This window comes from Ipomoea nil, unplaced genomic scaffold, assembly GCF_001879475.1.
Source record: "Ipomoea nil cultivar Tokyo-kokei standard unplaced genomic scaffold, Asagao_1.1 scaffold1576, whole genome shotgun sequence".
In the NCBI taxonomy this organism is placed as follows: Eukaryota; Viridiplantae; Streptophyta; class Magnoliopsida; order Solanales; family Convolvulaceae; genus Ipomoea; species Ipomoea nil.
The window spans coordinates 1,892,387-2,036,565 of record NW_017618004.1 but is presented as its reverse complement, the minus strand read 5'-3'; the positions used below and the strand labels follow the sequence as shown (position 1 = coordinate 2,036,565).

Genomic DNA, 144,179 nt, shown 5'->3' with positions numbered 1-144,179 from the left:
ACATTGTTTGGTAGTGAGGAATATAATTATTGGAAATGAGAAGGAAAAAAAGGTGATATAAAGACAAAAATGTCATTGTATAATAATAATAACAATCACCAATGATACTTTTGTCATTTCTTCTATTTTTTCCTTTTCCCACAAGCATTGAATTGCAATCCGGTGGAATTGCAATTCCCTCCAACCAAACAATGTAATTGATGTCTTCATTGAATTGCAATTCAATTACATTCAATCAAACACCCAAAATGGTCTTAAAAAGTATACATATATTTCATAATAATAATAATTAAAATATTATTATTACTACCATTATAAAAAGATTAGTTTAAAAAAAAAAAAAAACAACGAATAAGGGGAGCCGCACGGCTCCCTTTATCTACCACTTCTCCTACATCGGTGGGAGAAGGGAGAATTGGAAGTTGGAGCCTTGAGGCTCCTATATAAAGGAGGTTCCTTACTCAAGGCTCCAATTAATTTTGATAATTTTTGCCCATCCCAAAATTGGATGCGGGAAGGCTTTCGTTTCCTCATTTATGGAAGTGAAAAAAATAAATAAATAAGGATGTTCTGGGAAAAGAAAATTCTTCCCTAAAACGTCAATTCAAACGCTGCTCTAAGCAGCATTTGGGATTCCTATGGTGGAGCAAATCGTTGGTTAACCAAACATGATCTTTTGCGTTTTGATCATGGGCAAAATATTGACAAATCCGCCCTGAGTTAATAATATATGAGGTCCTTCGAGTATAGTAGTTTTGTCACGTTTAGTCCTAAACTTTCAAATTGACCATTTATGGTCCTTCGACTTTCAAATTTAACCATTCGTGGTCCAAGTTAACCACCCATGGTCCTTCAAGTTTTGAAATTTAACCAGTCGTGGTCCTCTTAAAAGGACCATGATTGGTTAAAATTTAATAGTCGAAAAGGACCATGGGTGGTTAACTTGGACCATGGATGGTTAAATTTGAAAGTCGAAGGACCACAGATAATCAATTTAAAAGTTTAAGACTAAACGTGACAAAATCACTATACTCGGAGAATCTCGGATGATATTAACTCAATCCGCCATTATCCAAACATGGCCATTGTATGTAGCACATCTAGACACTGGGATCTCAGTCCATGATGCTGATTTGCTAGTTGGGAGTTTTTTTTTTTTTTTTTTGGTCATAAACCCATATTTTTCGATTTGAACCTTATGAACCTACTCTAAGCTCATGAAGAGATAAATCAACCCAATCTAGGTAGTTTTGAGACTCAGTAACAAATTGTACACTTCTAAGAAAGGGCCCAGATCTTTTGACATATAATCACATTTACAATTCGTTACTATTCACTCCATATCTATATATGCAATTTCAATTCACTTTTAAATTTCAAATAATAATAATAATAATAATAATAATAATAATAATAGACCAAAGTTAATGTTAAATTTTATATTGTATTTTTTAATACACTCTAACATATTAATAGTTATGTTTAACAATTATGTCAATTTTAATTGGATGTAGTTCGAACCTAAGACCTTTCTTATAAAAATCAATAAGTTAAGAATAATAAATAGTTAACGGAATATTCCGTTACTAAAGTTTAAATTGACGGAATGTATGGATATTTAAAAAAAAAAGTAAATGATATAATAGAATGTAAAGTAGGCAAAATAGAATAAAATAAAAATACTAAAAGAAAAATAACATAAAACATTCATTTCAACAAACAATTACACTAACTTTTTTTTAGTTCCCTTAGGGCTTAATTTTATTGGCTCTTATTAAGTTTGTAGATAAAACCTAAGAACTTGTTTAGCGCAAATTATGCCATGGAATCATGTTCACCGAGAATGTTGAACACAAGGCAAAACGACGTCGTTTTTAGGCCAAAAAAAAAAAAATTTCGCGGATGTGGAGTTAACGGCGCGCGTTTGATCAAATTATGAATTTTCTGTTATGAGATTATGAATTTTATGAAAATTCATAATCTCATAACAGAAAATTCATAATCGCATAGCAGAAAATTCATAATCTCACAACTGAAAATTCATAATCTCATAACAGAAAATTCATAATCTTATAACAGAAAATTCATAATCTCATGGTTCCAAAGTGAATGTGTAGGCATGGTTCCAAAGTGAATGTGCAGGCATGGATTCATAATTTATGAATGTCCGTGATTCGGACGGGAATATGTAGGCATGGTTCCAAAGTGAATGTGCAGGCATGAATTCATAATTTATGAATGTCCGAAATTATGAATGTAATGAAAATTCATAATCTCATAACAGAAAATTCATAATCGCATAACAGAAAATTCATAATCTCATAACTGAAAATTCATAATCTCATAACAGAAAATTCATAATCTTATAACAGAAAATTCATAATCTCATGGTTCCAAAGTGAATGTGTAGGCATGGTTCCAAAGTGGATGTGCAGCCATGGATTCATAATTTATGAATGTCCGTGATTTCGGACGGGAATGTGTAGGCATGGTTCCAAAGTGAATGTGCAGGCATGAATTCATAATTTATGAATGTCCGAAATCTTTGTTCACCTCAAATTAAAGTGAAACCGCAAAATGTGAAAATAAAGAAAAAAAGTCACGCAATTAATTAAAAAAAAAAAAAAAGAAAAAGAAGATAACGGTGTACTAACACCGTTAGAACCGTGTTCACCATGAATGGTGAACACGGTTCCATGGCATAACGTCTGCTTGTTTAGTAATCACACTAGCTACTCTCTACAACATTCGAGTATTGTATTTCAATGGAATAGTAGATCAATCAATACAAACGCTATCCATCATTATAAACCTAAGTCCTTGTTTTAGTAAGAAAATTGCAATCAATGAATTAATATTATAAATAATGTGCATGCTATATAAAACATATTTCAACAATAAATAAAATAAATGGTATTTCTAATTTAAACCAAATTTAGGAAATAGACAAGGAAAATATGAGAAGTGGTGCGGAGCTTTTGTGTAGAATTACTTTGGAGTTCTATTACAAGAATAATGTAATCTTGAGTACAATGAGCATGTATGTGGTTAATTAATAATAATCCCCACACTAGAAGAAGGTTTTGGGTTATATATAATGTAGTTCCAAAAGGCAAAAGAGGTGATGGCAGAGTAAATCATATGGGAACTACGACATTCTAATTAAGTAAGTGATTCAAATCTTTTAGATTTGACAATGGTCTACCATAGTTAGTCTTGATCTGGACCAACACGAGAGTTCTCGTGCTGATGGCCGAGCGAGCTGAAACAGTACGAGCCATTTGTTAGCTCGGTCTACCAGTATTATTCTGGATTGTTGTGAAATTAATTTCATTTTAATTTTTAAATTTTGAATTTAATCACAATAAATGGACTGTTGTTTCAGGTGTTACAAAAATTGGTTTTATATCAATTTTAAGCCATAATGAAACTATTCACTCCTTCAACCCTTATATAAACAGTGGTAGAGCAGACTTTTTAGAACAACTGAATACACACAAGAAAATTCTGGTTTTCCTCTCTCAAAATTTCTGCTTCTACTCCTTTCTTACTACTGTGTTCTAAGCTTTGCTCTAGTTCGCCAGGTTCATTGTTTGGGTGCTCAAACAATTGAATCGTAGTACGTTTTATCCTAAGAAACCTAAGCTACAACACTCATAGCACTTGTGGAAGGTAGCAAATAAAGTTTTAAAGAAATAGTTTTTTCGCTCGACTCGTACTAAACACCTTCTCTCGGTATCCTTTCGTGCTTGCCACTATATCCGATAATCCTTCTCAGTTTTTTTTTTTTCTATAAAATAAGATTATTATTGGGTTGTTTCACCAAATATCCAACGTCCAATCCGGCCTATCTTTGTCCTCGAATATTTTGTCTAATTAATAGACATGAGATTAAGCCAGTTAATAAAATAGTAAAATTGATCGAAGAATAAAGAAATCAATTATTGCTCCAAACACTTCAATCGCATTTATCCAAATTAAATAACCTTTCAAAAAACGTACAACTTGTTGGTTACACTATTATTTCAACTAAATCTAAAGCTCATCACCATGTCCACAACACCTTGTGGGTTACACTATATATTGCCAGCTGAATGCCAAAAGGGACAACTTATGACAGTGGTATATATTGTGCTAAATTAAACTTCAACCCGGCCGACAACATAACAACCTTAGCTTGCCCACAATGTCATTTGCACCAAATCACATTTAATCATTTCATTTAATAGCCATGATTAGGAGGAGCAATCATCAGATGGGAAATGCATTATGCACAATAATTGATACTGTAATCAATCAGTTCCCCAGTTTTAATTTGTAACATTCAAATTCTAGGTATAATAACAATACTATACAAGCAAACATACAAAAATGTTCCTAAGATAATGTTTTTGTTAGGACAAGCCAAATTTGTGTATAATTTCCCTTAGCTTTCTTCTTCCCCTACACAAAATCATTTAGATGAATGAACTTAATTGAGCTATAATTAATCATTCAGCTCCATCCCCCACCCACCTCCACCAAAAGATTAGATTAATTACACTTGCACGGTCTTAGTTCAATAGTTCAGTAGACAGTATTAAGAGAAGAAACCAAGATTAGTTCAAACCTCGACAGCCGCAATGTGGAGAACTGAGAATTATGATCAAAGTGGACAAAGCCCTTATACATACCAGCATTTAGTCATGTTGTCGAGTCATTGAGTTACCGTGATTTAATCTTCCTAAATACTTTGTCAGGCCGGAATATGGGTGGCCATTAGGTTGCGAATTTTGGGAGAAGATTAGATTAATTAAAGAAAAGTAGATTGGAAAGGCTGACAGAAGAAAAGAATCGTAACCGTCAACAAAAAACCCTGTAGAAGCCAACGTATGTAGCTTTCTGTCGGTGGATGCATCATGCATGCCGCTTCTACACCTTGCTATACGTACGCCTATATACCATTATATTACATGCTTCAATAATTAATTTTAAAATTTTACGTGGGCTCATGAAGTTTAAAATATAATGCGAACTGGAAAATATAATAAAAAAATAAGAGATAAGAGTTAAATAAGTCTTTCAAGTATATTCAAATGTGTAATTAAGTCCTTTAACTTCAAAAAATTTTAATTAAAATTTTAAATTTATAAAAAAGTACAATTATACTTTGTAGGTTACGGTTAGCGGGTTACCTTCACGTGGGGGGTAAATTATTTATTGATTAAAATTTTTAAGTTTATTTGGCGGGATGACGTGATATTCACATATTTTTAAAAATGATATATTATATTAAATTTTTGTTTTAATTATAACTAATTAATAAAAATAATACGGAGTAACAAATTTTAAAAATAATTTTTTTTAATATTTGTTTTTAGTTGTTCGCCGTCGACCACCACGGCTGAAAGTATTAAAATGAAAAATAAAATAAAATTTATTCATTGGTCAAACTAACTATTTCTTTTTTGGTTTTTTTTAGTATTTTTTATTTATTTTTTAATTTGATTTTTTTTGTGTGTTTAATAGTACTCTTAATATAGTTTTTAAATATATAATTTTTGTATACTAATACTAAACTTAATGTTATGAAAAATTGAATTAAAAATAAGTTCAGTCAAGTCTCATTAATCGAATCAGACACATAAAATGGGACGAAAGAAATAATATAGACTTCACTCTATGTGTCTATCAAGTGTGGTAGGATGAATCGAATTATTATTATTTTTAAATAAAATTGATCGTTATTACATTATGTGCTAGGAGTAAATTAAAATTGTAAAGATATAAAAATGTACTCCGTATAACTCATTTTACCGGTCATGTTTAATGTTCAGTAGTCAAATCAACTCTTCGTTCTTTTCTTTTCTTTTTTAGTATTTTTTAATTATTTTTAAATCTTTTTTAATGTTTAATAGTACGTTTGGTGTAAATTTTAAATATATATAAATATTATGTTTAATTCTAATTAATTAAATTAAATTATAAATAATTTTAATCATGACCCGTTAATCGAATGAAACACATAAAATGATAAAAAAAAAAAACAAGTAAATTGCAAATAATAATATGAAAATAAAATTTATTTTTTAAAATGAAAGAGTATTTGGAGATAAACAAAACCTAAATACGGAGTAATAATTTGAGCATATGGGTGACGTATATTTGTTCACAATCTTCCATACACGTGGCTCCAGCCACTGGCTTCTGCCAGCTGATATCACTTGTGCGCCACCCAAGCCTAGCCAGCAGCCACACTTTTCATCTCCATGTGCCTAATTCTATATTCAACAAATATTAATTTTGATCCCACGAGTATTAAGAAAATAATTATTTTAATACAGATATTTAATCATTATCATTTTTTTTTATTCATGATTATTATTTTCGTATTAAAATTGATCACAACGATCACCTCTCCAGCTAAATCAAGTCAATTTATAAGGATATTTTTGTTTATTCATATATAATATGCCGATTTCATTAATGTATGAACTCACATCCAAAATATGCTCTATTGTTGCAACAACTTCAATCTAGGAATAATATGATTAAATTAACAAAATATGCTAATCAAAATTTGTCTTTTTATTGTATTATTAAATTAATATTTTAAAAAAATGTCACTGGACAAAATTAATTGATTAACAATTCTTGATGATGACCACCGGAAATGAAACAATTTGATTACAGAATTTCACTATCGGAGTTTTCATGCGAGGCGGTGGCAGTAAGTCTAATTCAGATGAACAGACCCTCACCTGGATGTGGCGACGATAATGGAGTACAAAGGCCTGGGCATATTTTGAATGGGAATTCATACATTAATGGAATTGATATATATATTATACATGAATGGATGAAAGGTGCTCTTACAAATTACACAATCTGATATGTTTTAGCCGGAGAATTTTTCACCCATTGGTTTATGGATAATATTTTCCTGGAAAATTTCCTTAAATATGAGGAAAAAATCTCTTAACTCAACATTGGTTTAAAAAAAAAAAAAATCTATGGACATTGGAAATAATTTATCACTTGATAGGATAATTTTACCCCCACATAACTTTTTTAATTACCCTTAAACCAAATATGTATAATAATTTTTGGATAAATCGTCAAATAAACCATTGAACTATTAGTGTTTATACAATTGGGCTATCGAACAAAAAAAATGTGCAATCAAACCATTTGACTCTCCTTTCAAAAGAAAAAAAAAAATCATTTGACTGTATAATAAATTTGTGCATATAACATTTTTACTAATTTATTTTTTAGCATGTTACTTTAAGGTTAAGTAGGTAAGATGAATGACATGACATCTTATGTGATAATTTTTAATATTTAAATCAATTTACTATTACGTATGAGTTTAATATTCAACTCTATCCAAAGTACATGTCCAATCTTTTTCATCTCAACCTTTATATAGTACAGGCTCAAGTGCCAAATAGCACCATGAACCAATTGCGATATGTCATGCCGCACCCTGAACTTACATAAGTGATTATTCGATTCACAAACCAAAAAAAATTGTCCGCCTAGCCTTTTTTACAGGTTTCCCAGTTGCCTTGATGACATGGCACAGGTAATGTGTTGATGTGGAAATTTTTTTGTTTTAAGTCAGTCTTTGCTTGGTCAAATAAGCTTACTCAGATCATGAAGTTTAGTTTTTCAAGACTGTCGTCCAAGCTTTTATCTCCAAAACCACAGCAATTTTCCCCTTCTTCGTCAAAGCCTATCGTGGAATGGGTCGACTAACCTCTGCGATTGAAATCCCAGAAGAACGGCGCCGGAGCCACAGAGATAGCGGCCGCGACCGTGACCGTGGCCGTTACTCTCCGGAATCCGATTCTTATCGTCGTCGCAGCCGTAACCCTAGCCGAAGCCGGAGTCGCAGTCTCAGCGGCAGTAGGAGTCGTAGCCGTAGTCCAGACTACTCAAGGTATGAGCCTTCCTCTCATAGCCCACCTAGGGGTGAGAACGAGCCAGAGGACGTTGATCAAGACTTTATTGACTAAAGGCAGAACAACGATTTGAAGGAAAAAGAGAATGAGAAAAAGGAAAGCTCGAAGTTGGAGTCTAAGAGGTCGAGTGATGATTCATCGGAGAGTGAATCTGTTTCTGAATCTGAATCGGATGGTTCACGATACAGGAAGTCTAAGAAGAGCAGGAAATCTGGTTCTAGACGTAGAAGCAAGAGATCAAGATCAGTGTCTGAAAGTGAGAGTGAATCCGCTGATTCAAGTGATGATTCAGAAGCTGAAGCTAGGAGGAGGAGATTGAAGAGAAGGCGGCACCAAAGGAGTAGTCTGAAGAAGAAAAGTAGAAGTAGAATGATGAGTGATGAGAGTGAAACAGAGTCTTCTGAAGCCAGTGAATCATCAGAAGATCATGTCAAGTCAAAGAAGAGGAGGTCTTCTTCCTCAAGGTATAGGTGGAGCAACAAAAGGAGTGGGAGATTGCTCTGAAAAGTCGCGAAAGATCATTGCTGGCCTGGAGTCTCTTGATCGCCGATTTCGATAGATTATAGCCTTGTGACGAAGATCGGCCATGGAAGAGTATAACAGAGGTTACTTTATATTATTTAATATAAATGGTGAAAGGGCTGCCAACTAAATACCTCCACATCAGCAAGAAAGAAAAAAAGAAAATAAAAAACCTCCACATCATCAAGTTATAACTTGTTACTTGGAGGCAACCTGCTAAAAAAGCTAGGTGGACAAAATTTTTTAGTTTGTGAATCGAATAATCACTTATGTAAGTTCAGGGTGCGGCATGACATATCGCAATTGGTTCATGGTGCGATTTGACACTTGAGCCTATAGTACAACCGTAACAACTTGCAATCATATCGTGTATTGAGCATCGGTCGAGTTAGCCAAGTTCAGCCCTACATGGTGTCCCTGATTCGGACCATCAGACTGCCAAATTTCAGCTCAAAGCTTTCTGGCATTTTCATGGTGACTATCAGACTATCCGCGCATGCATGTTGTGTTAATTATCTTTATGGTAGAAGTAACGAAACAGTCGACAGGCATCAAGATGCTGTGTATAGCTTTTACCCTTTTGGGACAAAATTTTGCCTAATACAGTATTTAGGAAGTAGTATCCTTTTTGTCAAGTATTATACAGTAGGAAACAAATTATGGTATTGTTATTAATAAATGTCATTGGAGAAGTATTTTTTTTTTTTTTTAATAAAGGAGAAAAGAAACATATATGATCTTAATAGTAATTTCTCATCCATGGGATGATTCTGTTAGATAATAAATTGACTAACATAAACTGTAGTAATGAGGAACCTGTCTTCGTATAGCGGAAGCTTCAGGATCATCCGAATATCCCTTGCCATAGTTGTTGTTATTGTCGTGGGATGGTAAACCTGCAGATAAACATTAGTGTTTTGTCTACCACTTCTCTCCTGAATAACTGATGGTGTGTGTATTCTGAACACGGGAGCTGTGGGAGGACTGTTTTGCTTAGAAGCCTACATGCCATCAACGTAGACAAACATTCATCTAAGGCTTAACAAATTAAGTCACTAATTGACTCAATCTCCTAGTTGCACTACAGCCACCCAATAATACAATATATTATACGAGTAATATATTATATTTAGGGAAAATACTTACAGATTCATTCTTCTTTCTCTTATTAAGCTCCACGTAGAGAAAGGGAGATCTCCATCCCCAAATCAATTTTAATCCTAAATAAATAAATATTTGACTATAGTTTTTTTTTTTAAATAGCTTTTTTAGTTGGATTTTGGTGCATAGCCCTTAGAGAAGCAGTAGAGAAGTACCAGAGAAGCATCAGTAATGAGAAATTATCATTAGAATCCCATTTTTAATAGTCAACTAACATAATTTTTAACAAAGAACTAAATTGTGTAAAACCATCAAAGTCGATGACTAAATTGAGCATAAAAAGTCATTTATGACTAAATTAAGTAAAACCACTATAGTCGATGACTATATTGGTATTAACTCAAAAAAAATCACACTAGGGAAACAAGGGAGACACTCCTCGGAAATACCGGAAACAAGGGATAATTTGATATTCAGGTTCGTTTACTAACGAGAAATTGTTCTCTATTTTCTGTTTTTTAATTTTTTTAGTTTTCATTCTCTGCTTTTCATTCTCTATTTTCTGTTTAGAAAACTTGTTTACTAACACATATTTTATCATTTTTTTTAAAGATTAGTGTTATAAAATTAACACAAGTTTAATTTTGAGTTATTTCTAGATCTTATATTTAAAATATTTGTACATATGTTTGGTTTAAATGAAATATTTTTTTTTTTTTTTTTTTACTTTTAAGTCTAATATATGTAATATTTTTACATTTGATAACATAATAACTAAATATATATCCGAACCAATAACCTACTAAGTTCACCTAAAGTTTAGTTTAGATAATATTAATATTTTTGAGCTAATATTTAAAATATTTTAATATATTCATTTGAATGACATGTATATAAATATGTGAGATAACATAACTAAATATATCTGAACTAATATAATCCATCTATTGACAGGGCGTTTGGTTGGAGGGATTTTAAATTCCCTTCCCACTTAATTCCCACCTAATTCCAAAGGCCATTAAATTCCGTAGTTTGGTTGGAGGGAATTACAATTCCCCCTTTTTCATGGAATTAAAATCCCATGTCCCTCCCTGTTATTTTAATTCCTGGGAAAAAAAGATTGTGATGAGTCAAAATTATCCCTTCCTTTTTTAACCTAAAATTAATGTCTAACAACAATAATGGACATTTTTGACTTTATACTACTTATTCCCTTTCAATTCCCATGTATACCAAACATTGGAATTGAAATTCCCAGTAATTCTATTCCTGTTAACCAAACACTGAAATTTAAATTCACACTTTATTCCCAGTAATTCAACTCCCATGGAATTACAATTCCTTTCCCACATAATTCCCCCCTTCCAACCAAACGCCGTGTGAGTTGAATCAAAATCTAAAACATTGTATAGAGTTCAATTCTTAATTTTGATAATGTGAATAATATCTAACTTTAAAGTGTAAGCAAATAAGTTATGTTTAAATAAGTAAAGTAAGTAGAACAAATATAAGATGGTGATAAGTAAAAGAAGATGATAATGAATTTAATGATAATAATGTGGTTATAGTGGCATATAACCAAATAGATGATAGATGGTTTTATTTTTCATTTAGAAAACAATTTTTAAGAGCGTTTCAGTTTTCTAAAAAATTGGAAAATTATTATCAGTTTTCAAAAATGGAAATGGGCTAGTAAACATGTTTTCTGTTTTATGTTCTCCAATTATCTAGTTTTTCAAAAAATTGAAGAAAATTTCCATTTAGTAAACAAGCTCGGAAACGTTCTCAAAAATTCTATTTTTACTAGGAGTCATCAACTAACTTAGAATAGACAAACTAACTAGTCCGGACCACACCTGCTTAGCGAGGAGGATCTCATGAATATTCTTTTCACTTTGTAGGATGTTGAAATGCTAGGTGGTTGGCTAACGTGCTAGGTGGATGATAAAGTGCTTTATGGGTGACCCTTGGTCTTAGTGCTAAATATTGCGCTTATGGTTGTACTTTTTTTCCTTAGATAAGTTTCTTTTACTGTTTTTTTTCTTTATTTTAAGGTTTTTAACGAGAGCCCCTATACTCAGCTTTGACTTGTGGGTCGGTGGGGGGGGGGGGGGGGGTGAGGAGGGGCTCACCATGGGCTGCTCGGTTTAACAGATGCGTCCAAAAGGATCGCTAACCGAACGGTGATGCCCATCCAAAAGATGCCTTGACAATTAGTAACCGGTCGGAAGAAGACTTGATTTTTAGAAGGAGAGAAATGGTTAGAAAATATTTTTGATATTTTCCTAAGATATCGACTTTGCGAAATCTCAAGAAAGTGGGGGACTAGATGATGAATTGTATAACGGGCATGGGTCACATGGCCCTGCCCAATAAAGTAACTATATCAAGAAAATCCAAGAAGCAATAAGCAACTTGGGCATATTGATAGTATAATAAGGATTGTGCTTATTATTCATAATGTAATAAGGATTGTACTTAGTAATAAGGATTAGGACTTATTATTTCTAATGTAACAATGACTCTCAATATGAGACAATCTAGGATTCTTATTCCTAATAGAACTTTAGGCCCAAAATATGTGTAATAGACTCCATACATATGGAGAAAGAAAAGTAAAATTTTCATTATTTAAAAGCAATTCTCAATAATAGAAAATATTTATTCTCTCCAAATTCTCTATATTTTTTTTTCGTATAATCATTATTTTAACAGTGATGTTGGTTAGTCGTTGACTGCCCAGAAGTCATAAAACTAACAATTTGTATTCTTTTATATTATATTTCATACTTTTGAAAATTTTAGTTAAAAATGTGAAATTAGTATTAGCATTTTCATTTCTTTGGACAGGCGCAATAGCAATGTCCTCCCAACATAGATAACTCAATTAATTCATGAGTGATAAATTGTGGATAACGATATATGATGGAGTATGGGCAATCATGTAGTATGAGAGTTACATTTAATATAGTAGGCTCCTTGTAAACACCCTCCCACCCAATAAACTACTAACTAACCGTGGTTTATTCATTCACTGAGAGTTACATTTAATATAGTAGGCTCCTTGTAAACACCCTCCCACTCAATAAACTGCCAACTCACCGTGGTTTTTTCCTTCACTGTTTTGTTGAACTGGGGTGTGGGGTTAGAGAATTTTGCCATTTATAGGCTGTTTAGTTGGATATAGTTGTAATTCAATTACAACATAGAATTGTAGAATTTGAAATCTTGGACCATCATAGAATTGTAATTCGAAGTAGTGGGGAAAGGGAACAAAAACTACTAAAAATGACCCTTTTACCCTTGATAATGATTATTATTATTACACAAGCACATTTTAATTGTTATATTACTTTTTCAGTCTAATTCTCAATAATTCTATTCCTCATTACCAAATAATGTAATTTAAATTCTTACTTTATTTTCATATTATTATTTCACCACCAAATTACAATTCTAACCAAACACTTTGTTAATGGGCAGGTCCGGGACAGCAATGCGGCAAATCCGGCAATGCCTCACATAGTGTCATTTCCGTAATATATTCTATAATCGAGGCTAAATTTCAACGCGAACTCTACATCTACATCTACCTCTACATAGCCTTGCACCACTCTGCGAGTCGCAGTCTCAGCCCCTCCACCGGTATTGGAACCCCTGTCCCGTCTTCTTTCCACACCCACAGCTAAAATGCAGCTTTTCCCGCCGCCGGCAGCCGCGGCCGCGGTGTTCCTCTCTCTGGCGCTGTTGCTCCTGCCGTCGGCCACGGAGGCTTACAACATTACCGCCATTCTGGCCAAGTACAAGGAGTTCTCTACCTTCAACCACTACTTATCACTCACCCACCTCGCCGCCGACATCAACAGCCGCGACACAATCACTGTCTGCGCCGTCGATGACGCCGCCATGGCAGATCTGCTCGCCAAGCACCACTCAATCTACACCATTAAGAATGTCCTCTCCCTCCATGTGCTCCTGGACTACTACGGCGCGAAGAAGCTCCACCAGCTCACCAATGGCACTGCGCTCGCCGCCACTATGTTCCAAGCCACTGGCTCCGCTCCCGGCGCCGCCGGATTCGTCAATATCACAGATCTGAAAGGCGGAAAGGTCGGATTCGGCCCTCAGGGCGACGGAGGAGCACTCCCCGCAACTTTCGTCAAGGCCGTTGAGGAGATTCCTTACAACATTTCCATCATTCATATCAGTAGTGTGCTGCCGTCGGCGGCGGCTGAAGCGCCGGCTCCCGAGCCGAGCAAGGCGAACATCACTAAGCTAATGTCGGCTCACGGCTGCAAATTGTTCGCCGATACGCTCTTGGGCTCCCCTGCTGAGAAGACATTTGAGGACAACATTGACGGCGGATTAACGATCTTCTGCCCCGGTGACGGCGCAATGAAGAGTTTCATGCCTAAATTCAAAAATTTAACCAAGGACCAGAAGGAATCTCTGTTAGAGTATCACGGCGTCCCCGTGTACCAACCGCTCAACTCACTTAGGTCAAATAATGGCGATATGAACACCCTGGCCACCGACGGAGCCGACAATTTCCAGATCACGGTTCAAAACGACGGCCAGGATGTGACGCTGAAGACGAAGATCGACAAGGCGACGGTCACCGGCACCTTATCGGATCAGCAACCGCTCGTCATTTTAACGGTGGATAAGGTCTTAATGCCGAAGGAGCTCTTCAAGCCAGCCGCCGTCCCAACGCCTGCTCCGGCACCGGCGCCGGAAGCAGACGACGCAGATTCTCCCGAGCCTGCTGGTAAGAAGCACAAGTCACATAAATCCAAGGCGGCGGACTCTCCGGCCGATTCTCCGGACGGAGATGTCGCTGATCAGAAAGCGGATGATAACGGCGCAGTTGGTTTCACCGGTGGAAGATTTATTACCCTGGGGTTGAGTCTGTGGTTTGCATTTTTACTGCTGTAATTTTTTTTCTTTACTCTTTTTTTTTTTTTCTTTTTAATTACTGAGTATCTATTTAGAGAGTTCAAATATTCAAAAAATGCAAAATAAGTGTGGCCTATACGGCAAAATTGTAATCTTAGGATAGGTAGCTTGTCTTCATGCTTTTTGTGTGTTGCTTTTGCTTTTTTCTACTGTTTTTTTTTTCTTTCTTTTTTAAATTTTGTGTATTAAATATTTATTTGATTTGACTTTTGTAATTGTAAAAGGGGTTTGTTGGTTTGTGATTCACATGAAGCAGTTCATATGCATTGCTACTAGCCATTTCTATTGGTAAACAACTTACATTGAAGTTTCAAATTCAAAAAAATTTAAATTTTATAAGCATTTTCATGTAAAATAATAATCTATACTATATATAAAAAAAATTCTGAAATTTTAACTTCCCGCCTAATTCTTAAAAAATCTCTTTTCCTATAAAATATATTGATTTCTATTTTCCCATTCGTACAATAATTCTGCGTTAAAATTCTATTCTAATATTATAAAATTGTGTAATACAATCTATACTATCTATACTATATATAAAAACAAAATCCTGAAATTTTAACTTCCCGCCCAATTCCTAAAAAATCTCTCTTCCTATAAAATATATTGATTTCTACTTTCTCATTCGTACAATAATTCTGCGTTAAAATTTTATTCTAATATTATAAAATAGTGTAATACAATCTATCTATACTATATATAAAAACAAAATCCTGAAATTTTAACTTCCCGCCCAACTCCTAAAAAATCTCTCTTCCTATAAAATATATTGATTTCTACTTTCCCATTCGTACAATAATTCTGCGTTAAAATTCTATTCTTCCAAAGGCTGAACCCCAACCCTAAGGGCCCCCACACCCCGGTTAAAATTCTATTCTAATATTATAAAATAGTGTAATACAATCTATACTATACATAAAAATAAAATCCTGAAATTTTAACTTCCCGCCCAATTCCTAAAAAATCTCTCTTCTTATAAAATATATTGATTTCTACTTTCCCATTCGTACAAAAAAATTTTACGTTAAAATTCTATTCTAATATTATAAAATAGTGTAATACAATCTATACTATATATAAAAACAAAATCCTGAAATTTTAACTTTCCGCCCAATTCCTAAAAAATCTCTCTTCCTAATAAAATATATTGATTTCTACAATAATTCTGGGTTAAAATTTTATTGTAATATTATAAAATTGTGTAATACTATTCATATTCTAATCTATATCTATTTTATATATCAGTGTTGCAAAAATTGTGTAGCTGGCCGCGGCGAGGAAGGCCGGAATCGGCCTCCTCAGCGGCCGCCTCGCCGGCTGAACCGGCCTTTAATTTTTTTATTATTATTTTTAAGTTGTAAAGTGTCAAAAGTTCGGCACAGCATAACTTTTGACTCCGTTGTCCGTTTTGGACAAATATTTTTTTGAAATCACGTTTTTTTTTTTAGATCTATCCACCGCAAACTGCCGTAGGCGGTTTGGCCCACCAATTTCTAAAAAAAAAAAAAAAAAAACTTTATTAAAGAGTTTCTAAGAAAAAACTATGAGAACCTTATGTTTTATTAATGAATTTTTAAAATTTTTAATTAAACAATTGTCCCGTGCATTATTTAATAATCTTTCTTTATAATTGGTCAAATTATTTAATTATGGTAAATTTGGGAATAATTAATGATGGTAATAGAAATCTTAGAAGAATATAGAATTGAACAATATTTAATTATTGTTATATTATTATATTGACTCACGGAATACAAGAGTTAATGCCATTTTTGGTCCTAGACTTATTGGGGCATTGACACTTTTCATCCTCCATAATAAAAATTGCCACTTAGTAGCCACTGTTATTGATCGTTGGACAGTTTTGATCCTCTGTCAATGACGCCGTTTGTTCACCGTGAATTAGAAGGGTTTTTCTGTCTTTTTATGTTCTAATCCTTGTATTTCTCCATCCATTGGTCACTGCTACATCCATTTCTTCAAATTGAGGTTATCCGCTTCAGTCCTTTCTAACATTAAGAAACCATCTTCACCCAACTAACAATCACGAATTTTACATTTGACATCAATCTCAAGATGATGGAAACAAGTGCAGTTGGAATAGAAAGGGCGTTAGTCCATGCCTGTGGAAATTTTGTCGAGCATACAACATAACAAGCAAAGTCAGGAATATCACCCAACCCCTCCCTTAACCTTTCTGCATCAACTATAATAGGTATGCCCCTACTCTTTGCCTCCTGCACTACAATCAAAGCAGTCTCATGCAGCATTCCATCTAAGTAGACAATATTTACTCCAAGCGCTGAAGACAATTTTGATTTGGGTATGTAGACCCTCAGATATCATGGGTGGATATCCTGGAGTGAAAATGCACGTGCGAATTTTTTTTTTTTTTTTTTGGTTGTCAACAATGGCATATGTGAATGGTGAGTTTCCTCCTTTGGACACCACCATAAAAGATGTATCAACACCATCCCTTTCAAGCTCATCAAGTATTCTTTCGCCATGCGAGTCATCAGCAACCTTAGATATGATCTTTGGATTAAGACCAAGACGAATTTTATCATCCGGGTTTTATCAAAGCATTGCCAGTGTTACCACCTCCTTGAACCTCAAAGCTGGTGCTCCGAATTTTATCATCCGGGTTGGGGAATGAAGCTACAGCAGCCAGGAAGTCAACACCGGCCATTCCAACACCTCAGACAATGCGATTTTTGGGGAGCGGCGGATTCCACATTTTCAGCTTGAAACTTCAATGAATTTCAGGTATAATAACAGAGTTTTTTGAGGTTGTGCACCAAGTAGTTGTGGTAAGAGAGAGAGAGAGATGGGAAGGATATTTGTGGTCAATATGGAAGGGAGGACTTACAGGTGCAAATTCTACATCACGCCATCTACAACTACAACTGCTATTTACCATAGGAGGGTTCGCCGATCTGCTGCCCTCTTTGCTTCGCCGGAACCAAAAATCACCGGTGAAGGCCCCAACCTCGCCGGATCTGTTGCTGCACCGCCAGATCTGCCTTACTGGTCCGTCGCCGGAAGGAGTTACTGCCTCGTATACTCGCCGCCGTACCCACAACTCGCCGGAGAAGAACCTCGTTGCTACTCACTACCGACGGTTACTACTTAGCCGCCAAGTCTCGCCATCTCGCCTCACAGGAGTCACAGCAGCGCTGGTCTAAACAAGATTAGAAGAATAAGACATAAAAAGACAGAAAAGCCCTTCTAATTCACGGTCAACAAACGGCTTCATTGACGGAGGATCAAAACTGTCCAACGACCAATAACAGTGTCTACTAAGTGACAATTTTTATTATGGAGGATGAAAAGTGTCAATGCCTCAATAAGTCTAGGACCAAAAATGGCATTAACTCCGGAATACAATACAAGAATATTTAATTATGGTTATATTATTATTGTGCCTCACGACCATTATATACTAACAGTACTTGAAAAGAAACTAATAATAATAATAATATAATAATACTAATAATAATATAAGTGGTAATAATAATATCTAAAAGTAATTAAGTGTTAATAATAATAGTAAGAATATTAACGTAAGAGTTGTAACATAGAATAAATTGTAATAATTAATAACTATAGTCTAGGATTAAATTTGGAATTGTCAGGAAAGATAAACGACCTCTGGTGAAATTAACTCTTAAATAATTATATATCGATTTAAATATTCTTAATATATTACAACAATTCCATTCCGTGCATCGCACGGGTGAAAATACTAGTAAGAGAATAAAAGGAAAATAAACACACTTAAACATAACCAAATAATGTAATTAGCATTTTTAATCAGATGCCTTCAAGTTTTCGCTGATGTGATGATTTATATCAATGTCATGTGTGTAAAATTATTCTTCATCTCCATAAGTTTCTTTCCTTCCTCGAAGTTGTTGTCGATTCTTCTTCATTATTGGCAATTTGAAAAAAAAAATTAAAAAAAAAAAATAAAAGGGAGGATTCTTTGTTTATAATGTAGAGATGAAGAGTTCTTATGAAAAAAGAAAAAAAAAAAAAAAGGAAGATTATATCATATTTTTCTCTCATCATAAAATTGTTTTTTTTTGTTGCATTTTTTTTTAAAAAAAAATCATGGTAATGCCATGTAAGATGACAACTAATCAATTATCTATTTTATCTTGAAGATAATTGGCTAAAAATATTAATTGCATTTTGTCAAATTTAGGTGTGCTTATGGACATTTTTCAAGTTCAATGACTTAATTGCTATTTTATTAAAGTAGTATTTTTTTTTTTAAAGCAATTATATTCCTAATAAAATGTAGTGTCACTTTCTAGTTATAGTAATATTGATCTCACTATGATAAATTTTATGGGTTTTAAGTATTTCACACACTTATAAGTTAGGAAAAAGTGTCAAATAAACTATTGAATTTATTATTTTTGTGTAATTGTGTCATTGAACTTAAAACATGTGTAATTGAACCATCAAACAAGAAAAATATATGCAATTGAGATTTTTTTTCAATTTTCTCAAAAGAATATAATCACATTGCTTATATAGAATGCAACTAAGAATTGTCATTTCCTCTCCCATGCTAGTTTGGAGGAAAAAATTGAAATATTACTTGTTCCTATAAATTACCATTGTATGTTGTTAATATGATATTTTCCTTTAAGGACTAGGCATCATGAAGTTTGTCATATCAACATTTCAAGGTACAACTATTCTACTCTTCTTTACAATACGTTTTAAAATCATAATACTTTCAATAAGTCATAGCAAATAATACCACTAAACACAGTAGTTTGAACAATTAGTAAGTGAACTATTAATACAACTATAAGGTCAGATGTTTAGTTCTTATTAAACTTTGCACAAACATTTAAAATTTAATTGTTTTGATATAATTGACATTTAGTATTTTCCAATAAACCTATTAATATTAGCAACAAAAAAAAAAAGTGAATTTTTTAAAATGTCACATACGAAAAATAAATTAAAATAGCGTATTATTTTATAATTGAGAAAATTGTCAAATAGGCTACTAAACTTTATCCTAAAAGTCAATTCAGCCCCTAAACTTTAAAGAAGTGCAATTAGATCATCAAACATGTCAAATTGGGTCAATGAATCCCAAAAACCGATAAAATGACCTATTATTTCAAGTCATTTCAATTTCGGCGACCAGCGAAAAATTCCAGCGATCGGCGACGGCAAAAAATTAAAGTCGTCGCCGGTCATCACCTTCTATCGTAGAGTTGGTCGCCTTCACCAATAAAAGGTGACCGGAGACAGCTTTGTCGTCGCCGGAATTGAAATGTCCTGTAATAACAGGTCATTTACCGATTTTTGAGCTTCATTGACCCAATTTAACATGTTTGAGGGTTTAATTGCACTTGTTTAAAATTTAGGAGCCTAATTAAATTTTGAGGTAAAGTTTAAGGGTCTATTTGACTATTTTCTCTTTATAATTTGAATAGTTTGATTACGCATGTAACACTAGTGGCAATTTTTTAATAGAAAATATTTTTACTAGTGGTTAATAATTTTATTAATTGGGTTTATAGTGAATTTACCAATGGGTTGTGGTCAAAAAGTTATCTCATAGTTATAGGATGGTGAAATAAAGCTGTATTTTTCTGAAACTGGAAATGGGAAGTTTTGGCTTTATAGTTTTGACTTTGTGTCAGTAGATATTGAGCAGATGCCTAAACAGGAAAAATATGGGTGGAAAAGGCTGGAGCTTAGCATGTGACATTTTTTATTTTTCTACTTTGGAAATGCTTCCTTGATTTATTCCCACCTATTTATGCTTTACTTCACCTCCTCAATTTCCAATATTCCATATACACAATCATAATTTCTAGTGTATGTGAGTACACTCACATGTCAGTTGTCACAACATGTTTCCAGAAAAAATTAAGAATTAATCCCAACTATTTATAAAAAAAAAATAAAAAAAATAGACCTTTGAACTATTAATAAAAGTGTAATTAGCCCCTCAACTACAAAAAACTTCAACTAGGCACTTCAACTTGTTAAAAAATTGCAATTAGATCTTTTTATAGGTTACCATCAAGTAATATGTTAAAATTAGCTGACTTGGCATCCACATCCTAAATGCTAACATGTAATATATTTAAATAAGATCCTAACCTTTTAGTTGATTCACATTGTTAATTCAAAATTTTTCTAATGATGGATTGTCACTGACAAACCTCAATCATATCTAGTCAAATGACGATGAATATTGCCAGTGTCATTTTCATTTTTTTTTTCTTATGAGACTCATCGTTAGTATTTTCAAATTTTAAAATTAAATTTCTCAGCTCAAGATCAGACATTACTCTTTGACACACCACAATTAGTAATACATTTAAAATATGTAAGAAATTTTACATGAATATAATCATAGTATATATACAATCTATCATTCCTTAATGGTGTAAATAAATCATTATAATCTTTAACGTATCGGTCAAATTAAATCTTAATCATATAATAAACATAATTAAGGATGATTGAGTTGATGAGATTGAGGATAATTTGAGTAAGATTTCCCTCCCATTTGGTGTCGGTGTGTTTTTTTAGTTTATGGAGTTGCATGATGAGATGAAAAAAAAAAAAAAAAAAAAGTGTTAATAAAAGTTGGGTGGTTGTTCGACTTGTGGTGATGTTGCTTTCATATCCTTTACGCCATATAAGATCAGAATAATATCAGATTCTTTCTTGTAAGAAAGCAACCTGCAATTTGGACTCATTTCACTATCCCCAATATAATGAGATAACAAATCATTTTGATTAAATTAGCGTGACTAACCATGCATTCTGATCTCATCTCTTAAGATAGATTGGGAGATCAAATTCCTTTTCATAGAGAAAATCCAATCTGATCAGCACTTGTCTGTCTGAATAAGATACGAGCTTAAAGATATCTCATAAGCCTGCTTAGGATACTTCATGGCCTGATAATATATATATATATATATATATATATATATATATATATATATATAAGAGTAAATAACAGTTAAGGTCCCTCGAGTTTGTTGGTTTCACCACCTTTAGTCCCTAACTTTCGTAATTACCATCTGTGGTCCTCCGAGTTATGAAATGTGACCTGCTATCATCCTTCCGTCTCAGCCGTTAAAATCATGGGTAAATATGTCATTTGGCTTATAACAAAACAATATGACATTTAAAAACAAAGTTAATAGTTTATTATCCTCTGTCGACCCTTGCCATACCTCTCATCACCGAATTTCATGGCCGACAATTCTCCTCTGTCTCAACACCGACGACTAACCCCCTCTCTCCGACCTCTCCATCGTTGTTTCCCCGACTCCTGCTGACGATGATAACCACCGCTCTCAAACTTCTTCCCCCACCACCAGTGGTCAGCGGTGGCGACTTGCAATCAGGGGACGGAGAAGCAGAGCGACGAACCTGGCTGCTGGGGCGTGGTCTACTGATTTTGGAAGCAGTGATTACCCATTTAGAAACTGGATGCAAGAAATTAAATTAGAAAAATAAAAAAAGAAACAAAACAAAACAAAAACTTTGGCTAAAGTTAAATCAATGCCTACGAAAGCAGCATACATTTTTTGGGAAAAACATATTACCATTTTCTGCATAAGAGATTAGGAGATTAATCTGCCTAAGAATTTTTGAAACTTAGGCGAAGATTTACTTCGTCATGGAATATGTCTGGGGCAGGGTAGATTTTCAACAAGGTGGCTAAGGGGCAGTTGAAGGAGGTGATATGGAAATACTTTAAGCTTCGCAGCCGTCGTGGATTTCTGCCACAGCCGCGGCGTGTACCACTGCGATTTGAAGTCGGAAAATCTTCTGCTAAACGAGATGGGGAATCTTAAAGTGTCTGATTTTGGGTTGAGTGCGCTGGCGGAGTCCCGCCGGCAGGACGGGCTCCTCCACACCACGTGCGGCACGCCGGCGAACGCCGCATCACAAGAAAATTAGCAAATTCCTGGTTCCAAAAGGGTTTCACCTAAATCCAACCCCAACCCAAACCCATAATCTCCAATGCCGATACCTAGAACGAAGAATCTCCAAGTACCGTTTTTGACGATCACTCCACCTCGGATGTAGCGGGATCCTCGATGAAACCCACGTGCCTGAACGCATTCGACATCATTTCTCTCTCCCCAAGCTTCGACCTCTCTGGGTTCTTCGACGTGGACACGAACAAGAAACCAGAGTCCCGGTTCACGACCAAGCAGCCGGCTTCCACCATCATTTCCAAGTTTGAGGAAATTGCAATTTTGGAGCACTTTCTGGTGCAGAAGAAAGACGGGATGGGTTGGTGAGGTTTTCGGCAATGGGTTCATTGGAAGGACATGGAAAATTACATATTTACCCATGATTTTGACGGCTGAGACGGAGGGATGTAACGGAAGGATGGTAGCAGGTCACATTTCGTAATTCGGATGACCACGAATGGTAATTACGGAATTAGGAACTAAAGGTGGTGAATCCACCAAATTCGAAGGACCTTAACTGGTATTTACTCTATATATAATGAGATAACAAATTTCTTATTCTGGGATATATTTATATCCCGTTTAGGGCTTACGTTTTGTCGGTCGTCCAAACACCGGATCCCATATATGATTAATTGTCTTGTTTCGGTGGACATAAATTTAAAAGGAAAGAAATTGGCAAAAACATTACAAATGAAAAAAGAAAAAAAAAAAAAAAAAGAGATAAAGATGTTGATGAGAACGTTTTCATTTGAGATTTTTTTTTATACGGTTAAAATGTGATTAATTAATTATTTATTTAATTAAATCTTACTTGGGATTTACATTGGATTAAAATATACTTTAGGGTATAGTACTATATTATTGATTAAGTACACTTTTTTCACCTAGTATTATGCATAACTAGTAATATAACCATCGGAGTATGTATGAGATATATATGGGTGTCACGAGTTTGAGCCTTATAAATGTAACTATTTTAAAATTCGTGAAATAATATTTTACCACCCTTTGAGGTCCTACTTAGCTCAGCTAGGAGTGAGACATGTAGTTAGACACACACAAAAACATAGTAATACTATGTACAATTCCAATTAAGTATATATAGTTTGTAATTGAAATAGCATACAAACTTTGAATATCATTAGCAGTTATACCATGGACCCGGGTTCAAAATATACAATTTACATAATAATGAATGTTCACAATTTGAATTGTGAACATTTAATATGTAAATTGTAAACATTCATTATGTAAATTGTGTATTTTTGGACTCGGGTCCACAGAATAATTTGTCGAATATCATAGCATAACATACATTTTCTTTATTACTGATTTACGCAAATAATACAATATAATGTGTACAATCAATTAAAATAGTATGTAAATTTGATTAATTAAATTAACATAAGATGCAAAACTAGTTAACATATTTATATGTCCATAAGTCAAGTTGAAATACAAAGTTTACACAGTAATGGCCCGTTTGGTTCACGGAATAGGCCGGGAATGGCATAGCATTCCCAGTAATAGGCCTATTCCTTTGTTTAGTAACCATTTCTATTACCAGGAATAATATTCCTAGTAATAGCCTATTACCTCAAATAAGGTAATAGCTATTACTAGGGCCCCCCTGGTATTAGCCTATTACTAAACGCTCAGGAATAGATTTTAGAATCTATTTTTTTTACCCCTTTCTTTAACCTAATTTTTTATCTTATATATAAATTTATCATATTTCACCACCGTTGTCGCCACCACTACCATCACCGCCGCCGCCACCACCATCGCCGCCGCCGCCACCACTGCCACCGCCACCACCACCACTACCACCCCAGCACCACCACCGCCACCACCACCATCACTACCACCATCGCCGCCGCCGCCGCCGCCACCACCATCACCACCACCGCCACCACCACCACCACCATCGCCACCATCACATATTTTTATAAGGGTATTTATGTCTTTTAAAACATATTTCATTTCTATTCCTTAAATCAACAAAACACTGTAATATAATTCCTAAAGTATATTCCTTCCGCGAACCAAACAATATAATACAATTCCTATTCTATTCCTTGTCTATTCCATTCCTTATGGAATATCATTCCTATTACCTTAAAATTCATTCCGTGAACCAAACGTGCTGTAAGAGAAGAGTATAATGGTAGTATTATATATTATCTATCCTTGCATACATATATAAATTTTCCACTATTAAGCCAGGATGAGGCTGTTCACATGTGGGCTAAAATTGTGCCCAAACCTTTACCAAGAGAAGCTTGTTGGATTAAGAGAAAGCCCATTCATACGCACACCATGGTTACGTTGTCTTAATAAAAGATTTTTTTTTTTTTTTTTTTTTATTACTACGACTTTGTTACTATGCAGTATCTATTCATAATTACTTTCTCTTAAACCTCAGTATCTGTTCATAATTACTTTCTCTTAAACCCATAATTTCCCATATGAGGAGTAACTTGGTGCCAGTAGACCACAAGGTCCTTGACAGTAAAAGAAATTTTAGCAACATATTTTGTGATAGATGATTATAGAGATAATTTGGCACTCGAGTTAGACGGAAAATTCATAGTCCTCATAAAAGAGTGAGTTGCTTGATTAGCTAATCGTCTAACAAGAGCAATATTAGTATTAGCAAAATCATATATCATAAAAATACAATCCTTAATAATCAAGTTTGTATAAGAATAAGTCACTGAATAACGATTAATAGGTTGCTTCACTTCTAAGCAATCAGTCTCAACTACGACTCGAGTTAATCCTAATGTTTCAAAAGGGAAAATAAAAGAGCCACTCTTGTAAATTTTTTTAATGTGATGTACTATTAAACAATAAGTTGGAAGTCAATCACAAGATTCACAACACACCACATCAGACAAGATTTTTGTTGGGCGAAGTCTAATGAAAGGTCAAGTCCAACATTAGGTGGTTAGAAGGATTGTTAGAGCATCTTGTCTCTAAAAAATGATATCAGAGCCATGTCATAAGTTCAAGTATGTATAAAATTATATTTAAAAAATTTATATGCATCTAAAACGTTGTCTTCGAAAAAGGGTTAAATTCCGAACCCGACCAAAGGCAATTTGATTTTGTCCCCAATGAAGATTACAGAGGAAACCTAAGACTGAAATCTGGTGAGCAGAAAGATGGATTTGCTATGATCTATCCCTCACGCATATATATATATATATCTAGCAACGTTGTGTGGTTGATCTTCTTCATTGTGTCTCTCATTCGGAAACAAACAAATTCGTTTTGTGCTGTTGCGTCAAACTTACAATGATATAACAAAACATATATAATTTTCAAAAAAAAAAAACAAAACAAAAAAAAACAACATATATAGTCTACCTAAAACCACAAACCACTCGATTATTAATAATTATATTCTTAACAGTCGACCAAATAGTAACACACACTCATGTACGGATCTTAGCAAAAAATGGCGTAATATATATGCACCCACGTACCCTTTTTCTTTTTTAAAGTCTTTGGATTTTCGTCACTTATCTTGCATCCATCAACGCTGCTAAACGTTGAATTCTTTCAAAAGGTGATATCACCTATGGTTTACATATAAAATAATTTTATTTAGACACAAGTATCAAATAGGCCCATCTACTACTATCAAGTGTTCAATTTTCATCACGAACTAAATTAAGTGTCAAATAAGTCTATCTATCAGTTAAATTTGTTCAATTGATCTTTTTTACAAGTTACCAACATGTTGCCTATTTAATTATTAAAAAATAAATAAAATAAAATTAAATAAAATTTAAAAAAAAAAGAGAGAGAGAAAATCAGCCACCTACTGTCCTCGCCGGACAGTCGGTGGCTGCCCTTTCACAGACAGCGTGGCTGTCCGGCAAGGACAGGCAGACAGCCACGGCTGTCAAATATGAGGTCCAGCGTCGGACAGCCACGGCTGTCTGTGAAAGGGCAGCCACCAGCTGTCCGGCGAGGACAGCCGGTGGCTAATTTTCTCCTCTTCTTTTTTTTTTTTTTTTTTTTTTTAAATTTAAAATTATTTTATTTATTTTTTTAATAATTAAATAGGCAACCTGTTGGTAATCTGTAAAAAAATTCAATCGAACAAATTTAACTGGTAGATAGGCCTATTTGACACATAATTTAGTTCGTGGTGGAAATTGAACACTTGGCAGCAATAAATTGACCTATTTGACACTTATGCCTTTTATTTATTGGTTAAAGTTAGTAATCTATTACAAAACTTTAATGGTTGTATAAAGTTTTTCAATTGATCAAATTTATAGATCAAGTGATAAAGATAAATAACGCATGATGAAAGATTTGGGTTGACATTATATATTTACATACATCCACTTGGGGGTGAGCAAAACGATTGAAAATTTTGAATAATCTACCAAATATTAATACTTTCATAATTGATCGAAATTGACTAAAAAATCAAATATCGAATTTGGCCAGTTATGCCGGTTATTATAAATAAAATTAAAAAAAAAAACAAGAGCTCAACACACTATTTCAAAATTAATAGCTAAAATTTCAAACATGTAATATGTTCTGTACTACATACAAAATTCCAAATCTAAAACCAATACAGAATTACAATTCAAATAGTCTAAATATAAGAATCCACAAGGTCAAGATTGGGAGATATATATATATATATATATATATATATCAATCATTTAAATGTCGATTGAAACTAAGATAAATAACCATCTAATAATAAAAATATTGAATAATAAAAAAATATTTATATCAATAATTAAAATCAACCAAATTTTTCATTTTTATTTTTATTGATCCAGTTATCAATTCTTGAACTTTTTCAAAATTTATAAGTTAAAACTTTTTTTTTTTTCATTCCTATCTATATATATCATTTTTAATGTCGATAATGAGTCACTGACTGAAACTAAGGTAAATATGCATCCAATAATCAAAATACCGAATAAAAAAAATATTTATATCAATAATTAAAATCGACAAAAAATTAATACCCCGTGTTTTTTTTATTGATCCAGTTATCAATTCTTGAACCTTTTGGAAGTTTATAAGTTGAACTTTTTTTCATTCCTTTGGCTATATCACCTTAGTTTTCTAGTTTTCTCTTCTGACTTTCCCCCGCCCCGCCCCAACCCTTTTATAGTCTTTTAGTGAAACATATTAATCTCATTTGAAAACTCATCTTTTGAAATACCTTTTATAACCTTGAATGCCTTGTCACCTAAAAAAAGAACCACAAAGTTATGTAAGAATCACATTGATGACAAATCTCTTGCGCATCTCGTAATTTTATTTCCCACTTTCTCTATCAAAGAAATCTTTTAGCTCACCAGATCGGTAGATTGTATTGGGAGTTCAATCTCTTGTTTTAATGTGTGACATTGGTTGGTATCTTGGCTGTGTGCCTGTGTCACTTATGGAATTGGTACTTGGATTTATCAACACTAGGGCGTTTAACAGGAGATGGCAAGGTCAACCACACTATATTGCATTGTTTGGCATAAGCTTGTACCTTGTTTGGTCGCTCATCAACATAGTTAACATTAGTGTTGGAAACATTGGTGGGAGCAATCTTAGGGGTTCGGATGGGATCATCGACTTGCCCCTAGGCTATCCCATCCCGCTCTTAGGGCCTATTAGCCTATTTATCACCTTATTGTTTGCTTTGGTAAGTCTTTTCACTTGGGATCTTTTGGTCAACCCTTCTTCCTCCATTCTTTTGGCCCAGATTGCTTATTCCGCCTCAACATACCGGTAGGCTTTCACCATCATCGCTACGTAACTACCTGGGGTTTTCCTCTTGAGGCTTTTATACAAATGTTCGGCTCTTAGAGCCTCTATGAACATCGTGATAGTGTGCTTGTCGTCCATCCCTTCTACTTTTGTTACCTCCACTCGTCACTGGGTCAAGAACTTAATGAGAGATTCATCATGCTTTTGTCTAACCCTGGTTAGGTAAGAAAAGTACTTCCCGACCTTTCTTCCACTCATGAAGTGGGTCATGTATTTAACCAACATGTCGTATAAAGGAATCAATTGACCTCCTAGGTAATCCTGTGAATAAGTGTTGAGCCAATCCACTTAAGGTCAAGGAGAAAGCCCTGCACATCACTGTGTTCATGGCTCCATCAACATCATAGTGGCTTGATATGTCATGATGTGTTCCTGCAGATCTCTTGCCCCATCAAATCTTTTTACACTTTGGGTTTTAAAGTTAGTTGGAAGGGGTTCCTCCATGATTATCCTTGTGAAAGAAGGCGTGATTAGGATGGTACTTCACCCTTCTTTTTCCAGCGTACTAGTTCCTCTAGCCTTCTGTCTATTTTATTCGCCCACTCTTCTAGGAGAACGACATAGGGCTCCCTTCTTTGCTTACTGACTTGCCAACGTAACCATCGATAAAAAATGTTCAGTAAATGCTCTTGTCCATGACCTCTAGATCGAGCTTCAACTAACGATTCCTTTTATCTTACCTTATTTTCTCCCTAGAACCCTCTACTTTGTAGTCCAATCTCTTTTTTATCGCCCTAATATCAGGCTAGGGTGTACTCAACTTCATCGAAGGTGGGTCTACCTGAACGCTAGGGTCCACAACTATCTACTACGCATGGCCAGACAGTGTCCCCACAGTATTGTTGAGCTACCTAAGCATTTATCACGTTGACCAGTTCTTAAGTTAATAATGGTATGTTAGGTTTGGCCTCCTAGGGGTCCGAGTTAGCGTTCACTATTTGGACATCCCCGCCAATTGTGAAGGTGCTAGGTTAATTCTCTCTAATCCTCCTACTGAGATACTGGCCCCAGGAAGCGTGAAAACCCTCTTCCTTGCTGACTAAGTCGCTCCTAAAGGTCTTGAATAATTACTTTACCAAGCATTATTTGCATAGGATGGGGTGGGGGGACTCTACGAGAACGAAGGTGATGTCTAAAGAAGACCATGACCACCTATATATACTATTTATGAGCTGTCAAAGTGGAGAATAAGTGAACAGAGATGCCTAACAATTTCAAACCATCTGCGTGTCCCGCCAAGCTGCCAAAAACCTCCCAACCCTCCAACCGCCAAACCCGCCACCACCTCCCCTTCTTGCTGGTCGATAGACTGTGGCCCTTGTCCAAGCCAAGGTGACCCCCTCTCCCCCCGGGGCTAAAACACCCCCACTCCCCGGTTGTGCCTTTTCAAACCCATTTTTTGCCAAACGATTCTAAGCTTGTTTCCATAAAATCCACTAAAAATTCATGACTTGCTTAATTGGCCAACCCCTGATCTAACTTCCCATCCACCCCCAACCACCTTGGGCCTTGACTCAGGCCCCATCACGTATTTTGCCTATTTTTAAAATATGTTTTAAAAATTTTGATCCATGAAACGATCTCATATATGACTTACTTTTTAAATAATTATTATACATTTTATCTCTTTTTTGGATTCTTGAATTGAATATTTTTCTTTTTCCATTTAAGCACATGAAGACCTACTTTGGCTTTTGGGGTCTCCTTAAAACGCACACATAAAAAAGGAAAAAAAGGACCAAAAACTATTGCTGCTCTCCCTTTACTACACACTTAAAGGGCCCTCTGTTCTGGTCCTCTTCAATTTTCTTTCTTCTTTGATCAACTTTTTTCCAGGGAGAGACAGGGAAAAAGAAGAGAGCTTTGTTCTTGGACAAAACTCAGCAGCCATGTCTCTGGGCTATGCAGAGAAGCTTTCTTACATAGAAGATGTGGGCAGCGTTGGAATGACTGAGTTTTACGACCCAACCCATGTTCTGGAGGAGAAAGTGAGATTCACATTCTTTCTCTTTCTCCCTTCCGTTTTTTCTTGAATGCCCTTAATTGCTTTCCTCTCTTCTTTTCCTGCTCTGATGATTTTGAGTAACTGCAACTACTTAAGCGAATTAGTTAGGTTTATGTGATGAATCACTTGTGGAGTTGGGGTATTGTTTCTTGGGGAAGCCGGAGTGTGCTGGGTGCTCTGTGTTGTACGGTTTAGTTCTCTGATTAGATCTGCGATAGACGGTGGCATTATTGATCGCTGCAATGCTTGGGGGAATTCTAGTCATTTTGCTCCGTGTTTGATAGGGAATCATGAAAGGTATGTTGTTCTAGGAGGATTTTTGGAACTTCAGTTGGTTGAACAAGAACAGGCATTGAGGTTTCTTAGAAGTATTTATGCAACAGATAATTAGTTCCTTATGGGGAATTTGTCAAGAGCAGATAACCATCTGCTTTTTGTGCAGTTGAAGAGCTTGGTGGAGGAAGTTTGCCAAACCTTAAGAACTTTCACATTTTATGGTTTCCAAAGGAGAATGCATAGTTGGTTCTCCTCCTAAATCTTTGATCACTCAGATCGTCTTGTTTCAGTCAACCCTATTGCTTTTTCTAATGTACTTGAAGGATATCCTGCATTTGCGTTGTAACTTGGGCAAATGAAGACTACTGCAATTGTGGTGTAACTTGGTATACGATGTTCATTTGAACTCATTGCTCTTGCTAAAACAGTAGTTAACTCCTGTATCTTCCCTGAAATTTTGGTGAGGAATAAGTAAAATAACAGGAAAGATGGCTGCAATGTGTTGATCTTATTCTTCTTTTGAAGGAAAATAATATATTGAGATATAAATTATTGCATTCTCATCAATAGAAAAGTTGAAACTCCTTGTGAAATAGATAATCTGATTACTTATTAAAGAATAGGATGAGAGGAGTTGCTCAGCAGCTCTCTATTGCTGTTGCTGTAATTGGTCTTTTTTTTTTTTTTGAGATTGCAGGTTGAAAGACTTGCCTTGATGATTAAAAAGGTGACTTTCTTGCAATGATTTAGTGTTGTGTGTTTCCTTCATGTTCTGAACCCCTTCTATTAATTATCTTTCACTCAAAGTTTTTTTTTTTTTTTTTTTTTTTTTTTTTTGGTGCAGAGTAAGCATTTAGTGGTTTTCACTGGGGCAGGAATATCCACTTCGTGTGGTATACCTGACTTTCGTGGCCCCAAGGGTATCTGGACCCTTCAGGTAATTATGCATTTATGTTAACTGTTTCTAGGAGTTCGAGGCTCCCTGTTTTTACTAGAGCATTTCACTCTACATTACATAACTGCTTCTAGTCTATTTTAATCCTATCAAAAAGAAAAAAAAAAAAAAAAAACTAACAAAAATTGAAGAACTGCTTTCCATGGTCACTCTCCAATGTTTATAAATTATGCCTTGTGGTTGACGAGGGAAATATTGTCATTGGAATGAGCAAGATACGTGACAATTATGATGTTCCACTTGATTGGAATGGAATTTTTATCTTGAATAAGCTTTATTTTAAGAAATCGTAGTAGTCAACTGAGAGTGCATTGATTTATTGGAATTCCATTTGTATATTGTTTTCTCATCATTTTTTGGATGCATGTGACTTGTATGCCTATTAGACAAATTTGAGACAGTGCATTCCAGTGTTCCCAGTTAAGACACAAGTATTTCATATGTGTTGCTTGTTCCGAGTATAATGTCCATTTCATTTGACTTCTAGAAAGAAGGAAAAGCCTTGCCAGAGGCATCATTGCCTTTTCACCGTGCAATGCCAAGCTCGACACATATGGCCTTGGTTGAACTAGAGAAGGCTGGCATTCTAAAGTTTCTTATTAGCCAGGTGGGTTGGTGACTTGGTGTTCTTCTATAGGTCACATCTTTCTCCAGCCCTTATCATGATTAGATTCATCATTTTTTGTTAACTTGATATGTTGTTGCTTTGTACTTATTGAAATTTTAGAACATTGATGGCCTCCATCTCCGATCTGGTATTCCAAGGGAGAAACTTTCTGAGTTGCATGGAGATTCGTTCATGGAAATATGTCCTTCTTGTGGAGTTGAGTAAGGCTTAATATTTATTTGCAATTTCTGTCCTTATAATTAGCATGCTGTTCTAGGTTGCGTGACTCTTTAATTTTTAATGATCTTTTACTAATTTGGTTATGCATTTTTCATTGCTCTCGTGCTTGTCCTTTGATACCACATGCTCATCACTCCTCGGAATTTATTCAATGAATTTGACATCTAAAGGTATATGAGAGACTTTGAAGTAGAAACTATTGGACTGAAGGAGACAGCACGGAATTGTACAAACACAGACTGTGGTGCCAGGCTTAGAGACACTGTTCTTGATTGGGAGGTAATGACAATATATTTTTCAAGCTTAAACAACTCTGCAGAGAGTAAAAGCTTCCCTCAAACCTCCTACACTTTTGTTACTTTTGTAATAAATAGGAGTGTGTTTTATTGAATCTCCTATCAAAATTTGTGGTTTTGTATTGGAACTCTATTTCTTTTATGAACGGATTGCGTCTTGTACCCTTTAGTAACTCTGTTTTAGATGTTAGGTTCACTTAATAATTCATGTATATTTTGCATTCCATGGAAATCCTTACTTCCACCTCCAATAAGGAAAATCATGTGTTTATTTCCATAATGAAAAAAAAAAAGAAAAAAGAAAAAAAAAGAGAAATTGTTTTACGAACAGCTAATTAGGCTTCTCATTATACTAGATTGTCTTTTCAAATCTTAAGCATCTTGAGAAAGAAAATAATATAGAATATATTGTTTTCCACCTACCTCTCTCTTCCAGGATGCCTTGCCACCAAAGGAGATGAATCCAGCAGAGAGACATTGCAAAATGGCTGATGTAGTGTTATGTTTAGGTACAAGGTAATGCACAAGTATCTTTCATTTTCTTGATGCAGTTTCCCATGCTTTTATTTTCTCACGTCTACCCCAATGTCGAAATTCTGTTTTTGCTTCCTTATTTTATGATGTTCTTGCGGAAATGACAATTTGAGTTCCATTGCTATCTAATCAAGCTGACACAAGGCCAGTACTTTGTAACACTTGACTGGAACATAAACCACTTTCTTAGGATGCTCTGTCGAAAGATATCATAAATTGCAACATCTTGTGACTGTTTAGTTTTGTATTGCTGTAATCTTAAATACTCATGACTCTTGCTACCATTGCAGTTTGCAGATAACACCTGCATGTAATTTGCCTCTTAAATGTCTCCCGAATGGAGGGAAAATTGTAATAGTAAATCTTCAGGTACATCCATTATTGTTCCACTGCTACTTCCAGCTTCTCTTGACTATCTCTTCCTCTCTCTCTCTCTCTCTCTCTCTCTCTCTCTCTCTCTCTCTCTGATAATTTAGACATCTTTGCCATTCTGCCTAGCAACTAACACTGAAAAACCAGTTGCCTATCTATATGCCCTTTATGACTGAGAAAACGTTTTGGGGATTCCACTGTTTTATATGTGACACAAGGTATCAAATTTCAAGATGTGCAGACCATATACTGTTTACTTGACTATATGCTTTCACCTAAAATGCAGATTTAGTAAGCTGACAGGATCTAATCTGATCTTGGATACTCATAAGAAGCACTGGTTCATTATTCTTATTTCTTAAAATGAAATACAGAGCAGCTTTGCATAGAACTTTGCTCATGTTTGTAACCTAGAACTTTGCATATGGTGAAACACAAGAGTGCCAACAAGGCAACAAAGCAGCTTTTTGTTGAGTGAAATGCCCAGCAGTCACGTGAAGTTAACAAAATTCCATGTTCAACAATAACCAAAAGATATTAAAATTTTCTATTTTGTTTCAAGTTTTAAGCTATCTATCGAATATAAATGTTTTTATGCATTTATATAGGTTCTTATGACCACCCCTTTATTTTACAGAAAACCCCAAAGGACAAGAAAGCTAGTTTGGTAATTCATGGGTTTGTAGATAAGGTATCATATTTCTCATTATTCTGTTCGTTCTCTACAACTCTGATTCTGGGGTTTGCTATCAGAATATTCTTACATTAAAGAAAATTTTTCATTGTTGTATGGAAAACCTCACCCACCACCCCCCTTTCTCTTCTCTCTCTCTATTTCATGATGTGATTGTGGTTCCCACTTTATATTGAAATGCACGGATTTTCTTAAGAGCTGAAGCAGTATAGTATTTATTAAGCCTCAGGAGTTTCACAAGCATGATCATGAACAGGTAATTGCAGGGGTCATGGACTTTCTTAGTCTCCGAATCCCACCTTTTATTAGAATTGATCTTCTCCAGACTATTTTTACTCAGGCTCTAAGTATAGGTAAATGCTATATTCACTCAAGATGAAGGTTGTAAAAGTTCAATTCTTTCTCATCTGATTTCCATTTCCAGATATACTGTGATACACTGATTGCAGAACGTTTACTCATAGGTTAGGATTGATTTGCTTCTTTCTCATAGTAGGTTTTACTTGTTTATCTTGTAGATAAAAAATATGTTAACTGGACACTTAAGTTAGCAAGCATCCATGGAAAAAACGCCCCATTGCCTTTTATCAAATCTGTGGAGGTAAGTTTTTAACTGTATGTTTTACTTTCCCTGTGCTTCTTTATCTCATTTACTGGGAATTTCTTCTATCTCCACCCAATGAGCAACCTGACCGTTTCTATCAAGACTGTTTTCATTCATATAAGGCTAGCTAGTCAGTAAAGAGACTTTCATTTACGGTAACAGTCACGTGTTTGCTCATTGTCACACACGCCACATTGTCCATCTAGTTTTACTTGAGGCTAACATTTTTTGCTGCATTTGGAATGGTATTCTAGGTTTCCTTCTCTGAAAGTCAAAACATGAAAACGGCTATTCTACATAAGGAACCTCTTCATCTTAAAAGGTAGCTCGACTTCTTTTCTGGTGTAAAATAAAATCCTGAAAGATCTTTATAGAATTATGTCAGCAACCAAAATATAATCCCAGTTCTACAATTCTCATTTTTTTGGGTGACGAGAGAAACTCGCAACCACTACTCGAGGGTGTACACTGGGTAAACCCTGTGATCCTAGCCAGCAAAGGACCATAAGAAGGTAAACCAGCATAGGTTGCCGTAGCAGACCGGTTCAAACAAAGAAGGTCAATAGGCCACTCCCGTTGGGAGTCGAAATTGTAACCTTGTCGTTACCAAGTCAACAGCTTGACCAACTTGGTTGACCAATCAGTTGAGTTGCCCCATGCTACAACGTTATCTTGAAATGAAGAACAAAAGTTGGGAAATGTTAGATCTTGATGGCAATTTCATGGTTTGGGAATATGATATTTTGTATAATCCTCAGAAGGCACTCAGCTCGGGTCTCAAACTAATAAGTTAAGTTTAAAGGTTCATCGTCGTTGGAACTGACATGACCATATAGAACCTAATAACCTTGAGCAAACACAACGCGAACCTTGCTGTGCTTTTGAGTTTTTGTTCTTTTAAATTATGTTACCTTCATTGAAGTTATGTTTCTTGTCAGGAGGACGGTAAAGACAGCAAACCCTTTTCACATCATCATGAAACTGAACTTCAGCGAGGGTTGCAAATGCGTTTCTGCTGAAATCAAGATTCCAGTTGATTTTATGGTGGGCGGTTATAACTTAATGCTTGATGGTGCAGCATTTTTTATCAGTTGAGCTGATGGGGTCTGAATGACAGGTTTCTGTAAATAACATCAAGGAAGACAACAATGTGATCTTCGACAAACTAAGGGAAGAGGCTATCGCGGACCCAAGCTGTGGGCAGACGGCACTCATCGAGAGAGAGGCGATCATGGTCCCCAAAACCGAGGTGCTCGTCCATGCCATTGTAACCAACATAGTGAAATTTGAAACAACAGCTCAGGGTTCAAGTAATGGGTTGAAGAGGAAACATGGATGCAGCAGCATCAATGGCACCATCCCATCTCGGAAGCGATCAAACGGCCGGAAACCCAGAATAATGCTACTTACAAAATAGAAGGGCCATGGCAGTGTAATGTTGCAGTAGGGATATTGTAAATTTTTTTTTTTTTTTTTTAGACCATGAGGTGTCCTGAGCATATCCTAACTGTAGGAGACACCTTTAAGCCCGTACCATACGCAGACTAATCTCCCATTTGCACCGGGCCCGCCCAATTAAGAGGCAAAGTGCTAGCCAGATTGGTTTTTCCATACGAGAGGGGGTTTGAACTCCCAGCCTATTGTGCACAGCCACTCACGCCAACCAAGCTGGTTATAATGTAAATATTATTAGTGACAGTTGAAACTTCACTGGAAAAATGTATGTAGGGACTGAGTGAATTTTGATAGATCAGGCACACTCGGTCTGGCATATTAAAGGAAGTTGGAATTAGAAACACCATTATTGTATATTCTCTCTTCAATCATTCTTCTCTTCTAGTCTACTAGATTCAAAAGCTACTGAATTAGAGCAAGGTTTCTCAGTCAAAATTGATGCAAAATAGCATTAGAACAGAATTGATTTTTATTGATACAGAGTGGCTTTCTTCTCATTTGTTCGTGGACAGTATATATTACTTGAATTTATCATCATATATATAGCAAGGGGTGTGGCAACTTAATGAACAGAGGGGGAATCAACTCAATTTTGCACCTCCTGGTAGAGACTGTGCTGCTTTATATAATCAATCACCTCATCTGCAGTCAGATATTTGATTGACAACCCTTTCAATATGCAATCCCTGAAAATATAAAATAAAAAAAATAAAAAAATAAAAAAATAAAAAGAAATATGTGAGTTACTCTGCAACAAATCCAACAAGATTACTTTACTTCATGTCTTCAACCAGAATTCGATTAGTGACACCAAATAAGCTTACCTCAATCCCGTCGAACTGATCCCATTTGGCACTACCTCATCCACAACTTTGATGTTGGTCTGCCAAGTTGCATGTTACGATGTCAGTGATGCCTAACTAGCTTACTCATTTTTTGTGCTATTTTACCTCTTCTCTTTCTTTATCCCCTCTAGGGTGACAGAAACTGCCTTTAAATGCGAGTATTTAGCATCAAGGCTTCATTCAAGTTTTGTAAAAACTGGGAAAGAAAATTAGTTTAGGGCGTAAAGGTTTTCTACTCTAAAAGCTTTTCTTAGTGTTTTGTTTTGTTACTACTCAACACAAGTACTTAACATATAAGCTTTCTTACCTTATATGCATTTAAGGTGTCATCCTTAGCAATAATCTTCTCGACATCCTGACAATCTCTGCGAACACAGACCAAGCCAAAGTCCCTACAAATTGTCCTGACCTGGAAAGTGAATAGACAACATGTATTATGCTTTTGCCTTGTATTTCTTGAAAAATAGGATATGGGATTTGTATGATGATGTGTCAAGACAAACCCTGATAAATGAACTTACTTGCTCAGGAATCCAAACCCCTGGTGTGCTTAAAGATTCTAGCAAATCGGAACCACATAAGAGCATGACCTTGAGGGAATCTGCATATAACAATCAGGTAGAGATATAATAATAATCATAACAACAATAAATAATGATATCAGAAAATTTAAAGATATCAACAAACTAAATGTGAAAAGAGTAGCATGATTAGTATAAAGAAATCTAGACCAACAAAGAGGGTATAGAGGCCAAATTTGTCAGTCCAAAACACAAAACCCACCCAAGGTATGCAAAGTTGGGAGTGGGGAGGCCAATACTTATATGGAAAAATAAACTAAAAAGTGAAGAATTAGCATCACTTCAAATTTTTTTTTTCTGCTTTATTCTTTTTTTTTCCTGTAACTTAATACAGTCCAGAACCTACCACTTGATGCCAATCCACTGTCCAGTAAAGAGGTCTTGATTCTAGACAAAACTGCCAACGAGCGCTGATAGGTAATCTGACTTGCCTATAAGACCAATCATAAATTATTATAGCACCAGGTCTTAGCACAAAGTTATTAACATGATAAACAGCAGAAACATGATTAGCAGTATCCTACATAAAATGGAAGGCTTTAGGATAGAGACAGAAAGAAAGGTGTGCACACACCTCCCACGGATCAACCATCACAAAGTCTGAGCTCTTACAAGCCAGATGACACATTGCAATACGATGCTTGGCAGATATAAGACCCTATAAAAAAACAAAAGGAAAAGAACCTTGAGATATATTGCTTTATTTGATCATTTACAGCAGTCATCAGCCGAGGCATGTGTAATGAGAAAAATGTAGATCTCAACACATCTAACTAAAGGCAAGTAATGAAGTAATGAACAACAAAGAGGAACTATTGATTATTGAGAGTAAGCATATTGCATAGTTACCAAAAGAGTTCCAAGTACAGTAGTAATTAACATTTTTTTAATAACTATATTCAGATATATGTGTGTATCTATGTATGTACATGCGTGCTGAAATAATTATAAACACACTATCCTAACATGGATATATACACCAAGAAGGGAAAGGAAAAGGAGTTGGCATGCATTTCATTTTCCAAAAACCATGTTAGTTTGGCTATGAAAAATGGCTACTACAGTTTTTTCTAGTTGTAGCTTGTCATATGACCGGATGACAATGTTGCATATGAAAATTGTTTAGAAGAAAAAAAATTCCTAAACATGTTGAATACCTAGTTGTATGCTTATGTACCTTTTTCTTATATGCATCATTCACCGGTGACATGTAACCTCCAATTACACAAAATCCTTGTGAATTCAATGCATCTCTTGCCAGCTCTGGCCACAGAACAATTAAATTGGTATACATTTAGAGAGAATGATTGAAAATATAATCCCAGTGCAATTTTTTAGGTTGATAGCAGAGAATAATGATTCATGCATCATCTTCCTATAACATAGGACAAGACAAAGATGATTGTCCATCCCCAGAATATCCCCAAAAGATGTGCAATAAGTGAGATACATTAAGAAAGAAAAACGATTGTAGCTAATCTTAGTGCAATTTACAGGGTTGAGGGCAGAGAAAAATAAGTCAAGACAGCAAGTTCCCTTTAGATAGAGTACAAGTGTACAATAATGACTCTCCTCCATCATCTTCCCAGAAAAATTGCAATAGTGAAAAAATCAATTGAGATCAAGACATTATTTACCAAAACAACGCAAATGCATATAAGTAGGAGGGTTGAAACTTCCAGTTGACACAAGAACTACATATGTTATTTTCCTACGAGAGAAAAAGAGAGACGTTAGGATTAGGCAGAAGGTTAGTTATAAAAGGAACAAAAGGTAAAAGATAGCCTTCTTTAATAGACTTAATGACTTTTTCTCATAGTAGTCTCTCTTTCCATTTGGACACAAATTTTCTTATTCAGTTTCCTTTCCTTCACATTTTCTATCCCACTTTCTTTCTTCTCACCCTCAACCTATCCAAGCCACAACATCAAAGTTTTAAGAATGTAATCTTTCTATAATTAAACAAGCAAAACAAACATCTAGATCCCAAATGAGAGACTTCAATAGTTTCAAATATCAACAAATAAAGGAAAACTAAAAAACCTATGTAAAGAACAAATTATAACTTACTCTGTTTTGGGAATTGGAGGGTTATGTTGCTGGATTAATCCTAAAGATAGTTTCTCCAGTGGCAAATTGATATCTGTATTACCTACAAAGTTGAAAAGAATTATGAGCTTGTTAAACTTACTCAAGTTCAAGAATCACACAATGCAAGAAGCTGCAAAAGTTTTTAAATTGTGAAACGAAACATAGCTTATCAAAAGTGATCGGAAAGTAAAGAACATTTTTAAAAATCACAGAAATTCATGAAGGGGAGAGGAGAAGAGTGATTACTAGACATTGTTTCACGATGTACCCTCTCTGGATGTTTGAACTTTGACGAGTAGAGATTCATATATATCCAGCCAGCAAATTTAGAACAAGGAAGAAGTCAGTGCGGGAATATTCCATGTTTTTGAATAAGCTTTTAAGTATTATTTTTGGTTTTCTTTTTAGCAGTTATCGTGGGGTTCGGTTCCGAAAAAAGAAAATCGGGTTTGGAATCTTTTTTTTTTCTTTTTCGTTTTCGCAGCTTCAAAAAGATAGCAGATTTACAACATGTACCTGATGAAATCCGACCCCTTCTCTGGGCTAACTGCGAACAAGCTAATGGTGGATTCAACTGTGACCTGCTGGTATCAATGGTGGGTTTGGACTGATATTCCCGGTAAAAAAAAAATAACATAATTATAATTATTCAATTACAAATTGAAACTAATTTAATATTTTAAAAATATATAACACCAATATAATTTGATATTGTTCATCGATATCGTCATGTTTGATGTAGTGTTAGAAGCTAGGAGTTATCTCCCAAGTCCCACCGTCTAAGACACTGTCTTTTACCCATTTCACCTTAGCGTTTACGAGAGCTCGCTTCTGAAAGTGGTAGTGTAGTTTTCTCTTGGTATTGCTCTCTTCAGCATTTTATCGAGCAGGTCGTGCGCATGTGGTCAATTTGCTATGCATTGCACTGTGCGCGAGGGAGGAAACCAGAAACAAAGGTGAGTAGGGGCGAAGCTCAAGCAATTAAAAAAGAAGGCGCGACGACTGACGACTTATGAGTGGACGATGATCGACCAAAAGCTCGAGGCAGAGGCGCCGGCGCCGGTCCGGAGGAGAGTCTGGCTTGCTACAGTCTGCTTGAAAAAGATGATCCACGTAATCTGAGATTACGTAATTTGAATTTGATAATGTTTATATTACCTTTAATATGATTATCTTTAAAAGTTATGTGGCGGTAATGTTTAAAGTAATGTGATTATCTTTATTTTTTTTAAATAACTAGTAATTGTTTTACTATTATTAATTTAATAAATTTATCAATTAAATTTTTGATATTTTTTTGAATTAGCAAAGAAAATAATGGTTGTAAAAACAGAAAAATATACTTGAGTTCTTAAATTCAGAATTAGTTTGATTAAAAATGTAGATAAATATAACTATACAATGTAATATTTATTATTTTTAAAAGTTTAATTATGCTATTATTATGTTATTTTAAATTAAGTTTATTGTGTTATGAAACAAAAAGAAATGTGAATGTCCAAGTTGAGTTTTGAACCCTTGACCTTGTGTATAAAAGATGAAGTCTTCTCCACCCAGCTACTTTGACCATAAGTTATACCTGCTGCTAAGTCTTCTCTTTGTTAAAATATATGGCGGTTCACAATTCTCCAAAAAGCTGATTGCAAGTTCCGAGAAGCAACTGCAGGGAATGGAGCTCAGGACCTCAAGCATGACAGAGCAATGCTACCTCCTCAGCTACCAACTAGACTAGCTTTGCTACCTGTCCATCTTATGCAAATTTAATATTTATTATCTCCTAAATCTCAACACTATAAATACCCCTTTCCACTATGATCTTGTACATGTAGAATATATGAAAAGCTAATCATATTCTCTCAACTCTCTCATCCGTACTGATGTTCCCCTTCTACTTCATAATATTAGTGTTGTTATTGTTATTATTCACAACACATTATCAGCACGATAGTGCTCTTTTATAAATTGTCTTTCTCGGCCGGTAAAACTCTGTTTGTTTATTTATTTTTCATCCCAATATTTCACCATGAACGAGATGAAGGCCATGCAACCGGCAAAGCAAGGTGGCGATCGATTTTTTCAGCGACGCCGTTGATGGCGCTGGCTATAACGGAGGAAACCTCTGATTTCACTAATCCGGCTTGGCTCCTCGTTGGAAAAGGATGACGCCGGCGACGGACTGAAAGAGAAGGCAGAGAGATCCGGCAGATGATGGAGTTGGGTCTATACGGCAGTAGAGCTGGTTCCCAACGCCGACATTGCCGACTTCCCGTCTTCTTCATTTAAGGCGGAAGCTCTCTCCTTTTGGTTGCTGTTGTTCTTTTGTTCAAACAAAAACAAAATGAAAAGAAAGGATAGAAGAGAAAGAAAAAAAAAATGGCTGCCAGCATTACTGCTTAAGCCTAATTAAGCCACGTATATATACATATATATTTAATATATTTGCTTATTTGATGGCAGCAAGGAACCAATAAGGCATGGAAATACAACCGAATCAGTTTATTGAAATATTATGGAGTTTTTGTCCATACTTCGGTAACCTCTAAGCAAGGGAGCATAACGGAAAATGACTATTGAGTTCATATCAGAGTTTGATCGTATTCTGATGAGGTTTGTTCTTTTTAATATTTTAATATGACATGTACGTATTTATGTGATAATGATTACTATGTGCAAATAGTTATTTTGTGCATTAATTATATATTTAGACATTAATTATATTCTCTTAAAAATTATCATTATTAGATATTTGAGTTTAGATAAATTATGCCCTATGTCCTTGCATACTATTGTGCTTACATTTAGAGAGCATTAGAAATCTAAAATATTGTGACAAGCACTTTAGAAATCACCATCTTATAAGATAAGTGCTATGAACATTATATGACGATTATTTGTGTCACAAATTGCTCTCGTATGCAATATGATCATGTGAATCATCATAATAAATATTTGCTATAGGTCATAAATGTTGAATATATTCCATATATTATAAATGAAAGTTATTTTGATATGCTTATCAAAATCATGGGATAAATATGTGTAATTATGTTTATGTTGGTATATGCTATTTTCAAATGTCATATGGATTGGATGTAAGTCATGATCTTTCATGTGATGCCTAAAGACTATATGCTTGAAAGAAGCAAATGAATACATCATCACTCTTGATTGAATTCAAGAAAAATGAGAAACATGTATGTGTTGTGGATAATGTGACCACACATACAATCGATGTGTAAATGCACATTGAAAAGAATGAGGAAATTGTTACTACAAAGTTTGGTAGTACAAAAATAATTGAGCTCCGATAGAGCTAATATATTATTGCCTGGAGGAACAAAATTTAAAATGCATTGAAAATTGAAATGCATTGTTCTCTCCGAAGTCCCAAAGAAATTTGTATTCGTAGTGACGAATATCATGTTGAGACTATAAAAGGAAAGGAATCAAAAATTCCTTCAAAGGCAATATCAGGAAAGAAATGTGTAATGGAAAATTTCTTATTTTTCTCATGTTTATGTTGCACAAAAATAAGTGCAATTGAAGCCAATCTTATAATAAACTAAAAAAAAAATTTACTGAATTGAATAATTTTAAGATTTGGCACAATCGATTAGATCATCCTGGTTATATGATCATAATGATGATGATGATTTCTCACAAATTGAGAAAATGAATTTTAGAAATCATGAAAGATCTCACAATTCATAATTTATTTGGCGTTTAATGTCCATATGATTATTTGAATATCATTATAATGCATATCAGAATATATATATGCATTACCAACTAAATTGTTTGGCTATGGTAATATGACCGGCAAATTATTAATCTTTGATGACCATAGAGTCACCTTAATTGCTTTAGTTGTTATTAAAGCTATTTTGGCAATTTATGAGTCAATGTAGAATTGTATATGCCTGAATTTTAATTCCACTTTGGTTTGCCAAATTTGTGCTCTTAAATTATGTATATGCTTTGTTAATTTGATCATATACATTATATGATTGCATATACATTTGAGCACTTGATATGTGACGATTGGTTCATTTTGGACCAAATATTGATAAGTCAGATTTGAAATGCTATTATTGAACATAGTATATATATGTCAAACGGTAGTCTCCCTTATGAAGCATGTGTAAATGAAAATTTCGAAATTATATATTGGGAGATCTAATTTGATATACTACTATTTTTATCAAAATATGACATACTGCATATCTTGAATATGACCTCCTTACATCTAGTACGTGGTAAAATTGAACATTTCACAAAATCTGTGTTTTATTAATATGCAATCTATTTATTATCACATCATTATTGCGTATCTCTATGGGCTATCAAATAAAATTAGGTGTATATGTTGATTATAAATTCCCGTCTATTGTATAAATACCTAGAGCCCATGATATGAGGATCATTTGATACGCTGATTGCATAATTTATGAAGATCATTTCACGGAATTAGGGGGAGATTTAAGCCCAAATTATTTTGAAAATTTGAATGCCGTGAAATTTCATGATATGAAAAGATCTTCAAAATTCACATACTAGATTGACTGAACTGAAGGTTCAGTAGATTTTTAATATCAAGCAAAGGCAATGATTTTACTGTGAGCAAATATAATCCTGCTATGCTCAAAATTAGCTCTCAGTTGTTGTTATTACTTATTACTGATGAGGATATGCTTGAAAATTTTCATGCCTTCTAGTGGCTGAACAAAATAATGATCTACTGTCGAAAAATCATGAGGCACGCCCTACTGGTTCAATCTCATTCCCTAAAGTGAATGAGGTATCATATTATAATGAGAAAGGGTTGTAGTTGTGGTCACGGTCATAAAAGATACCGTGGTAAAAATTCTGGTCGTGGTCAAAATTGTTATGGTGGTTATAACTTCAAAAGTAAAAGTTACCATCGAAAATACTAGTACACGACGAGGAAAAGCGTGAAAATTATCCCAAAACGAAAGTATATATGGCAAAATTGGCCATTGGGAACACGCTATCTGCCAAATATATATCGATTGATATATATGTTGATTAATTATGTCTTGAAGAGACATTCGTCTAAAAAGACGAAATACAGTGGTGCACCAAAGAATTATAATACTGGGATGCGGAATGACCAGATCTGAATATTTATGGGAAATGATCATAATCTGGTTAAATTGAAATTGCCATGAATTATTATGGATATGGCCATATGGGAGAAAATTATGAAAATGTTGTCGACAACACAAGTTGCCTATATAATGATATTGCTCAATCTGGATCCAGAGCTTGGCACAACATGTGCCTTGAAAATCTGATATATAAAAGAGCAATTAAGGCATAGCTCAGCTCGCTATTCTCTAAATTATGTGTACACACCATTGAATAGGTGTTAGTACGAAAGAGAATAATGATATGATGTGATAAAAGCGAGGCTTGGAGCTCATGGGTTTACACAGATACCCATAATTGACATGATGGATGGCAATAAATTCCGCTGATTATTATCATTAGCAATGAATAATATGCAGTGAAGAAAAATCATGACCAAATGGATCATTGGACAATATATTTGAAAAATGCAGTATGAATTTGAAAATTCTCAAAATGAGAAAATGCGAGAATCGCAATATGAAAAGTATTATGGTCTTTATATGACCTGAAATATTTGAAGATTGACTGAGTATGTTTTCCTCTTGAATAAGGAATATGCATATAGTAAGTGTAATCTTTAAAGAGTTATGAATGGAGTTATTATCCTCATGAAGAAGGAATAATATGTACCATTATGTGCTCAATAAAGGATTACTGATGAACTTATTGATTATCTCAGTCAATATTGATGGTATAAACATCAAATGAAATACATAAAGAGCTTAATGATGTTAGCTTATGTCTAAGGACGGGGTTATTGAAATGAAAAGCTTAGAAAAGCTAAGTGTTATCTCGACTTAAATGATCGAGTATTTCTTTAATGGAATTATTGTATACACCAGTTAGCCAATATATGATTTTGATTGGCTATTTAGACAAGTCAATATATAATGGGCTACTTGGGTATTGGTTAATATTATCCCAATGAATGCCAAAGTACCAAAACTGGGTGTATTATATCTTTCCCCCATTATTCTATAAGGGGACAATAAAGATTGTGTTGCACCAATGAGAAATGGGTATTTATGAGAAATTTTGACTAGACATAAAGATGTCAATATTATACCCACGTGAGCTCTAAAAGAGTCACGGGATCATTATAAAATATATTCACCCCATTGATAGTTGAACATGTTTGTTCACAAAATCCCTCTTTATATTTTGGAAGTTTATAAGGGATTTGAAGAATGCTATCTTCAGGGGGAGTATAATGATCATGAATATTATGCCCTGAAGTTTATGTTGGGATTATGGTTGTACTCTTTTTCCCTTAGCTAAGTTTTTTCCCACTGGGTTTTCTTAGCCTAAGGTTTTTAATGAGGCAACCGGTGCAATACATAATTGAACATACATCATGTACTCTTTTTCCCTCGACTAGGTTTTTCCCACAGGGTTTTTCTAGCGAGGTTTTTAACGAGGCATGAGTATGAAGACAATACGATATGTATTGTCCAATTGGAGAAATGATACGTTATGAGAGATGGAATAGAAGTAAAGAAGATGGAACATAACACACTTCTTCAGTGTTATCATTATCAGGGGGAGTAGATTATTGTACTCTTTTCCTTTAACCAAAAGTTTTTTACCAAAAGTTTTTTCCCATTGGGTTTTTCTTTGTTAAAGGTTTTTAATGAGGCAATAAAATATTCATCCTTTGGACATCCAAGGGGGAGTGTTATGAAACAAAAAGAAATGTGAATGTCCAAGTTGAGTTTTGAACCCTTGACCTTGTGTATAAAAGATGAAGTCTTCTCCACCCAGCTACTTTGACCATAAGTTATACCCGCTGCTAAGTCTTCTCTTTGTTACACTATATGGCGGTTCACAATTCTCCAAAAAGTTGATTGCAAGTTCCGAGAAGCAACTGCAGGGAATGGAGCTCAGGACCTCAAGCATGACAGAGCAATGCTACCTCCTCAGCTACCAACTAGACTAGCTTTGCTACCTGTCCATCTTATGCAAATTTAATATTTATTATCTCCTAAATCTCAACACTATAAATACCCCTTTCCACTATGATCTTGTACATGTAGAATATATGAAAAGCTAATCATATTCTCTCAACTCTCTCATCCGTACTGATGTTCCCCTTCTACTTCATAATATTAGTGTTGTTATTGTTATTATTCACAACATATTGTTATTTGTATTATTATTTGAATTTGAACTTTTTTAAAAGAATTTGAATTTAAAATAACTACTTTAATTATATAACTAATGTATTTAAATAAAACTTGTAAATAAAATAACAGATGATATTTGTCGAAAATCTCTACCATGATTACTTAGAAAAATGCAGAAGAAAGGTCCAAGTTCACATATCTTCCAACCTAAATGGGAGCATGTCTTACAGCATTACTTACCATACACTGAGAGTTAATTTTACGAAAGATTTTTTTTTTTTCTCTTTAATGGTAATTTTAAATTTAGTGCAAACTATAATTTTTGTCATTTAACATTCCAGACTATTATGTTTTGGACACTTAGTCTTTTTCTCACGACTTTTCATATTTTTAATAATGTCATTTTTGTCTCTTCAAATTTTTCTTTTGTTATTGTCCGGTTTCAACAGGTTTAATTAGTTTATCACTTTACTAAAAATCGGTTGAAAAATATAGTTACTACAAATCAGATGTTACCTAAAGTTTTAAATCATTTAAACCGGTTGAAACCAAAAAAAAATAACAAAAGACAAATATGAAAAGTCATGAGAAGGACGAAAAGTGTTTAAAAAAAATAATAGTCTAGGATTAAATGACGAAAACGATAGTCTATACTAAATTTAAAATTGTCATCAAACACCATAAACCTCTAGTGAAAGTAACTTTCATATAATCACAATTTTAGCCTTTGAGTTTGAACAGCTTGGTACAATTAGGCCTTACTGCAGTATCTCTTTTTTCAATCAACAGCATCAGTATCTCTTTTTCCAATCAACAGCATCTTGAACGAAAGCTGAGAGCATATCATATCAGGAGAATTGTAGTGCGATCCCACCAACATTCGTTAGCTCTCTCTCTTTCTTTCTCTCTCTATAAATCTTCAGAAAGCCGCAATAAGGCGTAGTACAATCTTCATCTCCTTTTGCGATGGGTACATTTTTGTTACTTTTACACTTGCTGGTGTTTAGCATATTATTACTATTTGCTATTAAAGTTTAGACCTAAGGTAGTGTAATATTCCGTATGGAATAGTTAGCATATAGAACTATACACGCATTTGTCTTTATTTGCTGATGTGTAGATATCATGCATGTCACTTATGGCATGTTTGGTTCATGGAATAGGTCAGGAATGGAATAACATTCCTTGGAATAGACCTATTCCATCGTTTGGTTGGATCATTTTGTCATGGGAATAACATGCCTAGGAATGAGCTATTACCTTCGCAAGGGTAATAGCCATTCCTAGGGGGGGCCTTGGTATTAGCTATTCCATGCCCTTGGGAATAGCTTTTATATCACAAATACCAAAAATACCCTTTGCACATTATATAATATTTATATTTATTTAATAAATATAATGTATTATATAAATGTATATATTTAATTAATTATAATTTTTATCCATCAATCAATCTATATATATATATATATATATATATATATATATATATATATATATATATATATATATATATATATATATAAAATTATAATTGTATAAGACTCCTTAATTATGAAGTCTTGGCTCCTAAATTAAGTAGTCTGCCTATCTGCATGCCTAGCGGATGGGCATTGCAAGCTTGCCTAGCGGATGAGCATTGCAATTGAAATTATGGAGCCTTGAGGCTCCTTTTATAAGAGCCTCAAGGCTCCATTCTTTACTTCTCCAACCGATGTGGGATAAGTGAGAAAATAAATATAAATATAAATATGTATTTGTATAATAATAATAATAATAATAATAATAATAATAATAATAATAATTATTATTATTATTATTATTATTATTATTATTATTATTATTATTATTATTATTCTCTCTCACACACACATGCATATACATGTATATAAATATAAATAAATAAATAAATAAATAAATATAATATATATATATATATATATATATATATATATATATATATACATATAACATTCAGTATATCATATTTATTATTATTATTATTATTATTATTATTATTATTATTATTATTATTTTGTATAAGGGTATTTATGTCTTTAAAACTTATTCCATTTCTATTCCTTTAACCAACCAAACACTGGAATACAATTACTAAAGTCTATTCCTTCCGCCAACCAAACAACAGAATACAATTCCTATTCTATTCCTTACCTATTCCATTCCTTGTGGAATAGCATTCCTATTCCCTCCAAATTCATTCCGTGAACCAAACGTGCTGTTAAAGTTTATGCAAAACATAATTTTTTGGAATAAGGTTCAAATTGGCCACTGAACGTAACCTGAAAATGCAATTAGGCCACTGAACACTCCAAAAACGTGCAATTAGGCCACTGAACTCTCCAAACGTATGCAATTTCACCGGATAGCAGGTTACCATCAATTTTAGCAGGTTACCTGCTTACGTGGCAGCTGAGTTGGCATTTTTAATAATTTTTAAATAATTTTTAATAATTAATTTTAATAATAAATTTTATAAAAAATTGAAAAAAAAATTAAATAAAAAATAAAATAAAGTCGTTTTTATTTTTTAAATAAAAATTTATTATTAAAATTTATTAAAAATGATTTAAAATTTATTAAAAATGCCAACTCAGCTGTCACGTAAGCAGATAACCTGCTAAAATTGAGGGTAACCTGCTATCAAGTGAAATTGCACATTTTTGGAGTGTTCAGTGGCTTAATTGCATTTTTTTTTCGTTCAGTAGCCTAATTGCATTTTCAGGTTACGTTCAGTGGCCAATTTGAACCTTATTCCTAATTTTTTAGGGAATTAGTAGTCACTTTAAATGGGAAGTAAATTGTTACAGGGCGTTTGGTTGGAGAGGGGGAATTATGTGGGAAAGGAATTGTAATTTCATGGGAGTTGAATTACTAGGAATAAAGTGGGAATTTAAATTCCAGTGTTTGGTTGACAGGAATAGAACTACTGGGAATTTCAATTTCAATGTTTGGTATACATGGGAATTGAAAGGGAATAAGTAGTATAAAGTCAAAAATGTCCATTATTGTTGTTAGACATTAATTTTAGGTTAAAAAATGAATGGGTAATTTTGACTCATCACTATCTTTTTTTCCCAGGAATTAAAATACCAGGGGGGACAAGGGATTTTAATTCCATGAAAATGGGGGAATTGCAATTCCATGAAATTGTAATTCCCTCCAACCAAACTACGGAATTTAATGGCCTTCGGAATTAGGTGGGAATTAAGTGGGAAGGGAATTTAAAATCCCTCCAACCAAACGCCCTGTTAAGGGTTAATTATGGTGTATTGATATTAACCCCAGGAAAAGGCCCCCCAAATCAAGGCAAAAATATAACTGGCAATGTGATTAAAGGGGATGGTTTGCAGAAGCCATGTTCTGGTCTGGAGGAGGCAGAAAAGGCTTGTCCCATTCTGAGGCCAGAGTTTGCTGATCTGAGACAAAATTTGGATATGTGCTCCATCTCAACTAAAAGCTCGCTTACGAGTGGCGTTGATCTGAGACAAAATTTGGGTTCCATTGGTGATGATCTGAGCCAAGGAGAATTGAAGTAAAGTATGTGCTGCATCTCAACTAAAAGCTCGTTTACGAGTGGCGCTGAGATTCGAACCCATGACCTTTGATCTGGCTTTGATACCATCTCAACTAAAAGCCTAAGCTGATAGTTGGATTGCACATTAATGACTATATGCTGGGAGTCTTGCAAAGTCAAGATGTTAAAGTGGGTAAAGTGAACCAATTGAAGAGGATAGCTGAAGCTGATCAAAATAAATCTGGATCCAATGCCAAGGCAGTCTTGAATGGGATAGGTGACACAATTAGCACTGGTTTGAGCATGAAGTCCAATGAAAAGAATAAGGGGAAAGTGGATAGAGTAGACATTAATGACTGGTGCAAGGATGTCAAAAATAGGAGGGATAATATATGATGAGGATTTTGGTATTGTCATGTATGATACTATGACAAGGTTGCAGGCCTATTTGGAGGGGAAACATGGACAGAACACAGGGATGTTTGATGCTAAGGATGAAATAGAGGCAATGAATATTATGGTGGAGGCCATTAATGAAAGCTCAAATAGGGAAAGATATGGATCAACTTCCTTAGTTGGAAAAGGCTTAAGATCCAACACTACCACTGGATTCCTGCTATGCAAATGGGCATCTCAATACTTTGAAAATGAGATATAAGGTGGAGGGATTGGTTGCCATAGGGCTGATCTCACTATGGGAAATGATGCTTTATGTCTTGATTGGAATGTGGGTTGAAGGCATAAGGAGGTCCAGCTGTTGGTGGACTCATGGAATCCTGCATTTATAGGTTCAGGAAGTGTAAGTTGTGCAGATAGTTGAGTCAAAGTTTGTGGGTTCAGCAGCAGACCAGGGTCTTCTTGAAGCTTTCAAAGTGAAGGGAGAGTTGTTATTGCCTTGAGGTTGACTCTGCAATGGAAGATGAAATCTCAAGTCTTTGAGCCTAATAGACAGCAAACCAGAGAAGAAGGTGCTTGATGAATTTAAACCTTTGGTTCTTGATGTTTTAGACCATTTTGGTCCTTGTGCGTTTTAGACCATTTTGGTCCTTGTGTATAGAAGGCATTATGCCTCTTTGAGCCATAGGTCATTTTTGGGCCTATGGCGTATCTTGTAAGGCCTTGGTCTCTTTTGGTGGTGAAATAAAGTTCAAAGTTAAAAAGATATTACACAATCTTTTTCCTTTTAATTTTTAAATTTTGGAGTGTTTGGGTGAATAATCATCTTGATTAATAACAATGTCTGCACTCTAAATTTTTATTATCCACATATTCTTTTCTCAGTACAACAATATAACTCTAGCTTGTGTGTAAAATATCGAGTGTATTTCCAAATTTATTTTGATGAGCCAAAAATGTATTTCTAGTTTGAAAAATTGATCCCAAATTTATATTGTAAATTGTGTACTCAAAATAATCTAAGTGTCAAGAAGATCACATGAGCAGTAAAGATTTTCTAAGAAACATCATAATTTTAGAAGAATTGGAAGCAGCAAAGTTCCTAAAAGATTTATGAAGTAGCAGAGTTTTTAAGAGAAGAATTTTCAAAAATAAATAAGAAGATATTTGAATTATCCATATGCAGCAAAGATTTCAAGGAGAAGAGTCTCCAAAGATTTAATAAGCAACAAGAATTTTGAGAAGTCAAAATGAAAGACGAGATGAGTTTTCGAAAGTTAATTAAATAAGGAAAAATGTTTTTGATGTTGTAATTATATATTAATGGTGGCCATTATTTTGTAACGTTTGTAACAGACAGATTAATGTCCCATTATGTATGCCATTATTACTCTATATTATATATGTGTGTAATCCTTTTGTAAGATGAAAACCATGGAAATGAAATGATATCACTCACTTCTCTCCTTCTCTATTGCTTTTCTTTCTACTACCTTTGATCAATGAGTTATTCTTTAAGCAATGAGCTAATGGGTTACAACACGTTATCAGTCGCTCAATCCCATTAACACAAACCCTAAGCCCACGCACGCCAACCGCAAGTGCTCCGGCGATTTGCGAGAAAAAGACGACAAAACCTTCGCAAACTTCTCAGGCCATCTTTTCTGGTGTCGGCGGCAGGTGTTTGGCCGAACTGAAGCGGGAGCTTCGTCCACGGCAGGTTTTGACGATGAACCAGACGTCCGATGAAGGGGGTATGGCGTCGCCTCTTCGTTGCGACTGCAGGACGGCGCCGACGGATAATCACGGAGAAGATGCGCAGCCTCCAATTTCTCTGTGTGTTAGAAGCGGCGGACGAAGATGCACATTCATGGAGCCGCCTCTACCATCACGTCCACCGTTTCTTCCTCTCCATTGATGTCAATTGCTAGATGATGGAAGATTGGAGAATATAAAGGCTAGATAATCAAATCTAAAAGCTAAGTGTTCTGATCTCCTTCAATTCCTATAAAAATATACATATGTGTGTGTATATTTATACCATTGACTATCTAGTGTGGCAATGATTTTTTTCAGTACATGGAACTTTTAAGATTTTTAATCGTTTAAAGCTGTTCTTGCATAATGATGTGGATGGGTTTTGTCTTACATCTAATAATTAATATCATCTATGACTTAGAAATCATTTTGAATTGAGATGACAATTCTAAATCCAATTGAATTTTCTCTTGCCTGACACAAGACAGATCCCAAGCATAATTATGTTTTGCATCGGATCCGCATGAATCCGCGAAAGAAAGTGTTCGCCGCTCCCTCCCTTTTGATTCTTTAAACGCCGCCTGGAATGGCCAAGCAGACTGCTGACGACGCGTGGGATCGGATCCAACTTCCAAGCAAACCAAACAACAACTCCGGCCATCTTTTTGGTGAAAATTGGTGAAACCACTCCCTCAACAGCTAAGTATTCTTATGTGCCTTAACTTTCTTAATAACTATTTGGGTTGAATCTCCATTATACTCTTTGACCGGAAAGTTAAAGCTATCATATATACATATATGCTCTCTTAGGTTGTGGTTTTATGTTTAATGCGTTGTCTGTCATTATAAATCATAATCCATGCAAAATGAAAAGTTATCATATATACATGCAAGTCTAAAGGCATGAAAGGAAGATACGATTATTTCAATTGAAATTGCTGAAATTGCATATTTATCCCACTGATTATATCATTCTGCCAATTAATTTCTAGGTCAACATTATGATAGACGATGAATAAATGTTAGTATTAAAAAAGAATTGCAAAGCACATTTGTCAAATTAATATAATCTTTGTTTTTCAAATTATGGTTACTAAACTCTAATCTGGTTTGAGACGTCCTTTGATAATGGTGTCCTGAAGGAACAATGGATGTCCTATTTGAGTTTGACATACTTGGTGCTAGAGTCCAGTTGTTTATTTCTATTCATGCTATTGAGAAATTATTTTCTTAGATTATAAATCCGGGATGTGTTTTTTTTTTCTCCCTTTTTCTTCTCTCAATACTTTGGGTGACTATACTGGAGTTAGCAAGGATATGCTCCTTTTGGCATATGAATTCTCTGTTTTTCAGTTACAATTTGGGATGAATATGGAGATGCGTCTTTATTTTTAGACTAGAATCTAAACAAGGCTTCAATTTGCATCATCACATCATATTCGCTACCACAATTTGAACAATGAACAATGATTTTGGGCGAATCTTTAGAAATTTGGATGGTGCAGTAAACTTTTATACCAAAGGATTATTGTCGGTGGACGGTATTTTTGTAAATACCTAATATTTGTATATATTAGACGTGTGTGTTTTTCCTTAAAATAATGGACTTATGGTGATTTTATTGCGACTGCATGTCTGAAATTCTAACCGGCGCAGTTTGAATATTAAATTCGTGAAAAGTACTCCTTGGACTCCTTTTGGCATGAATTTTTTTCTAGAGAACCTAGACTTGTGGAATTTGATGTCTGTAAAAAGATTTTGTTAAAAATATGCTTTGGTTATTCCAAAAAGAAAAAATTGTAAAGTTTTGACAATGTGCTGCCAATTATTTTTCTGCCTGGAGCAATATTTAAAAAAAAATATGGAAAAATACTTCCACGCCTTGGATTGACATGGAATTTTTTTTAGTACTTTCAAGACTTGCTGAATTTCATATTTGCAAAATTTGGTGTAAAAATGTGTTAAGGCTTTTTCTAAAAAAAAAATAATAATAAAAATAAAAATTTTTATTAGGGTATAGAAGGCATTATGCCTCTTTGGGCCTATGGCGTATCTTGTAAGGCCTTGGGCCTCTTTTGGTGGTGAAATAAAGTTCATAGTTCTAAAAAAAAAAGATATTACACAACCTTTTTCCTTTTAATTTTTAAATTCTGGAGTGTTTGGGTGAATAATCATCCTAATTAATAACAATGTGCACTCTAAATTTTTATTATCCACATATTCTTTTCTCAGTACAACAATATAACTCTAGCTTGTGTGTAAAATATCGAGTGTATTTCCAAATTTATTTTGATGAGCCAAAAATGTATTTCTAGTTTGAAAAATTGATCCCAAATTTATATTGTAAATTGTGTACTCAAAATAATCTAAGTGTCAAGAAGATCACATGAGCAGTAAAGATTTTCTAAGAAACATCATAATTTTAGAAGAATTGGAAGCAGCAAAGTTCCTAAAAGATTTATGAAGTAGCAGAGTTTTTAAGAGAAGAATTTTCAAAAATAAATAAGAAGATATTTGAATTATCCATATGCAGCAAAGATTTCAAGGAGAAGAGTTTCCAAAGATTTAATAAGCAACAAGAATTTTGAGAAGTCAAAATGAAAGACGAGATGAGTTTTCGAAAGTTAATTAAATAAGGAAAAATGTTTTTGAAAGTTTATTAAATAAGAAAAAGAGTTTTCGAAAGTTAATAAGAAGAAGAGATTTCAAAAACCACAAGCAAAAGAGTTCTTCGAATTTATTCACAAGCAAAAGAGTTTACAAATTTACTCACAAAAAGAAGAATTTTCGAAATTAACTCATGAACATCAAAGTTATTGGAAATTAGCCCATGAGCAGCAAAGTTTATGAGCAAGGTTTTTCAAAAAGCAAAGCTATTGAGTAGAGTTTATAAGGAACAAAGTTTTAAGCAACAAAACTGAACACTACTGGAAATTATGGAATTTCCGACTACCTGAAAGTGATCTTAAATCAAGTTGATACCAAAAAGTGGTCGGAAATAGCAACAAAGGTTTTTCCGAATACCAAAAGTGGTCGGAACAAGACTTTCGACTTGATTTAAGATCACTTTCAGGTGGTCGGAAATTCCATAATTTCCAGTAGTGGAAGCAGAAGACATCTTACGGTCAAAACTCTATTGTATTCAAATTATATACAAGTTTCATGAATAATACAAGCCAAGGTTTTTACACTATCTTTTGAGAATGATGCGTAAACTTGTTTAATTGAAGTCTGTGGAATGTCAACATTGTCAATTCTTTGAAAAATGGTATTACCGTTTTAGAGTCCACATGTAATTATATTTCTGATCAACAACTTTGTAGTTAGGTCGCGCAGGCCCGACAATGATGTAAAAACAATTTTGTCCGATAAAAAAATAATATTATAATATTTGTAAAGTAATGTACAACTGTACCATTATAGAAATACATACAAAAAATATTAATACCATAATAACCTAAATATTCCAATAATGCAAAAACATAATTGAAATATTGAGTCTTGTTCTAAATAATCAAAAGAATATTAACTAAATGAATAAAAAAATCTTAACCTAAATTTGTTTTTTTTTTTTTTAATGCAGGAAAATGATTTTCAAGGTTCTTAATTTATAATCTTTGATACTCAACTTTGAATGCGATGTATTTAGTCGGACTAATTATTTGACCAAAGTTTATGCTAAATTTTATATTATGTCTACATCTACAAATCTAATAAGAGCCAATAATGTTAGGCTCTTAAATTTTAAATTTTAATATATTTATAATTTATTTAATTTATATTTAACACTAATATATATAATTTATATGTTATATTTTTATTTTATAATTATAATATTTTTAAGTTATAAAATTTTTATAACTTCATATTTTTTTTGTGAGTACTAATCTGTTACTTTTATAACAGAGTCATACATGTTCCTCCCGTTCTTCTAAATAGGCCACTTTCTTTTCAATTGGAAAAGATATGTGAGGTATCACTAGTGTATATATAACTCTACTTTTTGAATAGTTTGAATTATATGACGTAGATGCTCTTTGACACGCATAGGTTGCAAATCTTGCACCCACGATCTAGCAGTTGTATCTCCAATGTACTGGAATGTGATTAATACTAATGAATTTCACTTCTCCTACAAATACCGTTTTATATGATTTTTTTAGTACTTCAAAAATTTTGATTTTCCCTCTCCCATGAAAACTCTCTTGTTCTTCCTCGAAAATTCTACAAACACTTTACGATTAAATAAAAGTGTTCACCTTGTTCATGTTAGCTGAAAGCACTATATTTGAGTACTCAATTATAATGTTCTAGTCCATTTTATCATGAGATTGATGCTACAACGTTTCTAACACCCTCAAAAGGTAGCAAATCAATTGTAAAAAAAGTGTGTGTTACAGACAACTTAAATTTTTCCTTCTTTTTAACGCAACAAACTTATTTCATTTTATGGGAATTTTAGTTTTTTCAAATAATTTGAGAAAGGTTCCCAACTGTTTGAGTGACAGAGATTTCCCCATCCGCTTATAATTTATGTCAAAAGAAAAAGTTGATTAGAAAGTTTAATTTGAAAAGTTTAATTATGAAGAAAATGTACAAGTTTAAGCAAAGAAAAAGGCAATAAAAGTATGCAGGCATGTAGGTAGGAAGGAAATGCAAAAGTTTAATACAGAGAAAAAGTTTGTAAACGAAGGTAGAGGGGCGAAAAAAGAAAAAAGCTTTTAGAGTGAGGAGATGAAATCTAATGTTTGAGAGATGGGGTTCAACTGTTTATACATAGAGAAAAGTCAATAAAAGTCCAAATCTATGGCTTGTTAAATAATAATGAACTTTTAAAAACTCTTTAAAAATATAAATTTAATACCATATATAACTTTTAAAGATTTTTAAAAAGAAAAATACTACCTAATTTTTAAAATCTGTAAAATATGAATTAGATACAACCAATCTTTTAATAACTATCTAAAATTGTATTAAGTATTTTCAAACTTTTAAAATTTATAAATGTTTTTAAAAGTCCTAACCTAATACATCCCTTAGTTATAATAACCATAAATACATCTCAACCCAAATAAACTATTTTTTTTTGTACGTAGGAGGGACAGGAAGATCCCAGTAAATTCTTCTAATAGCCACGCTTCTAGTGTCTTTTTTAAGAGGTTGTTCAAGCTATCCGGGGGTGGCTCATAATCGTTGTGCCCCATTGGCTGCTTTGACCCAAGTTGCTTGGCGAGGAAATTTGTACATTGGTTGCCTTCCCGAAGGACGTGGGTGATAGCACAATCACGAAACCACTTCATGATGGTTTTGCAATCATTGATCAGGGTATCCGCTTTCGGGCGAGTCTCAATATCTCCCCTAAAAACAGTAACCACGGCTTCAGAGTCGGTATCCACAACAACTCTCTCCAAACCTTTATCTTTGGCGATAACGAGCCCCTCACGAAGATCCTAGAGTTCAACAATGAAGTTGCTAGTTGCGCCAAGCTCCAATATGATTGTGAAGCGCTGCTAAACCCGAGGCCTTCTTTCTAGCTCCATCCGTGTTAATCTTGATCACTCAGCTCCCTGCTCCGATGGCGACCAAGCCACCCAAATCTATCTCCCATGCATAGGCCAGTGACGTTTGACGACCAAATCTCATCACGGCCAATCTTGGACGTGAAACCCACAATCCAATACTCATATTATGGACATGAGTTTACTTTACATGGTGGATTCTAATATAAAAAATTATGTGTCTGAATTTAACATATTAATAAATTATGTATGTATTTGTAAATAATTAAATTGAAGTACTAAAAAAAATTAATAAACATAATATGTTAAACTCCACAATGTAATATGTATCTCTGATCCATGGTATAATTAATTTGTCCCCTTAAATTAGCTTCCCTATTAGGACTCGATCTAGAGTCCTAATTGTGTTATATCTCGAACTATTCCTTGTTATCTTCTGTATATTAAATTCTTGATACATTTATTCTTCCAACTTTTCATTTTTATGACCAGTTGATCAGGTTGAACCGGTGTTTTTGGCTTGAATTAGCTGTTACTGGGGCTAAGGCTGTTGAAACCAAGTCAGTAAAGATAGATTAACGAGTTGAGGATGGCCACAGAAAGCTTGAAGTTTTCTTTAAATGAATTAGTAGTGACTTTAAATGTGAAGTAAATTAAATTGTTAATGGTTAGTTATGGTGTATTATTGATATTACACAACCTTTTTTTTTTAATTTTTAATTTTCAAGTGTTTTGGCTAAATAATCATCTGATTAATAACAATGTCTGGACTCTAAATTTTTATTATCCACATACTTTTCAGTACAACAATATAATTCTATCTTGTGTGTAAAATATTGAGTGTATCTACAAATTTATTTTGATGAGACAAAAATGTATTCTTAGTTTGAAAAATTGATCCCAAATTTATATTGTAAATTGTGTACTTAAAATAATCTAAGTGTCAAGAAAATCACATGAGCAGTAAAGATTTTCTAAGAAACATCAAAGTTTTGGAAGAATTGGAAGCAGCAAAGTTCCTAAAAGATTTCGGAAGTAGTAGAGTTTTTAAGAGAAGAATTTTCAAAAATAAATAAGAAGATTATTTGAATTATCCATATGCAGCAAAGATTTCAAGGAGAAGAGTTTCTAAAGATTTAATAAGCAACAAGGATTTTGAGAAGTCAAAATGAAGGATGAGATGAATTTTCGAAAGTTAATTAAATAAGGGAAAGAGTTTTCCAAAGTTAATAAGAAGAAGAGATTTTGAAAATCACAAGCAAAAGAGTTTACAAATTTACTCACAAGAAGAAGAATTTTCGAAATAATTAACTCATGAACATCAAAGTTTTTGGAAATTAGCCCATGAACAGCAAAGTTTATGAGGAAGGTTTTTCAAAGAGCAAAGTTATTGATTAGAGTTTCTAAGGAGCAAAGTTTTCAAGCAACAAAATTGAAGTAGAACACATCTCACGGTCAAAACTCTATTGTATTCAAATTATATACAAGTTTAATTTCATGAATGATACATGCCAAGGTTTTTACACTATCTTTTGAGAATGATGCGTAAATTTGTTCAATTGGAGTCGGGTGAGATGTCACATTGTCAATTCTTTGAAAAATGGTATACCGTTTTAGAGTCCACACATAGTTGTATTTCTGATCAACAACTTTATAATTAGGTCGCGCAGGTCTGACAATATAATGATGTAAAAATAATTTTGTCGATAAAAAAATAATATTATAATATTTGTAAAGTAATATATAATTGTACCATTATAGAAATACATACAAAAAATATTAATACCATTATCGAATACGGAGTATTTTTTTTTTCTAACGGATAAAAAATAATCCAGAATATGTACCAGCAAGCATCTTCCAAAGAATAATGCCTAGTATAGTATACAAGAGCTTATGAAGTACGTACTGTACCTTATACTATGTGTGATTGTTTGAATTGGAAAAAAAAAAAAAAAAAAAAAAAGAGTGGAACGTGTTTTTTTTTTTTAATTGAATGATAAACTAATAGCTAATAAGCTAACTAATTGAAATTAAATTGTTTGGTAAAATTAATTATTCAACTAGCTTGACAAGAGTAAAAAGGCATAAAAAGATAAACTAATTAAAATATTAATATTTTGATTAATGAAGAGTAGATGATGTCATTTTTGTCGGTTAATTGATGGTTAACCAATTAATCAAAAAAATTTAGCTGAACTTTTTAATGCTTAAAATTATAAATACAACTAACATTACTAATTACATCAATACCTATAATAATAAATCTATAAGAAAATATACAAAAACAATGCAATAACAACATTGCAAATATAAAGCAAAAATTTATATAATAGTTAACCAAATTATATATATATATATATATATATATATATATATATATATATATATATATATATATATATATGTTGCAAATTGCAATTGTCCACAGACCTAACCTAACACAATAGACTCACTTGAACCTCACCCTATATATATATATATATATATATATATATAATTTCAGTTAACCGATCGATTAATTTAGTTATCTAATATTTTTGAATTGAATTAACCATTAATTGAAATTCTATAAAATTAAACCTTTATCTATTAACCAAATCAAAGTATTTTAGTTAAAAAAAAAAAAACGGTTAACATAAATTTTTTGATTCGGTGGATTATCTCAACTTTTACCAAGAGTTTGCACACCCCTAGTTGTTCCATTCACTTCCCTCAATTAATTAGTCAATGTATATGGTAGACTATAGTCAAAAAAAAATTATGTGTCTACATTTAACATATTAATAAATTATGGCCTTGTTTGGTAAAATAGCTATTAGTTGATAGTTGTTAGTTGTTAGCTGATTGTGTTAATTAGAGGATATAAATAGTTGATAACATTAGCTGATTATAGAAAAGTGTTTAGTAAATTAGTTGTTAGTTGATAGCGATTTGGTATAATTTATTTTCTCAAAAAGCTAATTGAAAAAGTTGTTTGAAGTAACTTTTTGAATTTGCAAAAAGCTAATTAACCAAAATTTATATTGATATTTTAACTAAATCAAACAATTAATATTGGTCAAATAAGTCAAAATTAACTTATAGACCAATTTTTTTATCAAATAGAGCCTATATATTTTAAAATAATTAAATTGAATGTGCATAATATGTGAAGCTCCCACAATGTAATATGTACTCTGATCTATAGTATAATTAATTTGCCTTAAATTAGCTTCCCTATTGGGACTCAATTTATAGTCCTAATCCTAATTGTGTTGTGTTATATCTGGAACTATTCCTTGTTATCTTCTGTATATATAATATATAATAGATAATAGATTCTATTATATATGTTTCAATTGTTTAATATACAGAAAATACCGTACCGTTCCCATCTGGTATTTGCAGCTAGGGTTTCTCTCTCTCTCATCTCTCATCTGGTATTTGCAGTTAGGGTTTCTCTCTCTCTCATCTCTCAATGGCGCAAGACAATTCTGAGACAATTCTGCCGGTTCTGAGCCGACTTTCTCTGGGGAAAGAAGAACGGCCTTTGACAAATATTTTGACTGCCATTGCAAAGGAAGGCGGAGAACATATGTTAAGGAAGTATGCAGAATACATTCCACTCTTCTTCGAAGCTTGCAAGGATCGTTCAAATCCACACATTCAACAGGTAGGTTACGTTTTGATCTGTTTACTCGCTTCTAATAATACTTGACGTTTAATTTCTTCATCAATTCCATGCATATATCTATCTGATCTGCAGATGGCTGCCTGTGCAATCGGTAAATATGTTGAGTTTGATAGAGAAACATTTAAGCATCATCTTCGAGGTAGGTAGTGTGTATGTCTTTGTTTGTTTGTTTGTTTTTACTGTGAATTGAATAAGTGACTGTCTAGTCTGTTGAGCCATTAATGTGCAATCCAACTATCAGTTTAGGCTTTTAGTTGAGATGAAACACATGCTTCAACAAATTAAACTACTACTTGTATAATTTACGCTTTTAGTTGAGATGGAACACATACTTCAACAAATTAAACTACTACCTGTATAATTTGCAGATGGACTGTCAAGCTTAGAAGCAATAATGGTATCTGGTGCCCCATTTGATGATCTAGAACACTGGATAGGCAGAGATGCGATTGTTTCTGCTTATGGGAAACTATGTTTCTTTCTTTCTGAAGAGATTAACTCTTTCCCCAACATCAACCTGGGCGAGGTATGCATGCATGCGCTAGCTTGGATTGTATGGAAATTGTATTTTACAAATTTTATTTTAATAATTGAGGGAAAATTGGACGGCATGACTTGATACAAATTATCATGCACCTAATTAAAAAAAATTTATTTTAGATATTTTATTTTAATAATAGTTAGGCGACCAAGAAGTGAAATTATTTTCTTTGTATATTATTGTGATTATTGACATATGTATATATAAAATTAATGTTGAATGCATATATGCATGCAGTGTATGCAACTTTGGCTCTCCCATTTGCCAATAAAATGTAATTTTGATGAAGCCAAAGCTGCCCACAAACTGCTTTGTTCCATGATTGACAAGTGAGTATATATGTACTTACATAGAACAATTATTATTATTATTATTATTATTATTATTTTATATTTTATATCCGGCCACTTCACTCCGTTTTATACTCATATATGTTACAGGCCCGAGACAAAGGTTACTGGTCCAGGAGATAGTTACATTGGCATAATAGTTGCAATCATGGCAGAGGTCAAAATCTCAGCCTATGCTAGCATTACGCTTATCACCATTCTTTTTTCTTTCTTAGCTTGTGGCAATAAATAAATATATATATATATATATATATATATATATATATATGGATTGATGTTTGTTCTGCTTTAATTTGCTTATACATACATACTTGTGGCAATATATATACAGGTTTTGTGGGGTGTAAAACATATAGCAACACAAGAAATTGAGAGCAAGATGATTCAACAGTTGAAGATGTTTAAGCAGAAAGTAGGAGAATACATGTTTGAATCCATATGTGAATCATTGCCCCCACATTTGCACAACATGTTGAACCGCTACTTGTCATCATCATCTTATGCCAATTCACATTCTACACACTCAATAAAAGAATATGATGGCATTTGGTATTCTTGGCGGTTTGGAAATCGAATGATGAAGGGAGAAATGGAAACTAAATACTCTTTAAAAATAAAGAAATATGAACAAGACATTTATCGTTCTCGGTTTAGAGGTCGATCGAGTGAAGACTAAAAGGGGAACGGGTTTTTATATTTAGAGCAACCTCATTGTTATGTCTTATATTTATAGTAAAAGAATGTTTTTTTTTTATGTCTTATATTTATAGTAAAATAATATTATTTTTTTGAAAGTTACTGTCTCTTCTCTATTACATTGTAGTATCTATTCATCTCCTGTTGAAGTACAAATAGTCAACACCGCCAACACTTTTTTATATTAAAAGGATGTTTTAAAACCCTTGTGATGGGTTGATAATAATAATGATTAGGCATCACTATTTTTTTTTTTTTTATTGAATAGAGTTTATAAGACTTATTTTTAATTTTGTGCTTGATAATAAATCTCATGCATCAATTTTTTTATTCGATAATAATAAATATTAATATTAATTCAAAATTTCAAAAGTAGTTAAGAATCATTTTATTAATTAATAATAAAAATAATATTTTGTCATTTCTATTGATTTTATTAGACCATACACGTCATGTACTGAGTAATTAGGGATTGATCGAAATTGGTAATGCATAACAATATATAATTAGGGGTGAAATTGTGTTTAGTATCTATTGTATTAATATTTCATTGTAAAACATATGAAATTTTCTGCAATTTCATGTAATTAAGTCATGGTAGATCGCAGTTCTCTTGATGGATTCTATATTTACAATTCGTGTATACGGGTCGACATAATAACGACACAATAAAACTAAACACAAATATGACACGTTGAGGTTAGCGGGTTGAAATTTTTAACACGAATATTTGTAAACGGATTGACACAATAGACATGTTTTGTTAACATGGTTCAAATTCACACGATAGACATTTTTGTTAACGGAGTTCAGTGTCGCCACGATATGACACAAAATTTGTTTAAACTTGCTAAACCTATTAATATTGACATTATGTTAAACGCCATGACTTGGATTGATATATTATAAATCAATTTAAGCTTTAAGCATCTTAAAGCTTAAGGAGGGATAATACTTGTTCTTATAGATGTATTTTGTATATTATCATCTCGTTATTACTTTCTCGCTTTGTCATAGTGACTGCTAAGTTATGAGATGAGCTAAGGAATAACAAATCAAGGTACAAATATTCATATTGATGCTTTTTTTGACATGAAGTCATCATACTTGGGACAAATAAAAACTTATATAGTTTTTCATGATATAAAATACCTTGATCCACATGAACTCTAGAAGAGTGATAAAATATTTGTCCAGAAGATTTGTTCCAGTGACAAGTTAGCAAATGTATACCTACAAAATATCTATGAAATTGATATGCGTGGGTAAAGAAAATTATTTAGGGGGAGCGACAAAATATAAATAATTTTATTTGGTCCAGATGATCATGATGAGAAAATATGATAAATTCTAATGACAATCCTGAAGATTGTACCATATCTCTTCTCTACATCCTTTTGAAAGAATGATTTTACTTTAAGCAATGTAGAATTTGAAGATTGTTATCTTCAGGGGGAGACGGGAAGTACATTCACTCGAGTCAATCTTGTAGATTGGTTAATCCTGTAGATTGGGTCTTAAAAAGACTAATAGTTGCACTTTTGCAACGTATATATTCACTCGAGTCAATCCTGTAGATTGGGTCTTAAAAAGACTAATAGTTGCACTTTTGCAGCGTATATATTCACTCGAATCAATCCTGTAGATTGCGTCTTAAAAGGACTAATAATTATACTTTTTGCAGCATATACATACCATGTACTCTTTTCCTCACTAGATTTTTCCCAATGGCTTTTCTAGTGTGGTTTTTAACGAGGTATGAGTATGATATATTAATGGGGGGAGTTGTATATAAATGCTTAAATAGGCAAACTCCAAAATCCTGAAGATTATGCCTCGAAGGCTTATGATTGTATTCTTTTTCCCTTAACTATGTTTTTCCCACGAGGTTTAATTTTATTTAAGTTAAGATTTTTAACGAGGCAATAAATACAATATATGAGTTTACAAATATCATTTACTATTTTCTTCAACTAGGTTTTTCCCACGTGGTTTTCCTAGTGAAGTTTTTAACGAGGCATGAATGTATTTAAATATACTATCGGTATACCTTGTACTCTTTTCTTGTTTAGGTTTTTCCCACAAGGTTTTCCTAGCAAGTTTTTGACAAAGCAAGATTCTGGCTAAATAATGTCCAAGGGAGAGTGATTATAAATATATATACTTAGTGGACATTATTATGTAACAGACATATTTATGTCCCCATTATGCTTTCCATTATAGTTTTTTTTTTTTTTTTGAAAATGTTTTCCGTTATAGTTGATTATTATATATATGTTGTAGCTCCTTTGTAAAAGAGCCTAGTGAAATGGAATGAAGAACTCTCCCTTCTCCCCTATCTCTTTGTTCTAAGATTATTTACTTTTATCATTATATTATTTTGCAACTCTCACCGATTAGGAGCTAATGAGCCAACGAGTTAATCAATCACAACACTAACAACTCCAACCCATTTTTAAAATTCAATCCCAATTTTATATCACATTAAAAAATTACTCCGTATTTATTTATAACTATTTTTTTTAATATACTGAAATACAAAGAGTCAATATCAACATTATCTTCGTATGGGGCTGTCCTTCTCATGCCGTTTGGAGAGTTCGTCTCTGCTACAAATATGAGTGCAGAGGAGGAGCATTGATTTACCTCGGTTGAGGCACACCGCACAAGGGTTATCTCTATCAATTCTTGCAACTTTATTGGTTAGGCCCTCCCAATTCCCAGCACTCCTCCCACTTGTGTTTAAACTTTTTCCAATTGAGAACAAGAATTCCCCAGTGTGGAATCCCATGGAATCTTCCAGTATCGAAAGCCCGATATTCACGGAGACCGATCTGGGCACCCGCCTTGCAGTGCCAATCTCTCCAGACGCTACGGCAAGGGAATTCAAGAGTGAGTACTACTCCACATTCTTCTCTCTCATCTGTTTTTACTCTTCCTTTATTCGCATCTATGTTTTTATGCTGTTTAGTCCCAATAGTTTAAAAAATGTGCGATAAAGATCACACCTTTATTAATTTTTGGGATTTTCTGAGTTTTCCTAATATATATATTGTTAATATATCTGGAGGTTTCTTTCATTTCTATGCCACATTTAAGTCTAGTCCCAGAAAGTGCCATAGTGGGAGTAGTGTTCAACTATCAAGAGTTAATCTCTTTAATTTTTTGTTTTTGTTTTTTTCTATAATTTTAGTTTATGTAGTTCTTGGCTTCAATGTGCACAATTACCAGAGAAATTGAGAGAATGCTTTGCTCTTTGCTTGAAGCAAATTGTAGGGTTTCTAGACTTGTGATGCTTCAAAGAGAGATTAACTGATTAATAGATACATTGTTGCTCGAAATATGTTGTGAAATGTGGTTTCTGCTTTTGGAGGTTTAATAAGTATGTTCTGTTGTTTCCTAGGAGTATTTGAGAGGGCGCACTTGAATTGTTTCCCAAAACTTGGGGATATCAAGGTGAATGGTTTGATGGTACGTTTTGAAGTTCTGGACCGTTTCCTTTGTTGTTTTTACCCGATTATTTATAATTTACTAGTATACCAAGGTGTGTAACTTCATTGTCTCAAATCCGATGCTTATTTATGTTGAATGCTTATGCCTATATAACATGTGTTTGTGACAGGTTCAGAGGAAATCGTTCTTTTACCACTTATCTGATACATTACCTTTAAGGTATGCTTTTCAGTACTTGAAAGGAAATTGGTTTCTTCGAGTTAAAGTATGCCATTCTAGCGTTCCTGACAAGTTAGGGGCACCGGTACGTGAAAAGATTAAGGATTGTTCAACTGACGTTAATGGTGGTGCTGGTTCAAAAGAACCCAAGAATTTTCTTTCGAGCACAATTAAGATTAAGTCAAAATGCAGGAGGAGGAAGATCAAAAGGTTTGCCGGATTTGGAATTTCACTCTTAGGTATTCGACGAAGGCTCTACTTTTCGGAGAGGCAAAAGATTAAAAAGAAAAGAGTTCGGAAAAAGTATGATATTGCTATATCGGGTGCTAAGGACAAGTCAAGTAAAGAGGGAAATTATAGCCGAGCAGTGGAGAGTCATCATGAGACATTATCGGAATCCATGTCAGTCTCGGGCATTATCCGGAAGTATTTCTCATGTTATGATGATTTCTGTGGTTACGATGAGGTGAACTCGGGTTCGGGGTTTTCTTATTCGACAGTTAGGGGTGAACAAAAGGAAAAACGGATTGTTAGAACAGATGACTGCCGTATGAACTTTGGTGTTTGTACGCCTCCTCCATTTAGAGCCAAAACACCGTCGAAAATGCTGAATGTTCTTCTGACTAACGAATCTGTTTCTGTACCCTCGAGAAAGGTTAAGAAAGCCGAAGTTGGGAAGCGCCTTCTAACTGCTGCAAATAATCTCGGGCTTAATTCAAGTAACAGAAGTCCTGGAGTTTCTCTTACGAGAAGTTTGGCGTTTGAGATCACGGATGAGGACGACTGAAGATTGCAATGCATTCTACCTTACTGTATATATATATCCTCTTTCAAAAAAAGGAACTACTAGTCGATTTTTTCCCCGTGACAGGTATTGCTATATTAGGTCATCGTCCTTTAAGGTATGGACTGATTTAGTTCATGGTTCCAATCGCCTGCTGGAGGGGAGAACTGCAACGGGGCCGGCCCTTTGGTTGTACAATTAGTTGAAAGTTTTGTAAAATTTACCGAAAGGTATTGGCTTAAGTGGAAGGGGTTTGAGCTGCTTAAACATATAGTCGAGGATTCGGAGCCATGCATTATGCATATGTAGCAACACTTTTGGGAGAGCCGCCTCGAATCGGGCCCAACTGAGGCTATGTTTTGTACAATTAGCTGAAAGTTTTGTAAAATTTGATGCTTTGTACAATTAGTTCAAAGTTAAGTCATTCTTGTGGAAATTTAGGCATATGACCAAGTCATTTCTCTCATCTTTTGCTGCACCAAAAGCTCTGTTTTTTGGCTCTATATTGTTCATAAACTTTTTGTGCTGTGAAGTTAAGTGAGTTTTTCATACTTTTGGTCTACGAGTATTGTGTCATTAACATTGTTGATCCCCTCTTTTCAAAACTTATAATTGGTCGGCTCATGACTATTTTTTTTTTTTTTTTTTTATAGCTTAAATGGTCCTTTCAGTTGAAAATGAACGGCGGACAGTCAACCTTTGCTATAAAGGGATAAATTTTTATTCCAGTTGAAAAAGAGTCAACCTATAAGGACCATTTATGCAGAAAGTAGTGAATTAATATTGTTAGTGACACAATACTCTGGAGAATTGTGAATAGCTTATTGGAATTTTCTTTTTAAAAAAAAAAAAAACTTTTATTGGAATTTAAATTGTTGATACTTTTTGAGATCATCTATCACCTGCACCCATGTGTTATGTGTAGGCTGATTCTTGGAATTTCCATTGTGGAAAGCTTTTTGGTTGTGTGCATATATTACTTTCCCATATTTCTTTGTTGTGAAGCCACTTACTGGGGAAGCTTGGGACCCACCCGCAGACTTGGATTAAGTCAAGATGCATGTCCGACTCTAGTATACTAAGTTCCATGCATATTGCCCTCCAAGGAAGGAATAATATGTTTTCTTTCTTATTTACTTTTAATCCCACTTTTTAAACGCAACAAAACCAAAACAATAATTTCAAAAGTAAGTTATTCTTTGTAATTGTTTTTATAAAAGTATTAAACCAATCACATCAATCAAACGTTTTTGTTAAATAAGAGAGAGATGAGAGATAGGAAAAAAAAAGTAGAATTTTATTGTATGTATTCTCAAATCTTACTCCTTCAAAATTACCCCTTGATATGATAGACTCTGATAGGTTATTTTTTGATCCTAGTGTAAAGGGGAAGTAGACGTAGTATTTTCCTTAAAAAGTATGTGCATCGCTTTTCTTTCTTTACTACTCGTTTTTCCTCCCAATGTTTATTTTACAAAGTGACAATAAAGTAGAGTTGGCAGGGCAGCCTTTAGAAAACTTCATTATTTTATTGAAAAGCTAATGGTAATTGCTAAACAGGCAAACAGAGCTTAACTAGGAAGTCAGCTAACTTGAGACGATGGCGGCAAAACAGTGCTCCAATAATGGAGAGGAACATTGATATTGATAGAGAAAATACAGAAAATCCCATTAAAGGAAACGTACGATCACTTCTTGAACAACATTATTACTGTTTTTTAATATAGTAATCAATAATCAATAAATAGTCTCTAATTATCACTAATTCACTATCAGGATTTAACTCAATGAATTACATTCTTTCAAAAGGCTGAACCCCAACCCTAAGTTTCATAAATATAGTATTAGTTGAATTAAAATTATTTAAGAGAATATTTTTCTTAAAATTATTTGATGGCTCTAAAGTACGGCCCAAAGAGTAATTAAAGTGAGAGTGAGTTTGACCAAGGGAAATCCAATTAAGAAAGTATATGTAGGTTTTTTTTTGGTTTGAAAGAGGACTAAGGGCGCGTTTGACAGTGTGGTATGAAACTTATTCCTGGAGAACGAACGACAGGGAAGAGCGATCGGCCAAGGTCAGCAACCTCGACAATAGATTTTGGTTTGATCTACCGGTGAGTGACATACCCCATGGGAACCTAGCAGACTAGAGCGAACCACTCTCGAGTCCGTGGTCATGGTGCCTTTTCGCCTCTCATTGGCTCGCCTTGGTCATCTGTCAGCGATCGAAGGGTCAGTCTTAGTTCGACCAACTATGACGGATCACCTGGGTGAGTGGAAGGCTATTCATTGTAGGGGATGGGTTGCTCAGACGAGCCCTGCGGTTGGGTAGCAGGGTGGGGTTATGTGCTTAATCTTTGGGCTGTTGACAATGACCCGAACATGCTCTGTGACATGGCGCACAATAAAATGTTTGGCGGGAGAACTTAACACCTGGGGCAACATGTGTATGGCAGAGGAAGACGGAGCATTGTGATCCGTGCACATGTCCACCACATACGACCCTGGAGTAGTATAAAAGGCGGGGGTGTCTCGTTCAGACCATCATTATCGTTCACATCTCAGGAAAGTAAGACATAACAATATAGGGTAAAGTAAAGACAGAGACAATAAATACAAAGGAGGATCATCATAAGCTCTTCTTCTCTCTTGACTTATCCCTCATTCAACGACGCAATATATAAGTTGTCTTTGTAGTATGCTAATTAGCAGTAGTAGTCTACTCCTTGTGGTTGGGCCCTTTGGGCCAAATTTATCTATTTTATTTATTTAGTACACTTGTAGCCCATTTGTATTATTTTAAGGGTATTGGGTTCTATCAATCCAATATACTTTTTGCACTCATTATTCGATATCAATTCGATATATATATATATATATATATATATATATATATATATATATATATATATATGTTTTTCTCCACTCGTCCTAGGAAATTAAAAGACTTATGTTTTGAAATTAAAAATTACTATCTTCTAGGAGTGATTAAATAATAATATATGCAAGAAAAGACGCCCAGGTGACATGGGGCATGTCACCGGCCTCCGTGTCGCCTAGCACATCAGATTTCATGCTAGATTTTGAATGTGTTTCACTTTGAATTTGAAAAAATTGAACATGAAAGTTGTAAGACACTCTCTTAAATTTCCATAGTCACTTGAATCACTTCAATTGGACATTGTATATGATAGATATATATGATCAAAACACTATCAGCATGTTGCATGACAGATTCTTCATGATGCATCCAAGTGTCCTGATTTTTTGGTATCAATGCATCCAGAATCTCCCAAAGTGTTCAACATGAAAGTTGTAGAGAACTTCCTTAGCTTTCTAATGACACTTGAATAATCCCATTTAGACATTGTATGAATAATTTATGGCCAAAAAAATTGTATTTTCTTTTCAATATTTAGCTTATTTTTAAAAAACATGAATATAAATCTATTACAAAGGTATTTTTTATAAAATATTTTATATTAATTATTTTAATGATAATAATGATTTATATTAAAAATAAATTATAACCTAAATTTTATAATAATAGTTATAAAGACTAATTATTATTATAATAAAAAATGTAAATAAATAATTTTTAACTTGTAACTTGTAACTTATTCTAATAACAATAAATATATAAATTGATAAATATAATAATTATGAATTAAAAAATTGAAAAGAATTACTATTTTCTGAGATGCGGGTTTGGACGAGGCAAGATTTTTATTGTTTTGTTTTTCGTAGCTTTATTCATATTTAATCACAAATGTAATAACTATAAATTAAAGAAATTATTATTATTTTATTTTTTTGGGTTGTGATTAGACCAAGATTTTTATTGTTTTGTATACTACAATTTAATTTATATTTTATTTGACAATTGATAAATGTATTAAGTTTAAACTAAAAAAATAAAGATTTTTTTTTTTAAATTTTTAGACCTTGAAAAAAAGTTCTAAGCCTTTCGCTCTTCCCTTCCCGTCAGTCGGATCCCAGGCTTCAGGTACATTTTCATTCTCTACGGGTCAGGCCTAATCAAAATTTTTATTTAGTAGTCAATTTCGATCATGCTCATATTTTAATAAGATAAGACTAATCTAATTCAGTTCAAATAATAACAATCAAATGACGGGTTAGTCCTCCCGTTTGATACCACTCAAAGGGGGAGAAAGAAAGATAGAATGAAGAATGAGATAATAATTTAGAAAATATATTCTGAGTAATTTTCTTTGAAGATATTTTATGTTAAAATGAGTATTTTTTCTTTAATTGTAATGAGTAGTTTTCATTGTTTTAATTTCCATCATTGATATATAAACACTGAAAACACAGAAGAAGGTCGGTAGTATAGGAATAGTTAAATTTATACCCTGATATTTATTAAATTTATTAATTATTTTCTATTTTGTAACTTTTTTTTTTTTTTTTCTCTACAAATATATCATACACTTCCCAGCTATGCGAAGGATTTCATTCCTTCTTTCTCACTCTCTCTATCTCTCTCTCTCTAATTCTATCTCTGCGTGATCGCCATTTGCCAATCCTTAGCAAAAACCTCTGCCGAAAACCCTAGAAGGCCACGATCTTTACAAAACCTCCTTCTCTCATTCAAATTCCATCTCTTCTCAATCACAGCTCACCACCGCCCGGTCGGCAACCCGCTCCGATCGTTCGAGCCCGCGCCCCTTTACTTGACGCCCAATCATCGATCGGTTCGGGCCGTAGAATCGGTCGATTCTCCGCTTGTTTCTTCTGAATTGGCAATGGTGTGAATTGGCTGATTCCAATATGAAGTTGAGGCGAAGGAAGTCAATTGAAGTGGTCAGTCTCTCACACACATATTGGATTTTGTTATGTGCGTCTGTGTGTTTTTAGAGTATTCTTATCACGTGGGCTGACAGTTGTGATTGAATTGTTTTCCAGGTGTCAGAATTCTGGGTTATTTATTTTTCTTTCTTTCTTATGTTTATTCATAGAATCTAACTGTTTATTATGATAATTAGTAATCGAAATTGTATGAAGTTGATACCTTTTACCCATTTATACTTTTCATAAGTCAAGATTCAATAAAAAATGTGTTATTTTATTTTTACCTGATAATAGCTCATCTTTGAAATTGGTTATACGATTTTTACCTGATTATAGCTCATCTTTGAAATTGATTATATGATAATTGGAAATTGGTTTATTAGGCACCGGCTCATAAAAGATACAACTTTCCAGATGATTTCATATTTCCCTCAAAGACAAGCTTGCGTTTTGAAGTCATGTTTTCTCAAACAGGGCTTTTAGTCCTGATTTTCCATTTGACTGCACCTGGGTTGTATTAGCATCAGCTCAATATTGAATGGACATGCTTTTTCTTTATAGCATGTCTTGTGAACATTTCAATGTTCCATAGTGAGGCTTGAACACCTGTGCAAAAAATAGTTTTCCTTAAAATGGATGTTCAATGTAGTTAGTTTAATTCAATAAATAATACTCCATAGGATTTATTAAGTTTCAACTTTCATTATGGACACATGAGTTTCAACTCTCAGTATGGACACATGAACGGATGAACCATAAATAGTTTTTAAATGGATTTTATGTAGAAAATGACGGAAAGACTATATGTTAGTCAGGGGATCTGATTGTGCTAAAGTGTATCTGTCAATACATTAACCTTGTTTCTCCCTTTAGATAAGTTATTCCTCTTGTTTCATTTCCTTTCAGTTTTCATGATTTTCTACTCATTGAATTTCATATACACCTGTAATCAGAAAATGTCCACCAGCTTAGTCTTTTTCTAATTATTGGCTGGGCAGGCTAAGCTTGTGGTAAATTACCCAGGAGAACAAGGACTATTTTATTAGATATACATATGACGTACAGAGATTTGCGATAATTCAGAGATGTGCTGATCATGTTTTCTGCTATCTTGTTACAGCCTCCAAAGATTAGATCTTTCATCAGTACTGTTACTGGTACTCCGCTAGAGAATATAGAAGAACCTTTAAAAGGTTTTACTTGGGAGTTTGACAAGGTGCGTATACAACATCCCTGATTTATTCCTTGTTCTCCACTTGCCTGCTTCTTACAACATTTTCTAAACACAGGGTGATTTTCATCACTGGGTTGATCTCTTCAATCACTTTGATTCTTTTTTTGAGAAACATATCAAACCTAGGAAGGATTTGCAACTTGAAGACAGTTTTTTGGAACCTGATTCTCCATTTCCAAGGGAGGCTGTTCTCCAGGTCCTCCGCGTCATAAGGATAATACTTGAAAACTGCACCAACAAGCACTTCTATAGCTCTTATGAGGTATGTGACCTTCCTTGAAGCTTGCCATTGGGGTGGGATTCATATCTTGTCATGTATAATTGTATATTATTTTCTGTTTTTGGGATACAGATCTCTTAATTGCGATATGGTAGTACTTTCAAGTATGTAATGTGGCCGTAGTCAATTAGACAATTAGTAGTTACTTTTATACATGCTTGTATTCATTTGTAAGCATGAAAAACCTAGAGATTTTTGCATTTCTCCTTTTCGGAAGTCTTCAGACAATTACTGTCCAGATCTTTCTCTTAAAACCTACTGTCTCACACCTAAGATTATAATTTTACATGCGTACCGTTTATCCTTTTGTCTGGTTGTTCTGGTGGGTGATGCCTTGCTGAGTTGCTACTGAGAAATCATCTGAATTTAAAACTATTGCATATATTGTTTGGTAATTTAAAAATTTCCTCACCTTGCACTGAAATTATAGAAATTTTACTTGATTTAAAAGATGGGTTGTAATAATTAATGAATTAATTATTTCTGTTAAGCTGGTCAACTGGGTAAGGTGAAAAATTCTTTACCAATTTGAAGTTCTAAAATAAAATGCCACTAGGTAATTTAGGGATTTCCTGAGGAATAGTTTGATTTGCTTCCCAAACTTCAAAGGAGGAAAATTTAAGACCTTTTCTCTTTGGGTCCTTGGGCTATACAATTTTACACTTGAAGATTTAAAAAAACAGTTCAACCCTGGAATTTGGTTTAATTACTTTCAAGTCAATTTGAAGAAATTTTTGTCTTTTAATTCATAATTGATGATCACAACTCATACAATGCAGTGTACATGGTTACACTAACATAATACAAGTTTACATTTTGATAATGCAGCATCATTTGTCAGCGTTGCTTGCCTCCACCGATGCAGATGTTGTTGAGGCATGCTTGCAAACTCTGGCTGCTTTTCTGAAGAAAACGATTGGGAAATACATCTTAAGAGATGCTCTTCTCAAGTCCAAGTTATTTGCTCTTGCACAAGGTTGGGGTGGTAAAGAAGATGGCCTTGGATTAGTTACATGTGCTCTACAGAGTTGCTCTGATGCGATTGCCAGTGAATTAGCTTGCACCCTGCATTTTGAGTTTTATGCAACAGATGAATCTCCCAATGAACTGACTTCTGCAAAATTGCCAGCTCAAGGTTTACAAATCATTCATTTGCCAGACATTAACACCAGACAGGAATCGGATCTTGAGCTTTTGAATGCTCTAATTGTGGAGTACAGAGTTCCTCCCAGTTTGAGATTTTCTCTTTTGACAAGATTGCGGTATGCAAGAGCTTTCTGTTCCCCTGCTGCACGAGAACAGTATACATGCATACGCCTATATGCCATTATAGTTCTTGTTCAAGCATGTAGTGATATAGATGATTTGAATTCATTCTTTAACTCTGAGCCAGAGTTTATTAATGAATTGGTTACACTGTTGAGCTATGAAGATACAGTTACTGAAAAAATTCGAATTCTGAGTCTTCTTTCCTTAGTTGCTCTCTGTCAAGATCGATCTCGCCAGCCATCTGTGTTGACAGCAGTAACATCAAGTGGGCATAGAGGTATTCTTTCCAGCCTCATGCAAAAAGCTGTAGATTCTGTTGTTAGTCATTCCTCAAAATGGTCTGTTGTTTTTGCGGAGACGTTATTGTCACTTGTTTCTGTTTTAACTTCAACTTCATCTGGTTGCTCTGCGATGAGAGAAGCAGGGTTTATACCAACTCTTTTACCTCTACTCAAAGACACTGATCCCCATCATTTGCATTTGGTTAGCATGGCTGTTAATGTTCTAGAAGCCTTTATGGACTTCAGCAATCCAGCCGCTGTACTTTTCAGAGACTTGGGAGGTCTAGATGATACCATATCACGTCTTAAATTTGAAGTCTCCCAAGTTGAAGATGGTTCAAAGCTACAAAGTGCTAATAGTGACCTTGAGAATTCTGAACCAAGTGGTTCTCAAGTTGTTACAGGGACTTCTTCTGAGTCAGACAACTCACATGCCCTTTATTCTGATGTGTTGATTGCTTATCACCGGCGACTTCTGATGAAAGCTTTATTGCGTGCAATATCCTTGGGAACTTATGCTCCTCGAACAACTGCTTGTATATATGGTTCAGAAGAGAGCCTGTTGCCACATTGCTTGTGCATAATATTTAAAAGAGCTAAGGATTTTGGAGGGGGTGTGTTTTCACTTGCCGCAACTGTCATGAGTGATCTTATTCACAAAGACCCAACTTGCTTTCCTGTCTTAGAGGCAGCTGGTCTTCCAACTGCCTTCATTGATGCTATTATGGATGGTGTCATTTGCTCTGGAGAAGCTATAACTTGCATACCCCAGTGTTTGGATGCCTTGTGTTTGAACAACAATGGTCTTCAAGCTGTTAAAGATCGCAATGCTTTGAAGTGTTTTGTGAAAATATTTACTTCCAAAGCATATCTGCGGGCCCTTACTGGTGATATTCCAAGTTCTCTATCAAGTGGGTTAGATGAATTGATGCGCCACACATCGTCTCTTCGTGGCCCGGGCGTAGAGATGGTGATTGAGATCTTGACAAACATTACCAACATTGGGTTGAAGCCTGAATCTGTCACCTCTCCTACTGATGCTCCAAGCTGCTCAATCCCTGTTCCTATGGAAACTGATACTGAGGATAAGAGTGCAGCTATGCTGGATGATAAAGATACACACAAGGATGGAAGTGCAGATGTACCTCAACTGTGTAGTAATTCCTTGTCACTGGAAACAGAGTCTTTCCTTCCTGAATGTGTAAGCAATGTAGCCCGTCTCCTTGAGACAATTCTTCAGAATTCAGATACATGCCGTATTTTTGTTGAGAGGAAAGGGATTGAAGCTGTTCTACAGTTATTTACTTTGCCTTGTGTGCCACTTCCAAATTCAGTTGGTCAAACAGTGTCAGTTGCTTTTAAGAACTTCTCTCCCCAGCATTCTGCTTCACTAGCTCGAGCAGTGTGTTCATTTTTGAGAGGGCACCTGACATTGACAAATGACCTTTTACTTTCCGTTGGAGGGACACAGCTAGCACAGGTTGAGGTTGCAACAAGGACAAAAGTTCTGAGGAGCCTTTCTAGCCTAGAAGGTCTCCTATCCCTCTCTAGTTTCTTGTTGAAGGGGTCTACTTCAGTTGTATCTGAATTGGGTACTGCAGATGCAGACATATTAAAGGATCTTGGTAAAGCTTACAGGGAAGTGCAGTGGCAAATTTCTCTCTGTTGTGATTCTAGGATGGATGAGAAGAAGAATGTGGAAGTAGATCCTCACAGTGCAGATGCATCTCTGTCCAATGCCATTGGGAGAGAGAGTGACGATGATACCAATGCTGGCTCTATAAGGTACATGAATCATGTTTCTATTAGGAATAATTCTCGCTCTCAGTGGGGTGCAGATCATGATTTTCTTCCAGTGGTTCGTTCCAGTGAATTCTTTAATCGTCGTAGTCGCCATGGCTTAGCATGTATTCGCGGCAGGGCTAGCCGGCATTTGGAATGTTTACAAGCTGATTCTGAAGTTGCAGCGCGTGTTTCAGAGACTTCAACACAGGAGGTGAAAAAAAAGACTCCTGATGTTCTTGTTTTGGAGATTATTAAGAAGCTTGTTTGCAGCTTGAGATCTTTTTTCACTGCTCTTGTCAAAGGATTTACATCACCGAGCCGTCGGAGAACTGAGCATGGATCATTACATTCTGCTTCTAAGAGCATTGGAACTGCCTTGGCAAAACTTTTTCTTGAGGCACTTGGTTTCTCTGGATATCCCAACTCTGCTGGGCCTGATTTATATCTATCAGTCAAATGTCGATATCTTGGGAAGGTTGTGGATGACATGGTGTCTCTTACTTTTGATGCCAGAAGACGTACTTGTTATGCCACTCTGGTTAACAACTTCTATGTACATGGAACCTTTAAGGAGCTCTTAACTACATTTGAAGCTACAAGTCAGTTGTTGTGGACACTTCCCTGCTCTGTACCAACATCTAGTGCTGCTGCTGAAAAGGGAGATGAGGAGAGTAAGTTGTCTCATGGTTCCTGGCTGCTGGATACCCTCCAGAGTTATTGCCGTATGCTTGAGTATTTTGTCAATTCTTCCATGCTTTTATCTTCATCCTCAACATCCCAGGCCCAGCTGCTTGTTCAGCCAATTGCAGTTGGTCTCTCGATTGGATTATTTCCTGTTCCAAGAGACCCGGAAGTGTTTGTTCGTATGCTGCAGTCTCAGGTTCTTAATGTCATACTTCCCATCTGGAACCACCCCATGTTTCCCACTTGTGGTCCAGGCTTTGTTACTTCGACTATCATGCTAATGACACACATATGCTGTGGTGTTGGTGATGTGAAACGAAAATATGATGGGTCATCTGGAACTGCAAACCAACGTTCCACGGTTCCTCCACCTGATGAAGCTACTATAGCTACCATAGTTGAGATGGGTTTTCCAAGAGCAAGAGCTGAGGAGGCATTAAGACGAGTGGAAACAAACAGTGTGGAGATGGCTATGGAGTGGCTATTTAGTCGAGGTGAAGATCCTGTTCAAGAAGATGATGAGCTGGCTCGTGCTCTTGCTTTGTCCCTGGGAGGTTCATCAGAAACATCTAAAACTGAAAGCACTGAGAAATCAATGGACTTTTTAACAGAGGAGGGTGAGACAAAGCCACCTCCTGTTAATGATGTCCTTGCTGCAACAATGAAGCTGTTTCAGAGTTGCAATACATTGGTTTTCCCATTGATGGATTTGCTTGCAACTCTTTGCAATCGAAATAAAGGAGAAGATCGTGCCAAAGTGATACCATATCTGATTCAGCAGCTAAAACTTTGTCCATTTGAATTTTCTAAGGATACCAGTGCATTATGCATGATATCACACACCATAGCATTGATTCTTTCTGAAGATGTAAATGCACGGGAAATTGCTGCACAGAATGGTGTCGTATCTGTAGTACTTGATGTCTTGATGAATTTCAAGGCTAAAGTTGAATTTGGAAATGAACTGTTAATTCCTAAATGCTTAAGTGCTATGTTGCTTATCTTATTTAATTTGTCACAAACTAGGCCTAAATTCTCTGGTGATGGCACAGAAAAAACTCAGGGCGAATCTCTACCGGGTTCATCTGAAGGGCACACTTCATCACTTGTTTTGGAAGCACTTATGGAAAAGAAATCAGCTGCAGCATCCCAGGCAAATGAAACTGGTGCTGGTCTTGAGAGAATATTTGGAAAACCTACAGGATATTTGGAAATTGAAGACAGTTGTCAGGTGCTCAGTCTTGCATGTGACTTGATAAAAAAGCATGCACCACCAATGGTTATGCAGGCTGCTTTACAGCTATGTGCTCGTTTGACAAAAGTCCATGCTCTTGCTATGCAATTCCTTGAAGATGGAGGGATTGCTGCGATTTTTGGTCTTCCAAGAAGGTGCTTCTTCCCTGGGTATGACACCTTGGTATCTGCTATCATTCGTCATCTTCTTGAAGATCCTCAAACTTTACAAATGGCCATGGAAATGGAGATACGACAAACACTCAATGGAAATCGTAATGCTGGTCGAGTCTCAGTGAGAACATTCTTGACTTCAATGGCACCTGTAATATGTAGAGATCCTGATGTATTTCTGAAAGCAGCACACACTGTTTGTCAGTTGGAATCATCAGGAGGGAGGTCTTTTGTTGTCTTATCTAAAGATAAAGATAAGGACAAGGAGAAAGAAAAGGAAAAAGGAAGAGTATCTGGTGCAGAGTTTGGAGGTTCTTCTAATGAGTGTCCTCGTATTTCTGAAAACAAGGCCCTTGATGGATCAGGGAAGTGTTTTAAAGGCCACAAGAAAGTTCCTGTGAACTTTAGTCAGGTTATTGATCATCTTCTTGAAATTGTTTCTACATTTCCTGCAGACAAAGGGGAGGATTGCTTGGGCATCAATACTATGGAGGTAGATGAACCTACTATCAAGGTGAAGGGTAAATTGAAGGTTGATGAGACACAGAAGGTTGAGTTGGATAGTGTATCGGAGAAATCAGCTAGGCTGGCTAAGGTGACTTTCGTTCTCAAGTTATTGAGTGATATCCTTCTGATGTATGCGCATGCTGTTGGAGTTATCCTGCGGCGGGATATAGAGATGTGCCAACATCGAGAATCTAACTCGTTAGAAAATCCTCCACATGGTATCATTCACCATATTGTACATCAGCTTCTTCCCCTCTCAGTTGATAAATCTGCTGGTCCTGATGAGTGGAGGGATAAGCTGTCTGAAAAAGCCTCGTGGTTCCTGGTAGTTCTGTCTGGGCGCTCTAATGAAGGTCGTAGACGTGTTATTAATGAGCTAGTAAAATCATTATCTTCTTTCTTAAACTGGGGGAACAATTCTTCAAGTAACACTCTATTACCTGATAAAAAGGTCCTTGCTTTGGTTGATCTGGCATATTCCATTTTATCCAAAAATTCTTCTTCTAGCAGCTTACCTAGCTCTGGCTGTTCTCCTGATATTGCCAAAAGCATGATAGATGGAGGAGTTGTGCAATGTTTGTCTGGCATTCTTCAAGCAATTGATTTGGACCATCCTGATGCTCCCAAAGTAGTGAATCTGATACTCAAGGCTTTGGAAAGTCTAACGAGGGCTGCTTATGCTAGTGAACAACTTTTTAGATCTGATGTTCTGCACAAGAAGAAGTCAAGTGGTATGAGTGATAGGTCTATTGATCACATGAATACGACTTCAGCTTCTCAATCAGCAGATGATGCCGGAAATAGTAGACAGGATGGAGTTCCTGATACAGGCTCAGGACAGCAGCAACCAGAGACTCAGAATAACAGTGATAGCAATCCAAACCAGTCAATGGAACGAGAGATGAGAACTGAGGAGGAAGAGACTTCTACTGCCAATCCACCATTGGACCTTGGGATGGGTTATATGCGCGACGAGATGGAAGATGGTGGTGTTTTGAGTAACACACAACAGATAGGAATGCCTTTTCATGATGAGAACAGGGTCCATGATGACATGGGTGAAGAAGATGAAGAAATGGGAGATGATGGGGAGGAGGAAGATGATGATGATGGGGATGAGGAGGATGAAGATATTGCTGAAGATGGCACTGGTTTGATGTCCCTGGCTGATACTGATGTGGAAGATCATGATGATACTGGTTTTGGAGATGAATATAATGATGTGGTTGATGAAGAAGAGGATGAATTCCATGAAAATCGAGTGATTGAGATCAGGTGGAGGGAAGCCTTAGATGGGCTAGATCACTTACAGGTTCTTGGGCAACCGGGAACTGGAGGTGGACTTATTGATGTTGCAAATGAGCCATTTGAGGGGGTAAATGTTGATGATCTATTTGGCCTCCGTAGACCTTTTGGCATTGAGCGGCGTCGACAGGCAACTAGGAATTCCTTTGATCAATCCGCCATAGAAGGAGCTGGCCTTCAACATCCACTCCTCTCAAGGCCATCACATTCTAGCGAATCTATTCCTCTGTGGTCTTCAGTTGGCAATTCATCACATAATTTAGAAGCCCTATCTGGAGGGACCTTCGATGTATCTCGCTTCTACACATTTGATTCTCCTGTTCATTCCTATGATAATGCTCCATCTAGTGTATTTGGTGATAGACTGAGTGTTGGTGATAGACTGAGTGGCACAGTCCCTCCTTTTACCGACTTTTCTGTTGGAATGGAGTCCCTACTACTTTCAGGTAGGAGAGGCCCAGGTGATGGCAGGTGGAGTGATGATGGTCAACCCCAGGCAGGTGGTCAAGCTTCTACTGTTGCAGAGATTGTTGAAGAGCATTTCATATCCCAGCTAAACAGGACTGTCTTGACAAATAGTCCTGCTGAAATGGTGACACGGAATACTGGATTATCTGAGAGTCAACAGGCAGACGTTCTTGTAGTTGGTCATAGTCAACCTGTTTTAGAGGGTCCTAACAATGATGTTTCATGCGGAAATGATCAACACCGTGAGAATGGTGATGAAATCAGTCAGCCAGGAGAAGTTCAGTCATGTGGTGGAGTCAACCTTGAGGTTATTGCTGCACAGGAGGGTGAATGCCCAGAAGCACATGATTCTGCAATGAATAACATGGAGGTCACTGAAGCAAATGGGTCCGGAACTGAACTGTTTGAGATTACACCAGATTTACCTTCACAGTCTGTGTCTTGCCAAGGTGATTTGAGTGCTCCAAATATGCCCCCAATAGATGGAGGCCATGAAATGCCCATAGCACCAGATAGCCAGCCCAATGATCATGGGCTGCTAATCTCTGGGGAAGCAGTATATGATTCGATTATGAATCCTACATCCTTAGTTCAAGAAAGTTCTGATATTGACATGACTGGTGCTGACACAGATGGCACTTTCCACCCCATATCTTCATCTGAGAACCAAGAAGACCCTTCGTCTAGGCAGAATGTTGATGAGGTCCAAGATGCACATCAAACTAATGAGACTAATTTGCACAATGGAGATCCCAGTGCAAATGGTATAGACCCAACCTTCTTGGAGGCACTTCCTGAAGATCTCCGAGCAGAAGTCCTTGCATCACAACTTGCCCAACCTGCTCAGCCTCCATCGCATGCACCACCTACTGCTGAAGATATTGATCCAGAGTTCTTAGCAGCCTTACCTCCAGATATTCAAGCAGAAGTTCTGGCCCAACAACGAGCCCAAAGGATTGCACAGCAGGCTGAAGGTCAGCCTGTGGATATGGACAATGCTTCAATCATAGCCACATTTCCTGCTGACTTGCGTGAAGAGGTTTGCATCTAGAACCTTGTCTTTGTGGCCTTGCTTAATCATATTAACCTCTGTATTTTTTTATTTTCTTTCGGTACTCAGGTGCTTTTGACTTCCTCAGAAGCAGTTTTGAATGCATTGCCATCACCTTTACTTGCTGAAGCCCAAATGCTACGAGACAGGGCAATGAGTCATTATCAGGCACGCAGCTTGTTTGGAGGCAACCACAGGCTTAATGGTCGAAGAAATGGTCTAGGATTTGCTAGGCAAACAGTAATGGACAGAGGGGTGGGTGTTTCAATTGGCCGGAGGGCATCTACATCTCTCTCACAGAGCTTGAAGTTGAAGGAACTTGAAGGAGAGTCACTTCTTGATGCTAATGCTTTGAAGGCACTAATTCGGCTTTTACGACTGGCACAGGTAATGTTGAGGATCAAATTCTTTATTGTCTGATTCGTAATGGCATGTATTCTTTAAGAGAACCTAAAGATCAGGGTAATATGCATGTCATGTGAGCTGTAAGTATCTTTATCTTGTATTTGACCTTAATCTGTAGTATCACAAATTTATGGCCATCATACTGCTATGAAGTAATAATGATGCTTTTTCTCTTGCCATTTCTATTGGTTGAAGAAGAATCTAGAAATTGATGCCATATTTTTTACATATTATTTTGATTGCTGGAGTATAACGGCAAAGGAATTGTTGTTAGCAGCTAGAAAAATTCTTAAATAGGCGGATACTAAACATTTGAGTAGGTTTTGAGTTCACGGTTACGTTGTATAAACTTAATTCACTTTTACCTTGATGGTTTATTTAAAACTGCTGTTTCTTAAGCTTAATTCACTTTTACCTTGATGGTTTGTTTTGGTTTGCAATGTTTATGCTGGCATGTAGATTGAGACATTTCTTTCTTTTCCTTTGTTTTTAGCCTCTTGGAAAAGGTCTCTTGCAGAGACTATTGTTGAACTTATGTGCACATGGTAGGACAAGAGGAATTTTAGTTCGCCTTCTGCTTGAAGCTATCATGCCTGAAACAGGAAGCTCAACAACTAATTCACAGAGACTTTATGGGTATCATTCCAATGTTATTTGTTGCCGGTCTCAGTTTACTGGTACTCCCCATCTGAAATGACATTGAATGTTTACCTTTGCATTTAGCTCTTCTATGAGTTAATGGTTTATGTTCTTTTACAGGCCTTCCTCCACTGGTATTGCGTAGGATTTTAGAGATTTTTACTTATCTCGCCACCAATCACACTGCTGTTGCAGATCTTCTTTTCTACTTTGACCCCTTGCTTGCTCCGGAATGTTCAGATTTAAAACGTTCTAATAACAAGAAAGGGAAGGAGAAAATGGTTATTGGGGGGGATTCATCTTCATTGAATTCTTTTATAAGCTCTAACGTGGATGTTCCTTTGGTAACGTTTCTTAAGCTGTTAAGTCAACCCGTTTTCACACGAAGCATTGCACATCTTGAACAGGTATGCTTTGCCCAAATGGTTACTTTCTTAGCTTGCCTTTGTGTAACTTTTCATATGATTGTTGATATATATATATTTATGACACAGGTGATGGGGCTGCTAAGAGTGATTGTCTATACAGCAGCATCCAAGTTAGATAGTCATTCTCATTCTCAAATTGTTAGGCCTCCTGCTGAAAGTTCCACCGGCAATGAAATGGAGAGTGATAATCAGAAAACTCCATTGGATGCAAAGTCCCTTCAAGATGATCATAGTGCCTGTCCTGAGAGACAGGTATCAGATGGTCATAAAAGCCTGAATTATCACGATATCTTCATGCGGCTTCCACATTCTGATTTGCATAACCTTTGCACTCTTCTTGGTGATGAGGGGTACTCTTCCTAACCTTCTTACTGTAATTGTCTGCAATATAATTCTCCCTTAATAGAGAACCTGTTATCTAGTTGTTCTTAGCTCATACTGATATTCTATTTATATATGATTTCCACATCCCTCTATTTTTTTCACTGTTTTACACAACTTTTGAAATTGAAGTGTCAGATTATCTGTGCTGACTTCTTATGGTTCTCTGTCAGGCTCTCTGACAAAGTTTACATGCTTGCTGGTGAGGTTCTTAAGAAATTGGCTTCAGTTGCTGCACCACATCGCAAGTATTTTATTTTAGAGCTTTCAGAGTTGGCTCAAAAATTGAGTACCTCTGCTGTATCTGAGCTCATCACACTTAGGAATACTCATATGCTGGGCTTGAGCACTGGATTAGTGGCTGGGGCTGCTATTCTTCGTGTACTGCAGACACTTTGTTCTCTCAGTTCAACTAGCTCCCGTGACAATGGTGATACCACAAAGGATGAGGAGTGGGATGAGCACGCAACTATGTGGAAGTTAAATGTTGCACTGGAACCATTGTGGGAAGAATTGAGTGAATGCATTGGCACTATGGAGGCAGACCTGGCACAAAGCAACTTCTCATCAGTCATGTCAAATATTAACGTTGGGGAGCATATTAATGGTCCTGCATCTGTTTCTCGTCCTCTTCCTCCTGGGACTCAGAGATTATTACCTTTCATCGAAGCTTTCTTTGTTTTATGTGAGAAACTGCAGGCAAAAAATTCTATCATGCAACAAGATCATGTACATGCAACTGCAAGAGAGGTGAAAGAATCTGCAGGGACGTCATTTCCATTGCCTATGAAATCAAGCATGGATTCACTGAAAAGAGTTGATGGGGCTACCACATTTGTACGATTTGCTGAAAGGCACCGACGGCTTCTGAATGCTTTTGTACGTCAGAACCCTGGGTTGTTGGAAAAATCACTTTCCATGATGCTAAGAGCTCCACGGTTGATTGATTTTGACAATAAAAGAGCTTATTTCCGCTCCAGAATTAGGCAACAACATGAGCAACACCTTTCAGGTCCTTTGCGTATTAGTGTTAGGCGAGCATATATCTTGGAGGATTCTTATAACCAATTGCGAATGCGACCCACACAAGACCTGAAGGGGCGATTGAATGTGCATTTTCAAGGTGAAGAGGGTATTGATGCTGGTGGTTTGACAAGAGAATGGTACCAGTTGCTCTCTAGGGTCATTTTTGACAAAGGAGCTTTGCTCTTTACTACTGTTGGAAATAATGCTACCTTCCAACCGAACCCAAATTCTGTCTACCAGACTGAACATCTCTCATATTTCAGATTTGTAGGCAGAGTGGTATGTCCCCAAGGAGTCACTAATTCTTCTCTGCTTTCTGTTCGGAGCTAGCTATTCATTTCTTGTCTACATTCCATAATGTAATTTCTATTTTGTGTAACCATTTTAATAGGTTGCCAAAGCACTGTTTGATGGGCAGCTGATGGATGTTTACTTTACCCGTTCATTCTACAAACACATCCTTGGTGTGAAGGTGACTTACCATGATATAGAGGCGGTTGATCCTGATTACTATAAGAACTTGAAATGGATGCTGGAGGTCAGCTCTGATTTCTGCATGTAGTGGTTCATATTAACTTAGAGTTGGTTCTCTTAATTCTTAATATTGCTTTTCTCTGATGCCAGAATGATGTGAGTGACATACCCGATTTGACATTCAGCATGGATGCAGATGAAGAAAAACATATTCTTTATGAGAAAACCGAGGTACAAATGCAGAACCACTTGTATTGTTTTTCCTTCCTCTTTTTAAGCTGAGTCTTTTGGTTCTAAACTTGTGTTCACTTTTCCTTGACAAAAGGTTACCGATTTTGAGCTTAAACCTGGAGGGAGAAATATAAGGGTTACAGAGGAAACAAAGCATGAGTATGTTGATCTTGTGGCTGATCATATCCTGACAAATGCTATTCGGCCTCAAATAACTTCTTTTCTGGAAGGATTCAATGAATTAATACCAAGGGAACTTATCTCCCTCTTTAATGATAAAGAGTTGGAGCTACTAATTAGTGGCCTTCCAGAAATCGACTGTAAGTTGGCATGTTGACTCTAATATTGGCAATAATAATAATTGTTATGTGCTATTCATAATTAATATTTTTGTGTTATTCATACCATAATTATTGTCCCTGTAGTGGAAGATCTGAAGTGCAATACCGAGTACTCTGGTTATACAGTTGCATCTAATGCAGTCCAGTGGTTTTGGGAGGTTGTGAAAAACTTTAACAAGGAGGATATGGCAAGATTGCTTCAATTTGTGACTGGTACATCAAAGGTCTGTGTATATAAAATATTCGGATATATATATTATTTATGGATTTTTTTCTCAATTTTCTCTTTCTCAAGGCCGCCTTCCGTCTTCACTTCAATTGCTACGCTTAGACCACTGCTTAAGCTTATGATGGTTGTACTTTTTAGGTTCCTTTGGAGGGTTTCAAGGCACTGCAAGGTATTTCTGGTCCTCAGCGGTTTCAGATTCACAAGGCATATGGAGCTCCAGAGCGACTGCCATCTGCTCATACATGGTCAGTATTTAAATCTGACATCCTTACTCGAGTAATTGCGACTAGATAGCAATATAGCATCTTACAACATGATTATTATTTTGATGTCTCTCTCCAGCTTCAACCAATTGGACCTTCCCGAGTATGCATCTAAGGAACAGCTTCGAGAACGATTGCTCCTAGCAATTCACGAGGCCAGTGAAGGATTTGGGTTTGGCTAAAAGAAGACTCCCAGCATTTTTGCCTAACATTGCCTGGTAATACATATTCTACACACAAACCAAACTAAACCAAACCACATTTGTTGTTGTTCATTGATCCGATTTTGGTTTCTAGTTTATAAATTGTAGCTATGTTTATTTGTGCTCGCCTCGCAGATTGACAATTGAGATTGGAACATGGCATAGCTGCTGCTGCTACTGCATCACAGAAATGGTATATTCTGATAGTGTTATTAGAACCCCAAGTAGATGATGGATGGCATTTGACTGACAGAAGAGGTGCAAGCATTTTGGACAGAATTCAAAAAAAATTGAGATTCAATGTACATGGCCAATTTTGATGCCTTGTTTTGCTGTGCTTGGATTATTATTATTATTATATATTATTATATGTTTTTGACTTTATGCCCAATTGGGCTTCTGATCTTCCTATCATAATCATACTGTATTTATTATATATCAGCCTCAGTTCATTTTGCTCCTTCCCTGTCTCTGCATTATTTGAGTATTACGGAGTATCATTTATCATTTTGCTACTCTTGGAGAATTCACTTTATAAAGAGAATCAAAATAACCTAAATTCACACATAATATTTTTAAATAATGAATTTATATCAGTATAATGAATGTCTGATTAAAATTTGAAATTTTAACAGAATTGTTGAAAGAGATAAAAACACATCACCAAGTCACCAACTAAAAATGGTAACATATGTCGGTCAGGAAGGGATGATTGATTAAGTAGAATATAATTCTTGTAATATAGAGATTAAAATATTATTGTGTAATGATAATAATTAAGGATAAAAGAGTCATTTTTCTTATCTTTTTTCTTTCCATGCTATGCTGAATTGTAAGTCATTGGGTGGAGTCGGAAATTACAATTTCTTCCTACCGACAACGTAGTTTTCTTGCGTGTTGAATAAAATTAGAAAAGAATTTTAATTACAATTAAACAAACATTCTCATTAAATATTATAAGTTTGATTCTTGTCAACACTTTCTCAGTATATATTAAACATACACTCTCATTAAATATTATAAATTTGATTCTTATCATTCTCTCCGTATATATTAAACAAAATCTTTCTAATATGGTTTATCTCGATTTGTCTCTTTTGTATAGTTTGAATTTCATAAAATAATGGCGGTCATAAAAAATAATAATATATATAATACATGAACTAAATCTAGAGGTGGTTGCGATTCAATTGCGGCACCTAAAATCCATCTTATAACCTTGTAAATGACAATAAGAATGTAAATCAAGTTTTATGTTTTATTATTTAATTAAATTGTTTTTGAAAATGATGTTTCAACTACTTTATCTTAAAGTCTTGTTTCAACTGTAGTGTGAGCTTTGAATCTCACTGAAAATCTGAAAGATCATTAAAAAATCTTAATTGATTAGAGGTGATGAAGACCCCCGTATTCAGAGAGTATATAGGTACAGGGTGAGAGCTTAGGACCGAGTGGGGGCGATTCACTAGGTTTTGAGAAACTTATGTATAAAGAGAGAGAGAGAGAGTTTGAAGTATGATATAACAAAAAATAAAAAGAAAAGGTGGGAATTTTTATTTGAAATAATTGGACCTCTTACTTTATTTCTCTCATTATGTCCAAATAAAATTGTTTTCTTATGGCATCAGAGAACCATCTGCTCTCCTTGCAAAGTTTATATAGGACTAATATACTGTATACAAACTAAGATCACCATCAATATCATTTTGTTTCAAGGTGGCAAATCAAACATACAATTCTGCTTCTTCCTCAACTCTGTATCCACCCGTTACCACTGCTCATTCTTTCAACCTTCAATCGCCATTGATCTTAATTTCAAGGAACACATTACAAGTTTCATTCCCATGCAGTTTCTGAAACTCTGACTCTATAGTTTCAGTGATCTTGATATCGTCGGGATCTGGCTCGGGGAAGGCAACACGGACTGACCTCTCTTTCATTGGTGTCACCTCTGCTTGCTGCTTAATGTAGTTGTAAAGCTGCTGATGGAATGCATGGTCCAAGGAGAAACAATTGTTGTCAATTTTGCCATTTCTGGTATGTCGAGAAGAGCCCGAGCCCGAGCCCGAGCCCTCTCTGTTGCAGAAATGTGGCAGGGATGCATAATCCATTATCTGCATTTCAGTTACAAGCTAGTACTGAACATATAATATATAAAATATAAATATGTAGTTGAAACGTAACGAACACATATCAGAGCCATGTCAAGGGTATTAGATTCGAATATAAAGACAATAAGTCTTGTTGGGTGGAGATCTGAAAGGCCAAGTCCAGCACCAGGTAACTAGGGAATTGTTGGGCGGAGGCCTGAAAGGCCAAGGTCAGCACCAGGTGGCTAGGAAATTGTTGGGCAGAGCGGAGGCCTGAAAGGCCAAGGTCAGCACCAGGTGGCTAGGGAATTGTTGAGCGAAGGCCTGATAGGCCAGTCAGGTGGCTAGGGGTTGTTGGACGGGGCCCGGGGAGATCGGGGGGCCCCTATAGAACAACTTCTCTCAGATGGAGACGATTCTGGCAAGTCCAACACCTTGCCTTTCAAAAATGTAACTTTTGTTGCTAAGTAAGTGTAAGGAAATAAAGTTGCGCATTTGCTACTACTGGCTATAGTTTTTGGCGTAATAGTAAGCATTTGATCCTAACATGTCCTTTTATCTTACCTTCAATAGCTCATTCTTCCCGGAACCTGGCAAAACTTGAACTTTCAACTTTGTTCTCTCTTGTAATAGGGGTCGCACTGCCTGAGAGCAGGCAACAGATGTTAAATGCAGGTGGAATAATGCTCTTATTAATGGATCCATATGGAGGAGACAAACCTTCCAGCATGTTGAAAACACGTATGGGGCATTAACGATGTAATAGGCGTCTGTCTTCTCGGGATAATTCAGCTCATCTATGGTTGATATAGCAGTCAACATCTGAAAAACGAAGATCGAGTGTATAAATGAAATGGTCTTTTAAGGATGTTAATATATGAAATGAAAAAAGTTAGGTTAAACAACAGGATAGATACCTTAATATGATTTAGAGAAGAAAGCCTAAGACCAGTCATGTCCAAAACCTTTATACATGTACCAATATGCCGCCCAAATTTTTTGGTTGCAGAAGGCTATAAAAACAGATCAGTCAGTGTGGTACTTGTAATCTGGATACATCAATAGACTTCAACACCTACCAGTATGACTCGATCCCGGTATTCATTCATTTGGATGTGTGATTGAACATAATAGTTAACCTAATGAAGAATCAAAAAGCAAATGTGAAATGACTTTGATTCAAGAAAACGATAAGTGGAAGAAGAAATGGATTTTATCAGTTTTTTCTATCCTTACAGATGCTTTGTCAAAAGAGCTGAGCCCTGCACCAATGGCAATGATGGGAACACCCTGTGGTTACATGGAACAAAAAACGAAAATGAAAAACCGAGTGGAACTTAAGGGAACTACGCCTCATGCACTGATAATGTTTGGTCAAACGCTTAACAAGTGGTATCAGAGCCCAAGTCACGGCTTATAGTGTGCAGTTAAGGTTGGCAAGTGCCGAAGGGAATTGTAGTTGCGCCTTTCGCTACTAGTTATAGCTTTTGGCGTAGTGGTAAGCGTTTGATCCTAATAGATAATGACAGTTTAGATATATCAGAAAACATTGCACCTCTTTCGAGTATCCAGACATTCCTACAAGATGGGAGTCCCTTATTGCTCTATACAAATTAGAAGGAAGAATTGGCTTCTGCGGAAAACAATTAGGAAGATGAGAAACATACCCAATTAAGTAACGAATCAGAGTTGAATCAGAAAGGCGAGGTTATTTGCAGGAGAATAGAAGATAATAAGTATGATTGCTAGAGCTTACAGATAATATATTATCAATGTCATTTTGAACCCTCCAGTTCAAACTGTCAAGAAGCTGCACAGTCCCGAGAAAATTAGAAATGATAATGGAGAGGTGTAGAGTAAAGAAAACTTTAGCATGAAGTTTAAACTAATGTTATATGCATCTAACCATTTTATGGGTTTTAGAGACATTCCCATCTCTGGCTTTGAGAAACCTCACCAGAGTCTCGGTTGGATACCCTTGATGTACATTCTGCAAACCCAGAACTCATAAACAAATATACATAATTTCCAAAAAAAAAAAAAAAAAAAAAACAAACAAAGTATCTATCCATCTTGTGCTCACAAAGCATCACAAACAAGAATTTTCATCTAAATTCATCAAATCATAGAGATATGTCGATAAAAAAATAAAATAAAAAAAGTAATTCATGACTTGTGATCCTAGCTGGCAAAGGATCAAAAGGAGCTGACCGGCTCAAACTAAGAAGGTCAATAGTCTACTCCTGCTGGGAGTCAAACTTGTAAACTTGTGATTACCAAACCAACAGCCTGACCAATTTGGTTAGGGTTGTCCCTTCTCTTCAAGCCCTTATTACTTAGTTGGGAGTTGAATTTGTAATCTTGTGGCTACTAAGCTAACAGCCTAACCAACTTGGCTGGGATCGCACCTCTCTTCAAGCCCTTATTGCTTAGTTGAGAGTTAGCATCCCTAACTTGAACAAATTTGGCTCAAAACCGAAGAATCCTGCTTCCTACCTACTGAAGATTTCAGGCAGACAATTATACAAACAAGATGTAAGCCTCTATAGTCATCCACAAGTGAGATTTTCAAGTATATATATTAAAACTAATCTACCTTATTTCAAATTCAGGAAATCACACAAGAATTTGAATCATCTATAGCCAGATCAATTGCAGATTCTGAAGCTATTTCAACAAACTATGCAGAAACTCTTTTCCAAATCAAATACTTTATGATCACATCATGTTTAGCTATAATACAAAATACAGTGAGTAAATGATTACTGAACTTGATCAATACTAAGAATTCAAACAATCTTGTCTTCTTATTGACTATTTAGAAGTCACGAACCAGAATCTACTAATAAATTGTAAATAAAATAAAATTAAAAAAAAATTGCAAAAAGGAAGAGCAATTGAATGAAGGGAAAACCTGGAAAGTCCTCTTGAGTGGTTCATCAACTGCAATAAAAGCAAAATGTTAAGGCCTCACAGATCCCCAAAATAATAAAAACCAAAAATTTGAAGATAGAAACGCGCGTAAGAAGAGAATCTGAGACTGAACTATCATCCATCAACTTCTGCAATTGTCTGATAATCTCTTCTGTGATGAACACCATATTATATTATATTCTCGATCTCTCCCGCCCCAACAATCTTCTTTTAATTTGCTTCTGTGACAAAGCTAGGGATATATGCAAGGTCTCTATCTAGTTCTTATAAACACATGAGCTTCAATTCTCCAAATGAAGCTCTTTCCTTTCACCTTTTCTCTCTTCCCAGAAGTGAGAATCTTTAATAAAGCAAAAACACTACTAGCTTAGCTATATGATAATAGAATGTATAGAGCTACTGTAGAGTGTTAGTCCCTTGATTTGCATGATGATTGCTGATTTATAGTGATCATCACCATTAACTCTAATTGTACTTAGCCAATATAGGTAAATGGTTAATATAGTTTTAGGAGTTCTTGTCAGGTCATTATATTGCTTGTAAGCATCTCATTTTTTAGGTATTATCCTCGGAATAATTACAATATAGGTATTTATAAAAGGAAAAAGAGCATGCATGGTATGTCATTGTAAAATGTCCAATGAATAAAAAGTAATCAAATTATATGATTGAAATAAAATAAATAACATAAATAAATCTTATTATAACGTAAAAATCTTTTTAAAAGATAAATTGAATTTAATTATTATATATTGTAACTTGTAAGTGTTCTAAAATGATTACATTTTTAGCAAATGTAAATGCTTTTTTTTTCGATAATTTTTCTGCTCTAAATAGAATTTTAACTTTAATACTATAATAAATGAAATGGAAATATTTTGTTTATATATATAGAGTTAGGGGTGGACACTTCGGTTTGGTTTATTCGAACCGAACCGAACTAGTAATAGAAAATCGAATGGTTCGGAATTTTGTAACCCGAATGGTTTAGTACCGAATCGAACAGAAACCGAACGGTTTGACAAAAACCGAACCGAACCGAACCGAACGCTATATAATTTTTTAATAAATAATAATAATAATAATAATAATAATAATAATAATAATAATAATAATAATAATAACAATAATAATAATAAAAAAAGAAGTAAATCCAAGTTCCTTATGCTTGCTCCGTCTCATTCTTATTGGTATCAAACCTTAAATTTTTTATTTGATTTTTTTAAAGCTTGTTTTCTACATTGCACTTTTGTTGTTTGTCGCAGTTGTTATTTACCTCATAATTATATCTAACTTGAGTTATATTTACAATATTCAGTATTTTCCTTAGTTTCATGTTTTTCTATAAATTTAATGTGCTTAACCGCCATTCTAATTTTGATTTCCAGTGCATTATAATTATTTTCTAGTATTGGAATATATTTCGAGTGCACTAGCAATGAAAGATTGTGTCTAAAAATTAACTATATAGTAATTGATACTTGTTCTTTTAATATCAACTATACAGATAGATGATTATTCATCTTATCAATAAAAATATTCCAACTGAATATTTTTATTTGATGTTTCATGTTTGTACTCTTTAAACATTGGATTTGAAGTTTGAACTACGTGATTCATGTTTGTAATGTTTGAACTTTGAACTTTGGATTCTAATTTCTAAGTATGTGATGTTTTGGTAATTAGATTGCTATTAGTATGTAATGCTAGTATTTACTATTTAGTAGTATGTTTAAACTTTGAATTATTATTTTGTTATATAACGTTTATATTTTAGATGTGGATTATGTGAATAGGTATTGTTTGGTAGTATGTTTGGAAAATTATGAAATGTTGAAATTTGATGACCGTAATTCTTGTAAAGTCTTAAACCGAAAACCCAAACCGAATTAAATTCGAACCGAAACCAAACCGATTGAAACCGAACCGAACTATAATGTTAAACCGAATGGTTCAACTTTTTTAAAACCGAAAAAAATCGAACCGAAAACCGAAGTGCCCAGCCCTATATAGAGTAGGGTTCTAATGAGAACACTTGTTTAGGTGAGAAAGAATAAATAGTGTGCATCCATCTAATATTTGTAATGGTCTAGATTAGATTAAGTGTCTGCAAACGCAAATTAAATGTGTGCAAACATATTTAATCGTGTTTGCACACATTTAATTTGCGTTCGCATACACTTAATCCAATCTAGACCATTAAAAAATATTAGATGGATGCACACGATTTATTCTCACGTTTTCACCTAAGCAAGTGTTCTCATATGATTATATATATATATATATATATATATATATATATATATATATATATATATATATATATATATATATATATATTATTTCCTAGGCTAAAATTTAGGCACAATATTAACTCTTCCACTAATTAAGTTGTACCATCCTAATTTTCCTACTAAGTACTAATTATATGAACACAATTAATTCTCCCTAATTAAGCTAATCTATTCTTATTATTCTTGTACAATTAGGGGCGTATCAATTTGTCTACATATGTACATTGCCAATTAAGCATCAAGCTAAGTGAAAGCTTAAAAAAAGGTAGTATTATATGCTAATGAAATGAATAATTAAAGTTGGAAATTAAAGGCATGAAATGACATTGACATGCCAAATGCTAGACTGTCAAATGGGGGATTTTTGCAGGATTTGATTATGACTATCTCCAACTGGCACCATACATGAAAAAGATCAGAGAGAAAAAACATAAATGAATATGTTTGATCCCAACGTACGTAAGATATTACGTACCAGAATGAGCTTATGAAGATAGTAAAAACAACAATAATAATGGTACGTGCTAAAAGCAGCCACTGTTCATGAGTTCAGAATGAATGCATGCACATATAGAACAGCACAAATTCCTCCCTCAATACAACATCCTATCTAGGATAGAATATAATATTGGAATCTTTTTTCTTCACTCTTCTTTTCAAAGAAAACCCAACTTTTTTCTCTCTTTACTTATTCATTTTGTCTTGAATTTTGAGAGGACGGACAGAAATTGCAAAGTACAGTATACCTGTACGTATGGCTTGTACGTTATTAGAATCATACATGATATTTTTAGTTGAGTTTGTTTTTCAAAATATATAGAATACTTGTAAACTTTTGTTTTAAATATCTTGTGATTGATTCATACAATTTGTTGGAAAAATTAGTTAAAATTGGTATTTAAATGCGTCATTTTGAGATATAATTTTGAGTAGGTTTTACTTTTAATTTAGGGCGGGTCAATAGGTAGCTAACATTAATGATTAAATGAGAACACCCCCATGAATCAACATGAATGCATACAATCATCTATATATTTACTCCCTCTGTCCCATTTTATGTGTCTTACTTTCCTTTTTAGTCTGTCCCAAAATGTTGTCCACTTTCCAAAATTGAACATCACCATCATTCTACTTTTTTCAAATTACCCTTCTAGCTTTTGCTTTCTTTATTGTTTTTATTTCCAAAAGTGAAAAAGTGAGGGGCATAATTGGAAAGTGTATAACATTTACTTTAATTCATTAAAAAACGTGCAAAAAGTAAATGAGACATCCAATTCGGGACGGAGGGAGTATATAGAATAATCGTATGCGAACTAGCCTTAAGCTGCAAACTACTGAAGGATTGCATCGCAATGGCTCCCAGACATGCTTGGAGGACCTTTGCGGTGACTAGGTCTGTGCACGGTTCGGGTTCGGACGGTTCGGTTTCCGGATTAGTCCACCCGATCGGATTTCGATTTTCAAAATCTAAGTCCTATCCCACTATTTTTGGATCTACTCCTTTCGAGTTTTTGTGATTCGGATATCGGACGGTTCAGATATCGGTTTGGGTAAATTCGAATTTAATATTCAACAAACTTAAGTAAAAAACTAGCTAAAATGCCATATCAAATCATCAAATGAATATCCCCAATAAGTCAATAACTAATGCCTGGGCAGCCTGGCAAAATGTCAAGACTTCAATATCTTGTAAAAGCCCTTTGTTGCATACAAGATAGTGAAGTCTGACTCTAAAGATAGAACTATTCAACTATACAAAGTTACTTAGTTACAAGTTACAAATGACAAAAATGCAAAATGATTTATACAATCATTGAATCATACATTATGACATTCATACTCATACATGATAAACTGATAATGACAAAAAATCCAAAGATCAGCATTCATCAATCATCATCTTCCTGTGAACAAAAATTCCATAATCCCTATATAAGGCATTCAGGGCCTCAGGCTATCAGCTATTCAGCTTTCATGATCTTCCTGTGTAAGTGTGTAAAGACAATACACAAGTTAAATATGACCAATTAAATAGTTTGGGGATTGGGGCTGTTGGGCAGAAAAATGGAACTATGGAAGGCTCAGATTTCTATGTTTTCATGTCAAAGTAAGATTGGGGGCAAATTGCTACTTTTAGTATTGGAATGCAATTATGCAAACCAAAACTAATGTGCAACATACCAACCCAAAACCATTTCAGACAATGGTGGAAGCATCATCATAGCCAAATCAGTAAAGATAAATAACATACTGAGAACTTGAAAATAAGGGACTAAGGTAGAGTGACTGTTATTACCAGATGAGATGACATTCATATAGGCAGTAGGCTGATACAGTTATATTTACTTATACCTGATGGTATCATACTTATCATAGGCAGTAACAAATCCAACAATTGAATTGTTAGTTAGTTACCAAGCCATTAATCCATAACTTTGCTCCTTAATCCACTTTTCCTCATTGAAAATAAAATCAGAATTTAGTGAATAAAGTGTAAATAAAACATTACAGGAATGGTAGGAAGGGGAAAACCAACAGCCCCAGATCCTGTGGTTCCAATTCGACTTACTCTAGAATCCAAGTCTGCAAAGTGCAAATAAAAACAAATAAATTAGAATTTGAATGCAAATTTAAAAAGGTAAAACAGAATGAAAAATTTAAATAAATTACCTTGTTCAAGCTTTTCAACATCATCAATATTTTCCTCAACCTTAACTGGTTGATTTGGTAACCTCATCCAGTCTTGTGCACATACTAGGGCCTCCACAATTTTAGGAGTTAAATAACTCCTAAATGCATCTAATACCCTCCCACTAGTACTAAATGTACTTTCTGAGGCAACAGTGAAAATAGGAACTACTAGGATATCCCTTGCCATTTTGGAGAGAGTAGGAAACCTCTCACTATTTAGCTTCCACCACCTAAGGATATCAAAGTCAGGAGTGTCCTCCATAATTTTTTCACTTAAATAGACTTGAAGCTCTGTTTCTTTATAGCTTCCACTAGCTTCCATTTTTTGCCTTTTTAGTTTGTTCTTTAACATATTTTGAGGTCTACCAATTGTGGTATGAGACTGGACAGGAGGCACATCTGGTTGGCTACCAGAAGATGAATCAGAAGATGATTGTTACACATTGACAGAGTAGGTTGCTGCATAGTCACCAAACAATTCTACCATGGCAGCTTGGACATTCTCTAAACACTTCTTCCCATTATCTTTACTATACAGTTCCTCAAACTGGTATGACATATATTCCAACTTATCTCTTGGGTCCAAGATATTGGCAAAGAAGATCAAGGAATTCATTTTTTCAGGATCTCCCCAATACTTTTCAAATTTAGTTTTCATTTGGGATCCCATAACCTAAGAAAACAATGAATTAAATACAAATAGCCAAACACAAATTCATAAATAATCAGATTAACCACTGAAAATGATAAAATCAAAAATAAGATTTTTCATTACCTCTATAGAACTACCAACAACAATCATGCTACTCAACATGCAACTCAAATCAGATATCTCACTGAAGAAACTGTTAGAGGTGACATATAGAGAACCAGAGATTCTAACTGTCATCTCATAAAACCCTTTCAACAGAACTACCAAGCATTTAACAGATGTCCAGTCAATAAAAGAAGGGACAGAATCACCCAGATCAGCAGCAAATGAGGGCTCATTCAATGAATATGCATCAAACACAGCCTTGTATTGTATGGCAGTGCTAAGCATCATGTAGGTGTTGTTCCATCTTGTTGGAACATCTAGTTGTAAAGAAATTTTTGCTTCCACCCCAAGCAGTTCTGCAAGATCTCTAAATTTTTTGAGTCTTGCAGGTGAGTTCCTCATCCATCTAACAGAATCCCTCACCTTCTTAACAGAACTATCTGCAAATTTTAACCCATCCTGGACCACCAAATTTAAAATGTGGGCTATGCACCTCATGTGAATGTACTTACTCCTAACAGTGGTTGCACCCCAAGACAACAATTTGGACTTTAAAAAATCCATAGCAGTATCATTGGAAGAAGCATTATCTACAGTGACAGAAAAAGCATCCCTAATCCCCCAGTCAATCAAACAACTCTCTAATGCCTTAGCTATATTCTCACCCTTGTGAGAAGAAATAGGGACAAAGGATATGATTTTCTTATTCAGCTTCCACTGATCATCTATGAAATGGGTTGTAATGCACATATAATTGATCCTCTGCACAGAGGTCCAGGTATCAGTAGTCAAACTAACCCTTTGAGTGTTAAGTCTAAATAGCTTCTTAAGGTTTAATCTTTCATCAAGGTAAATTTGGTAAATGTCCATTGAAATTGTCCACCTAAAAGGTATACAAAATCTAGGGCAAGCAACCAAAATAAACCTTTTAAACCCTTGCCCCTCAACAAACCTAAATGGAAGCTCATCAATAATTATCATCTCACATAATGCCCTCCTAATGGCTTTCTGATTGAAAACCAAGTCCCTAACTCCCCAACAACCCCTTTAAAACCCCCCTGAGTATCAAATGTTGTCACAACAGTGAAAGTAAGTAGTGACTGCCTAGTCTCCTTAGAATGTGGATTTTTTAGACAGGCAACCATATGATTTCTTAAAGAGGTAGTGCCATGCTTTTTACTCTCACATTGATAGATTTTAGCACAGTATAGACATTTCCCCTTTATTACTTTGTTTTCAGAATCAAAGATCTTTTCAAAATGTTCCCAAACCTTAGATCTAGACTCAACATTCTTCCTCTTCTTTGCAGGAACAACAGGATTAACCTCAAGGTGCTGAGGAGCATTTGTCTCAGTGCCTTGGGTTACTCCTCCATGCCCCTCCTCAGTTGAGGGTGGAAGTCCAGATTGAGTCATTTGAGTGGCACTATCCATCTACAAAGATGGGCACCAGTTTTCACTTTTCAGTTTGTGTGAGTGTGACAGAACACTAGAACAACCACATAATAAACAATTAAACATACAAAGAAATCCAGAATCAGACACAGTAGTTTGTGTAATCATTTTTCCAGATTTAACAATTAGCAATTAAGGTTCATACATCCATAAACTGATAAACATAATAACATATACAATTATACAAACAAATCCAGATTCAGGAACTCACTCCAGTTCATCATTATCTGGATTTGAGTTAATTGTTAAGGGCTTCCACCAATAAATGGAAATTTCAACACTGGAGATTTCACATTTAAGCCTTTAACTCGGATTGGGAGATTACAAATTTACAAGGCAGAAAATCCAGAATTCACAAAATCGACACTCAGAAATCAGTTTCTAAAAGGCTTCCACCAATAAATGAAATAATGGCATAATATATGAATATATCACCAAATATTCATCACACTCTCACAGAGTTACAGAATACTAGAAGAGACAGAATAGTGGAACACAATACATCTCAGTATCTCACATAAATCAAGATATATAAAACTAGGGTTTTCGATTTCACAATGCTTTCTAAAAATATTCACCACAGATCATCATAATAATATAATATAACACAAAGTCACAAACATTTCTTAATATAAACTAGGGTTTACGAATTACTTGATTTCTCCCAAATAATCCTCGGAGAACAAGGGCTTCTAATCACCAGTTCACCACGGCTTCCACCACTCAGACTCTCAAAGACAGAGAGTAAGAGATTAGAGATTAGAGATTAGAGATTACAGATTAGAGAGTAAGAGATTAGAGATTAGAGAGTAAGATATTAGAGCTTACAGATTTACAGAATCGGAGAAGGGGTAGAAGTGTAGAACAAGAGACTGAGAGAACTGAGACTCTGAGAGAGTGAGAGATGAGATCTCAAACCCTAGGTCAGCTGCGCAGATGGGAGAATGAAGACCAAGTCTACATCCGCATGCATATATACCTTGATGGAACGACGCCGTTTAGTACATAGCTTTGTGAACCCTAGGATAGTTCGGATATTCGGATGGGTCGGTTGTCAAATTAGCATACCCCACCCGAACCCTCTTAACCGACGATGTTTTGAAACCCGGATCGGGTATAGAAAGTCGGGTTCAGGTATTACCGGGTTGGTCTCTCTCGGTCGTCGGGTCGGGCGATTTTGCCGGGTGGGTCGGGTTGTGCACAGGCCTAGCGGTGACATCGCATCCAGTACAGTACAACCATATAGTAAGTGCGGTGCATTCATTCAGTAGTTCACATGTTTACACATTAAGGTCAGTTCGTACCTAATTATATAATATACAGTAATAAAATAATGTAGGGGCTAAATTTGTATATTTGCCATACATAAATATTTATAATTGTAAAAATATCATATGTATTTTACTAAAACTGTTAAAAGTTGACCTCATTAGCTTAATTCTCAAGTGTATAGTAACTATTGTGTGAGTATACGCTCAAAACAGTACAATCTAGAGAAGAAGAGAGATAAATTAGAACAAGTTGAACCCATAGAACAGAAGAACATGGGAAAAAACTGTATACACTAAGAGATCACACACACACACACAAATAATAATAAAAATAATGGTTATAAAAAGATATATTTACAACATAAACAACTTTTTTTTGTCAACTACTCCCTCCGTCTCATTTTATGTGTAATAAGTGTTCAGTGGCCTAATTGCACGTTTTTGAAATGTTCAGTGGTCTAATTGCATTTTCAAGTTACGTTTTGAATATTATTCCTAATAATAATAATGGTTATAAAAAGATATATTTACAACAGAAACAACTTTTTTTTTTGTCAACTATTTGTTAGGATCAAAATATTTTCGCTTTTCTATTATTTTTTTTCCAAAAAAGAAACATTAAAGTAGGAGGCATTAATTTTTTTTTTCATAAATTAATTATGAGTTTGTATATAAAAGCAATTCCTTTTTAATCTTTGTTTAAAGAAGTGGGTGGCTATCTAGCTAGATGGAGTCTCTCTATTATGTATGTGTTTATAACTTTATATAGTACGGTGCATTTATTTTTCTTATAAGGAGAGAAACTCGCAATTACTATTTAGAGTGTATAATAAATAAATTCTATTTTTATATAATAATTTACAAACTACAGAGAAGAGATAAATTATAAATCATATTAAAAAAGTTTTATACAAATGATGAAAAAAATATTAATAATAATCAGATATGTGATCTTTTAATATGACAATTATGCTTTACTTATCTCACTATTTTTTGACATATTGGGCGGTGCATTTGAATTCACAAATGGTGGCATCACGTTTAATTTTCTCAGCCAGTACCACTTACGAGCATCACTCCACTATCTATGACTTTTCCCCAAATTCTTGTGAGCTTTTGATCGCTATCGAATCCAAGGTAGAAAAACACAAAGATAAAGATTGCGCCTAAAAGATTTCATCTATTATTATAGCTTTGAAATCTTTAAAAAAAAAAAAAAAAAAATTGATTCAAAATTATATATGTATATTATGAATACAATTTTTGTGAGATGGTCTTATATGAGACGCATAATACGTTAATTGTAATATAATTTTTTTTTTTAAAGATCAAGCTAAGGAGGGGAGCCCCGGAAGAGCAGTTGTAATATAATATTTTTTGTATGAATACATAGAAATATATTATACTAGTACAGAAACAGTCATACGCGTCTAAACAAGTATACAATACACGTCCAAAGTTGCTTGGATGCGTATGTATGAGACGTATATTGTATGTACAATCTGCGTCCAAGGTTCTCGTGCGGACAATGCTTTCCATGCAGTCACATGACACACCATTAGGTACATATAAATGCACCACAAAGTGTTAATAAATTCATCATTAGGTGTGGTGCGAAGTGGTACATTTTTTTAGTATGTGGTGCATTTTGTGGTATATTTTCGAACACTGTGTAGTGCATTTATACATACCTAATGGTGAATTCACACTCTCCGCACGAGAAGCACTGTCCGCATTTTAGCTGATATATAGTTTATTAGTTTCATATTCCTATATTATTGTTTACTTTTTTAGGGTGAACTTTCCTCCCTCCGCACTTGCATACAGCATCTTCAGTTTACAGAATGAATTTAGAGAATAGGAATCACATTCCATAAGAAATCAAATAGATAAAGAATAAAATAATAATTTTATTTAATTGTTTGGCTCAAAGGTATATAATAGACTTTAAAAATTGTATTTCACTATTCTGTTAGTTCTTAAAAAATATGAATAAACATTTGAGACATAAACACTTTGCATAATGAGTGTTATATAATAATAATAATAATAATAATAATAATAATAATAATAATAATAATAATAATAATAATAATAATATTATTATTATTATTATTATTATTATTATTATTATTATTATTATTATTATTATATTGTTTTAAAAATTAATTTTATTTTTAGTCCATACAAAATATGATCAATTTTAATTTGTCCAGCTAAGGAATAATGCCTTTATCCGTATTTGAATATATAGGAACCGTTGAACACAACTTTTTAGTATGGTAATTGTCTTCAAGAAAAGTAGACAAAAATGATCTTTTAAGGTTTTAATTTCTAACAAATGGCTGTTTAGGAAATATAATTCAGAGGAGAAAGCTGTAAAATATGCATGATTTCTAAATGAAATTGAATATTTCCACTACAATGTAAATCAGGTGATTTTAAAATTTCAATTCTCAATTTCATTCAATTAAATTACAATTTTGACACTCATAGAGGTGAACTCACTTTTTGATCTCCTACTTGACACGAATAAAATTAATTCCAGTGTGTAATTGGTAGTCAATTTGTTGAAGAAACATGTGGTTAGACCAAAAAAAAAAAAAACAAAAAATAAAAACAAAAACAAAACAAAACAAAACAAACAAAACAAAACAAAACAATTTTGACATTTTTGTGAATTAAGTTCTCATCTTGACAAAAGTTGAATCTACTACTCCTACTAGCTTTTTAAGTTTTAACGTCATGAGATATAGAGGTTAGAGTTGTCAAAACGGATTTTGCCCACAGACTCACTCCTCCCCTACTAGGAGTTAGGTTTCAAAAACAGAGACTTGTCAAAGAGTGATTTTTTATGGCCAGTCTCATTCGCTAGCCCATTTTTACAGCTCTATTAAGGGTATAATTATATTTAAATGAATGGTTATCCTTTAATCAAGATTGGAATCTTTTTTTGAAAGGTGGCCAATGAGGCATATATTAGAAGTACTCAGAAATAGAGTCTGGCGGGACATCGTCCGAATACATAACTGTAGGAGAACTAAATGCAGAAGCTGCTAGTCTATGAGCTAAATAGTTCTCTGATCTAGGAATAAAATTAACTGAGTAATAATCAAACGAAGTAATGCGTGCTCTACAAGCATCAATGGCATAGCCCACGTAAGTCCGTACTGTGACAGCTTGATTTGTCAAATATTGTTGTAGGGTCAAACAATCTGTAAATAAGCGTATTGAGCGTTCCCCACGATTCCATAACCAAGACAAGGCTTCCTTGCATGCTATTGTCTCGGCCATAAGCGGTGAGAGACAATTTGATAAGGGTGCACTGAATGCCGATATATATTCTCCTTCCGTGTTGAATAAAATCGCGCCAACCGTAGCCCTTCTTGTAGCTGGTATAAAACCCGCATCGACATAACACTTTCGTATTGGTTCGGCAGCATCCAACCGTACCTCCTCCTGAGCAGCCTCCTCGTGCATCAGCTGTGCATCGGCAGTGCCGTGTTGCTGCTGCTGCCGTGGCACGGCAGTGGCGGTAATAGGGCTGCTGACGGCAGCCTGGTGGTTCACTTGGCGGTGGGCGGGGTGGACCCGTTGCCATGCAAGTGTGGTGGCTTCGGCCAAAGCTAACACTTTTCGTGGTCGCGGTAGACATGCATCCCATACCGCTCCGTTCCTGGCTCTCCAAATATGGTATAAAATTGCAGCTGCGTGAACAATTTGGTTAGTGTCTAAAATATTCAATAGATCACCAAACCAAACATGAAAAATATTTGTTGTTATCATGGGGATTGGAAGGTGAGATTGAGCCCAAATGGATGTTGCATAATCACATGTTACCAAAGCATGCATTGTGTCCTCATCCATCATTCCACACATAGCACATGTTGGTTGTACATCCACTCTCTTTATAACCAAGTTTGTTGTAGTAGGGAGGATACCACTCAAAGCTTTCCATAAAAATGTTTTCCATTTGGGGGGACTTTTAATTTCCATAGGCGCAGCCAATTCTGAGTGCCCGTATTATCATTAAGATTACCCATAATTGTTTTGTAGCCACTCTTAACAGTATAATTTCCACCCTGGTCATCATACCAATACCACATATCCTCATAATCTGGTGATACTGGGATTTTTTTTTATCCTAGCCACATCCGTAGGATTAAAAATATCTGCCAATATATCCGGATCCCAGGTCTGTGTCTCATGATCAATTAAACCCACCACTGCTGCATTATTCAAATATGGTGGCCTATCAGTATGGATCATTGGGTCTTGTTCATCCTGCAACCATGGGTGATCCCAGATGAGGGTTGTCCTTCCATTTCCAATCCTGCGCCTAATTCCTCCACAAACCATGCTCTGAGCTGTCATTATACTGCGCCAACAGAAACTGGGATTATTTCCTATTTTGGCATCATAAAAGGTCCCTTTTGGGTAATATCTCGCTCTGTAAACTCGTGAGACCAATGAGTCAGGTTTCGTTAAAAATCGCCACGCCTGTTTTCCCAGCATTGCTATATTAAATGCATGCAGTTCTTTAAAGCCTAGACCACCATACTTCTTTGGTATACACAACTTGTCCCAAGCCTTCCAATGAATTCCACGTTCATTCCCAGATCCCCACCAATATCGGTTCATGACCCGCTCAATAGCTGTGCAAATCCCCATAGGTAGTAAAAAGACACTCATTGAGTAAGTGGGCATTGCCTGAGCCACACTTTTCAATAAGATTTCCTTGCCAGCTTGCGATAGCAACTTCTTATTCCAAGAGAGAATTCTCTGCCTTATCTTGTCTTCAATATACGAAAAGGCTGCCTTCTTATTTTTTCCTACAAATGAGGGTAGGCCCAAATATTTCCAAAGTTTGGTGCTTGAGCAACCCCAAGAATCTGCGCCACTGCATCCCTATCATCATCCTGTGTATTCTTACTGTAGCATATGCTGGACTTATGATAATTTACCACTTGGCCAGATAAATTCACATACCGTGTCAAACACTGCTTAACCGCACTTGCTTCTTGCACATTTGCCTTAAAGAATAAAAGACTGTTATCAGCAAAAAATAGGTGTGAAATAAAGGGTGCCCCCCTTGCAACTCTGCACCCGTGAATCGCTCCTTGTACCTGTGCCTGCTGTAATAATAGAGAGAGTCCCTCCGCACAGATAATAAACAAATATGGTGACAACGGGTCTCCTTGCCTGAGCCCGCGAGACGGAACAATTGGCGATCCTCGGACTCCATTCAGTTTAATGTTATAAGACACAGTAGTCACACATAACATGATAAGTTCCACCCATATATTATTAAAACCCAAGGCTGTTAACATACTCCGTAGAAAGGGCCATTCCATACGGTCATATGCTTTTGCCATATCCAGCTTTAATGCACCCCATCCCATTCTTCCACATTGTTTTCTATTCAAAAAGTGGCCAACCTCTGCAGCAATCAAAATATTATCTGTAATCAATCTGTCATGTATGAATGCACTCTGTGTATCAGAAATAATATCATCCATGAGTGGTTTCATCCTGGCCGAAATTATCTTCGCCATGACCCTATAAATCACATTGCTTAGCGCTATAGGCCTAAGATCCGAGACCCGTTCTGGATTCTTCTTCTTTGGTATTAGAACCACATCAGTATCATTTAAATTGGCTGGGAAGGACCGTGTATTCAAACAGCTCACAATAAAATCCGATACATCACCTCCCACCACATCCCAGAACTGCTGATAAAAACCCGGATTCATTCCATCCGGGCCAGGCGCTTTATCTGGAAACATAGCAAACATGGCCGTTTTCACCTCATCTTTTTCAAATGGGCGCAACAATGCTTCATTCTGTGTGTGTGACACCCGGGGCAAGACATTGGCATAAAAACTTTTATCTATCTGAGACGGATTTGACGAGAAAATATTCCGATAATAATAAAAAATAGTTTTTCTCATGGCATCTCCTTCCACACAATCCCCATCATCATTCATAATTTTAGAAATTGTATTTTTCTTTCTACGGTGAGAGGCATACCTGTGGTAGAATTTTGTATTCGCATCTACCCCCTTCAACCAGTGTTGTTTCGCCCTCTGTCTCCAAAAAGCATCCTCCTGAGCTTCTAGCTGGGCCTGGCATTCCTCAAACGACGATATTCAGCTAATGAATATTGGTCTGTGCATCCCCGTAGCCGCAATTGTTCCCTACGTAGGCACCTCAATTTCTCATCAAATCTATGGAACTTATCACCTCCCCATCGTGACAATTTATTACCGCATAACTCGATACGGGCTTGTAAACCTCTATCCCTCCCTTCAGTCCATGTCGTCTCAACCACTCCTCTACAGCCTTCATCATGTAGCCAGGCCATCTCAAAACGGAACCCTTTTCTCCCACCACCTGTTCTTTCCCGAAGATTCAGAATCCCAAGGAAAAGAGCAGAATGATCTGAGCGTCGGGTTAGAATGTTTACGACACTTGCATCTCTCACCACATCTCGCCATTCCTGTGTGACCAGCACCTTATCCAACCTTTCTTCAATCCAGTCTACAGTCCCCTCCCCTCTTTCCCAGGTAAACGGGTATCCCTGCATGGGTAACTGAGCTAGCCCACATTCATCAATAGCTTCCCCGAAGCCCCGTAATAGTGCCTCTGGATGGGGATTTCCCCCACGCTTCTCGTACTGATATAAGAGATCATTAAAATCCCCTATAATAACCCATGGCAACTCAGAGCGATGTGATAAGGATCTGATGAATTCCCAAGAGTCATTCCGTCTTTCTCTTTGCGCATAACCGTAATACCCTGTCATCCTCCACTTATCAAACCCCGGCATTGTTACCTCAATATCCACATGATTTTTAGAATAACTCAACAGGCTTGCCGTACCATTCGTTCTCCATAGCAATGCCAATCCTCCTTTTGTTCCAACACTATCAACTTTAAACACATATCAAAACCAAGTTTGACCCGGAGTCGCTCCGCATGATCCTGGCCAACCATGGTTTCCATTAGAAATACAAAGTCGGGTTTCTTACTGGACACCATGTCCACAATCGCTCGAACTGTTCGTGGATTACCCAAGCCACGACAGTTCCAACTCAACGTACTCATGATGCTGGGCGGGTCTGGGAACCAGCACCCGCCATAAACAAGTTTTTTGACACATCTGCCATGGTAGTGTCCTGACCATCACCCCGCCTTTCCCCCTCATACCCCCCTTCCCTTCTTCTTTTCGAAACCACCTCCACCGGCTCCTCGGCTTCATCAACTACAACCGGCCGTGCCATGCCCTCTCCCACCACACCACCCTTCCGGCCTCCCTCATCCCGTACCCCCTCGGCTACCCTTGGTCGTCCCTCCACTGGGACCAACCAGCTCTCCCCCACCTCCCTCGGCCCACGGCCTCCCCCGACTCTCAATTCCGCATTATACGGGTAAAGATGAACCGGTACCGTAGAGACTCGGGCTTTGACACAGAATTTGTACGTATGCCCCAAGAGCCCACAAAAGAAACAGAATGAATGCAACCGTTCATACCTGAAGTTAATCCAACAAGTAGTCTTGTCCCGTTTCAACAACTTCATACGTCTTCGTAAAGGCTTATCCAGCGGGATCGAAACACGGATCCGATAGAATGCTAGCCAAGGCGCCCCCACAAACCTTTCATCATGCTTAACAAAAGTTCCAATAAAATTCCCCATCTGCTCAAGCATTGGTAGAGATGTATAACCCATAGGGACATCATGAAGTTGCACCCACATATCAACAGTGTTCAATTCAACATCAACCGGCAATACTCCATCCTCCACCATGCGGCATACCAGCGTGCTATTCTCAAATGCCCACGGACCACCATTCAGAACATAATCAACATCCGTTTTGTGAAAGAAAATGAATAAAAACAAGCCCTTATTGATTTCCGTTACCGTAACTCCCATCACCGGTTGCCAGACGGATGCCAAAACTTGCCTCATATACTCCAGTTTAATCAGGCGTGCCGTGAGAAACCTGCCTACGACACTCCAGGTCTGAACCGGTGGCTCGTCGCCTCCCTTATCTCCCCCCACCTCAACCGGTGCAAAACAGACGTCTTCTTCGTCGTTGATGCCGAACTCCTGTGTGCGTTGCGTAAGAGCCGCAATATGCTGCGCCTGTTCGTTTTCCGCCATATTGCCACGTCGAAGCAAGGAGCCTCTCCAACGTCGAACACAAACTGATCAAGAAACGAAGAAAAACCAGCGAGAAAGCTAGTGGAAACGATCGGAATTGTGCAAAAACCTAGCCAAACCCTAGGAGAGGATGCAAAACCCTAGAATTCTAGAGAGAGAATTTTTTTGGAATTATGTAGTTTATTTACAATCAAGATTGGAATCTAATTGCATGAAATTTGTTAAGATTATTTGAATATAATTATTTTGTATGAATTTAAAATTTTGAAGCATTATTTAATATTTACAATATTTTAATTGAAATACCGAATTACAAATTTTATTAAAAATAATAAAATATATTTTAGCCCTTTTTTTTTCTCAAAACAATAGTTCGAGTATATTAAATAGATAATTTTTTCGATTGATAAATGTATTCTTGATTCCTCTACCTTTTTTTTTTTTGCCTAAACCTAGTGAAGCACAAAGAGTTAATACCGATGCAATATCTGTTCGTAACTATTTTATCAATCTATTGAAGCACAAAAATCAATATCACCTCCATTGAAGCTTGAACCCACAACCTAATATGAGAGAATAACTTGGTGCCACTAAACCACAAAATCCATGATTAATTCTTCTACTTTAGTAAACTTATTCTACACAGTTTTTTTTTTCTTTCTTTCTTTAATTTTTCACTCCTTAAAAAAAAAAAAAAATTGTTCTCTCAGTATATCCATTTTTATTAATCAAAAGATTCATCCATCAATCAATTTCATTTTTTTAAAAATAAAAATCTGAAATCATATAATGAATCATATTCGATTCTATTTTTTTTTTTCTAATTAGCACCATTAATTTGTTAAGTGCCACGCTACCATGAAGAATAACCTTTAGATTATTATAAATAATAATAATGGTGTGGGCCGTGTGGCGTATTAACAAATTACAGAAAACTTAAGTCTTGTATGTGTAAGACCGTTTCACATGAGATGTGTAATATTTTTTTAGCTAAAATGTACTTCGTAATATTTTTCTATACACCCATTGAAAAGTATTACATATCTCGGGATCAGACGGTCTTACCTATCTGGAGATTGATTTGTTCTATTTATATTACTTTGTCATTATTTCATCTCCAAAAGTTTCGTTTGTCTCTACAAATATTGATTACTTCATTAGCTTTATTTTGTTGTCCTTTCATTAGGAAGGTGTTGTCGATGCTAGAGGTGCGACTTCTTGTCGAGTCAAATAGTTAGAAGGTTTGTCTAAGGTTCGAATCTCAGCGACAACAATGTAACGATTATGTTCAAAGTGGACAAATCCCTTGTGTGCACTAACACGGCAACACTTGATTATGTCAATCTACTGAGCCATTAAATCATCGTGATTTACATGCATCTTCCCAAATATTCTGTCGGGCCAGAATTAGGGAAGAAGATAGTTTGACGTTTAGCCTCTCTTAATCCACTAAAAAGGAAAAAGGAAGGCCTTGTAGGTTGGAGCCTTAGGCTCTATTCGTTTGGTATAGGCCAGGATTAGTGTGCAATTAGGTTTTTGTCAATGCTTAGCTAAGAGCGGGCTCATTAGTTGAAGTTTTTCTTTTATATAATTTTTAAAGACTTTCTAAAAGTTTGAATTAAATACCTACTGATTTTTAAAGACTTTTTAAAAATCTAAATCGAATATCACTATACTTTTAAAGTCTTTAAAAATTCATAAAATTCATGATTGAATACACCTCTTTAGAGTGATTGCACGTGAAGTGATTTTTCCTATGGATGTTGCCTGCAAAATCGTGGAGGAATGCTTGTGCCAAATCGTGGAAGCTAACAATAGAGCTATCATATACTCCGTATAATATAAAAATTTTTCATGTGGCTTGAGTTTCGTATCTATTGTATGCACATATTTTAAGCATTGGGTACTAAATAGGAATAAGGAAACAAGTTCTACTAGTCCAAGTTGTTTCCTTATCCATCCATGTGGGAATCACAAGCCTAACTCTTATTCCAAATTAATCTTCTTGTTGATTTACAAAATTTAAAGCCTAATTTTAAACTTACAGTCTTACATTCTTCCATTAGATTAGAGTTTACCTAGCAAGGCGGATTCTAATTTAAACTAGATTGAAAACTTGGCCCGCTTAGCTAGGAAAAGGTATCACCACACCCTCCCCCGCCCCGCAAACGTAACACTTCCCTCCCAATGCCTTGACAATTGGTTGATTTTTTTTTCCATGTAATGTTAGATCCAATGAGAAGATATAGTTTATTGGAAATTTGTATTAATGAGAAATCATAAATGAGTGGAGTAGATCTAACCAACGAGTGACCTAGGGTTCTTGAATAGGTTAACGTCAACTTGTTGATCTCTATTGGTAACTTCTTCTCTTCCTTTACAACGACCACTAATTTCAATTATGATCTTCTCTGCTAGTGAGGTTTGTGGCTTACTACTAGTGGTTTAACTATAATCACTTCATTATGTTCATGGTTAATTAAGAATACCTTTTAACTTGATCATGATAAGAAACAAATACAAAATAAATAAATAAAACATTCAAGTTCATTTCAGGTCATTTGTGTGTGTGTGTTCGTATGTAATTTTAATGTAATGCAACTCTCAATTCTAATCGAATCCATTCTACATTTTAGCAATTTTGATATTTTTGTTGGGAAATAATGGCAACGTCAACGCACGATCTGAAAGCCTTTTAAGAAGCACGGACACTATGGGTGTATGGTTGAAAGGAAATCTGTGTCGTGTTATAACAACACTACCTTAAAAGCGTTATTTGCCCGGTAACGATGCAGTTAGAACCCAGACACGCTTTCGACAGGCTACACAGACCTACTATGGACAACTTGCACTAGCAATCACATAGGCGAACCTCACTATTGCTCAGACTAGGGGGGAGAGAAGGAGAATAGAATATGTGACTTGAAGCCAGGTCTATTCTAAAGCGATGTTGGAAGCTGCTATTTATAGTAAGCAGTCCCTCCATCCCACCCACATGATGAACATAGTGTGTTGTCCAAACTTTAGCGCCTCCTTACAGAGGAGCGCACGGTGCGCTACTAATTAATGAAATGGAGAATTCTTTGAATTCAATTTCCATTCCATTTTCCAATGACAAAGTCAAAGGGGTGGAGGTGGACCAAAATTGCTTTCATCTTTAATTTTCCCAACAATCCCCCACAAACTTAAAGAGGAAAGGAAAATGATAATGTCTGAGCAATACAAATGAGCTGATCTTAATGTCAGTGTTTGAGAACTTGAACTGACACGTAGTGACACTGGGTAATTTTCTTCCCGAGAGTGATATGAATCTTGAACTCACCGATTAGATAAATTTTGAACTCGAATGCACACACCAACTCAAAAAACAAGTTCTACAAAAGTCAAACTCTTTGACTTCTTATGAACACCCTTAGTATTAAAGAATGTTATGTCTCTCTCAAATATAGACTTCTACCCTGTCAAAGTCTATCACAACATAGACTTTTAACTCTGACAAGTCTTACCGCATTACAGATTTTTATGTCTTTTCAAGTCTATCTCAATATAGACTTTTAACTCTATCAAGTCTATCTTAGTATAGACTACCATTAGAGGCTTATAGAGTAGTTAAAGACATAAATCAGTTGTAAGTCTTTTCTTTCTATCATGGGCATTGTTACTTGCAACGCAAACGACAGTTTGTGAATCACAATGTGATGGAGGTGTTGGACACCCCCACAATTGCACGGTTATCACCATGTTTTTTAGCCACTCAAATTCTTGGGATAACCCCATTATCTTTCATAAGAGGCGGTTAGCCCTTTTCTACTCAAGTTAGGGATCTCTTTAGGTCTACCTCAACATAGACCACCATAATTGAGTACAAGTCACCAAGAGCACTTTGTACTCATGTCATTATGCGGTGAATTCATTAGGTTTGTCTCAACAAAACAACCATTCTCAAAGAGTTATGAATTCATTAAGAGATGTAGCTCAACCTCACAAGTACACACACTGTAGGAATGACCAACTAGTGTACTATTTTGTAACGCTTTTAACTATTGGGAAATAATGACAACGTCAACGCACGATCTGGAAGCCTTTTAAGAAGCACGGACACTATGAGTGTATGGTTGAAAGGAAATCTGTGCCATGTTATAGCAACACTACCTTAAAAGCGTTAAGCGTTATTTGCCCGGTAACGGTGCAGTTAGAACCCAGACACACTTTCGACAGGCTACACAGACCTACTACGGACAACTTGCACTAGCAATCACGTAGGCGAACCTCACTATTGCTCAGACTAGGAGATAGAGAAGGAGAATATAATATGTGACTTGAAGTCAGGTCTATTCTAAAGCGATGTTGGGAGCTGCTATTTATAGTAAGCAGCCCCTCCATCCCACCCACATGATGAACATAGTGTGTTGTCCACACTTTAGCGCCAAAGGCGCTGCTCCTTACATAGGAGCGCACGGTGCGCTACTAATTAATGAAATGGAGAATTCTTTGAATTCAATTTTCATTCCATTATTCCAATGACAAAGTCAAAGAGGTGGAGGTGGACCAAAATTGCTTTCATCTTTAATTTTCCCAACAATTTTTACCAAACTATATCGATTGTATGTGTTGCCATGTTGGGGTTAGAAAATGGGCCGTCCAACCTAATGGCACATTGGAGCAATTGTTATACCATGGATTAATGTGAACAGTAGTCTTAATTGTGTATTTTTAGTATCAAAATTATAAACTTCTAGAATATAAGACTTTTCGTTTGAAATAATAACAAACAATGATGTCGACGACAAGGTACTTGACATTATAATGTATAATTTAAAAAAAAAAACATTATTCTAACTAAAAAATCATTTTGGCATTTTTGTAAAATCCAGTTAGGTGAAAGATAAAAAGAAATAGGCTAATAAAAAATATTAGAAAAAGAAAAGGTGAAACTTTTGAGTTTGTAGGAGGTAAAAGATGTAAAGTAAAATTAAAGGTTGAAATTTTAATTCATCAATTATCAGGAATTTCATATGTGAAATAGACAAAAGATTTGTTGGCACAACGAATTCTAACTAATACACATGTTTGCCATCTTTATTAAAGAAAAAATTTGGAATACTTTTTCTTTTCATTTCCTTTTTCTTTTTTTTCCCCCTTCATTTGTCTCTATTATTGCTCACATTTTCATACCCAATCAGCCAATCTTTAGCTTCTTTTTTTCTTTACCTCTCTTTATCGCAAAAGTTATACCATAGACCTAGATTCACCTTACAAAATGGATCCATGTCTAAATTACACAATTTATATAATGAATATTCACAATTTAAATTTATGAACATTTAGCATGTAAATTGAGAACATTCAATATGTAAATTATATATTTTTTTATTCAAATCCACCTTGCAATGTGGATCCAAGTCCACAGAATAATTTTCCTCTTTATCGTGTTTTCTTTTTACACTTCTCTTCGTTTCACTTCTCACTTTTTATATTCCTTTTTTATTATTATTATTATTATTTTATAGTTCGATTTATATCCAAGCTTTGACTTTAATTTCCCCTTTTTTCAGACTTTAGTTTTTTTTCTTTTCTTTTTTTTCTTTTCTTTTTTTTCTTTTAACCTCTTCCTTTCAAAGAAAAAGAACAAATAAATAAATAAATAAAAGGAAAGATAATTTATGTCATCCGAAAAGAGAACAATGAATGAAAGAGACACAGACAAATAAATATCTTAGAAAAGTAGAAATTAAAGTATAATAAATTGCTAAGCACCTGTGCTCAGATGATATATATGTGGCTCTCCTTGAAAGAAAGTCACAGGAATGAACCTCAGTAGTGGGATATTCTGGCTACATTAGTTGGATTAATACTTAATGAAAAAAAAAATGAAAAAAAAAAAAAAAAAAAAGGTATATGGCATTATATATATCTCCACTATAGGAGACTATAAATTTGACTCAAATTAAAATAAATTCTTCAACATATTAAAATTTTATTAGCAACTCATTTATTAATTGTTGTGTTGTTGGAAGGTTATGGGTTCAATCCTCAATGGGGGATATTGACTCTTTGTGCTTTAGTAGCTAAGAAAGTAGTTATAAGCAGATACTACATTATAACAGAGCCATTAGTACTAAAAGAAATATTTATATTTTATATATTCGATATATATATATATATATATATATATATATATATATATATATATATATATATTATTCAATTCCTGTGCGGTTAAATATGAACCATTGATCTTGCCTAAATCAATGTCCAGGATTAACAATGATTAAAAAATGCGATGGCAATTTGGTCTTTTTACATCTAGGTCAAATTTAAGGTGCGCGATTTTCCTTATTAAGGTGCATGGTTTTTGTGCTTAAGGTGCGTCAATTGTTGAAAACTTAAGTACGTCGATCTAAAGTTTAGGTGTGTGATTTTCCTTTTTAAAGTGCATGGCTTTCCTTCTTAAGGTGCGTCAGTTGTTGAAACTTAAGGTGCGTTGGCGTAAAGCTTTATGTGAGTGGTTTTCCTTCTAATGGTACGAGATTTGTGTGCTCAAGGTGCATCAGTTGTTGAAACTTAAGGTGCGTCGACCTAAAACTTTAAGTGCGCAATTTTCCTCCTTATGCAGTTATGCGTGATTTGTAAGCTTAAAGTGCGTCAGTTGTTGAAACTTACGGTGCGTCATTTTAAAACATTAGATGCGTGATTTATGTTCTTAAGGTGCTTTGTTTTGAAACATCGCCTGCATTTCTGACCAATAATAGCGTAAACACTAGAGAATATTTGCAGTACAACAAAATTGAACCCAACCGTTCACAAAACACAGATAGTATCATCATTAACTACCAACATTCCAAACATACACTTGTAACCTTGTACGTTCATTTCATTTGGTTGTGCCAACTGCCAAACCAAAATGTGAGTCAATCCGCTTAGAAGAAATCGAATTCAAGATAGTTGTCTGGATTTTGATGGTAAGGGAGAGCTCCACCAGCAGCTTTCTTGGTTGTTGATGGCGGTGGCGGGGCTTGAATCCTCTCAAAGTCGACCGGCCTGGGGACCTCGGGAGGGCTAGCACAGCGGATTAATGCCCAGTTTACCCCTTCGAAGAATGGATGCTGCTTAATCTCGGTAGCTCCCCGTTTATATGCAAGACGATTCTGTGGCTCTTTCACGAGCAGGCCTCGAATCAGATCTCTAGCAGAAAAGCTGACAACCGGGGATTCTGGGAAGCGTAGAGGCTGCCCAACCACGTTGAAAAGGGTAGCTCGATTGTCTGATCCCTTGAAAGGCGTCTTACCAAATAACAACTCGTACAGGAAGATCCCGAAAGTCCACCAGTCCACAGCACTGCCGTGCCCTTCCCCTTTGATAATCTCGGGCGCCAGATACTCGTGGGTCCCCACGAACGACATGGAACGAGCTCCGGTTGGCTCAGCAATGAGCTCGGGTAAGGGGCTGACTTGGTTACCAACTTCGTTCTTGGGCTTCCTCTCTTTCTTCGACTTGCCCGAGAAAAAGCGGGGCCCAAAACACGTCGTGGGGACCGCACAGGATGGCTGGATGCAGGCAGGCTGGACACAGTAAACAGAATTTTTCCTGAGGGGTTCCGTCTCGAGAGACGATGACTTGACAACTGTTAGACTGACAGCACAGCGAAGGGAGAGGTCAAAGTCGGAGAGCATAATGTGCCCATCGTCCCTGACAAGGACGTTTTCGGGCTTGAGGTCACGGTAGACAATGCCAAGCATGTGAAGATATTCTAGAGCAAGAAGGACCTCTGCAACATAGAACCTGCAATTTATGATAAAATGAAATCATTATCCGTTCCATAAGGTTCAATAATGCCGAGTTTGGCTACAATGGAATTACTGAAGTTTGGCTAGTTGATAGCATTAGCTGATTGTAGAAAGATGTTTGGTAAATTAACTGTTAGCTGATAGCTGATTACATACAAAATGACTTCCTCAAAAAACTGATAGAAAAAGCCGCTTTGAACAGCTTTTTGGATCCTAGTGTTTTGGAGTAATAAGCTATTACAAAAAGTTAATTAATCAAATATTCATATTGGTTGTTTAACCAAGTCAAACAACTAATAGTGGTCAAACAAGCCAAAATTAGCTGATAGGCTAACTATTTTACCAAATAGGGCCTAAGCAAGAATAAGGTAGAATCTACGATAAGAGTTAATTATGTCAAAATGGGCAAGAATTAAATATGAAGTAGACACCACCCGTGAAATGTTTTAAGGCAACTTATTGATGATTCGTTTGCATTTGAGAGCTATTTAGAAGTCTTATTTATTTAGGAAATCAATGACTATCATATATCTTGTTGCAGTTGCATATAGAACCTTGCAAAATGCCAAAATCCGACTTACTTCTAGACTTCTTACTCAGATTAACCATTTTTGCTTAAAACGTTGCTTATATAAGGCATGCTTGAAGCAGTAATTGTAAATAAATCATCCCGCACCAAAGCATGCACAAAGGGTAATAACTAAAATACAAATAGATGAAGAAAGAAGGCAAAGAGTCATACTTCACTGCTTGTTCAGAAAAATGCTTTCCCGGTTGCCTCTGGCGAAGTGTGTGCAAGTCTCCTCCCGGACAAAACTCCATCACGAGACACGAAAACCTTTCTGTCTCGAAATGGGTATATAAACTTGGAAGAAACGGATGGTCGAGAGATTGAAGTATCTCTCTTTCTGTTTGAGCACGGAGCAATTTCTTTCGGTTTGCCAACGATGCTTTGTCCATAACTTTCATGGCAAAATAACACTTGGTGCCACACAACTCCGAAAGATGTACACTCCCGATATCGCCACTCCCCAACTTCTTTATCAATCGGAAATGCCTCAATTCCATGACCCCATCTCTAGCTCGGACAGCTTGGATGGCTTCCCATCTCGAGTCATTTGCTTTGTGAGGCTTATTAATGCTGCTGCTCAAGCTACTACAGGTGCTATCATCACTTACGTCAGTGCTCGTGCTGCCCCGGTAGATGCTACTCTTCCCGCTCTCCATAAAATCAGCTTGGTCGCTAATTTTGGCACTTCCACTCGTCTTAGCAATGCTGCTGGTGCCATCACTAACTTTGGTCGAGGCTAAAACATTCCCGGTATCTTCCTTTTCTAGATCATCTCTTAAACCCAAAGGTGGATGCTTTAAAATACCCAAAGACAAGCTCGAATCCAATCTTTCAACAAGAGAATTGGCAGATCCATTCTGCTGGGAGCTGTGTGGCTTCTTGTTGACTGGTGTATCTGTTCTAAGCTGCTTAGACGCTTCTCGAACATCCCCCGGAAACTCTTTGGGAGTTAAATCCTCAACGTTGCAACTCTTTGAGATTTGTGTGTTAGAATTCCTTTCGGATGTCTGATTTCCAGTTGTCCTGTTCAGCCTCTCCAGGGAACCTTTCACACCAGATTTCGACGCCATTGAAACGAAAATAGATACCTAAATTTTACCCGGCTGGCCAAGCACATATTCGGCTGCCAAGTTTAATTCATGAACCCTTCTCCTATCAATCTATCATCACTTGCAACTCATTCAAGAATGGAAGCCTCTATCACCACAAAAATAAGAAAAAAAATCAGCAACATAATCTAGTGCTCTATGCCAAGTTGCCAACATTATAATTTATTACATGATTGCATCAATGCAACAACTTAATACCCAATTTTAAGAACCCTAAACCAGCATTTAGAATTAGAGAAGGATGAGAAAGCAAATACAGGGCAAGAATAAGGATTTAATACAAGCAAAAGCACAAATAAATGACATCTAATCTTATAAAACATTAGATTCTTGAAAAGCAAGAGGCAGATCAGTATCATGAACAACAGAAAAACAGAAATTACATGGACTAAAAGAACTAGCTACCTTGAAAAAACCTCAATCTTTGTTCCAGTAATTGAGAGAGCCTTGAATCTTCAGATACAAAAACACATACAATTGACTGAGATAAGAAAATGCAGCTTTTGTAAAACACAGAGAGTCATCAAACACTAGAAAGCAAGAGATAAGAGCAAAGAGAAAGAGATAATGAAGAAAGAGATGCAAAAGGGTGAATGAAAGCACACAGATCTTGGGCAAAGACCCACCTCTTTCTAGGGCAGCCCTACCAAGAGAGGATTGAGAGGCCCACAAAGACCCAGATGCTAAAAAACAAAGTAAAGGTGTATAGCGAAAGAAACCCAGCAGGCAAACCAGTGGACCACCCGTTCAAAAGCGCGAGAGAAAAGCAGCCTAAAAGATGGTACTTTGAAGTCACAAATATCAGAACTTTACGGGTTTTCGCTTCGCTTTAGCAATGGAGGGGAAATGCTTTAACAATGGAGGAGAAAATTAAAGGAGCAGAATTCCTGTAGAGAGAGAGAGATAAAGGCAGAAGGGGGGGACCTGCTAAGAAATGTGTGGGGGAGTGAGAGTGAGAGAGCAGGAAAAAGAAGGTTTTGATTGTGTAATTGCTGGCTGCTCCTCTGAACAAAAAACTAAAGAAATGTGCCAAAACCGAGGAGTTGGGGGAAGAATTCTACCAAACTTATATTCCATTCTCCCTAAATGTTGAATCCCAATTTCAAGAATAGGAAAAACAACTGCACAGACTTATCTCAATAGTTTAGTGTACAGTATTTGAAGTAAGAGACTAAGGTTCGAACGACGATAGTGTGAGAATTATATTCAAAGTGAGCAGATTCCTTGTGCGCACGGACATTTGGCCCTGCCTACTAATCCATTGAGTCACCGTGATTTACATCCTCCCACATACTCTATCGTGTAAGAGTGTGGGGGGCCCTTAGAGTTGGAGATTCAGCCTTTATGGAGTAAGAACAGGAAAAACACTCCCACCCAACAAAGTATTTATTTCCGCTCGCTCCGAAAAATACAAGAGATGATCCATGTAGAATCTGTCACCTGTAAAAATTGAACTCGAATTATTCTGAATTCTTCCGCGAACTCATTTACCACAAGAGCTACCCCATTAAATTATTTCAATACTTTTATATCCTTCATTGAGATTACCATATTCTTTAACACTTATTTACTATACTTTTTTTAGGCAAAATCTCTAATAAAGATTTATAAGTATTGTGCTTTTCCTCATGTTGGAAATTTTGTGTGCTTTTTCATATTAGGATTTTTATAAATCTTTTGAAATATACAATGTCAATCCATACTTGTACTTATTGTCCCGATTCACTAACTATAATTGTGTATATTTTTAGATAGTATCAGATACTATTAACTTTTGTCTTCATAGGACCTAATACAATCCAAAACTAAATACATGAATATACCTAATAGAAAAGATATATGTGTTCATCGCTACCTTAAAATTTTATATGATTAAATTTAAGAAAAATTTTATAATATTATAAGTAAACTGTCATATTTTTCAAAATAAAAACGTTAAATTATAATTTTTAATTTTTTTTTTGAATGCTACTAGCTCTATTACAATGTAGTATCTGTTCATATACTTTCTCAACCTACTGAAACACAAAGAGCTAATAACGCCTCCACTGAGGCTCGAACTCACAGTCTTCCAAATGGAAGTCCAACCCGGGTACCATTGGACCACATAGTCCTGGTAAATTATAATTTTTAATTAGTGATAGGAAATATGTAGAAGAAACTACCGTCTCCCCTTGTATGTTGGCAATGTAAGGAAAGAGCCTATCCGAGCAGGATTTGTCTAATACAGCACGTTTCTCAATCGGGCACCTAACCGCAATACACTCTGTACAACATACAATTAAACTTAGGATATGGTCTCGGTCATATCCGATCGAGAATAAGACCCTTATCATCTGCGACGAATTCCTGAATTGACGGAACGACTTGCATGGTCACATCACATCAAGTTGTCTACAACAATTTCTTTGAATAGATGCAAATATTTATTTGGAATCTTAATAGATATTTTTTTATCGTACCTTTCAAAGATTAAAATGTTTAAGTATTAAGTTAGAATGTTTATATTATATTAAGTTTTATTATAATTTTGAGTTTCAATTTGTGTGTATATATTATATATTTTATTTAATTGTTTGAATTTATTTATTAAGATGAAAATATGTTGTAGATATTGTTAGGGAATTTTTAAATGAAAGTTGTAACTCTTTATTTAAATTCCTACCAAATGATTATAACTCTTCATATTTAATTTTGAATTTGAAGTTTGAATGAGTAATTGTATCATTTCATAAATTGATATATAATTTTGAATTTAATAGGCTCTATGATTCTTAGTATTATTGCTGTGATCTTTATATTCAAATAATATAATTACTCCATTAATTGTATAATTGGAAAATGGCATGCATGCAGTACAAAGTCATTAACACTTCATACCTAATTACCATCCTGATTATTTTTATAGGAGAGAAGTTTACTCCCTTAATAGTTGTTATTCCTCTTTTGATTTACTGCTTTATGATGTATGAAAGTTTATACATGTTTTTTTTTCTTTCGCTAAACGATTTGCGAACATTAAATAGGGAGTCTGTTTTTATGTTAGGGTGTATTAAGCGGTTCTCACACCTTCTTATCACTTGTAATGTCTTGAGTTTAGATGAATTGTTATTGAGTTCGTGCACAATTTAATTCTCGACTATAGTGATTTTTCTCGATTTAGTCATAAACGACACTTTGTACTTAATTAAATCCTCGACTTTGATGGTTTTACTCGATTGAGTCTTCTGTTAAGATAGCTTGATAATTTCACCTTTATCAATACTCAATTTAGTCTTAGACTATAGTAATTTTACCCAACACTACTACAAAAAAGGCCTTTACGTTGGTTTTTTGGCCCCATTTAACGTCGATTTTCATTCGACGTCGTCCTTCTAGACGTAGTACATAACAGATACGACGTCGGTTAAAAACCGACATCGTATATTTTTTTTATTTACAAAATTAACTCTATTAGTATAAAGACGGTGTTGTATGCTTTTAAAACAAATAATTAATATACGACATCGGATATTTTTTTTATTTAAAAAATTAACTCTATTAGTATAAAGTCGACGTCGTATGCTTTTAAAAAAAATAATTAATATACGACGTCGGCCTTTTAGTTAAGGCCGACGTCGTAGTGCAAGTTAATCTTCAACTATAGTGGTTTTACCCAATTTATTAGTCATTGACTAACGATTTTTTTGATTTAGTCTTTGATTCTAACCGTTGAAGACTCAATTTGGTAAAACCATCAAAGTCGATGACCTAATTAAACACAAAAAGTTGTTTAGAACTAAAGCAAGAAAGAAAAATCATTGTAGTCAATGATTAAATTTGGTATTAACTCAATTGTTATTCTCCTTTTACCTTAAAAAAAAAAACAAACAAAACAAAACAAAAATGTATGCTTGTCATATTTCAAAAAAAAAAAAAAATTAACTAGATGTGAATAGGTAAGTTAAATAAAATATAAACAGTTCATAATCAATTCTAAGTTGTTGACAGATTACTAGTTTAAATAAATCAAAAATATTTTACATTCTATAATCTTAATCAAATATGTAAAATGTAAATTACTTTATTTTGTTCTCTTCATAATCTGATTACATTTTCTTATGATCATTACTGAACTTGAAAGAGAATTATTTAATCCATAATCTCAAATCTCAGTACTGTAATTAAATCAAACTTACTAACAAACAAATGTGTTTACCAATTGATTTTTTTTTTCTTTAAAAAAAAAAAAAAAAAAAAAAAAAAAAAGATGAATATGAAGTTCCTAAATTGAAAAGTAGAAATCACTGAATAAAAAATGACAAATTAAAGAACAGAAAACAAAATAATTAATGTAATAGCAACCTTAATTTTTCAATTTCTCACTCTTTTCAAATTGGCAATCAAAATTTGATTAATTCATAATTTAAGCTACATGAAAAGTACTATTAAAAAAAATAACTATTGAATGCTGTTTAAGTAATTATAGATGGAAGGGCAACACTATATAGGAAATGGTATGATGAAATCTCAGTTACACTTTCTACTCTAAGCATTCATTTATGAACTTCTTCCTCCATCGAGATATAGCTCATTATGATCAAGAGAGCTCCGTTATCACACGCTCACATTTATCTTCCAAAATCTTTACTGCTTCAGTGAACAGAACCTCGGGGGGCAAAGCTCCAGCCGATTCAATAGTAACTAGAAAATTTGCAGGAGTAACATATATGAGTTGGCCATTCAAGTACTTATATGAGTAAATAAGTGCTTTACATATATGAGTGGCCACTAGTCATCAGATTTATTTTCCTTTTTTCTTTTTTTTTTTTTTAGTTATCAGCTGGCTAGTTATGACTTTGAGCAAAAGTGTTCCAAAAGTTGTGTGAACAGAATGCATAGGCACATGGAAATACTTACAGATGAAATGATCTTTTACGCGTTGTAGAGCCACATTCTTCTCCCAGCCTTCTTCCCTAATGCACTCCCTACAAAGGGTACAAGCCCTTGGTCTTGCTACAGTTGCCCTCTTTTTACCTGTATGAGGGACTCGAAAACATGTTATGCTCTCATTAATAGATGTTGTAATTATTCATCATCGGTTAATGACGGTTAAGAGTCCCACATTGATAAAATAAAAGAGAACATATGGATTCATAAGACCATGGGTTAGACTAGCTAATTGGTTGAATTTAATCTTTTAATATGGTTTGGCCCATGTACATTATAGCCCAGTTGAGTGACCCTAGCTCAATCTTTGTTCATAACAATGACCAAATGAGAACCCCTCCTCCCGTGAGAACCTGCGAACCAACATGAATGCACAGAAACGTCTACGTAATTGCACACAAAACTATTCCGGGGGTAGATTGTGTGCATTGTGCACTGGAATCTGAGCTTGTGTGCATTTATGTACAAGTTCGCAGGTTCTCATTGGAAAATCACCCATCCATCATCTATTTATATGAAAACATATGCTTCTCTTTTACCTTTGCCAATATCTTCAATGTCAAATACTTTAACCGGACATTTTTCCACAAGTTGTTCTGCTTCATCACCTTCAATTTCTCTTAATAATACAACCTGTAAGTAGGATAAATTTTCTTAAAGTTAAACGCAACCCAGGTATTGAATAAATGAGAAAACAAAAACTAACACCAAAATAAATCCCACATTAACCCGCAAATGAGGAAAGAATACTATAGAAAAAGTGTGAAGGGAAATCAAAAGGAGGAAGCAGTTCTCATCACCTCAGGAAGCATCCTGTACCAAGCAGTGGCCACCGGTGACCACTTTGCATGTGTCTTACCAATGCCTTTAACAGCATGTGCTTCGAGTTCTATTTCCTACAAAATGAAGTGGCTTTTAAGTTTTATGATAAGCAAAACAAACACTTCAATGCAGACAAGACAAAACCAAATTAAAGATAACAGTAAGGCACCATTAACTGAAAATAAGGTAATTTCTAAAGCTAAACGGATAAGGTATTTATTATTTAACAGGCAACTGCACAGAGAAACATGTCGGAGATGAAAGTGGCAACCTGTCCAGCCCCAAGTCTAGCTATCGTAATATCTGGGTACTTGGGGGCAATAGGATTGTTGGAAAATTCTGGTAGAGAATCTTGACTGCAGCTGAATGAAGTATAAGTTTTTGGCTTTGACGCTGAACCGGACGCTGAACTGGACGCTGAATTTTCTGTGGACAGCACAAACTCGCTGCCGTTAGGTAACCATTTCAGCTCACTTGATTTGACAGAAATTCTCTCCTTTTTAGCTTTCTCACAGCGAACGTGAAGACTGAAAACAATTGTGTTCTTTTCATTGGGTACATCATTTTCTGCAAAGATAAAAGAAACTATTCATCACTGTACTGCTCTAAAATGCAATCGTCAAATAGCATATAACACATACATACTTATATACTGTAAAGGCAATGTATGCTTGGAGAATATGAAACAAAAAGTGATCCAGGGCAGTAGGAGGAGAAAGAACAAATGGATGATTAGAAGAAAACAATGGCCATGCAATCTATTAATTGTACTTGGAGCAAGATAAAATAAAAAGGTGTCTGTGGAAGTCATATAAACTAAGGATCAGAAAGAGACCTGACATATATTCAAACAGTCGGGGATCAACTTTAAGCGGGATGAGACCAAGTCTATGGGCAAGCACCTCATCTTGGATGATAGATGTGTTGTTTGCAATTAGAACTTTCTCAATTGCCATAGTTGGAAGCTGCATTCAAATCATACACAAGTACCAAATGTTAATTAATATCTAAAAACCACATCAACAGGTAGCCAGAAGCAATGAGAACAAAAAAAAAAAAACAATAGATGCAAGAATGTCTCATGCGTTTTTGTAAAGTTATCTGAAGTTTTTATGAATATTAGACAATAAAAAGAGATAAATTTGTTTTTTTTTAAAGGAACTTATACTTCTCAAACTAATGCACAAAGCTGACATCACCACACTGGATCAACTCGTATCGAGTACGGGTACTGAACTCTAGCAACTTTTTTTTTGAAATAGCAACTTATTAGCTGCCAGCTTTAATTTTTTTGGATACAACTTTTTTGGTTGATAAGCAAAACAGGGTGCACCAAAGTGATGCCTGGAAAGCTTTACAAACAAGTCATACATGCATATGGCATTAAAACTCCCTAGATGTTCTATAATATAAGCCTAGGCTCCTCTTTATCAACAACAACAACAACAACAACAAAAAAAAACCTCAAACATGCATATATCAATCTACACTCAGGAGTAGCAACTACATAAAAATCTTTTGTTTCTTTCATTCCAGATGGCACATGAAACAAAAAGGAACGACAGAACCCTTTCCTATTTCCTCTAACAATCTTAATTTGCAGTTGCTTCAAGCAAAGTTAACGCACTAGCTCTACTAAGCTAATTCTTCTAATATGATTCAACCAATGTTTTTACACCCTGAAAATTCCTTTTGCATACACACACACCTCGACTTTCAAAGGATGTTTTAACAAGAGAACAAATGTTCTTGGTTGAAAACAATTGATATATAAGAAAGCATTAGCTTTGGAAACTTGTGTTAGAACTTCAGATAATGGAGGTCCTAGGAATCCTTAGATCTTTGCTGCTTCAGCAGAGCCAATTAGCTTAGGCAAACTACTTGCTGTTGATAAAGCAGAGCAATTAAACATACATACTTTTATTCCCAACATATTTACCAACTCTTCTGTGATAAGCTTTGAGATTGATGTTAGCTATCCTATTTGTACTTCAGTTCTTTAGCAACGATTTAAATCAACAAGAAAAAATGTCCACTGTAGCCACCAATAAAAGTTAGGTTGTTTTTAAAAACACAAAGCAACAATAATGTAATAGCAAAATGACATACCAAGCCAGTTGATAGATATGCATTAGAAAAAAAAAAAAAAGATTCCAATTTTTAATAAATAAATAGTTGAACACAGATAAGTTTTCAGTGCCCACCTCTGCAATGAGGATTCTGCGGAATGCATTGGCAACTGCAGCATCGATACCAATCATGTCGAACTCAATATCATCTTCACTAAGCTTCATAACTTCAACTCTAAAGTTGTTTCTGAACTGTTCCGATCGCAAGCTGTTATCAACACCCATCGAAGCAAAGGCACCCGAGTATTTGATTTTGTCCGTCTTCAATTATGGAAACAAAAATAATTTTTTTTTAAAAAAATTATATATAGCCTTCAAGAAAATACAAAAAAGTTTGCCTTTTAGCAAAACAAAGGTTCACATACATTGGTGGGAGCTATGTAAGTGCAGAGAACGCGAGTTCGCAGGTTCTCGATATGAGAGGGTAGCTGTCCCTGTGGCACGTCCGGCAAATCCCATACCGGAACTTTCTCAAGATTCATTAGCTCGGTCTCCGACTCCGACTCCGACTCGGTGGAGGTGGACATGTCGCCGGCTACTCGTGTTATGGCTCTGTATTAGGGTTTCAGGGGTTGGGGTTTGGGGTTTTGATGACTAGAAAGGAATATTTGGCGGAACTAATTGCTGTCTGGCCTGTTGCCACTTCTCATTAGACACGTAAATTATTTATACAGTTAGATAATTATTAATTCTTTTTTTTTTTTTTTTATTTGAGATAATTATTAATTCAAATAGTCAATTCATTAATACCCAAAATCGTCCTCGACTATAGTGGTTTTTCTCAATTTCGTCCTAAACGACTTTGGTGACCTAATATCGTCCCAGACTTTTGTGTTTCGCTCAATTTAGTCCTAGACTTTTGTGTTTTTGCTCAATTTAGTCCTTCATTTGTTATTCTGTCCATTTGGTGTTAAATAAATAGACAATTCAGTAATTTTAATATTGACATCTCTTTACTCATAGACATGTGAACTGCGAAATCCTTTTTTTTTTATGAATTACTCCCAGAATTACTCCTAAAACTGCGAATATAAAATTTGATTTGCAGGTCCGAGAGTAATTCTGGGTGTAATTCGTACAAGAAAGAGGAATTTCGCACTTCACAAGTTGAAAGTAAAGAGAGGTCAATATTGACATTACTGAATTGTCCCTTTATTTAACACCAATTTGACGGAATAACAAATGGAGGACTAAATTGAGCGAAACACAAAAGTCTGGGACGATATTAGGTCACCAAAGTCGTTTAGGACGAAATTGAGAAAAACCACTATAGTCGAGGACGATTTTGGGTATTAACTCAATAATTTATTAAGAGGATAACATGTCAAATAAATCCTCCAATTATATATCAAAGTTTAATTAGACCATCAAATTAAAAAAAAAAAAATCAATTAGACCCATAAATTTATGCAATTAACATATTTATCAGGTTATCTAAGGTAACATATCAATTTTACTTACATGACATCTTAGGTAAAATCCTACTAAAAAAAAATTATTTTTAAAAAAATAAAATTGTATGACGTTTCGCTTTTCCGACTTAACGGAGAAGCTCGAGCTTCTCCGTCAAGTTGTCATAGACAAAGAAGCAATGCCAGCTAAGTTGCCATGGACAATTGCCAAGCAACTTGGTTGCCATGGCGAGCTTCACCATCCAAAGATTGGTCAATGCAGAAGCCCACTAAAGTTCTTCGTCCATGGCAGCCAAGTTTTCATGGTTTTTTTTAAAAAAAATATAGATGAATATTATTATTTTAATTTTATAAAAAATACAATTTTTTAAAAAATATTAATATAACTGGCATTTTATGTGGCATTCTACGTGGTAGGTGATTTAAGAGTAACATAATCACGTGTTAGCACGGGCGACTGGTTCTTCGTCTGTTTTGGAGTCGTGGTATTCTATACCACCACCGTGTATTTCTCATTTGGTTGTTTATTAATGCATATCTTTCTTCCGTTTCAAAAAAAAAAAAAAAAAAAAAAAAAAAAAGTAACATAATCAAATAGGTCAATTCTCTTCCAAAAAAAAAATAATAATAATAATAATAATCAAATGGGTCGATTGTACAAATCTAACAAGTGCAAGGGTCTAATTGGACATTTTTTAGTTCGAGAGTCTAATTGCATTTTAGTATATAGTTTGAAGGTATATTTGATCATTATCAAGAAAAATTAATTATATACGTGATCATCTTTAATGCCTAAAATTATACACGAAATAACGATTTCAACCCACCAAAAACTATTTTCGCCACCAATATATTACTTAATAAAGTAATAGATTTGGTCCCTTAAGGACTCACTACATATTTGGTCATTCAAGAACTAAAGACACTTTGCTTATAACTTAAGAGTTAAAAGATGATCATTTGTATAATTTAAAGACTAAATCTACAACACATGTATAACTGAATGATCAAAATGCAATTTTTCCTTAATTAATATAATTCGAGTTCCTTATTAAAGATTTGTCAATTACCAATAATTCATGAAACTTCATTTGAAATAATTTTTTTTTATTTCGAGAGATAATTGTAGATTTGTAAGAATATGAAGCATTTTCTTATTCCACAAGTACAATACGTACATGTGCTACGTGAGGGAAATATGGTGGCGAATTTTTTGGCAAAGGCAGCTTTTGCAAATCAAGTGGGCTGTCATGTCCTCAAGGAAGCTCCTCCCGAGATAGAAGATCTTCTCAAGTAGGACATGTTGGGAGCAACTTTCAGTAGACTGTAGACGTTTATGATTCTTGGGTATCCCCTCCGTTTTCATCAAAAAAAAAAAAAATTCTTATTTATTTTATTCAAATTAAAATTTATCAATTAAATTGATTGGTTAACCTATTTAACCTTTAACTTTTCCTAACAATATACAAGTACAAATTTAGACTGCACTCACATGTTTTATTGACCTATTAAAAGAAGTACAGCATCTAAAATAAATCATGTAATTCCTACTAAAGTAAAATATTCATTTTAAAATGCATATAGGAGATATAAACACAACTATACATGATAAGTTTAAGGAAATTCCAATAAAAAATTACTCGTAGTTCAAATTTTCATATACAAGAAGTTGCAGAGGAAGATAATATAATGTTGAAAACATACACATGTTAAATTGAATAGTTCAAACTTGATTTAATTCATTATAATACAAACATTTCAGATGTCCTAGCAGCAATGAGTTAACACAATTACTTCTCAACTCCAATCACATATTAGCCAAAGCTATTCCATGTTGAATATTGAAGTACACTATATGAAAAATATTTTCATCATCTAAAAACCAAGATTCAAATAGTTAAATACATTGCAGTATAACACAATCTGTTGACAAGAGGAAAGAAAGGGTGGATAGGAGGGCGTAGCATATGTATATAACAGAGATGATGTGCGTAGAGAAAATAAGTACAGCAACTCAAACGTCACGGTCAGTAGGTAGGGATTGCAGAAAATCTGTAACCTTGAGCGCCTCTCCAAGAATAATAAGCGATGCGTGTCTCATAAAATCCTGCAGAGTTATAGCGATCATAAATTGTTGATGGCTGTTGGCTGTTTTAGCGATTAAAAATAGAAAATAAAAGCCAAAAAGCCTGAGAAAAATATAAAGGCAAAAATGTAGAATGGCAAGTTCAGTAACAGACATAAAAGCCACTAATAAGAGGGTAACGGTAAATTTACCAATATTCTGCCTAAGATGTAGCATTGGCACCTACTATACTCTACCTTGTACTCCGTAATAATCTTGAGTGCCAAGAGACAGTTAATACTTAATAGCTTATGCTTACAAGCTAATCTACTATAACAGGGCAACATCAAACAAAACAAGCTATCCCCTCATTATAGTTTGCTTGCATCTCACCAATCACCACAAGGGCTGAGTTTAGCAGTTCACTTTTTGGTTTTGCAATATAGACAGCTTAATATTTATGCTTATGAGAGCAAATCTACTTAAATAGGGATAAAACAAACTAAGCAAGCTTTGCCCCTTGGTATGCAGATGGCCGCATCTTGCATTCACGCCACAAGTGTTGAATTAACAAAAAGAGTGGAGATCTTTCCTTGTTGCTAAATATCAAGAATTTAGTTGTCAGTAGTGGTGAAGAAAAAAAGACCATCCCCCCCAAAATCAACTTAGAGCCTAAAGAGGAGAGTTTGGTCCACAATAAGCTGGCAATCTGCCAAAGTAAACTTTATATAGTAGAAGTCAGGGGCGGAGGTACGTGGGTATAAAGTATCGATTGACATCGATGTCAATCGTTACATAAAGTACCATTAAAAATTATTATCGATAATACATACTATAATTACATAAGGAATATATAATGATAGCATACATGATCAATACTAATGTTAATTGACATTGTAAATTTTTACTATAATTCTGGCCCCCGGTGGCTCCGCCCCTAGTAGAAGTTATGCCTATTTACTAAAGATCATTTTTGAAACCTAGAAGCTATATTTATAAATTATTGATAAACTCTATATGTTTCATGTTAAAGCATTCTTCCACCTACATCCCTTGAATCTTTTACTCATTGTTATGAGCTATGCACCTAAGTTTAAACAAGATGTTAAGCAGCAGAAAAAGTAATAAAATTATAGTCATAAACATGTCAGTTTTCCTTTACCTGGGAGAAAGGTTAATAACCCCAGTCCTAAAAGACCATATGCTTGGGACCGTTCTCCTGGCATATGGCCGGTGAGGATGAAGAATGACAGAACGAGAAGAAGACATCCAAGTAAAAGCAGAAAAATTGCAAGGGCAAGGGACTTCCATGGAACTTGATCAAAAGATTTTGGTGAATAGTCATATCGGAGGTCACCTCGTCTTGCCTCACTGCCATAATATTCATCACCTTCATCAGCCGCAAGCCGGCTGTAACGAATATTCCGCTTAGTAGCCATTAACCCAACTCTTAGTTCCAAGCAAATGTCTGCAAGCTCAATTTTAAAAAGGTTTGATTGAAAAATGTGAGAGAGGTACTAACACTACTAATGAGAACTTTACAAAGTCACTAGAGAATCACAAGAACTCAAGTAGAAGTACACAAAATTTTAGAAAAAGACATGGCATATCGTCAGTACAGAAGAAAATATTTCATCTTTAACATCATGTAGATTGTAATGATCATTCTTTCTTGCGTGCATAAGTGGAAAAACCGAAAAATGGGGCATGCAAGTAAATAAGAACTTATTTAAACATCTTATTAGCTTTGTTTAATAGTAGAAACTCTAGTCCTATTCCTAGCAGGAGTGGGCTTGGTTTCCTATTCCAAATAAGAGTGGTCTTAGCCCATGTTTGTATAAACATATTATCTCTATACAGTTCAATACACATAGAGACAATCTATATGACTATATCTTAGCCCATGTTTGTATAAATTTATTATCTCTATACAGTTCAATACACATAGAGACAATTTATATTATTAATAAGCCTTTATATTCTTTTGCTTCCGCCTTACTAGTGATTCGCCATTTGCTAGGCCTGTCAATCTCTCAATTTCAACAAGCTTAAAACTTTGCTTTAAGGTATTTTTAAACTTTCAATGGCAAATCCATAAACTAAGTAAACCCCGTGCAAACACTAAGGCAGCTTATCCCATAAATTAAATACTCACTTGTACTAATTGATAACTTAAGAAAAAAATATATATACCAGATATCCTTACAAATTCCACTCCATTTTAATACTCCATAACCATGATCAGATGAAAAGGCACAAAAAATAGAGAGAGGGAGGGAGGGGGGTGGAAGCATCAACATAAATTAGCCACATCAAGGAGGGAGCTTGAGTATGAAGTAGAAATTGTAGGGATCCTTGGTATAAATCATAACTTAAACAAAAGCACCCACTCAAGCTCTGCCAATTAGGGATGACCACGGTTCGGTTTAATAATTGTTGAATTTAGACTATTTTTAAAATAGAAAATATAATTTTTTTAATAAAAAAAGGGTACAAACCGGAACCGCCAATTCCGGTTTGCCATTTTCCAAAACCAAGTCACGTCAAATATTGGTCCCCATTGGACTCCTAAAAGAGTTGCCATCCAACTAGTACATGAAAGTGGCTACGTTAATTAAACAAGGGCGCAAATAAGCATCACTATTAATATAATGTTCTATCTATCTTAGCGGAGCAACAAAATTGAATACTTTAGTTGAAACCTAGACCTATTCCTAGTAGGAATAGGATTATCTCAATACTTGTAGAAATACAATACCTCTATACAGTTCTAGACTTGTGATGGCCAATCTTGATTCCAACGTCTCTAGCGGTCTTCTTAAACTTCTACCGCCACCAACATTCTATATGAGGATAGAGGACACACTCAGATTGTTAGGCATTCTAATGCAAACTAGGTAGGCTATTCATTTGACAAATGTTCTACTTCAAGTTATTGTGTGTTTATTGGTGGTAACCTTGTATCTTAAAAGAGTAAGAAACATGATGTTGTGGCCAGGTGCACCGTGCACAGGTCTAGTGTTGAAGCCGAGTATCATGCTATAGCGTTTGCGACATGTGAACTTATGTGGTTGCAGCACCTACTCCAAGAGTTACCGTGTGGTGATGTTGCTCAAATGACATTGATATGTGACAACCAGGCAGCGCTACACATCGCCTCAAATACAATTTATCATGAGAGACCCAAACACATAGAGGTTGATTGCCACTTCATCCTGGAGAATATCATGTCAGGGTGTATTACAACCCATTTTGTTAATTAGCCACATTAATTAGTAGATATCTTGACTAAATCTCTTAGAGCTCCTAAAATTCAGTATATTTCTAACAAGCTTGGCGCATATGATCTATAGTTCTATACTCTCTAGCTTTAGGGAGAGTGTTGAAACCCTAGACATGTTCCTATTAAGAATGGAATTAGTGCAATTCTGGTATAAATACAGGATCTTTGAACAGTTTTAGACACAGAAATACAATACACCTCTTATTCTTTCACAACTTTAAATACTCCATGGTGTATCATATAGAAGAAATCAGTATTTCAATTTATAAAATGAGCCAACATAATGCTTTAGATGCCTAATCTATAACAATATATTAAGGCTGATGGGGTTATAAGGCAGCTCAACTGGATCAATTACTGGAACAGTAAGCCCAAGATTGTCTTTTTGAAAAACAACTCACGCATGGTAGGTCGGGAGAATTGCTGGGTTGGCATTCCTGGCTTGCAATTGCTGGAATAGCGAAGTGATGCCTGCAGTTTTACTGACATAAGCCGTTGCAGCTATTTGAGTACACTATTGTGCTGCCTATCCGGCTGGCCACAACAGCCAACCAGAAGCACGACATTAGCCCACTTGCAAGGAGTCATCATTACATAGACAGCTTGGATCCAATATAAATAGCTCTTTGACTTTGCATTATGCATCCGATCTCATGTTACTATCCAACATCTCATTCACTACTCGTACAGTCGTACTATTACTGGACCTACTTTATCAGGGTTGTCTAACTTCCTGGTCTCATTTTGCTCAAGACTTACAATATGCCTAACTTGTACACTAATAAGATATTTTCTCTACTCTCTCTCTCTCAAATTCATTTTGCTGAAATTCATGCACATACAGGAACCACTTTGAATATTCTTAAATCCATCAGCATTATATATGTAACACATCAAAGTTTATCTAGGTGTAATTGTTCTACAAATGGCATTTACGGCAACAATTACATCAAAGAAACTGAAAATGAAGTAAATTAAAATTATAATAAACTAGGAAATCATTGTTTGCAGAAAATTAATCAATCTTGTTTGTAGGTTGAACATTTATGAAAAGAATAAATCAAATTCCAAACATCCCAAAAATGCAGAGACGTCTAAAGTCACTTATATATGCAGTGCAATCTAACTGCAGAAACAATTCGATCCATTAGTTATCTCTAATAATGGAAAACAATTTCTTGAGTTGCAGACTTGCATCCTAACAGGGGTGAAAGAATACTTAAAGTGGGAGTAGCTAGAGCTTGGATTTCACAACATAATTACCTCCGAATCTCACTATAAACTTAAATTGATCTTGAAATATGATAAAACACCCAAAATCTCCAGGGTTTTCTCTGCATATTCAGTTTCTCGAGTACAGCCCGCAGATTTCAAATCTCCATATAAAATTACTACAGGCGCTTAATTGAGTTAGTGAATCAATAACGATAAGCTCAATCATCAATTCCAGAAATTGTGACACTACAAAATCAACTCCACTAATTGAAAACGTCACAAATACAGTCAACTCTGAGAAAACAATTTTAAAAAAATTAAGTTTCTGAACGAGTATAGAGTTTCGGCACCTTGATATAGATACAGTTTCGGAGCTTCTTTTCGACGATCTTGAGGGAAGTGCGACTATGTGGAAGGAGGAAGAAGGTTGACTGAGTTAGGGTTAGGAATTTAGGATTTAGGGAGACAGGAGTAATCGCAGGGGAGGCGGAGACCACCGTCGTCTTCGGCTACCGCAGGTGAGGCAGAGACCACTGTCGTCGTCGGTTGCTGCTCGTAGGAGAGGCAGAAATCGCAGATTCGCTGTTCGGTATTCGCACTTCGCAGGGGAGCTGGGGGTGGACACGGACTGTCTAGAGATTTTAGATTTTAGGTTATTATTCTTTCCATTATTATTAGAGTTCGAGTATATTGACTTCCAAATCTTACTACTTAAATTTTACTCTCTATGTAGCGAGTATTGATAAGTTATTTTTTTATGTGAGTCTAATACAAATGTTAATATTCTAATTTTATGTGTGAAAATAAAAGTTAGGAGTAGAAAATGTTATGTTTACGTCAAACGAAGTTTAAGCGGTAGATTGCGGGAAGCCCTAAGTTGGTTGAAGGAGTTGGGAATGGATCATTTTGAGATCGAGATAAATGCACAGTTAGTCTATCACGCCATTTTGAATGGCCATTCCTTTAATTCGTTTGGGGCAGTTATTGAGGATGTTAAAGAAACTGCATCTCAGTTTATGTGTGCTAAATTACTAACTTCCAGTTTGTTAAGCGATCTGCAAACCGGATTGTTCATAGTATTGCTAGAGAGGTTGTTTCTATGTCGGGTTGCGAGAAATGTCATGGATTTCTCCTGTCTTGTTGATGTTTTATACACTCATTTAATAAATTAATTTTTGGTTGGTTTCAAAAAAATTTGGGTGGATTTCCTAACAAATGTGGTTAAGAAAATCAAAGTGCTACCAACTATTTAAATCAAAGCTTTAAAGGTTTAATTGTTAATCGAATTGAATTTAGTATTACCGAATTAATCAAAATGTCATTTTTTCGGTTACGGTCATTTAACAGGTTAATCGATTAATAAAAAAATTTTAAGCTAAAATTTTAAATCTTTAAAATAATACATATAAGAGAAAAGAGCCAAATAGACCCCTAAATTTTATCCCAAAGGTCAATTAAGCCCCTAAACTTTAAAAAAGTGCAATTAAACCCTCAAACATGTCAAATTGTTGCAATAAAGCCCAAAAACTGATAAATGACATGTTATTACAAGTCATTTCAATTCCGACGACGAATTCCGACCACCGGTGAAAAAATCCAGCAACAGCAATTTTCTTCACTAGAGAAGGCGGTCGTCTGGTCGTCTTCTCCACGTCCGGTCGTCTTCTCTAGTGGAAGACGACTGGACAGCCGGATTTTGTCGCCTGTGGCCAGATATTTTCACCGGTCATCAGAATCCGTCATCGAAATTGAAATGTACTGGTTTTTGGACTTCATTGGCCCAATTTGACATGTTTAATGGGTTAATTGCACTTTTTTAAAGTTTAAGACCCTAATTGACATTTGGGGTAAAGCTTAGGAGTCTATTTGACCATTTTCTCTACATATAATAATCAATTCAATTAAAATAATACATATAATAATAAATCCATAAGAAAATATACAAATATAAAATACCATAATAACACTACAAACATAAAAACACAAAGAGTTAATTCAAACAATGATCCTCTGACTATATTGATTTTTCAAAATTAGTCTCTAGCTTTTAATTTGAATACTTTATGTCCCTTGACTTTCAATCTCTTTCCAATTAATGTCCTTTCGTCAGAATACGGTTAATTGGACTTTAAATGAAGCGGTAAACTCGTCATTTCACATGCCTATGTATTATTCTTCATATTTCTTCCCAGCATATTCTTACATCAAATTTTATTTATCTCCAACTCATTACACCAAATTATATTTCTACACTAAAATAAATTGTTTTCTCATAAATTAAAACTTTATTTTTTACTTTAATTTTTTAAATATAAAATTTAATTGTAATGCAAATAATATTTTATTCCACAGTAATATAACATATAACAACTATTAAAATTAAATTTTCAAAATTACCATATCGTTCCCACAAATGCTCAATCGATGCATTACGAAGTGCATAATGCGCTTCTCTATCTTTTATGAAACTTATGGTTTATGTACTTTAATTTTTAATTAATCTATATATAATAGTAGGTTTGTTTTAATCGTCTTGATGCAATATTTCAAATGATATAATTTATTTTTAATTATTCAAATTTTATGTTTATATATTTAAAAACATAAAATGCAGATGATACATCTGTGACTCTCTTTGAGGGAAGGTCACAGGATCAAACCCTGGTGGTGGAGTCTTGACTCCTTGAGCTGCAATAGATAGTGAAAGTATAGAACATATACTACTTGTAATAGAGTCAATAGTATTCAAAAATGTATTTAACAAAATATGTAAATCCATAAAAACAAAATGGGGATACAAAAGAAATTAATAAAAAAGACAAGGGGTAAGGTTGGAATAAAATGGTTTACACCATTTTGGCGTAAATCTACAATGCAACGCCAAATATGGCATTGTACTATAGACAATTGCCAAAATAACGCCCAATTCGGCACCTTCAGTAGGCATGACCGTAATTCCGATTCCGGTTCTGCAAATGACCAAACCGGAACCAAAACCTTATAGTAAGGTTCCGGTTCAGAACCGACGATTCCGGTTAGAACCGTCGGTTCTAACCGAATTTATTAAAAAAAAAAATTTTAAATCGAAAGTTGAACAGCGATCCACCGACAAGGGCTAAATAGGCCGTGTATGTTGTCAGGAACAAGTAACAATGCACAAGGTATAAGAAATTTTGTCTGAAAAGTCATGGGCAAAATTTAAGTGAGCCTATATATATATATATATATATATATATATATATATATATATATATTACACAATTTAATGGCCCAAAAGCCTGCAGCATAACCGTGTGCACCATGCATGATGGTGCACACATTTGCAAAAACGACGTCGTTTTGATATCCGACTTAAAAAAAAAAAAAAAATCAAAATTGCATAACTACACATCCATAACTTTATAACTATACATTTAGAATTGCATAACTACGCATCCATAACTTCATAATTATAAATTCAGAATTGCATAACTACTATACACATCCATAACTTCATAACTGTACATTTAGAATTGCATGCATAACTTCATAACTATACATTCAGAATTGCATAACTACACATCCATAACTTCATAATTATACATTCAGGATATGAAATTATAACTTTAAAACTATACATTCAGAATTACATGCATAATTACACATTCATAACTTCATAACTATAAATCAAGAATTGCATAACTACACATCCATAATTTCATAACTATAAATCCAGAATGTGAAATTATAAAATTATGAACATATGTTTACGTAGCTAACGGCAATCGAAAATGATTTTTTTTATTTAAGTAAAACGACGTTTTTGCATCCGTGTGCACCATGCATGGTGCACACGAATGCACAACATAATTTTCCCCTTCAATCGTTATGTTGTGAGCACGTGTCCACCTTGCATGTGCGTAGGAATCTATATTTATAATGTTTATACGGTAGATCTATAATTTCTAGATTCGCAATAAGCTAAAATTTATACTTTAGATTCATAATTTCTAAAACCGTTGAATCCATAATTTAAATACAGTAGATCCATAATTTGTATACAGTAGATCAATAATTTCTATACTGTACTGATTTGTGAAAACATGGTTCAATTATTAGAATTTAAAAGTATAAATTTTAACTCATTGAGATTTTAAAAATTATAGATCTACAATATAGAAATTATAAAAATAGATTCGAATGTGCATGGTGGGTGCGTGTAATTTGCCATTTCAGAGAGAGCCCCGGAGGAAACACGTGTTCCGTTTTGAATCATAAACAGGAAATGTCAAAATAGGTTTGATGGTTACAAGAATTGCGTACATGAATAACTGGATCCCAGAGAAGGAAAATCGATATAGTGGTGTCCGATTCTCTGATTATAGAGAATCGGACTTAGGCCCTCCGTTATATATATATATATATATATATATATATATATATATATATATATATATATATATATTTAGGTCTTTTAATACATTCGGACCATTGAGGTCCGAATGTAATGATATAATTTATTTTTGTTTTTTATTTGTTTTTAATAAATGCGGAAGAATGTATTGATATTATATTATTTGTTGTTTTCATCCGTCTTATTGTTTGCGGAAATAAATACTCTTAAAAAAAAAAAGAAGGTTCATGCTCAGTATGTATAATGTCCATACTTCATATCATAATTTGAATTTAGATGAAAAAATTGGATAATTAAAAATATAAACAAAACATTATTTTATTGATGATTCAAAGTAGGATAGTTTGGGGAAGAATGAGTTGTCCTCCGACAATACCTACATCTTCTACTTCGATTTGAATCGAAGTCCATTTCATTTGGATACCTACGTGTGCGGCGTTGGCCTCGTTGATTTGGTTGCCTAGCAGAAATCGGTGGAAGGCAAGTAACTGGACCGGTACACTGAATTCTTTCGTCTACGGGGTAAAAATTACCGGCATAACAGTTCTTGTAGTTTTCAACCGAGTAAACTTCTGGCACTAATGGGCTGAATCCTTGCCCTCGGTAATTGCATGTTGCAATCACATGTGCACAAGGTAAGTCGTTGACGTTCCACAAGCCTCAGTTACACGTACGTTCCGTCAGGTTCACTTGAAAGTGATATTGTTGACTTTGGGAAACATAACCAGTATTTAGGGCAACACCATAGATTCCGAGGGCGTCATTGAAACGTTGAACGCTTGCACTGCTTGCCTCATTGTTTCGAGCTGACAAATCATCGGTAATGTTTGTCGTGAATCGCAGGCCATGTTGCTGCATCCCCTCTCCCGCAGTACGCTTGTCGGCAAACATAGTCCGTAACTTGTGAAAAGTCATTCGGACTATTGTCGTGACGGGTAACATCCGACAACACTTTAGTGAATTATTTAGTGACTCAGACGGATTGGTTGTCATGATGCCGTACCGGTGACCATCGTCGTGAGATAATGTCCACTTCTCGACATCAATGTCGGCAAGATAGGCGTATGCAGCCGGCCATTTAATTTGGATTGCATGCATGTGTTGAAGGAATTGATCCCTTGTCACAGCAGTACCAGCTTCCCACACTAGTTTTCGTAACCGCCTATTTCTGGTCACCCTTGACATGACATTGCTGCGAATGTGTCGTAGGCAAAACCGGCGTTTGAACTGTGTACTAACACCGTTGGAACCGTGAGGGTTCACCATGAATGGTGAACACGGTTCCATGGCATAACGCTCCCAACTGACCAATATGGTCTGAATTACAAGCATATAAATTTTTTTTAACACACCATGAAACTTGTGGAGACTGCATCTTAAAATGTAGTTTATATTTCAACTACACAAATAAATAAAATATGTACGAGGCATAATCAAATATATGTAAATTGCATTTTAAATATCTATATTTTTTAAAGTCTCAATGTTTTTTTAACCCGAAACTCGGACCATTTTGGTCCGAATTTCACAAAATTATTTTTTAAAAATCGGACCAATATGGTCCGAATTACAATTTTTTGTTATTTAGCACACTGACTTATCTCTCTTCGTTTTCTTTTAACAGCAAAAAATATATGCACCTCATTTAAAAAAATAAAAAATAAAGGAAAAGAATATGTCAACTACGAGTAATTACAATAGTTATATACAACATTTTTTTAGTGTTAAATAAATATTATAAACACTACATACATCAAAGCCCGCATTTATTTTCCTAAACTACATTCTACCAGTAAAACAATAAATAATATGCTACAATGCGATATAAACTACAATAAAACAACATAACGAAATAATAATTCTAATAACTCAAATATAATTTTTTTTTTTTTACCTCAATAATGCACAAATGTAGAGAAGATGTTTGGGAAGAAGCTTTGAAGATAACACAGATATACTGAAAGAGATAAAACCTTTGAGAGATAGTAGAGAAAAAACTTGAGAAGTGGCTTGGGAGATATTTGGGAAATGCTTTGAAGATAAAACAATTGCTTGAGAAGTGGACTCCGAAAGAATGCTATCTGATGTTACTCCCAAGCTTTTAACACAATGCATTTATTCTGCTAAATCCGAAAATAATAACATTGGTAACATCAGTTGTGGAGTCCAAATAGCAAAGCTGATGAGTTTAACATAGCTTTTGAGATATTCTTCTCCTCTGGAGTTTTTTTCCTCTTGTTCTTGTTAACAAGCTTTCTTCCTCTTGTTTCATTACAAGTTTTTCTCCGGTCTTTATTCCCGGAATTTATTACTGCTTTGTTCATTCATTTATGACTAACTCTACCAACCAGCATGAATGCATTCAATGGTAGTAGTTAGATCTCAGATCATTTAAACCAAAGATTAGGATTTTGGCACACTTTCAGCCAGAACTACTGCACGAAAAAGCGACATTGCTTTTGCTTATCATCCCTCTTGTTTGCCTCTTACCTTCAGCTGCTCAAATCCAACAAACCCATGGCGTCAAGCAGTAAAGGGAAGGAAACACTGGAGTCTCACTATGAAGCCCTCGATATCCAGGATGATGTGGAGGTTGACATGCCTTTTGAGGAAGAGGAAGCCTGGAACGTCGATGATGACGAAGTCTTCACTCTAGTCGGCACACTGTTAACAGATAAAGCAGTAAAGTTTAATTTTCTCAAGGAAACTATGGCTACGGTGTGGCGTCCGGTCAAAGGTATGATAGCAAAGGAGCTAGCAGCCAACCTCTTCATATTTCAGTTTTTTCACGAGAAGGATATACGTAACATTGTCGCAGATGGTCCATGGTCTTTCGACCAACACCTCCTCAACTTACATCAACTACAGGAAAATGAATCTCCTTTCGATGTAGATCTTTTCAAAGCTGAGTTCTGGGTGCAAGTCCATAAAGTACCCAAAAGAATGATAAATAACAGAATGGCAGCATTCATTGGATCTCAACTAGGGGACTTTATTAGGGCAGATCTTTCAAACTATGATGGCACCTGGATGGAGTTCATTAGATTGAGAGTTCGACTGGACACTGCAAAGCCACTTCGCCAAAGAATAAAGATTAAGAATGCAGTAGGGGAAGTGTTAACCTTGGAATGTAAGTACGAGAGACTCCCAACTTTTTGTTTCTTCTGTGGTTTGATCGGACATAGTGAGAGGTCCTGTGTTCAAAAGTTTGAATCAAATGAGGCAGATATGGTGAATCCGTATGGACCAGAACTCCGAGCAGTGGGTAGACGAAAACACTCACAAGCCAATAGATGGCTCATCTCACAGCGACCTGAACGGAGTACCCCACCAAAAAATGAAGCGTCAACCACCAGCAACCCGGCAAACCAGCAATCGGGAATCCCTAGGTACGAGGTACCCAGTGGACAAAAGGATTTCGAGCATGCTCATTATCCACCGGTTAATGCTCAGACTGGCACAAAGCAGGTGCAGGGGGCTGTGACAAGCCATGAAAAGAAACATGCTTTTAATGTTTCATCGTATACAGCTGGAGATACTAGAAGACAAAGTATGTTTAATGAGCCGGGTCTTTTGTCTGCAAATCAGTTTACCAACCTACCACCACCTGGATTTTGGAACTACTTGGATCCAAAATCCCAACCCACCATGTTGGGCCCATCGAACTTGGGGCATCAAGTTACTATTCACACTGGGCCGGAGCAGAGGAAAAAGAGAAAGGGGCTGGATACCACTAATTTGGATCAAGACATGACCTTCATTACTCATGATGATGACCCGAGTCTCTCAAAAAACTTGTTAGAGGCGGGACCTGCGATGCAGGCCCGCCTATCCCAATGAGTTTCATATCTTGGAACTGTCGGGGGCTTGGCAACCCTACGACGGTTCAAGTTCTTATGGACATGGTCCACACCAAAAAGTCGGTACTTTTATTTTTAATAGAAACGAAGCTTGATACGGTGCAAGTGGAGGACATAAGGAAAAATTTGAATTTTGATAGTTGCTTTTCGGTGGACTGCGTGGGCTTTAGTGGAGGCCTGGCCTTGCTTTGGAAAAAATCTTTACAGATTGAGGTTACGGACAGTTCCACCAATTTCATTGATGTTACTGTCAAGTCACATTCCCCTTCTTCTATCTGGAGATTCACAGGGTTCTACGGAAACCCAGAGAGACACAGAAGGAAAATCACTTGGAGCCTTCTCAAAGAATTATCCTTGGTCTCTGATCTACCATGGTTACTTATGGGCGATTTTTTTGATGTGCTTACGCCTGAAGAAAAGATCGGTGGTGCATGTCAACCGAGATGGCTTATGGAAGGATTCAAAGATGCAATTGATTTCAGCGGATTACGGGACTACCACTTCGAAGGTTATCAATTTACATGGGAGAAGGGTAGAGGCTCCCCCAACTGGATAAGGGAAAAACTGGACCGGATTTTAGCCAACAATGCTTGGTTGGATAAATTTGATGGGGCTAGGGCAGAATCATTTGAAACCCAGACTAGTGATCATATTCCCTTGGCAGTGTGGCCGACTCCAGCAACATGAACTAGGAGAAGAAGAAGGTTTAAGTTCGAGAACTATTGGCTAAAAGAAGCTCGTTGTCGCGATATTGTTCGACAATGTTGGACGAACTCTCAAGGCCTCCAGATTGTTCCCAGGTTCGAGCTGTGCAGTCACGAGGTTTGGAAATGGGGTAAGGATTTAAATAGGAACATGCAACCCCAACTTGATAGTCTAAAAAGTCGGGTGGATTATCTCAGACCCAGGACTGATGATCGAAGTATCAAGGAGTTCTCTACTGCCCAGTCCCAATTCTTAAGCATTCTGGACATACAAAATCAGTTCTGGAAGCAGAGGGCGAAAATATTCTGGCTCAAGGGAGGTGACAACAACACGAGATTCTTTCACAATGCCGTTAATCAGAGAAGGAGGAATAATGAGATCCAAAGACTACGCGATCAGAATGGCAACTGGATTTCTCAAGGCCCAAATTTGGATTTATTGGTAAGGGATTATTTCTCTA

At 35.2% G+C, this 144,179-nt stretch overlaps 11 protein-coding genes and 2 long non-coding RNA genes across 22 annotated transcripts; 6 read left to right on the top strand and 7 right to left on the bottom strand.

Annotated features, from left to right (window-relative positions):
• Positions 1–7,558: 7,558 nt before the first annotated feature.
• On the top strand, positions 7,559–8,450 carry LOC109190311 (serine/arginine-rich splicing factor 4-like). Its single transcript, XM_019340780.1, has 3 exons — positions 7,559–7,567; positions 7,650–7,924; positions 8,003–8,450. Exons 1-3 carry the CDS (start codon positions 7,559–7,561, stop codon positions 8,448–8,450), a joined length of 732 nt encoding a protein of 243 aa, XP_019196325.1.
• Positions 8,451–13,166: 4,716 nt separating this feature from the next.
• On the top strand, positions 13,167–14,802 carry LOC109190625 (fasciclin-like arabinogalactan protein 1). The gene has a single exon (XM_019341157.1). The coding sequence runs from the start codon at positions 13,260–13,262 to the stop codon at positions 14,502–14,504; it is 1,245 nt and encodes a 414-aa protein (XP_019196702.1). The 5' UTR covers positions 13,167–13,259; the 3' UTR covers positions 14,505–14,802.
• A 15,279-nt stretch (positions 14,803–30,081) lies between these two features.
• On the top strand, positions 30,082–49,831 carry LOC109190739 (NAD-dependent protein deacetylase SRT1). Of its 3 annotated transcripts, XR_002055774.1 has the most exons (16): positions 30,082–30,312; positions 31,303–31,332; positions 31,450–31,542; positions 32,048–32,167; positions 32,288–32,388; positions 32,578–32,686; positions 33,140–33,219; positions 33,528–33,606; positions 34,247–34,300; positions 34,560–34,656; positions 34,822–34,904; positions 35,162–35,229; positions 35,846–35,951; positions 36,025–36,549; positions 38,573–38,579; positions 49,820–49,831. XR_002055774.1 is itself a non-coding variant. In XM_019341313.1 (15 exons), the coding sequence occupies exons 1-14, from the start codon at positions 30,214–30,216 to the stop codon at positions 36,322–36,324; spliced, it is 1,419 nt and encodes a 472-aa protein (XP_019196858.1). In that variant the 5' UTR covers positions 30,082–30,213; the 3' UTR covers positions 36,325–36,358; positions 36,584–36,733. The 3 variants fall into 3 exon arrangements, 2 of the variants coding, with proteins under 2 accessions (XP_019196858.1, XP_019196857.1); XM_019341313.1 differs by lacking the exons at positions 38,573–38,579; positions 49,820–49,831 and adding an exon at positions 36,584–36,733 and having other exon boundaries at positions 36,025–36,358; XM_019341312.1 differs by lacking the exons at positions 38,573–38,579; positions 49,820–49,831 and having other exon boundaries at positions 36,025–36,733.
• On the bottom strand, positions 36,814–40,696 carry LOC109190740 (nicotinamide/nicotinic acid mononucleotide adenylyltransferase). Of its 3 annotated transcripts, none has more exons than XM_019341314.1 (11): positions 40,656–40,696; positions 40,396–40,487; positions 39,859–39,940; positions 39,426–39,499; positions 38,966–39,051; positions 38,363–38,446; positions 38,135–38,219; positions 37,729–37,808; positions 37,515–37,616; positions 37,187–37,245; positions 36,814–37,048 (listed from the first exon to the last, which is right to left on the bottom strand). In XM_019341314.1, the coding sequence occupies exons 1-11, from the start codon at positions 40,679–40,681 to the stop codon at positions 36,949–36,951; spliced, it is 870 nt and encodes a 289-aa protein (XP_019196859.1). In that variant the 5' UTR covers positions 40,682–40,696; the 3' UTR covers positions 36,814–36,948. The 3 variants fall into 3 exon arrangements, with proteins under 3 accessions (XP_019196859.1, XP_019196861.1, XP_019196860.1); XM_019341316.1 differs by lacking the exon at positions 40,656–40,696 and adding an exon at positions 40,126–40,165 and having other exon boundaries at positions 40,396–40,495; XM_019341315.1 differs by lacking the exons at positions 40,396–40,487; positions 40,656–40,696 and adding an exon at positions 40,126–40,203.
• Positions 49,832–66,299: 16,468 nt separating the features above from the next.
• On the top strand, positions 66,300–68,546 carry LOC109190414. Of its 2 annotated transcripts, XM_019340889.1 has the most exons (4): positions 66,300–66,516; positions 67,028–67,095; positions 67,247–67,590; positions 67,624–68,546. In XM_019340889.1, the coding sequence occupies exons 1-4, from the start codon at positions 66,414–66,416 to the stop codon at positions 68,081–68,083; spliced, it is 975 nt and encodes a 324-aa protein (XP_019196434.1). In that variant the 5' UTR covers positions 66,300–66,413; the 3' UTR covers positions 68,084–68,546. The 2 variants fall into 2 exon arrangements, with proteins under 2 accessions (XP_019196434.1, XP_019196433.1); XM_019340888.1 differs by having other exon boundaries at positions 67,247–68,546.
• Positions 68,547–72,536: 3,990 nt separating this feature from the next.
• LOC109190412 (E3 ubiquitin-protein ligase UPL1) lies at positions 72,537–105,083 on the top strand. Of its 3 annotated transcripts, none has more exons than XM_019340886.1 (16): positions 72,537–72,904; positions 74,013–74,108; positions 74,182–74,388; positions 75,235–83,151; positions 83,233–83,550; positions 84,062–84,245; positions 84,328–84,614; positions 84,702–84,985; positions 85,190–86,321; positions 86,434–86,580; positions 86,667–86,747; positions 86,842–87,067; positions 87,173–87,312; positions 87,456–87,562; positions 87,660–87,798; positions 105,073–105,083. In XM_019340886.1, exons 1-15 carry the CDS (start codon positions 72,872–72,874, stop codon positions 87,760–87,762), a joined length of 11,262 nt encoding a protein of 3,753 aa, XP_019196431.1. In that variant the 5' UTR covers positions 72,537–72,871; the 3' UTR covers positions 87,763–87,798; positions 105,073–105,083. The 3 variants fall into 3 exon arrangements, with proteins under 3 accessions (XP_019196431.1, XP_019196430.1, XP_019196429.1); XM_019340885.1 differs by lacking the exon at positions 105,073–105,083 and adding an exon at positions 87,924–88,242 and having other exon boundaries at positions 87,660–87,795; XM_019340884.1 differs by lacking the exon at positions 105,073–105,083 and adding an exon at positions 87,919–88,242.
• On the bottom strand, positions 89,334–93,290 carry LOC109190413 (phosphatidylinositol/phosphatidylcholine transfer protein SFH2-like). Its single transcript, XM_019340887.1, has 11 exons — positions 92,920–93,290; positions 92,788–92,816; positions 91,780–91,863; positions 91,630–91,683; positions 91,429–91,506; positions 91,110–91,163; positions 90,953–91,012; positions 90,791–90,886; positions 90,594–90,695; positions 90,438–90,518; positions 89,334–89,897 (listed from the first exon to the last, which is right to left on the bottom strand). Exons 1-11 carry the CDS (start codon positions 92,972–92,974, stop codon positions 89,577–89,579), a joined length of 1,014 nt encoding a protein of 337 aa, XP_019196432.1. The 5' UTR covers positions 92,975–93,290; the 3' UTR covers positions 89,334–89,576.
• LOC109190415 lies at positions 97,762–100,732 on the bottom strand. Its single transcript, XR_002055685.1, has 3 exons — positions 100,641–100,732; positions 100,521–100,540; positions 97,762–97,771 (listed from the first exon to the last, which is right to left on the bottom strand). It is a non-coding gene; the product is annotated as an uncharacterized LOC109190415 (long non-coding RNA).
• Positions 105,084–108,377: 3,294 nt separating the features above from the next.
• Positions 108,378–109,439, bottom strand: LOC109190309. The gene has a single exon (XM_019340779.1). It carries the CDS (start codon positions 109,437–109,439, stop codon positions 108,378–108,380), a length of 1,062 nt encoding a protein of 353 aa, XP_019196324.1.
• A 6,718-nt stretch (positions 109,440–116,157) lies between these two features.
• LOC109190749 (serine/threonine-protein kinase D6PK-like) lies at positions 116,158–119,912 on the bottom strand. 2 transcript variants are annotated; one of them, XM_019341332.1, is made up of 4 exons: positions 119,533–119,912; positions 119,312–119,387; positions 117,969–118,992; positions 116,158–117,221 (listed from the first exon to the last, which is right to left on the bottom strand). In XM_019341332.1, exons 3-4 carry the CDS (start codon positions 118,865–118,867, stop codon positions 116,360–116,362), a joined length of 1,761 nt encoding a protein of 586 aa, XP_019196877.1. In that variant the 5' UTR covers positions 118,868–118,992; positions 119,312–119,387; positions 119,533–119,912; the 3' UTR covers positions 116,158–116,359. The 2 variants fall into 2 exon arrangements, with proteins under 2 accessions (XP_019196877.1, XP_019196876.1); XM_019341331.1 differs by lacking the exon at positions 119,533–119,912 and having other exon boundaries at positions 117,969–118,994; positions 119,312–119,503.
• Positions 119,913–123,251: 3,339 nt separating this feature from the next.
• LOC109190239 (DNA-directed RNA polymerases I and III subunit rpac1) lies at positions 123,252–127,403 on the bottom strand. Its single transcript, XM_019340699.1, has 8 exons — positions 127,152–127,403; positions 126,862–127,047; positions 125,493–125,622; positions 124,929–125,224; positions 124,636–124,731; positions 124,375–124,468; positions 123,806–123,922; positions 123,252–123,589 (listed from the first exon to the last, which is right to left on the bottom strand). The coding sequence occupies exons 1-8, from the start codon at positions 127,311–127,313 to the stop codon at positions 123,486–123,488; spliced, it is 1,185 nt and encodes a 394-aa protein (XP_019196244.1). The 5' UTR covers positions 127,314–127,403; the 3' UTR covers positions 123,252–123,485.
• A 2,454-nt stretch (positions 127,404–129,857) lies between these two features.
• LOC109190813 (transmembrane protein 230-like) lies at positions 129,858–135,430 on the bottom strand. Of its 2 annotated transcripts, none has more exons than XM_019341439.1 (3): positions 135,112–135,430; positions 131,426–131,731; positions 129,858–130,305 (listed from the first exon to the last, which is right to left on the bottom strand). In XM_019341439.1, exons 2-3 carry the CDS (start codon positions 131,700–131,702, stop codon positions 130,226–130,228), a joined length of 357 nt encoding a protein of 118 aa, XP_019196984.1. In that variant the 5' UTR covers positions 131,703–131,731; positions 135,112–135,430; the 3' UTR covers positions 129,858–130,225. The 2 variants fall into 2 exon arrangements, with proteins under 2 accessions (XP_019196984.1, XP_019196985.1); XM_019341440.1 differs by having other exon boundaries at positions 129,884–130,305; positions 131,426–131,702; positions 135,112–135,190.
• Positions 130,312–131,238, top strand: LOC109190814. The gene is made up of 2 exons (XR_002055797.1): positions 130,312–131,000; positions 131,205–131,238. It is a non-coding gene; the product is annotated as an uncharacterized LOC109190814 (long non-coding RNA).
• Positions 135,431–144,179: the final 8,749 nt, after the last annotated feature.

Bases quoted from the DNA above. Each gene is read 5' to 3' on its own strand.
- LOC109190311 (XM_019340780.1), top strand. The intron at 7,925-8,002 runs GTATGAGCCTTC...TATTGACTAAAG, and splicing joins CGTAGTCCAGACTACTCAAG to GCAGAACAACGATTTGAAGG.
- LOC109190625 (XM_019341157.1), top strand. From the start codon at position 13,260: ATGCAGCTTTTCCCGCCGCCGGCAGCCGCGGCCGCGGTGTTCCTCTCT.
- LOC109190739 (XM_019341313.1), top strand. From the start codon at position 30,214: ATGTCTCTGGGCTATGCAGAGAAGCTTTCTTACATAGAAGATGTGGGC. The intron at 32,168-32,287 runs GTGGGTTGGTGA...TTGAAATTTTAG, and splicing joins TAAAGTTTCTTATTAGCCAG to AACATTGATGGCCTCCATCT. The intron at 35,952-36,024 runs GTGGGCGGTTAT...TCTGAATGACAG, and splicing joins AGATTCCAGTTGATTTTATG to GTTTCTGTAAATAACATCAA.
- LOC109190740 (XM_019341314.1), bottom strand. From the start codon at position 40,681: ATGGGTAAAAGACAGTGTCTTAGACG. The intron at 39,500-39,858 runs GTAAGTTATAAT...TTTCTCTCGTAG, and splicing joins CCTCCAATTCCCAAAACAGA to GAAAATAACATATGTAGTTC. The intron at 37,809-38,134 runs GTAGGTTCTGGA...TGTTATATGCAG, and splicing joins CAGTGGATTGGCATCAAGTG to ATTCCCTCAAGGTCATGCTC.
- LOC109190414 (XM_019340888.1), top strand. From the start codon at position 66,414: ATGGAATCTTCCAGTATCGAAAGCCCGATATTCACGGAGACCGATCTG. The intron at 66,517-67,027 runs GTGAGTACTACT...GTTGTTTCCTAG, and splicing joins TACGGCAAGGGAATTCAAGA to GAGTATTTGAGAGGGCGCAC. The intron at 67,096-67,246 runs GTACGTTTTGAA...TGTTTGTGACAG, and splicing joins TCAAGGTGAATGGTTTGATG to GTTCAGAGGAAATCGTTCTT.
- LOC109190412 (XM_019340886.1), top strand. From the start codon at position 72,872: ATGAAGTTGAGGCGAAGGAAGTCAATTGAAGTG. The intron at 74,389-75,234 runs GTATGTGACCTT...TTGATAATGCAG, and splicing joins ACTTCTATAGCTCTTATGAG to CATCATTTGTCAGCGTTGCT. The intron at 87,563-87,659 runs GTCAGTATTTAA...GTCTCTCTCCAG, and splicing joins CTGCCATCTGCTCATACATG to CTTCAACCAATTGGACCTTC.
- LOC109190413 (XM_019340887.1), bottom strand. From the start codon at position 92,974: ATGGTGTTCATCACAGAAGAGATTATCAGACAATTGCAGAAGTTGATG. The intron at 91,164-91,428 runs GTGCAATGTTTT...ATGTAACCACAG, and splicing joins TGTCTGGATACTCGAAAGAG to GGTGTTCCCATCATTGCCAT. The intron at 90,887-90,952 runs GTAGGTGTTGAA...CTGTTTTTATAG, and splicing joins ACCGGGATCGAGTCATACTG to CCTTCTGCAACCAAAAAATT.
- LOC109190309 (XM_019340779.1), bottom strand. From the start codon at position 109,439: ATGGCGGAAAACGAACAGGCGCAGCATATTGCGGCTCTTACGCAACGC.
- LOC109190749 (XM_019341332.1), bottom strand. From the start codon at position 118,867: ATGGCGTCGAAATCTGGTGTGAAAGGTTCCCTGGAGAGGCTGAACAGG. The intron at 117,222-117,968 runs GTATGACTCTTT...CATAAATTGCAG, and splicing joins TTTTCTGAACAAGCAGTGAA to GTTCTATGTTGCAGAGGTCC.
- LOC109190239 (XM_019340699.1), bottom strand. From the start codon at position 127,313: ATGTCCACCTCCACCGAGTCGGAGTCGGAGTCGGAGACCGAGCTAATG. The intron at 127,048-127,151 runs GTATGTGAACCT...CCATAATTGAAG, and splicing joins CTTACATAGCTCCCACCAAT to ACGGACAAAATCAAATACTC. The intron at 123,590-123,805 runs GTAAGTATTTCC...CAAATTTTCTAG, and splicing joins CGTAAAAGATCATTTCATCT to TTACTATTGAATCGGCTGGA.
- LOC109190813 (XM_019341439.1), bottom strand. From the start codon at position 131,702: ATGGCTACTAAGCGGAATATTCGTTACAGCCGGCTTGCGGCTGATGAA. The intron at 130,306-131,425 runs GTAAAGGAAAAC...ATAACTCTGCAG, and splicing joins GTTATTAACCTTTCTCCCAG to GATTTTATGAGACACGCATC.